Here is a 144,179-nt window from a genome sequence, read left to right as displayed (position 1 = left end):
CACACACACACACACACACACACACACACACACACACACACACACACACACACACACACACACACACACACACACACACACACACACACACACACACACACACACACACACACACACACCATATCAATCAACCTGCAGTGATCCCAGTCTGCAGCTTTCAATCAGCGTAATGAACTATACACGTGACGTCACAACCACGTTGTTCAAAGGCGCGCACGTGTGTTTGTGTGTGTCTGAGTGTATGGTTTGTTACATAAGAGTTCATGTGTTTTTTTTGTGTGCCATTACTTACTGTTACTGTCTGGAAACAGCAGGGAGCAACACTGCTCCACCACCCCCACTGTACATCAGTACATCGATGAGTATTGGCTTCAGTGCCTCCCTAGGCTGGACTTGAACCTGTGGCCTTGCTTGCAGAAACAGGAATTAAACCTTTGGCCCTGGTCGCCGTGTGGCTCTATTTGCCAAAGACCACAGAGGTGTCCACCAACTATCCGCTGCCCTACGGCACCTCCACACATTTACACATGTTTCTTTTAGTGCTTTTAAGTGTAGTTTCTGGATGTTAAGTGTTCAAAACATGCTTCAGAGTAAAAAACAGGAGGACTTGAACCCACAACCTTTGGATCATGTACAAAGTGTTTAAACACAGTGACCTAGCATGCTGCCTGCTCCTAATCAGTTTTCCTCCTCTTTTAACTAGCAACAAACAACGATACAAACAAAATGTATCAAGATATGCAGTTGAATTTATTTTAGTTTTTATATTGTTGTTTGTTGTGCTGTTGCTTGTCTGGGTTGTTTATGGAGCAGTTTGGAGCACGATTGAAACAAGCCTCTGGCCTTTTTGTAATGAATCCATTTGGCTTCTGATGAGTAACAAGTTCAATAGCTCACTGTGTAAGGACACTCTATGTCTACATGATCCAAAGGTCCTGGATTCAATTCCTACAAATAACTGATCTACATTTTGAAGAATTGTGACATTTCTTTGACAATTTATTTTGAAAGTTTTAGTTTTGTTTTTAAAATTATCATTAACTTATGACTTTCACTCCATTACATTTCAAAGACACGTTTGCCTCCGCTACATTTATACTGCTTTCCATACCCACTCCTTGGGGTGTTTCTTTGTCACTGTATGTGTACTATATATGTGTTTTTTTTTTTTTTGATCAGCCATTCTCTCTGGGAGCCGGCGCTTGGGGATCAATTAGGCTAGAGGGAGGCAGAGATAAAGTGATGTCACAAGTATTTAAGGCCTTTCTGAACAGGCAGGAAGCAGATTGCCAATCTATGGGTCCTCACGCCACACCGGTAGTGTAGTGAGAGGGGGATGTTGGTGTGCAGCTGATGACCTGGTAAATGGTATGCCTGTTTGCTTGTTTCCTGCTTTTACTTTGTGTTTTACTGTTGTGTTATTTTGTATGGTCTACAATTAGGATGTTTTTATATTTTTTCAGGTCTGTGCCATTTCTGGTGCTCTTGCCATGGATGTTTGCCAGTCCAGTATTGTTTGGGGTGTGGCCTCTTCAGTAGCGTGTAGGCATTTAAACTGGAGAATTGTGAGTATGTACTCTGTGTGTGCAAAGGTGAACAACGAAGTGGTTTGATATATATTCTGTATTGTATATGATTCTGTGTAACATTGTGTCTAACCTGCATGTATGATGTCATTGCTATAACTGCTACAGGTGGAGACTGGGGGCTTATGGCTCTGCCTGTGTGTGACCATTGAGAGGAGTTCTGCCTGTGTGTGACCATTGAGAGGAGTTCTGCCCGTGTGTGACCATTGAGAGGAGTTCTGCCCGTGTGTCACCATTGAGAGAGCAGTTCTGCCTGTGTGTGACCATTGAGAGGAGTTCTGCCCGTGTGTGACCATTGAGAGGAGTTCTGCCCGTGTGTCACCATTGAGAGAGGAGTTCTGCCTGTGTGTGAGCATTGAGAGAGGAGTTCTGCTTGTGAGCATTGAGAGGCATCTGCTTGTGTATAGACATAAGAGCTATCTGGTAAAGTAATCATTTTCTACAGAGTTTTACATATTTTAGTATATCACCTGTGACATTTTGTATATGTTATCGTGCATTATATGATGTATATTATGTTGGTGTATTACATGCTGTGTGATGGTGCCATGAGCATATTGTGAACTATGTGCTTTGTCGTTGGTTGTAGGTCCATGTGGAACCTTCATTAATGATTTGATTTGTTTGATTATTTCTCCCCGTTCTATTTTGAATTACTCAAAGCACTTTTAACCATTATGCAAATAAATATAAGTACCATTTTGTAACCTACATTTTGGTCCTGTGTCATATTTATAGGGTAACAGAGGCATAAAAAATCTTTGTAAAAAAAAAATGAAGGGAGCAGTTGTTAATAGTCATTATAATTATGGCTTAAAAGTATTAAAGATGTGGAACCTTGTAAAGGCTATATAGGGCCGCTGTCAAATGTAATCTCCATATAATACAACTTTATGCATTTGTAATCGAACAAGCTGTGCATAGAACTCGTAGGCTACCCTGGACAGTGGAATCGCGCTGCTAGGAAAGAGTTTGGCTGTTTCCTGTCATTTACTGATATTCACAAACGCAGCAACACTAAATCAACGTGGACCTATTTTTACAACGCTTGTGTTATTAATTATGTAAAGATTTAATGAAATATAGTAAGGAAAGATTGAATTGTTTATCTGTCTCTAAGTTGTCACTCCAGCAGCAGGAAGTGCCGGGTCAGCGTTTGTATCACATGATGTGGGACCATAGAGTTATGTGTGGAACTGGACTAGGAGGATCATTCACTTTGCAGGTTGAAGATCCGGTCTTAGAGCTGATACGGAAACTGTTTGTGTGCTTTGTATGCAAGTAGAAATGACTGGAACCAGTAGGGCGGGCTGTCAACCGGATCTGAGCACTGAGCGGAAGGGAAAACCCAGGTCAACGTACCAGGCGAACACACTGCCCCACAACATATAGCATCCACGACACGGTGTGGGCTTGTAGATCTGCTATATTCCTGTGTCACGTGACAGGAGGGGGATTCCGGGCAGTGTTGCATGTCTGCTTATTATAAGTTGCCTGTAAATGTATCTTGATAGTGAGATAGTTGCAGATTGCGTTTTGGGGCTCGTTTCTAAAGTGGTGTTGCTTATTTTGGTTTTTTTTCCAAAGGTTTAAACGAGTGGTTCTTAAATATGTTCATGGCAAGGAGCCCCAGATTAATATGTATTCCCCCCCATCTGAAAATGTTATGCCAGGGACCCCCTTACAAGATTTGTGTTTTTAAAATGTTTGAAAAATAATATTGAAAAGTTACCAATTCAAAACAAAAAATAGATTAACTGCTATTCTGCCCCACTACAAGGTTGATACTATTATTCTGACATTCCCTCAGTGCTGTTTAGCGCCCTCTAGGGGCAGGTCAATGTTTTAATTTGTTTAGGGGGCTCTGTTCATAAAGTTCCACCCATAGAGTTAAAAATAAGGGTTCCACCTGACTGCTCCAGGTGTTGCCTATCAGCAATCAAGTGATTATTAGCAGCTTTGCAGATAGCTTAGCTTACCATGGTGCTGGAAGCCAACGTCACTCGACGCACATACTGTGAAGCATAAAGATCGTAAGTGAAACCTTTTCTGAATACACTGTAAATGTTCTGTAGTTGAGAGTATTGGAGGTGTATTTGTACCTTATTTGCTGGTTTCCCTGGCCAATGTGCTTTGCTATGAACTCAACGTAACTCAATGTAACGAGGGGGGTTGGGGGGGAAATGGCGTTCGGCCACAGACTGTATTTAAACACTTTATTGAAAAAATATGGACTAATCCATGCACAACTACTCCGGAGACAGAGTTAACATTTGGGGCACGCGGGTAAGCACTATAAGGCTTATATTTAGCATTTGTAAATGTTTGAGAGAGGGGGGGGGGGGGTGAAAGCTGAGACTCTCGTAGATATAAAAATGTCAAAATTGATAAAATACATCTACGATAGTTAATCTAAGGCTACGGTGACTCAATGGTGGTTCTAATTTCAGACCAGAAAGATGAGACGACGTGGTGCGAGACGAGGTGGTGGTGTGATGGAGATCGTGGGCCGCCTGTGGGGTGGTGCAGTGAAATGTATGAAAACGTTCTGGACCTACCTAGCTAATATAAGGCTCCTTCTTGCCGTTGGATCCTGGTTGTATTGGACAATTCTGTTTCCATCGTGGCCAGTGCTGCAGTTCTACATCTTCAAGGTCTACGGATACGACTGTAAGTTTATGCCACGTCTGTTAGCACAGTGGTTCTCAAACTTTTTCGTGCCAAGGACCCGCGGCCCAAATAGACACTTATTAGCCCGCGGACCCCCATTTGAAAAGATACGCCACCCCATAATAGAAGATTTTTACGGCTCTAGCATTGATTTTCAACCATTTTAATTTCAAGGACCCTCAGTTTGACATGCATTAGGCACTACGGGCCCCCATTTAATGGCATGTCTCTGGGACCCCAATTCATATTGTAAAATCAATCTTAATTTAACTCTGAGAGTGTACAAATGGACCCGTTGTACACTCTCAGAGTTACAGACCCATAAGGGTCCATTTGGTCCCTGTCCATCATTTAGCTGGGGACCCCCTGGAACCCCCTCAAGTGCCCCTGGGGGTCCTCGCCTCGGACCCCACTTTGAGAACCAATGTGTTAGCAGGCCATGCATGATGCTAAATCCATCCTGTGCGTTTATTTTTTTAAAGTTGGGAGGGAGGGTAGACCTGGTCCAGAGCGTTAGTGAGTTCTCCAAAGGGGGCTCATGCTACCATTTACGGTGGTCACCTTATCACCGCGGTGGTGATAGAGAGCTCTATCAACTAAAAAGTGATAGGGTGACCACCTCATTTGGTAGCATGCGTGCCTTAACTCTCTGCCAGGCGCACTGCTCTGCTCATAGACCGACAATTCCACTGCCGTGCAACTGCAAGGTCTCCGTGGTTAGTAAAAATAAAATAAACTATTTAGCTATTCACCGAAACAAAGGCTGTTTTGTGTTGTTGAACGTCTATTCTCCAGGGTGGGAAGCTTCTCAGTACCCCACCTTCTCTGTATAATACACGTTTGGGAAGAAAAGAAAATGTCCACCAGAGGGAATTTATTGTATTTACTCCACTGCGACCTCTACAGATCTGGTCAATATAAATTACCATTCACCAGATCTGTAGAGGGCGCAGTGGAGTGAATACAATAATTTCTGCCCAAAAAGTGTATTCTACACACTTGTTGCCAGCTAGGCTCTGTTCAAGTGAATTCACTGGCTACAGGAAGAGTGGGGAGCTACTAAAAATCTGAATTTGGAAATTGGTCTCTGAAGTAATGCAAAGTATAGGCCTACATGATTTGAACATTGAACAGTACATTCAGTATCAGACCTACCATTCAACTGTCTTAATCATGCCCATAATGAATCATTAGCCTCAGCTGTTGTAGCAATTGTAGAGACCACTTTCTAAATTGCCTATTTTTTTAAACATTGGTGTACCCACAATGTTAAGTTGCCCAGTGAATGTCGCTTGCCAAAAACAGATTTACAATTAATGTGTCGTGATTATGTTCATGTTCTTGTCTATCTTGTTAAAAAGTAACAAATGTAAAAAGGATTTGCACTAATAAGCTATAAGCATCTGCCTATACCTTTTCGATCAGGCTAAAAGAAAATGATTTTTGTAATGTTACACACTGTATTGTTCAAAAGTATCTAATTGAACCATTCATTCATACGTTCATTCAACAACGTATTATCAGTATTATGACGATATTGTGACATGAGACAAAATATCTGGACTTGAGCATCTATGTAATTTATTATGACTTACAAGGCTGTCTGATTACCTAACTGTGTCCTCATTGATGAACAGCATTGTGCAGAAATAAATCAAATAAGCGGTCACAGGCAAGGCTGTCAGTGTTATTGTTGCTATAAGTGCAGTCAGTCATTTTCTTCATTTTTGGTGGGTTTTACCCCTTTTTCTCCCCAATTTAGTCGTTACGCCAATTGATTCCTCCCAACACTCAGCAATGTGTGTGGGGTCACTGCTGTTTTATCCTACTGACTCACCTGCCAGTGAGGGGCCCCCACCGGGAGGATGTAGAGCCTTCGTCCTACTCCTCCCGCCCGACAATCCCTGCTGACAGGTGCTGCCCGTAGGATTACGTGCAGTGACGACTGCCACCCTCCCCGCCCAGCTTCCCTCCCCCGAACACGGTGCCAATTGTGTTCGTATAGACGCTCGACAAAGCACTGGCTTTTTGTAGGTGACTTCCATGATCATTTCAATATCTTCCCGCAGACCATCCTTACGACTGGAAAGCCTATATGGATGAGGTGGAGGAATTTATTAACGGTACCTATGACTACACCCAGCTGAAGGGAGACCCAGGCCCTTTGATGATGCATGACTACACCCAGATGAAAGGAGGCGGAGGCCTTTTGTTGTGAGTATCATATCACTATGTGACACAAAGTGGTTGAGCCCTGCAGTCAGCATCTAACCTACATTAGGATGTTGTGTGAACAGTTAAGGAGTGTCTAGGGATGGGACAATAATCGTGACATGTAATTTTCAGATGGTCCCATCCCTAGTGTCTTCAGACGATGTCCTTGTGTTTTCTTTCAGGTACCCGGCTGGCTCCGTGTACGTCTTCACAGCTCTGTACTACCTCACCAGCCACGGGGTGGAAATTGCCGTGGGCCAGGCCATTTTTGCTGTCGTCTATTTCTTCATTCTGGTTCAGGTCTTCAGTATATACAACCGTTTCGGAAAGGTATGTCTGTTTTTCGGCATACAATACAGTGAACAGAAATCTTGCCAAAACTAGAAATACTGCATCGTGGTTGTATGCCTCCACCAACCAGTTGCAGTTTACAGTCTGGGGGGGGGGGGGGGGTGAAATGTTATCACTCAATTGACGAGTATGAAACATTTTATGAGGTCTCAATGACCTTGACCTTTGACCACCAAATTCTAAATTCAGTTCATCCTTGAGAACAAGTGGAAGTTTGTTTGTGCAAAATGTGAAGACATTTTCCTCAAGGCATCCCTGAGACATCGTGTTCAAGATGTTGAGAGGGACAGACGAACAACCTGAAAACATAATGTCTCGAGCCGCGGCTTTCACCAGTGGAGGAATAAAAAATATATGGATATAGCATATTTATTTGTGTGTATGTATTCCATATGTGTGTTTGTTTCCAGGTCCCTGGCTATGTGGTGGTCTTTGTGTGCGCTGAGGTGTTCCGGCGTACTATCTTTTTGCTGCGGCTGTTCGACGACGCAGTGGCCATGCTGCTGCTTTTTGGAGCGATCAATCTCTTCCTGGAGGGACACTGGACCCTCGGCTGTGGGATTTATAGGCAAGTACAGTAGTCCCATGTGTTGTCCTATTGCAGTCTCCTTGCAATAACAGCAAACAGGAACAATGACAAAGAAAGAATATGTACATTAGTCATAGCACACATAGAGGTGCTTGAAGGTGCTATGCGCATGGTTCCATATGTGCATATAAATATCTATTTACCTGCATCTCTGTGTATGTACTGTACGCCATAGTGTGCATATGCTGACCTAGTGCACAGGTGTCGTACATTTATTGGACTTGTCTCACCAACAGCAATGTATGCCTAATGCTTTCCATTCAGTGTTCCTTACTGTTCAGTGACCTAGTTCAGGGATTCTCAAAGTGGGGTCCAGGGACCCTCTGGGTTCCTTGAGAAGGAGGTTCCAAATGGACCCTTACAGCTCTGTGACTCTTGAGTGTGTACGGGTCCATTTGGTTACATTTGTGCACTCTTGAGTTATGGGGGTTCACTGGACCAGTTGAAATTACACTTTATCCCTCTCTTTCTCTTACAGTTTAGCATTGTCTGTGAAGATGAATGTGCTTCTTTTCTTCCCTGGCCTGCTGTTTCTTCTCCTGGCTAAGTTTGGTTTGATAAGGACAATCGCCAGACTGGCTCTATGTGCAGCCATACAGGTACATATTCTTTAAGGAACATACCGTTGTCAATACATTGTCTAGTCACAGTTTCAGCCATATATCCTAATTGACTAAATAAATATAACAATTATCCTGTTTAATGGCTTTATTTGTAGTTGGACTCTGTAGTCATTAAATGTCACCAAACGTACCTGAATAATTAAGTCAATGTAGGCTGAACACCATTTTGCGGCTAGTAAGTCATGGATTGTAATTTTTCATCCTTTCTCTTGGAATTCTTGGGCAAAACAAATCGATCCACTTTTGAAATGAATTAAAAGTTTGATGAGAACATAACTTTGAGAAAAACTAACCAGACAATCATATTTAGGTGTGTTAGATTACCTATATCAACCAAGTCTCTGCAAATACATTTTCATACCATACTGAAATGGAGTTCAGTTTACACAACCTGCTCTCTGATAACCAAACGCCACCTCACTGTCTTCCTCACCTTGTCACAGCTGCTGCTGGGCCTGCCCTTCCTGCTGGAGAATCCTGTTGGCTACATGAGCCGAGCGTTCGATCGTCAGTTCATGTTCGAATGGACGATCAACTGGCACTTCCTGCCAGAGTGGCTCTTCCTGAGTTGGTACTTCGACCTGCTGCTGTGGGCAGCCTACCTGTACACGCTGGTGCTGTTTTTACGCCACCAGTGGATGAGGTAAGACCAACGTTGGCAGTGCCAAGGTCGTCGAGGGCAGAGCCGTGATGTACTGTTTATTTTATTCCATCACTGTTTACTTTATTCCATCCAACACGCCACAGCGTTGGCTTGGCATTGGCTGACCATTTGCTGCCAGTTATCACAGTTTAAGCTCACAGAGTAATTGAGGCCTGAACACGGTCATTTTAATTGAAAGACATGGGCCTACTCCTAGTAATATTTCATTTAGTGGGTCTTAGAAGGTGCAAATAACAGCTACTCTAACTCCCAAGCTGTGGAATACCCCCCCCCCCCCCAGAACTGCAGACTCGCTCCCAATTTTCTGCCGCTGATCACATTTTGTTCAAAGCAAGCCACTCTTGCAAAGTTAACATGCCAAGACAAAATCTGTATGAATATAAAAAAATGTTTAGCAAAAATCTGCCTCCTGGTGGCGCTATAACATGTGAAAAAGACCAGGGCCAGAGGTTGTGCTCTGGCATCCAGGGAGTGTGTGCACAGTTTAACGTTGATTGGGCCAACGGTGCCGGAAATTAGCTGCTCAGACACACTCCCACGGTGCAAAACATAGTCTGGGCCATGCCTTCGGCCTGGCGGAGACAATAACAGGTTTCTGCCCGACAGCAGCGTTTTGTTAACATTTACATTGTATGTTGACTAGAGTTCATGCCATTTACTACATAAATTGTAAACGGTAGAGGGCAAAGTGTATAAACTCCAATCCAGTTGAAATCCAACCGATGAAGTTTACTTTAAGAATGACGCTCGACACCCTCTGTTTTCAGACCTACAGACTCGTGGGTCGAGTGGAAGACTCGTCTCGTGGAACTTATGAAGAAGCCAAGCGAGAGGAAAAAGAGATTTTCTTTTTTTTCGAAATTCCGTAAGACACCCACTGAAAATAATATCCTTTTTAACCAAAGAGCCTGCTGGGAATGTGAAGAAGATGCGCTGCATGTCTGGAACTGTTTGAAATAATGCATATCACCTGTTGGTTCCAAAGTCTAGCTGCTGTTGGGTGGCAAGGGACCTTGTATGTCCAAGACTGTTGCTTTTCAGAAGATGGAGAAAATAACCTGTGTTCTACTGGATCCAATGTTATCTATTTAGTCACAAGCTCTTAAACTTTTCTTGCTTATAAGTATTTATGAAACCCACACACCTAAACCACTTTCACTTAAAAAAGAAAAATGTCAATCGCAGATCTACAAGCTATAAAACATTTTCATTCCATTTACGAAGAAACATGGACAAGTTACGTATGGAGATAAAAGGTTTCTGCCTTACGGCAGCGACGTTCTTGTTGCAATAGTTTGTTAACTTTTTTTTGTTGGAGAGACGTTGGCCTGACGGCAACGATATACGTACGCTTACATTTTGCATCAGGCCTTAACAGAGAATCACAGATCGTGCTGATCCTGTTCACCTCCAACTTCATTGGCATGTGCTTCAGCCACTCTCTGCACTACTTCAACTACGTGTGGTACCTCCACACCCTGCCCTACCTCCTGTGGAGCGGACCTGAAGGGGTCAGATGGGTCAAGAAGCATTGCAGCGATAAGGTGTTCGGCTGGTTCAACAACCTTTACGTTCTAGTTGTGTTCAGGTGAGGGGAACTGAACCACTTATATATTGTTTTTTACGAATCTGGAGTGACAGGGCTTTCTCAATTGCCTTCCCCACCCTTGCAATGTTTAAACCACACTCAAACCCACCCAGACTTGCATTCCCCTAACTAATTCAAACCTCCCTTGTTAATTTGTACATTTTTGTTTTGCTAATTATTTTTTTGCATTTTAACTAGTTACGTATTTTCGCTATATAAATTGCATTTATTATTAACCCTGTTAACAATTTTTAAAATAGGTCTTAAAGAGTCATGAAACCCGCTTAGGCTGATTGTGTAGTCGGTCTTAAATACTACAGCAGGGTAAAAACATGGCAGGCTGCATGAGGCTGACCTTATAGTACACCATGATGTAGGCAACACCCCTGTAGCTAATGACATCAATAATGGGTGTTAGATTTAGCTGTGACACTGTCCAAGTATTGACAATACTGTTAGACTACTGTCTGTCTATGCTTGCACATTGACACACCAATGGCTCTGGGCACACCTACTGTAAATCTAACAAACGGCTGCATTGATTATATACTTACTATCCTGCCATGCCCGGTAGCCTACAGGAAAAAAAATTGTCCTAGGGTTCCATGTGCCTTTTTAGTGGTTAAAAGGAGCAAAAAACCTAAAACAAACGAAACGGTCAGTGAAAAACATTGGTTCTCAAAGTGGGGTCTGGGCGCTATGTAGCGTCACAATCATTTTAACCACTTAAACCATATTTTATACTTTTGGCTATTCACAAATAGCGGATATACAAGCGCACAGCTTGTACATACAAATTTTGAAAGTATTGTAAAATACTGAATAATTTTGCATTTCATTTTCATAATTTTTCAATGTTCTCCCTGGCACAAAATATTTTTCTCAGATTGGGGGGGGGGGGGGGGGGGGTCTGCAGACGAATACATATCATTTTGGGGGTTCTTCACATAAAGTTGGAGAACCCCTGGTGAAGAAGAAAATACCCAATTTTTTTGCATGTTTTCTGCTTCCAGGTTGCTGATCCTGGTATGGATAGACTGGTCGTGGAACAGGTGGTGGTCGGTGGACACCTACCCATCCACCAACTTACGCTCAGCGTCGCTTCACGTCTGCCACCTCATCATGCTGTGGTTCCTGTGGCAGGCCCCTTGGGCCCCTTGATGTCCCCTTGACCTGCCTTAGATTAACGTGTGTGCATAGGCCTACTACTGTTGTACTTACCTGTGTTTGTCTATGACCTGTGCTATTATGTTACTATGTATCAGCTTTATTGCTTAAAGGGTTAGTTCAGATTTCTGGACTTAAAGCTGTAGGAAATACTACTCCCGTGGTCAGAGTTCTGGTCCGGTTCTGATGAATATCAAGTAGTTCCGGTAGATTTGGTGGGGGGCGCTCTTTAACACATTGGGTGCCAGCATTTCATAATAACAGATTACGTTCGGTGCCGAAATCTCACCGTTGAGCTGCGCAGCGCTGTTTAAACTGTAGACTCCACGACGTGCATTCCATGTGAAAAAAAGCATGCCTCCATTTTGCCCGATGGTCCTGGCTAACGGCTGGAACGATAACATCTCTCACGTGAGTAACAATGGCGGAGCGATCGTGCATACAAAATGAGTCGTTTTCCCCAGCGTAAAAAGTTTCAGAGTTATAGGGTTTTTAGAGAAGGAGACGGAAGCGGATGGGAGCCATGTTTTTTGACACGGTGAGCCATCTGTCCTCTCCTTCTCAGAATCACCACGGGTGATTCCAGAGCTGCTCCAGCCCCTCCCGTGTGGAAAAAGACTGAAAACGGTTCAGACTGTGTTCGGCACCAAAGCGCTACTCTGTGCAAACACTGTTCAGACCGTGTTTGGCACCCGATGTGTTAAAAATAAATAAATTAAAAAAAACTAGCGTCATTTGTATTGTTGACCTATTTCTACCATATAGTGCAGGTTTCGTTCAACTTCGACCCCTCTGTCACATGGTACTATTTTTGTGTCATATATTTTGTGGGTGAGTAGGCAGTGATTCTAGACACCATGTGACAGAGGGGTCGAAGTTGAACGAAATGTTTCAACTTCTGTCTGCAGACGAATACATATCATTTAGGGGCTTCTTGACATGAAGTTTGAGAACCCCTGGTGTAGAAGAGAAGACCCACATTTTAAACATCACCATTTTCTTTTCTGCCTCCAGATTGTTGCTGATAGTGGTTCCTCTTCCTCCTCCTCTTCCTCACCCACGTCTGCCTCTCTGGAAGCTCCATGTGCTGCTCTAAGTACAACCATAGAGGTGCTATTGTGCGGAATCGCAAAAAACCTGAAGGTGCTAAAAAAAAAGGTGCATTTTTGATAACTGTTTTATTATAATTATTTTTTATTGCTCCAAGCCATAAGAAAATTCCGTTGTAATGGCATATAGGAGACCTAAAACTTAGATTATTTTTTTTTGTGTTCATTGGGTACATTGTTTTAATAAGTTGTTTTCTTGTAATGGTTTTTTTTGTAATGTATTGCCTTACATTGATTCATAGATAAATGGTTCAAAAGGAAAAACATTAAGTTAAAGGACAACTTTGTTTTTTTACAACCAAGGTTTATGTTTTAGATTATAATTAAAGTAAATAAAAGATGAGTGTTACATTTTTTTGAATTTACTGCTTTCTATAGTTTTAGCAATTTTCACGATCTTTTTTACAGTGGGCGGGGGCATTTATTTACAGTAGCTCTTCTAGACCCCAATAACTCACATCTGGCCATCAAAGACCACAGGACCTTTTTTATTGTGTAAAAAAGGCATATTTAGCCACCAGACAGAATGCCCCCGCCCACTGTAAAAAATATCGCGAAAATTGCTAAAACTATAGAAAGCAGTACATGAAAAAAAATAACACTCATCTTTTATTTACTTTAATTACAAGCTAAAATATAAACCTTTGTTGTAAAAAAACAAAGTTGTCCTTTAACAAATGTAAAATTGCACTGTTTGAATTGTAAATTATTTGTAGAAGACTAAACAGGTGTAGCATTTGGCCCACCTAGTGCCTTAACAGTGGCAGCATTGATTAGCCTATAAATAACTAAGTATGAAGATTTTTTTTTTAGATTTCTAATCTCAAGTGTCTTCCTGTGACTCGGATAAGATTATTATTATTTTTTTTTATCAAGATCTGTCTACAATCGCCATCTAACCAGACAGCAACAATTACATTACACACTACCAGTTATTGTATTTTAAATCCACCACCTGCTCCTGTAATCGCCACTAGGTTTCAAGATTTATTGTGCAAAACCGATGCACAAAATGGTTACTGTGTACATAGTTAAGAATCGTATTGTACTGCAAGAATGTCATTTATATTTCATACAAAGGAATTTTTCAATTTATTGTGCAAAACCGATGCACAAAATGGTTACTGTGTACATAGTTAAGAATGGTATTGTACTGCAAGAATGTCATTTATATTTCATACAAAGGAATTTTTCAATTTATTGTGCAAAACCGATGCACAAAATGGTTACTGTGTACATAGTTAAGAATGGTATTGTACTGCAAGAATGTCATTTATATTTCATACAAAGGAATTTGAGCATGCTGTAAGTGTAACCTAGTATGATTCAGTGCAGATCTCTGATAAGCTTGCAGCATTTCCACAAGGGTACAAGAGCTATTCCGTAATCTGTACCCGCTACAGCCAGCTGCAGTATCTAGCGTTCCTCTTTAGAACTGACGCCCGGTTTATACTAGTTGCACGGCTTGTAGATGAGCCATTTTTTATGTGACAGTATGAAACAAACTCATTGTCAGCTTGTAGATCAACTATTTTCGGTGTGTGACAGTATGAAGCAAAGTCTAAATCAGGCATAAGCTGCATGTCTACCATCTTTGTTTTTCATTGATTTATCTTCAATTGCAAGTGTGGCTCAATACCTGTATATGACTGAAACCTTGATTTGTTTTGTAATCAGCTGATATGTCAGTTCAGCTTTGGGTCTGGCCGTGTTATTTTTTGCATGCATGTTTTGTTACACATGGACTGATTTTCCAAATTCAATGTTTGAAATAAAACTCATTCAGTCAATTTGTGTCTTTATTTTGCAGGTTAATAAACGTCATCTCTGTAATCAAACAATCCATTTATTTTGCAAACTGACACTAGTTCAGTATAACTCGATTACGATCATTTGGCAAAGTAGCTACAATGGCTATGAGCTAAAATCACTGAGTTAAAAGCCTTTACAGGTAATCAAGGCATAGTGTTGATTGCATAATGTATATATATATTTTTTACTTTAATAAAAGGACACTTGGGTATGTCAAGTAAGGGGTATTCTGCCGCATAGAAAATACCATACATCAGAAGTTATGACATTTAAGTATTACAAGGAACTTGGCATCTGTTACCCCTGCAATAGTCTCAGAGCCAGACACTTTACTCAAACAATTTTCAAATAGGCCTACTTCCCTCATACAGTCTGTGCAACTAGATCGCTGAAACTACAGCAGATGTCCGCCCTCGACCCCACTTCTGTTTCGTCTTTCCTGTAAATTTGTCCTACAAAGCAGATTTTTTTTTAGGGGGCACTCGAGTGGCGCAGTGGTTAAGTGCCTGCCCACCACCACGGAGTTTGTGGGTTTGAATCCGCTGTGGCGCATGTGGCTTTGTCGAGCGTCTACATACGAACACAATTGGCCCGTGTTCGGAGGAGGGAAGACGGGTGGTGAGGGTGATATTACTGCATGTATTCCTACGAGTGGCACCTGTCAGCAGGGAGTGTTGGGCGGGAGGAGTAGGATGAAGGCTCTACGTCCTCCCGGTTGGGGCTCCTCACTGGCAGGCGAGTCAGTAGGATACAACAGCAAATGCAAACACGTGTGTGGGGAGGAATTAATTGGCATAACGACTACATTTGGGAGCAAAAGGGGTAAAAAGCTAAATAAATTAATAGAAATGTAAATTTAAAAATATATTTTGAAGATTATTTTTTTTCGTGAACGACAATGACTTAACAGATGACAGCTTACATTTGCGTCTTTCAGGAGGTGTAGTTACAGACTATATAGTATTCGGAGATTGTGGAGTAGTTGTCTGGCTTGAGAGACAATACGATAAGTTATAGTTTCAATGTAAAGGCATTGCTTTGTTGTCATGAAGAAACAGTACAAGATATAGTTTCAATGTAAAGGCGTTGCTTTGTTGACATCACAAAGACAGGTCAGAAGTGACTAAATTGATTAGTCTGATTAACCACTTAAGCACTATTTCATACTTTCGTGCAAAAATACAAAAAATTGATCATTAATTTTTTGTATATTTTTGAAGAAAAAACTAAGGAAAAAGCCATAGTGAAAAAAAACAGTGATGACAGGTTGAAAGCCCTATACTGTAGGCTATTTAAAAAATAAATAATTAAACATAAAAAGTAATTTTATACTTTCCCCAAAAATGTATATATTTTTAAAGAATCGATTGTTTCGATTAACTGTTACAGTTGCACCCCTAGATGCCACAGTTGATGACAGTTTTTCAGAATTTGGCTTGAACACTTGGATCACTGTCGAGGAGTGGGTGTGGCTTTCTTTCTGCCTTGCGGATTGGCTTAAAGCCCCCGTTACACTTAAAGAGTCCGTAAACAGGGCAGGGCATTTCCTGCAGAGAGCAGTTTACCTGATGACACGCTCAGGTGATTTTCAGAAATGTCATCAGTCACAGATGGCATAATTCCTAACTACACCAGTTTCCTGCCAAGGTAGAAAACTGGTCACAGTCATTAGCAGAAAAACTACAGCTTCTTTCTCATGACTTTGAAACCAGTTTTTATATACACAATTTGAAATCGTTCTAATTTGGCCCGGGTGGTTTATAACATATTATACTGTGGTCTGACAAAAAAAGTTATACATAATACTGCTTATAGGCCTACTCATACTGGGTTAGGGTACTTCCTGTTTACGGCCTCTATAAGTTGCGCGTTGGTGTTACATGTTGTTGGGGTTGTAACACAGCATGTTAAGCTTGATGTTCTCGTCCCAGTGGCGGAGCAGCAGGAACAGCTGCCTGGCGGCTCCCTTCAGCCCGGCCAGGTCCACTCCCTCCGGCAGCTCCTGGCCGCGCAGCCAGAAGTCGGCCTTGGCCGCCACCAGCTCCCACTCCATGAAGTATCCGGCGCAGCGGTGCTCCAGCCAGGCCAGAGCCACGGCCGTGGCCCAGCTGGAGCCCTCCAGGTCCCCTTGGGCCGGCCCGCCACTCCCCTGGAACCAAATGAGTATTAGAGTTTTTTTTGTTCGTTTTTCATTTTCATTTGTTTTCAATTTCAGTTCGTTTTAATTCATTTTTAAAAGTAGGGTTGCTGTTTAGTTTTCCTTTTGTGAAAAATGCATAGTTTTAGTGTTGTTTTTTTGATTTGTTGTTTTTATAATACTTATCAGGGGGGTGAGAGTCAAAAATGTCAGAAAAAACGTTGTGTTAAAGCTGGCACAGTAGAAACAAATGGAAGATAGATTTAATATGAAGCCAAAATACTAGGCTTATTCAGTATGAAATAAATTGACAAAGACAAAAATTAAGGACATTTTGTGTATTATTTGATTTAGTTTTTAGGTTTTCTAAGCACACAACACCTTTTCAGATATTTCTTTTTTAGTAAAGCCTAATTTTCATGTTTATTTCATTTAACCCATTAAGACCTGGAACTGTGTCATTTTTAGATTTGAGCTAAAAAGCATTATTTTACACTTTAGGCTATTCAAAAATAGCAGATATACAAGCTCATAGCGCGGCACCGAGTGCCGCGCTACGAGCTTGTAGATCTGCTATTTTTGAAAATTCGTGAAAATGTGTGCAAATCTTTGAATATATATATATTTTAAAGCGAACATTTTTAACTCAAATCTTTGCTTCTGGGGGTCCCTGGAACAACATATTTTGAGATGGGGGTCCACGGCCAAATACGTATCATTTTGGGGGTCCTTGACATGAAAAAGATTGAGCACCACTGATATAGAAACATACGTTTTTCAGAAAACTGTTGGGATTTAGGAGACATGTAGAATCGGCTTCAGGTCTCAATGGGTTAACTAAATACTTTTTCAATTTTAAGTTGTAGTCACTTGGTTTAGTCTTATAGTTAACTATAATAACCTTGCCTGGAACTCTGCCACGGCCGCGTCCACCGGAGAGCCCGCCTCGCAGACGTCCGTCTCCGAGCCGCGGCCGCTGTCCGCCTGGCCGCGTCCGCCGGCCGTCAGCTCCGGGGAGCCCTCCTCGGAGCTGAGGAGGTCCGAGGGCGAGGTGACGGCGGGGGACAAGGCGGGGGCGGGACCCCCTCGGCCCCCCCGGCGGCGAGACGACCCCCTGCTGGGGTCCAGAGTCAGGGGCGTGTCCTCCGGGGTGTGGTGGAAAGGAGGAATCGAGGGGGGGGGGGCGGGTCTGACGACAAGGGAGGAGGAGGATGAAGGGGAGGACACGTTCTGATTGGGTGATGATGACGATGTACCGGCGCGGGGTTTGCCGGCGGCGGCGGCGCCGGGCGGGACAGAGGGGGGAGGGGCGTTGGGGGAGGTGCACCGGAACGGCGGGCTGAGGCTGCTGCGGTGGAGGCTGTAGGGCGACGCCCTCCTCAGGCGGTCCAGAGGGATCTGGATGCGCTCCGAGTAGCTCTGGGTCAGCAGGAAGGCTCCCGACGCCAGCTGCAGATGCACCTGAAGGAGACCAGACGGCATATGCTCTCCTACCATTTACAATTTGGGCATTTAGCAGTACGCTCTTAACCCATTAAGACCTGGAACTGTGTCATTTTTAGATTTGAGTTAAAAAGCATTGTTTTACACTTTGGGCTATTCAAAAATAGCAGATATACAAGCTCATAGCGCGGCACCGAGTGCCGCGCTACGAGCTTGTAGATCTGCTATTTTTGAAAGATCGTGAAAAATGTGTGCAAATCTTTGAATATATGTTTTTTTAAAGCGAACATTTTTAACTAAAATCTTTGCTTCTGGGGGTCCCTGGAACAAAATATTTTGATAGGGGTCCGCGGCCAAATACATATAATTTTGGGGGTCCTTGACATGAAAAAGATTGAGCACCACTGATATAGAAACACAAGTTTTTCAGAAAACTGTTGAGATTTAGGAGACATGTAGAATCGGTTTCAGGTCTCAATGGGTTTAATCCATTAAGACCGGGAACGCATCCGTGTAACCACTTAAACCATCATTTTATACTTTGGCTAATGGACATTAAAAAAAATCTGATATACAAGCTCGTAACTCGGCTAGATCTGTTTTTTTTTGTGCACATCTTTGAATATATTTCTTTAAAGCAATTTTTTTAACTCAAATCTTTGCTTCTGGGGACATACAAATGTCTTCTAAATCAAAAACGACGGTTAAAATGTTTTAAATAAACTTATGTTGCTATAATATCAGTGGTTCTCAAACTTCTTTCATTTCAAGGGCCCCCAAAATGATATGTATTTGTCCGCGGATCCGCATCTCAAAATATGTTGTTCCAGGGACCCCCAGAAGCAAAGATTTGAGGTAAAAGTGTATATATATATTCAAAGATTTACACACATTTTCAAAAATAAATAAAATAGCAGATATACAAGCTCATAGTGCGGCACTCAGTGCTGCGCTATGAGCTTGTATATCTGCTATTTTTGAATAGCTAAAGAAATCTTAAAATGACACAGATGTTCCCGGATTGAATGGGTTAATCCAGAGCGATTTACAGTAAGCAAGGTAAACACGAGGTAATACATCAAATGCATATTGTATACTTTGTCGTACAATGGTGTGGTACAAAAATACATGAGGTGTGTGTGTGTGTGTGTGTGTGTGTGTGTGTCTCACTAGAGGCAGGTAGTCCGGCGCCTCTGTGTCGGCCTGTTTGTCCGTCTCTGCAGACAGACAGTGAGACTTCAGAGGAACCTGTTTCCCTGATGAGATGGAAGACCTCAGTCTGCCCAGAGGGAACCTGGAAGTACAGAGAGACACATGGATATGAATAACACGCAAGTTATTCATAGCACAGTACTGTAGTTATCTAAAACTTAAACTGAGAAAAATGCTGCCGTTAACTGAAACGAAAACAAAAACAAAATCTTAAAAATAAAAACTAAAATGAACAATGCAAAACTTACTACAATGACACAGAATTGCATGTAAAATATATATATATTTGTTTACATCATATCTGATCATATCATACATTCTTTAAAGGTAGGGTAGGCCTAAGTGATTTACTTTGGTTAAAATAAGTGTTAAATAGCTCTATATTCTGATACTCATTGCTATAGAGTGTTTGTTCAGTAAAAGGAGTCTCCCATGTCTCTCCAGCTCTTTATTAAACAGAAAATGCATTTTCAATGCTCTCTCCTGATTGGCTTAAATTTTGTCACCTACCTTAAAATGTACTATATTCTGTTTACTAAAGAGCTGGAGAGACTCCTGTGACCGAACAAACGCTCTGTAGCAATGATTACTATCAGAATATAGTACTTTAACCTTTTTAACAATAATAATAATAATAATAATAATAATAATAATAATATCACTTACCCTACCTTTAAATCTCCATTTTTAAGCTTCTATAAATCAAGGCTTTCCTTTAATACCTGAAAAACTAAAACCGAGACTAAACTGAAATCATACACCAAATTGAAAGAAAACGAAATAAACTAATGGATATTTTAAAAGTATAATAACAGTTCGTTTTCGTGTGTGTGTGCGTGCGTGCGTGCGTGTGTGTGTGAGAGCGCCACCTGGAGCTGAAGAAGCTCTCCATGGAGCGGCTCTCCACTGAGCGCTGGGAGCGTGTGGAGGGACCAGTAGACATGGCAGAGGGGCTGGTGGCAGGGTAGACGCCCCCCCCTGAATCTGACAGGAGGGTTGTACTGTACATATCAGGGTGAACTATGACCAAAAATGTTCGTCGACTACCTTTTTTTTTAAATAAAAACTAGACCAAAATGTTACGCGTTGTGAGCTTGTAGATCTGCTATTTTCAACTACAAAATTGTAACTAAAATCTAGTTGACTAAAATCTTATGATATTTAGTCGACTAAAACTAGACTAAATCTAAAACTTTTAAGATGACTAAATATGACTAAAACTAAATGACATTTTATTCAAAAGATGACTAAACTAAATAAGAATTTGCTGTCAAAATGAACACTGGCACACATACAGTGTAGGTCAGTGCTTCTCAAACCTTTTCATGCCAAGGACCGCCAAATTGAAATATATTTGGCTTAATCAATGCTAAAACAAAAAGCCAGGATGCCATCAAAGGCCAGGATGCCATCTGGTGGCCAAATAACTGAACTACAGATTGTAAAGTTGGAAGGGGGAAAAAATGGATTAATAAGAATGAAATGAGCTGTCTCTGAAACAGTGTTCAAAGGAGTTGCATGTGTTATTTAAAACTACAGTTGGTATAGCTGGTATAAATTATGACTATAATTTTTTTCTTGTTTTTTTCTGAGCAATGGAGGAGCAGCACTTACTGGAATCCCAAGACGTGAGGCTACAGGGCGAGGCCGGAGTGTCATCCCTGTCTGAGAGATGCAAAAAGGCAACAACGCAATAATGATGCATAATCTGTGTTGTTGGGGATGTTACTTTGAAAAGGTAACATGTTACATATTTCAAAAAGCAAAAAAGTTATGTTACAATATCTGTGCCAAGTATTGTGTTATATGACTTTTTTTGTGTTATGAATAATATGAAATGCATGGCACGTGGTGGTGGTACTGTCGATACCTGTGGAGTTCCAGAGGTCCTCTGTCTCTTCGCTGTCTTTACTGGAGCGCCGGCGACCCAGACCAACAGAGTAGGCCCTCTGTCTCCTGCTGCCTGACTGAGAGCTCCGCCTGTTCCCCAAACGCACCCCTACACACACACACACACACACACACACACACACACACACACGCGCACACACAAATGCTTTATAATTTTCACAGCATGTAACTTTGTGGACCACCATGTTTGTGTGATGTTGACACACACACACACACACACACACACACACACACACACACACCTGTGGCTTTGATTTCGCCGCTGCCGTCGGGCAGGTCTTTGCTGGGGTTGTTGCTGCCCCCGGTGGCCTTGAAGGCAGTGTACATGCAGATGATGTTACAACTCTTACTGGTCTGGATGGCCTTCATGCGGAACCGCTTAGCCGGGCCTGCATGGGAAAAGAACCACCGTGCATTATGCACCAGAACAGCATGAGGCGCTGTGGTTAATAGCTAGATCTGGGGTTCCCGAGCATTGGGTCACAGACGCGTTTGTATGTAAAATATGATTATTATTTTCAAAAGATTTTCTGATATTAAAATAAAGTCTGATATTTAAAAAACATTCCAGAAATGCTCTAAAATATACACAAATAGTGAAAATAGTCCATCTACAAGCTCACAACCTGTTGCATCGTACGTTGTGAGCTTTTAGATTGACTATTTTGACTATGTTTGGAACAGGGCTGTTATTGAATTGACTTCTGAAAAAGTTTGGGAACCCCTGGAGCTAGACAATCAGGTCACAGTTTCGTCAAGTCGAATCCTGCAACACTCACCGTGTTCGATATCGTTCTCCTTCTCCGCCATCTTCTCAAAGTCTCTGATGACGGAGCGGGCGGTGAGCTGGTGAATGATCTCTTCCCAGGGCTCTCCTCCACCACCACCTCCTTCTTCTCCTTCTTCTCCTCCTCCTCCTCCTCCTCCTCCTCCTCCCTGACCTTCAGGGGTCCAGAGGTGTCCCAGGTCAACGGTGACGTCCCAGGACAGAGGCCTGCCTCCCAGCAGGCCGTGGATGAGGGCGCGGCAGTGGCCCGGAGGAGGGTCGGGGGGTGCAGCGGTGAACAGGTACTGGGGGTCCGTGAAACTGTCCCAGTCCAGAGGGGAGGCTGGGAACAGCAGCCCATCTGAGGAGGGGTTCAGACACACATGGATCAATAGATAACAATCAACTTTATGGTCACGTCACAGATTTACAGGTGTGAAGAAGTGGGTAAATCATTATTATTATTATAATTTTTTTGCGTGGTTCTCCATCATTTTGTTGTTTTCCAGAAAGGGAGAAGAAGAAAAAGGATGGGGGCAGGGAGTGGGAGAACAGGGAGAAAGAAGAACAAATGACATAAATGTAAATTATGATTGTGATAACAGTCTGAAAACAGGGCGGTTCCTCAACCTCCATGGGAGGCGGGTTTTCGTGCACAGGCCGACCAGGGAGCGAAGGGCAGACTCTTGTAGCGTAGATCTACAAGCACCGGCCAGCGAAAGCCGCCTGTGTCCGCTTTGAGGAGCGCTGTGGCCGTCCCTCCAGAGAATGGGAACTAGGGAAGCGATAGCGAACCAATCATCAAAAAGTCCAGCGAAACGCCCACATTTTGAAGAAACCGCTAAATGTAGGACTGGTTACCCCAGTCAAAAATCAAACATTAAAGAATCATGTTAAAGAGAACACAGGTATACGTGCATGAGACTAGACATAGATCAGGGGTTCTTAAACATTTCCATGTCAAGGACCCCCAAACTGATATGTATTTCTGAAAAGCGTTTGTGCCAGAGACCCCCATACAAGATTTGTGTCGTTAAAATGTTCCAAAAAATATGAAGGATGAATGGATGCAGTATAACTTACTGGAGTCGGTGAGACTCCTGCGGGACAGCGCTCCTCTTGAGACGGGCTGCGTCTCCCCGTCACTCTCCTCCAGCCTCCCCCCCAAGGTCTGGTCAAAGGAGACCCTCTCTAGCGCCCTCCGCAGACGATGCATGTCCAGCTCCCCCTGAGGAGAGGAGAAGCTCCGCGCCGCCATGGTGGAACGAGCCAGCGTCCTCTGTCTCCTACGAGACTCCTCGCCACCGCACAGGCGGCCATTCTGCGCGGACAAAAACACTGTGTTTAAAAGACAAAGGCTGTGTACACACTAGTCTCGCGTAGCTACACAGCTGTTCCACAGCAGTGTTGCCATTTTTGATTTAGTCATAGTCTTTTGAATAAAATTCCATTTAGTTTTAGTCATATTTTAGTCATCTGAAATGTTTCAGTTTTTGTCTAGTTTTAGTCGACTACATATCATAAGATTATGGTCGACTAAATTTACATTTGGTTTAGTCGACTAAAATGTATTGTGGCGGTGCCTTGATGGCGTCGTAATGGCTGATTTTACACTTGGTTGCATGCTGAAAATAGCCGATCTACAAGTTCACAACGTGTCGCAGCGCGACGCCTTGTGAGCTTGTAGATCTGCTATTTTCAGAGTGCAACACCCGAGCGCAACCAAACACAAAATGACTTGTCTTAGTTCTACTGGATCTCTTCTCCATTAGTCCCTCCCTAACATTTTAGTGTATTTTTTATTTGTTGACGAAGTTCTCAGTATATTTAGTCTGAGTTTTAGTCATCGTAGCTTAGTTAGTTTTCGTCAGTGAAAAAAGGTAGTCGACGAACATTTTTCGTCATAGTTTTAGTTCAGTGGAACATCATAGTCCAAGCCTAGTCACAGAGAAAGGGGGGCATTTACCAGGTGTGAAATGGTGACAGGTGCGAATTGGCCGACATTTCACACCTGGCAAATCAGGCACGACAATGGGGGGGGAGGGGAAGACTTAACAGGGAAAGATCAGGAAAAGTGAAGAGAAGTGTGAAGAGGTCAGATGTCATGTCTGTAATTGGACTCACTCCTTCAGCGAGTTCCACAGAAGGAGCCCCGTGTGGGTGTGGCAATCCTCTGCGCCCCGCCCCCAACCCTCTTTTATTGCATAGCTACCCAGGCAATTCCAGATGCTATTGATCATCTTTATTATCTGTTGCTTCTGCGCTCTGTGGGCGAGAAATCCAAAGTGATTCCATTCACTCTCACTGTATGGAGAAAAAGGTCTTTAAATCATCTTAAAATTATGTTGAGACCTCTTAGCATCGGTGGTTCTCAAAGTGGCATTCGGGGACCCCCAGGAGTCCTTGTGGGGGTCCCAGGCGGGTCCCCAGCAAAAGTAGTTAATATTGCATAAAAATCAATTCAACAACTTTAATCCTATACTAGGGCTAAACACAAACTGAAAAGTATCTCTTGTGGGGGTCCCTGGAACAAAATACTTTCAGATGGGGGCCAAATATATATCAATTTGGGGATCCTTGACATGAAAGAGTTTGAAAAACAAACGGTCTTTAACGTCTTATAAAAAAATGATGAGCAAGCAATGAACCTTCTTAGCCCCGTCATCTGTGCTTTCGGTGGAGGGGTTCTGCTGCCAGGAGGAGTCGGCCCATCGGGACAGGGAGGACCTGTGCTGCAGAGGGGGGGCCACTCTCTCCAGGCCCTGAGGCAGGGAGCCCGTGTCCCGCAGCAGGACCCCGGGGCAGGAGGGGGCGGCGTGAAGGGGCTCCGAGTGGAAGGGCATGCTGCTGCTGCTGCTGCCTGCGGCCAGGCCTGTCACCGTCACAACATTCCACGTGCCGATTCATTGTCATTCAAATAATTATGATTAAGGATTTATAATTGTGTTATTGACATTGGTCACTTTTTGACAGTGTGTTGCCTTTTAGGCTTTGTGAATAAACAATTGCACATGGTAGATATGACAAATAACTTAACATTGCCTGCCAATAACGCATATATGCGTTCTTTAGAATCCATCACTTGCTTGCCAAGAACGCATATATGCGTTTTTAGGAAAGGAAAAAAAAAATTTGACCCAAAGACCAAGGAGATATGATCTAGACTCCTATCCACTTCCTTGTTAACTTGAAACTAAAAAATTCTGTATCTCGGCTCCTGAGTACTTTTTGTTTTTTCAATGAAAAATCTCTGGCAGAAAACAGCAAAAAATCTGAAATAATTCTGGCAGTCAATCGGTTAGTTAAAGAGCCCGTAAACGGGAAATGCCCTGTTTTGGGCATTTCCTGCTTAGAGCAGTTTTTCTGGGCGGGGCTAAACACCTAACCTGATGACACACTCAGGTGCGTTTCAGTGATGTCACTGAAATGATGGCATAATATGGCATAATTCCTAACTACACCAGTCTTCTGCCAAGGTACACCAGTCTTCTGACGCTATACCCTAGTGCAGAGGTCTTCAACAGGGGGTCCGCGACCCCTAGGGGGTCCGCGGAGGTACTGCAGGGGGTCCGCAAAATTGTTGTTTGATTAAACAATATTTTTGTTTAAAAAAACAAAACAAAAACAAAAAAAAATTCCCCCAAAATGTCAAATTGTCTTTAAACATAACATGAATCCTAGCCTGGTAAACCCTCCCTCCGGAAAATCTCATTTCCATTTGATTTCAGGAAGGAGTCTGGCCTGAAGGCTTGTATGGGCGTTTCTAGCGCATTACCAAAAAACCGAGCCTATGAGCGTCGTCGCTCATCGTTCTGTGATTGACAGCGAAAATTGGCCAATCAGGTGGCGAGTGAGCCCGAATGGCACCGAATGCAGCCTGAATGCAGCCGACAAAACACGAACGGCAGCCATCTTTTCTGTGCGCTATTTTCTCTGCTGTTTTTTTACTTCAAAAAGCTCTCAAACTTCTATTTTGAGGCACGGAATTTACTTATAAGATATCGCTTGGATAGAATTTTGTTGTTTAACTTCATATACGTGGTCAATTAATCATGACAGAGCCTATTTAAAAATAAAAATTTAGAGAACCGGCAGGGGCGGGCAGTGACACGCATGTATCCGAATAAGGCAACCTATTTTGGGCATGGCCGTCTCAAAAGTCCCGTTGCGTCACATTAGTCTGGAAGTGGTAAAAATGCACTGGCTGAAGTGGGAAACAGCTGATTGGCTGAAGGGGTTGTCAGTCAACGGTATTACTCCCGCCCAACTCGAGCCCACAGCCAAAATTGCAGAATGGGCGATCATGCCAGACTCACTCCTGAAATAAATTACAAATGAGATTTCCGGAGGGAGGGTTTACCAGGCTACATGAATCCATAGCAAACAGATAAATGGAGACACAATGCACAATAACATGGTATGTTTATACATATTTTGTAGCGAATTTTTATTTTGCACACCTACTGGGGCAGGTGCGTATAGGAGCAGGCAATATAAAACACAATTGTATACATAAATATACAATATATGTGGTAGCCCCCCCTACCCTACGAGGTAGGGGGTCCCTGCTCCATCTCCCCATCAGTTTGGGGGTCCCTGGCCTGAAAAGGTTGAAGACCCCTGCCCTAGTGCATTGCTAATATTTGGCTATAATACTTTTTTCATTGCCTTCAGTGCTCATCAGCAGAAAAACTGCTTATTTGTCATGACTTTGAAACCAATTTTTATATACTTTTATATACTACTATATTTTATCATTATAACTTGGCTGGGTGGTTTATAACATATTATTCTATGGTCTGACAGAAAGAAATAATACATAATACTGCTTATAGGCCTACTAAACTGGGTTAGGATTCTTCCTGTTTATATTACAGGCTCTACAGAGAAAGTGACAATGAACTGTACCAATAATCAACATAATGTACTATGGCCAAAACGGCCTACAGTACCTGTGGCCTCGGAGGTGGAGGAGCTGTGCGTGTGGAGGAGACTGCGCTCACTGCTGACGGAGCAGCGGGTCAGAACGTACTGCTCCTGGATGTAGGAGCTCCGCTGGATCCTCTTCCTCACGTCACTGGACCAGTCCAGCTCCAAACCTGCACACACCAGTGTTCATTTTGATAGCAGATTAACACACACACACACACACACACACACACACACACACACACACACACACACACACACACACACACAGCATAATTGTTGCCAACGGATGTTAGAGTTTGTAATCTTTCTAGTTTAACCCATTAAAACCTGGGAACGCATCTGTGTCATTTTAGATTCTTTTGGCTATTCATAAAATAGCAGATATACAAGCTGACGCGCTATGAGCTTGTATGAGCAGTTTTGAAAAATCGTTAAAATCTGTGCAAATCAATGAATATATAATTTTTTTAAGTGAACATGTTTAACTCAAATCTTTGCTTCTGGGGGTACCTGGAACAACATGTTTTGAGATGGCGGGGGGGGGGGGGGGGTCCGCGGCCAAATACATGAAAAAGTTTGAGAACCACTTATATTATAGCAACATAGTTTTTTTCAGAAAACTGTTAGGATTTAGAAGACATTTTGTAGAATCGGCCTCAGGTCTTAACCCATTAAGACCAGGAAAGCATTGGTGTCATTTTAGATTTCTTTGGCTATTCAAAAATAGCAGATATCCAAGCTCATAGCGCGGCACCGAGCTTGTATATCTGACATTTGTGCAAATCTTTGAATATATATATTTTATATAACACTTTTTACTAAAATCTTTGCTTCTGGGGGTCCCTGGAACAAAACATTTTGAGATGGGGGTCCGCGGCCAAATACATATAATTTTGGGGGTCCTTGACATGAAAAGGTTTTGAACACACCACTGTAACAACATAAGTTTTTTCATAAAACTGTTAGGATTTAGAAGATTTCTTTTTTTTATAAGCCTCAGGTCTTAATGGGTCAAAATGTGACCTTTTGAGCAAGGCGTGACATTCAACCGCTGACCACCAGGTGTCAGCGACAGTCGTCAGACCTGGGCTGCCGGTGGTGGTGTCGGTGTCTTTGGCGCAGGAGAACTCTGAGGAGATTTCCCTGGAGATCTCCCTCAAGGCCTCCTCCAGGTCCGCTCCTCCTCCTCCTCCTCCTCCTCCTCCCCCCTCGGCAGCAGGCGTCATGGAGGCCAGGAGGTCTGAGGCAGGAGGAGGAGGCGACAGCTCGTCATTGGACAGGCCGAACACGGAGCCCGTGGAGCCGCGGTGTGTGGCCTTAAAGCCCCGCCCACCACCAGCCTAGAGCAAAGCAAGAGGCCTGTCATGATTATTACACAATCGCCCTATCACAATTACTTGAGATAATCGCATTTGCTTTTGCATAATAGACAATCGTTTTGCATTAATCTGTATAACATCGGTTTCAAAATAGCAGACATAGTTCATTTTGACCATTGAGGCCAGTCATTGTCAATACTTTCTTTGTATAATATTACAGTTATGCATTATATCTGTCCTGTGCATTTTACACAAACAGAAATGTTAGTTTTATTTCCATATGTTCAAACATGCAATGCCAAAAACACAATTAAATCATTAATCAATGATTTGTATGACAATTAATCGTCAACAAAAAAGTTATGATTGTGACATCCCCACAAAGGAGTCTGGTTGAACACATGGATAGAAGAATACATCCATTCTTAAACAGGCATGCGCACGCACACGCACACACACACACACACACACACACACACACACACACACACACACACAGCGAATTTCAGAGAGCATTTGTTATACCTCAGTGTTTTTGCCTTTAAAAATAGACATATCATACAAAGTGCAGTAGCCAATCAGGCGATTCCCTGGATAGAGAGGAGGAATCTCATTGGGTGAGAGGAGAGCCTCCATGTTGTCCGGCAGGTACCAGTCAATGCGCACGTCGGTCAACACGGGTTCAAAGGCTTTTTTCAGGGACTTGATTAACTGAAATTGAGAGTGACCTTCATTATATTTAGTTTGATATAATATTTTGATAAATAGAATGTATAATATATATATATAAATACTGCTAATAGGCTTTTCATGGATTGAAAACAAAACCTATAGCCCCAAAGAACATACTGTATAACAGAGCTTATATCCCCTTAATTTTGTACTTGATCTGCAGTTAAAATTTTGTCCACTAGATGGCAGTACAGTCATGTGTCTAACCTTGGGCTGGAGTCTCTCCTCATCCTCCAGGAACTCCGTGGTCCCTCCTGTCAGCTTGGCCACGCCCTGCAGGAGCCTCCGGCATGCTCTGGGCCCCAAGCCCAGACCAAAACATCTGGAAAGGTACAGTATGTAACATTCAGGCTTACATACACCAACACATCTGGAGAGGTATTTGAACATTCAGGTTTACATACACCAGTGGTTTTCAACCTTTTTCATGCCAAGGACCCCTAAATTGATATACATTTGGCCGCGGACCCCCATCAGATTTTTTTTTGTGCCAGGGACCCCCCAGAAGCAAAGATTTGAATTAAAAATGTGCTTTAAAAAATATATATACTCAAAGATTTGCACACATTTTAAAGATTTTTCAAAAATAGCAGATCTACAAGCTCATAGCGCGGCAGCCAAAGCTAAGTGGTTAAAATGATTGTGACGCTATGTTAACTCATTTTGCTGGGGACCCCCTGGTACCCGCCCCCCCCCCCCCCCCCCCAAGGACCACTGGTTGAAAACCACTGACATACACCAACACATCTGGAGAGGTATTTGAACATTCAGGTTTACGATGCACACCAAAGCAGCTGGAAATTAATTTAACATTCAGGTTTTCATACACCAAAACAGCTGGAAATAAACTTAACATTCAGGTTTTCATACACCAAAACATCTGGAAATTAATCTAACATTCGGGTTTTCATACACCAAAACATCTGGAAAAGTATTCAGGTGTACGATGTAGGCTACACTCAAAAAATGGCAGGCAGGTTTCTGAACTGTCCACAACCCACCAATGAGACTACAGATTGAGTAGACAGAAATGGTGCCATCTTATAATGAGCATCATCAAGGACCAATTATGAAGATACGGTTGAAAACGGGGTGAAGCGCTCCTTAAATTATAAGAGCCATCTTCAGTCAGTTCACTCAAAGTCTGTCACAGTTTTTTTTATGTGCCCGTTGATACTGTGTGCTACTTGGCATATGGATGTTTCTGCCCGTATCTTTATTCAAACGTCATGCACATGTTAATTTAAACCGTCAGATATTTTCGCACACAATCAGGACATAAATATTTATAGGGCTGTAAACCGTAATGGCGTAATATATGCTGCCTCTCTCTCTCTCTCTGGAACAGAACTGTTATTTGTGACAGAGCGACAGCGATCAGAAGCCATTTGGCTAATTGAGAGTTTGAAGAAAGCATGCGGGTGACAGACTCATTGAAAATGCTTGGGTGCAGGGTGGTCCCTCTATAGCTTTTTTGCCTGTATAGCTTTGCATCTTCATGTCGCTCACTTCCATTGAAAGTGTATGGTAGCCTGTAGCTACAGTACCAGTGTGAACGCAGCAGCAGCAGCATGACGATGATGATGATGATGATGGTGGTGGTCTGTCACAGCAGCCATGGTCATGGCCGTGCTGCTGTGACAGACCCAGGCGCAGTGGTGGAAAGTAACTAAGTACATTTACTTAAGTACTGTACTTAAGTACAATTTTGAGGTATTTGTATTTTACTTGAGTATTTCCAATTTCCAATACTTTTACTTCTACTCCACTACATCTCAGAGGCAAATATTGTAATTTTACTCCACTACAATTATTTGAAAACTTGAGTTACTAGTTACTTTTCAGATATAAATGATTATAAAACATACATTAACCACTTTAGCCCTATTTTATACATAGGCTATTTGAAAATAGCAGATCTACAAGCTCACAACGCGTCGCGATGCGACGCGTTGTGAGCTTGTAGATCGGCTATTTTCAAATATCTTAGTACTCTTACTTTTGGTACTTTAAGTACATTTTGATGCCAATACTTTTGTACTTTTACTCAAGTAAATTTGGAATTCCGCACTTTTACTTGTAACGGAGTACTTCTGCATTGCAGTATTGGTACTTTTACTTAAGTAAAACATTTTGAGTACTTTTTCCACCACCGCCCAGGCGGTCCAACAGGAGAATACTAATGAGGCATAAATGTAGTTATTGAGCGATGCCCAGGGGGGGTGTTGTAGAGGGACTGACTGACTGACTGACTGCGTAGTGAGACCAGAGGTGGACACACACACACACACACACACACACACACACACATACACACACACGCACAGACCACTTAGCAAGATTACTGGGTGTGGCTCAGCAATACATCTCTCTCTTTCTACCCCCCCCCCCCCAATACATCTCTCTCTCTCTCTCTCTCTGTCTCTCTCTCTCAGTTCTCTTGCGCTCTCTCTCTCAAGATATGGCTGGCATACAAACACGTTCTCATGTTTTTGTACAGTAATTTAGGTTTGTTTTCTTTATCACAAGAATGTCCTTTAGATAGCATGTTACTTAAACAGATGCTATAGGTTTGGGGGCGCCGTCGCCGTTAAGGCGCATACCACATTATAGGCTCCAATGCAGCATGATTACAGCGAGTCGCAGGTTCGATTCCCAAGCCCGGTGTACCTTTGCTGTTTGTCACTCCCCCGCCTCTCTCTCCCCCCGTTACCTGTCAATCTTCACTGTACTATATCCAATAAAAAAATATATTTAAAAAGAAAACTGAAACATGCTATAGTTTCAGGTGGTCTGGATAGCATTTGTACAGATTGCTTTTTTTGATAGCATATTGTTTAGACCAGGGGTCTCAAACAGGGGGTCCGGGACCCCTAGGGGGTCCTCAGAGTTACTACAGGAGGTCCCCATAATCTTTGTGTGATATGATTTTTTTTTTTTACATTAACCACTTGAACCCTAGTATTCCTTTTCTGAGGAGAACTTTGGCCAAAAATAGCAGATCTACAAGCTCACAACGCCTCGCGCTGCGAGGCGTTGTGAGCTTGTAGATCGGCTATTTTTGGCAAAGAGTTACAGGTGTGTAGAGGGAAAAAAAGAGCAGCAAATGTTTATCTGAAACACAATTTTATAAAATATAGAGAGGGGGTCCCTGCTTCATCTCTCTCTCGGCTAGGGGGGTCCTTGGCTTGAAAACGTTGAAGACCCCTGGTTTAGACTGATTCTTGGTTTACCTGGGATCTTATTGTCTATGCATTCTGTGTACTGTATGTGATCACCTTATTGTCGCTCTGGATAAGAGCGTCTGCTTAAATGTAGCATTTTAAATGTAGCCATTTAGCAGCTAAATGCCTAAATGGTGAATTGTAGATAAATGGCTGGTACCTGGCAGTGCATGTGTTCCTGCGGACCAGCTCCAGCACCTTGCCCACGTTGCCGACACTGCCGTCCGTCACGATGAACACCTGGCGCGGGCAGGACCGCTGCCCCCCCTGCTGGTACACCCACGACAGCGCACCCAACAGGTTGGTGCCCCGCATGTCGGCCCGCATCTTCTGGATGTACTCGCACGCCTGAGCCAGAGTCACCTGTGTGTGTGTGTGTGTGTGTGTGTGTGTGTGTGTGTGTGTGTGTGTGTGTGTGTGTGTGTGTGTGTGTGTGTGTGTGTGTGTGTGTGTGTGTGTGTGTGTGTGTGTGCGTGTGTGTGTGTGAGTGAGAGAGTGAGTAAGAGAGAGAGTGAGAGCAGCCTGTAAAACCGGTCTAAAGGGCCATTCACAGCAAGCACGATAACCATCGCAATAGAACTATAAATATGTCGTTTTAAAAATCGTTCCAGTGAAATGGATGACAACGTGCACGCCACAACTATAACGACAAATGAGACGTAGCCTGCGAGTTAGTTCAGGCAGCATATACTCGAGAGGTTACATACTGCGGCTATGCGGGTGCATACAGAGTTATTACAATACTATTACGCAGTCTTACGTCAGAGCTGACGTGACAATCAGCTGACCAATCAGCGGGTTATTTAAGCTCACCTCAGTCTTCGTTCATTCTCTGCTGTCATTTGTACCCCTAGTTGTTGGAATGCAACTGTTACTCCCACCACCACCCCAGCACCACCAGTGGGCTCTGCTATTGGTTCTGTTCCCCATGGGGGGTTATGTATGTATATCTATCTCCCTGCTCTTAATGGTTAATGATGTCTGTATGATTGTGCCGAGCAGGGAGAAAAATATTTGCAGAGCCGAACGCCAAGATAAATTATTATATACACACTTGTATTCACATTCATAATAAAATATTGGTTCAAAATTCGTGAGTTATCTGACTGAACTATTGTCGTGGACGATATCGTTTGGATCACTTTCAGCGCAATTTTATGAACGCTAGAAACATAATGACAACCATTCAAAATCCATGGGAAGGGGGGGATGCAGTTTTGTTATGAACCCATTAAGACCTGTGGCCGATTCTACAAATGCCTTCTAAATCAGTAGTTCTCAAACTTTTTCATGGCGAGGAGGACCCCCAAAATGATATGTATTTGGCCGTGGAGATTCTTTTCCCTAAAAAAAAGCTGCGAGCTTGTAGATCTGCTATTTTTGAGAATCACTGTTCTAAACCACTGCTCTAAAATCCTAAGAGTTTTCTGAAAAACCTATGTTGCTATATATATATATATATATATATATATATATATATATAAAATCTAAAATGACACAGATCCTTTCCCGGTTTTAATGGGTTGTTAACGGAGGTTAGGAGACGATTATGAATAGCCAACGCTGGCTGGCATTACCTCAGGTAGGCTTGCCTACTTATAATCAATATCATTAATCAATTCATCAATAATCAGTCAGATTATCCATAATTATATCCCGTCTTTCAGCCCCACGGAGGAGGAGATCTCTCTCTCTTCCCCTCTCTCCCTCCGTGTGGGCTACTGTATATCCTGATACAGCTACTGTACACTGCGCAGATGCACTGTTTACAGAACTTTATCGTTCTTCGGCGTGGACGGCGACTTGATTACCGCCATAGTTATCACTGTGTGCTCAGTGTGAGTGGCGCTTAATAAGTGAATCAACCGTCCAATGACTGTATGTCATTGGCTGTGTAAATATCATGGTGTACATTATTGATATCAGATGTCCTGGCAAGAATTTAATTAGCCTCTCTCTCCCATCTATAAGCAAAGAGTAAACTCATTATGTTAGCACCTGCCTTGAAGCACCAGCCAATCACACGGCTTGACAGGAGGGGGGGGGGGACTGTACTTAAGTAAATGTACAGCACTGCATCAAGTACTGTACTTAAGTAAACAAAATGTAGTATTTTTACTTTACTTGAGTATTTCCATTTTTCAATACTTCATACTTCACCACAGAGGTAAATATTTTACTTTTTACTCTCCCTCTTTTTACACTACAAACAATTGAAACTTTAGTTACTATGATATAGTAACTGATTTATTTATTTATATATATAAAATATCTGATCTACAAGCTCACAACGCATCGAGATGATCGATGGTGTTGTACATCTGCCATTTTTGGAAAGGTTTGAGCACTTTTACTTGGGTACATAATATATAGTTGCATTTTGGTATATTTAGTTTGTTTTGGTAGATCGAAAACATCCTCGATGGGGGGGGGGGGGGGGGGGGCTTTCTAATTGGTGAAAATGCATGAAAGGCCACCATAGTTCCACATGGTGTGTTAAAGGGATAGTTCACCCCCCCCCCCCCCCCCCCCAAAAAATAATAATTTTAATTTTCATCAATTAATTACCCCATGAAGCCTTGAATTCATGGAGATCTTCATTGTTTGTTTTTGTTGCATTCCTAATCCAATATTTTAATATATATATATATTTTTTTTTAAATCAACCACTTAAAGCCCCCAAGCCTTAGTAAAACAGACCTGAGTTGCGACTGCACTTCAAGTGGTTTAATTGAAGTAAATAGGAAGTCAAACTTAAGAAGAGCAATAGCCCATTATATTAAAAACAATCACTTATAAGCAGCACCATTAGTAGACCTTTCAGAGAGATGAACTCTGTGATTTCACAGAGTTGTTTTGGAGTTTAAATACAAAATTGATTTATTATATAGTTTTACCCTGGCCTCCTATTTACAATTAGTTACATATTGGAACATTGGATCAGGAAAATGAATCAAGGCTGGTGGAGTAAATGTACTTAGTTACTGTCCAGCCCTGCCAGCAGGTCAGCTCCCTGCGTTGCCTTAGCAGCAGCGGAGGATCAGGTTTAACCCATTAAGACCGGGAACGCATCTGGGTCATTTTAGATTTATTTGGCTATTGTTTTTGAAAAATCATGGATTTTTTTTTAAAGCGAAGCTTTAGTGCAAAGACTTGAGTTAAACAGGTATATATATATTCAAAGATTTGCACACATTTTAACGTTTTTTTCCCTCCAGAAATAGCAGATCTACAAGCTCATCAGCTTGTACATCTGCTATTTCTTAATTGCCAAAGAAATGTAAAGTGACACAGATGCGTTCCCAGATTGAATGGGTTAAGCCAGACGTGGGCTCTGCCAGGAGGACAAACACTACTTTAGCACATCATGTTAAACCGACCATATGGTGACCTTTCACGCATGTTAACCAAGCAGTAGATAGCCTCCAAAATCAAACCCTTACGGGTCTGTAACTCGGAGAGTGTACAAATGGAATGGAGACAGGGTGTCCTTGAGGGGGTTCCAGGGGGTCCCCATCAAAATTCGTTGATATAGCAAAACAATCTGTTCAACCACTTTAACCCAACACTTTAATCATTTGAAAATAGCTGATTTACAAGCTCACAGCGCGTCACATTGCGACGCGCAGTGAGCTTGTAGATTTAAACTATTTAAAGTCTTGAAAAAAATGTGCTTATTTTGGAGACAAATCTTGTATGTGTGGGGGGGGGGAGGTCCCTGACACAAAAAAAATTCAGATGGGGGGTCTGCAGCCAAATACTTAATACTTCATTTGGGGGTCCTTGACATGAATAGGTTTAAGAAGCACTGAGACAGGTGACAGAAGGGAACTCACGTCAGTGAGGAGCTTGCTGCTGGTGAACAGCGTCTTGACGGTGGTTCCAAAGCCTACGATGTTCAGCATGGTGCCAGGCGGCAGGCTCTTCAGGGCTACCACCATGCCCTCCTGAAAGACACAGCATATGGATACATTCATATCGCTGGGTTAGGGTGGAAAAACTGTTACTTTTCAGGAAATGGGAAAAAAAAGAACCTGTGTTCCAATCGATCCAATGTAGTTATTACAGTATTTAGTCATACTTGTTAATACTTTTCATTGGTTAATAATGTTTATAAAACTCACAGACACAATTTATTTTCAAATATTTCAATCTTTGAACAGTTCACACTGGAGGATAATCATGCCCGACATTCGCTCCCTATCTGCAGTAGGCTGGTGTCCCCCCGAGTCCAGCTTTAGTCACCTTTATGTGTGATGTTGGTGCCACTCATATAACTAAGTCACCTTTGTGAGCTGGATGTTGGTGCCACTCATGTAACTAAGTCACCTTTATGCGCTGGATGTTGGTGCCACTCATGTAACTAAGTCACCTTTATGCGCTGGATGTTGGTGCCACTCATGTAACTAAGTTATTTACCTTTATGCACTGGATGTTGGTGCCACTCATGTAACTAAGTCACCTTTATGCACTGGATGTTGGTGCCACTCATGTAACTAAGTCACCTTTATGCGCTGGATGTTGGTGCCACTCATGCTGCCACTGCGGTCGATGATGAACAGCAGTTCCCTGGTGGCTCGGTGCAGCTCTGCAGGCTCACACAACACATCTGGACAGAAGTTCAGCATCAGCACCGGCCCGCTCAGAATGTCCTTATGGTGCCGCTTCCTCACAAACTCACACTGCCAAGCAACACACAATCTATAGGCTCTGTGCATAACTAGGGCTGTCACCGTCATGTCAATTTACAAGTAAATGTACTTTGTTACTGTCAACCACTGCATAGGACAAAGGTTGTCAGTAATGTTTAAAGACAGGGCAGTGGGGGAAAAAACAAAAACAGACAAAAACAGGGTCCACTGTTGTGACGTTCGCGAGCGATTCGTTCAAAGTGATTCATTCTTTTGGGTGAATGGGAACGAACTCAGTAACTTCCTCAAAAATAATCGTTGTGTGGAAAGCCTGGTGACGCAAGGTTCAGTCAAATGCAGCATTTTGACTGGCTGAAGAGAGACGTTCCTCTTTTGCCATTGGACGAGAGGAGGGCGGAACCGGAAGCGCTAAGCGGTGAACGATGAGCCAATCATCACGTTTTATAATCTTTTCAGTGAACAGGAACTAAATGACCAGAGTCACTGAAAATAAAGACAATTCCCACCACTTATCCACTGACCTTTTTCTCAGGATCACAGTCTTTGCGGACGCAGCGAATGAAATCACGGCGTGAAGAGATCTGCTGTTCGTATTGGCTGAAGGAGAGCCGGCCCCTCTCCAGGATAACCAATGGGCTGTGAGCTTCTGTCAAGTTTGTAGAAGGCAAATCACGTTTTGGGGGAAACAGCAAAACAACATACAAACAGGCCTTTTAATTGTAAGATCGTATTATATTTTTATATTGAGTTATTGCTACTTTTACTAAAAGGTAGGTTTAGTGGTATTTTTTGGTTAAAACTAAAGTTTTTTTGTTAAAAGGTTAAAGCACTATATTCTGATAGTAATCATTGCTATAGAGTGTTTGTTCAGTAACAGAGGATTCCCTGTTTCTCCAGCTCTTTAATAAACAGAAAATACATTTTCACGTAGGTGAAAAAATGTCAGCCAATCAGGACACTCTCTCTCTCTCTCTCTCTAGGTCGTCCTCAGACGAGCCCTCCATCGTTGCTTCCAGTCATGCCGGTTCTCCACACATCTGGCCAGTTCGTCGGTACTTTGCGCGCGTGCGTTGGTTCCCACAGCAACAATTAGCTGGCTGGCAGTTCTTGATGTCTCAGGAGAGAGTACCCATTTATCAGTTTCATTTTTTATAGTGTTCCAGTTTCAATTTTGTCTGCTCATATCTTTGTGTCATCACTTCCACTTCAATTGTTTAATCTCTATCCTGATTGGATAAAATTGGTGTCCCGACCTGAAAATGCATTTTCAGTTTAATGAAGAGCTCTATAGTAATACTATAGTACTATAAGAATATAGTGCTATTTAACACTGATTTTAACCAAAGAAAATCACCTACCCTACCTTTAAGTACAACTAAAATCTTAGTACATCTTCCACCACTGGTTGTATTTTTAGGAGTGACTCACCGCTCAGGTGCAGAATGACCTCGATGTGTCGGTCATAAGGGTGCTCCTGTGCCAGGGTGATGTAAGTGGCAGAGGCGCTCTGGGCGCTGGGGTCTGCATCCGCCCTCAGAGCATGAGTGGGACTCTCCAGGCCTAACAGATGACAGTGGTGGAAAAAGTACTCAAATGTTTTACTTAAGTAAAAGTATCAATACTGCAACATACTGTAGAAGTACTCTGTTACAAGTAAAAGTCCGGAATTCAAAATGTACTTGAGTAAAAGTACAACAGTATTGGTATAAAAATTTACTTAAAGTACCAAAAGTAGAAAGTACTCATTATGTACAGTAGACTGTCCCATTTCACAAGTTTTCAAATGTAAATAATGTATAAAAATCTTTTGAAAATACTACTTCTACAAGATCGGCAAATGATTGTAGTGGAGTAAAAGTACAATATTTGCGTGAAAGGGTGGCATTTCTTCCTTGGCCTAGGACACACAGACGGACGGACGGACAGGGTGCAAAACGTAGTCTCGGCCATGCCTTTCGGCCTGGCGGAGACAACGAGGCTTTAGTGCTAGAGAACATTGAGAAGACGGGTCATACCGGCCAGCAGGCAGGCTCCTCTGACCAGCAGCTGGAAGTTGAGTTCATAGGGTGCCAGGTTGGCAGGCGGGCTGGTGAAGATGGCATGAACACACTGCTGCTGCTCGGAGCCCAGTGCCCGCTCCTGCTTGCCGGACGTGGCACCAAAACAACTGGTTTGTCTACGGACAAAGAACCACGGAGAGATTATTATTATGTCATTAATCCATTAAGACCTGAGGCCTATTCTACAATATATGCCTTCTAAATCAGTAGTTCTCAAACGTTTTCTTGCCAAGGACCCCCAAATTGATATAGATTTGACCACGGACCCCCATCTGAAAAGGTTTTGTGCCAGGGACCCGCCAAAAGAGAAGATTTGTGTTAAATTTGTTTGCAGATGTACAAGCTCACATCGTGGCATGAAGTGACGTGCAGGAAATGGAAAAGAAGAACCCGTCAGGCCTGGAATTTCCTCCTTTTAGGCCCGATTCAGACTATGGTACCGAGTCCACTTGCCAGATGTTGCGATTAGTGTGAAACTGCGTACCGCACGGAACGCCGAACCGTACCCGGGAACGCCTGGGGAGGTAGTCTGGGGTCCGATTGATGCGTACTCTGGTACGGAACGCTGCAATGTCCTTAGGGTCAAGACCACTTGGCCTTTTGGTATTGTACATTTGTCGAGGGCACAAAGGCCAAATGCCAGGGGAGGAAGGCCATCAAATGATTTTGTCCACGAAAATTGTATTTTATTTATAAAATGTTCAATAAATCACGTTATAACTATCAGTGAAATAAGTAAATAAATAAGCTGTTTATTTAATAAAAATAATGTATTGGCATCAAGGCCTCTTGTGGCCTCAGGGTATATCATTTTTTGAGGGGCAAAAGGCCAAACTGAGGGGCTACAGCAGTCATGGCATTCATGGCCTCCGTGAAATTCCTGCCCTGGTTCCAATGGATCCAATGTAGTTATTTAGTCACAAGCTCTTGTTAATACGTTTTAATTGGTTCAATATTCATGAAGCCCACAGCACAGACCACTTTCACTTTCAAAATAGCTTAGAAATAGCTAAAATGGCTGATCTACAAGCTCACAACGCGTCGCGATGCAAAGCCGTGTGAGCTTGTAGATCAGCTATTTTCTACTCGCTACTTTTGTTGTGTGACACTCTTGTACGATAAAAGTAGGGCATTAATTTACGGGGGTAAAACGTAACATTTACGGATTGCAGCTTTAAATAATTTCAAACTTTTTAAACAAATTTACATTCAAGTGTTTGTTTAAAACAATTACATCGCTGTGTATAATCATTACATTTTACGATACATTTTCGTACTAATAATTGCGATTAACGGTTTAATTGTCATTTTTGGCATTGAACTTTGGCACAGTATGAATACAAAATTACATCTGTTTGCCTTTTAGGCTTTGCAACCAAAGCTGCACAGGGCAGGTATGACAAATACATTATATATATTTAATAATTTTACACTTTCAAAATATTTAAACAAAATAGCGGGAATAGACAATCTACACGTTATTTATTTTTATTTTTTTAAATAATTTTTATCCCACGATTTTGTAACCCTTATTTTTCACCCGGTGCCAATTTTTCTAAGTGACCCTGGGCGCTACACTCCCCTCACCAGCCTAGGGAGGCCAGGGCCGAGCTCATGCCTCCTTCAATGCATGAGAGTCAACTGACCTTCTTGTCACCTGACAGGGGGGAGTTTCCCCGGTTGGACGTAGCGCGTGGAAGGAACACGTTATTCCAACCAGTTCCCTTCTCCTCCATCAGGCGCCCCGGCTGTCATGGGGGAGGCGGTATAGCAACCAGGATTACTGCATGTTTTTGTGAGGGTATTAACTACCCTGAGAGACACGGGGAGAACATGCAAACTCCACACAGAGTAGGCCCTTTCGCCAACCCCACCTAGGGTATGGGCGCTGATGACGCGGAGGAGAAGACACGCCCCCAGCACCCACAGCGTCCCCGGCAGGAATCGAACCCAGGACCTTCTAGCTGTGACGCGACAGCGCTACCGACTGCGCCACCGTGCCCCCTAATCTACACGTTATTTCTGCTATTTTGGGAAAATGTATGACATTTTTTCAACATGGAAACAATTCGGACGATTTGAATTGTGATTATCTCAAATAATTGTGATTAGGTGATAATGTAGTAATTGTGACAGGCCTATATATCGTCTCTGTCGGGTGGAAACCTCATATGTCCAAACTTTTACTTTAAGGATTAAAATTCAAAAATAGCAAAAGTAGCAGATCTAAGCTCGATACCTGATACTTTTGATGCTTTTCTGTGACACAGTAGTATGATCAAGCAGGGCATTAATGTACGAAAAAAATAAATATATATGGAGATAATATGGAGGTTTATTTATATATAACTATATAAAGAAACGTATATACAGCTATAATGATATCTGTGCAGCCCACCCGGTCCCCTCAGACTTCCCCCCGTTGTCGGCCTTGCTTGGCGTCATGCGTCCGGTGACGATGGGGGTGAGCAGCGGGGGGTAGACGATGTGGATGGCTCCGTTGTCCAGCGTGGGCAGCTCCAGCGTGGTGCTGATGACAACCGACACGATGTCCATGGGACCGATCACCCCCGTGCCCACGATGAACGTCGTTCTCTCCAGGTCTTCGTCCAAGATGAGATGCCCTGCATGGAGGGTGCAGCCGATCAAATTCATACATTTTCAGTATTTTTGCGCGGCACCGTTGTACGACTTACAGTAAAATAGTTATTAAGTGGTTGATCATAATACATTTTGTTGATTATAAAAATCTAAATCTATTAGCTATTTCACTTTCAAATAAAATAAAACATAAAAAATATATATAAAACATAAATGAAAAAAGTAATGAAAAACTCAGAGCCCCGCCCTCATGCATTAGTAGGACATTTTAATGTTTTTAATGTTTATTTTATTTGAAAGTGAAATATACCTCTATCCCTAGAGATGTTGAGATTGAAGTCGTTCAATGTGTTTTTGTTGTTGCTTCCATTACACATAGTAGTTGTAGTAATAATGTATCTATCTATCTATCTATCTATCTATTCTGGTGACTGAGGAGCACTGATGACTTCTCACAGACTCCATAAATAGATTAGTCTCATTACTGCACCATGATTATCTGAGTGATTTATTGGAGGCTACTATAGGTTCCAGAGCAGTGTGTGGTTCTGGAGCTCTGCCGGGGGCATTGGCAACGCTGAAGAATTCAACACATACAGCACATGATTCTTATGTCTCCTTTGCATAGAAACAGGGAAGCAGGGTTCAATCGTGTGATTGATGTACTTTATTTATTATCGTTCCTGACTTGCATCGTTCCAGAGTATGTTAACATAAAACTTATTTTCTTTATTTGTGTAAAGCACATTGAATTGTCTTGTGGTTGAAATGTACTAATTGCCTTGCCTTGCATCGTTCTCGAGTAGTAAAAATGAATGACCAGAGTTGGATATCAAAAGCAGAGGCATTTCCACCACCCTCCCATTCCCCCCAGTAAATCAAACCCTGTGGAGATTGGAGAAGCATCCCTGTGTAATTAATAGCTCAAATGCCAGCAGAGCTCTGCACTGTTAAATGTATTGTACTGTATGTACAACCTCATCAGTTCTCCGGTGCCTCTGCTGGACTTTTTCTCCTTCACTAACCCCTGCTGTCTGTCTGTCTGTCTGTGGCAGAGCAAGCAGAGTTCCCAGAAAATCTTGCATAAAGTCGCAGACAAGAGCATTTCCCCTCACCGTTTGTGCACTGCATGTCTAAGTTGGAGCTCCCGCAGCAGCCCCACTCGCGGCTGCTCCCACACTGGCCGTCGAGCCCCGATCCTGGGCAGCAGTCCAGACAGCAGTCCTCCAGCTTCCCCCGGCTCTGGATCTGTACTCCCACCAGCCTGCCCGCGATGATGGCCTCAAAGCCCACCACCACCTCCCTTTCACCCAGAGGGTACACAAACACACCTGGAAAACACACACACACACACACACACACACACACACACACACACACACACACACACACACACACACACACACACACACACACACACACACACACACACACACACACACACACACACACACACACACACACACACACACACACACACACACACACACAGTTACTGATCCAAAAAACGTGAACATAGACAGTACAAAACAGCTCTGGCATTCTCTGGCTCTGGTAAAAAAAAAAATCATTTTGTCCACCCAGGTGCATAGCATAGCCTTCCTCGATCACCTGTCCCAGATAAGGAGAGGTGTGCCCCCCCCACAAACAATAAACTAATAAACCAACTAAAACTAATAACACCTAATAATCATAATAATAACCAATCAAACAAAAACTAACAAACAAACAGAATGGCTTTGTAGAATGGCTTCTACAAAGTGCTCAACCCCAGTACTTGAGTAAAAGTATAGATATTCCTGGTCAAATATTACTCAACTACAAATGAAAGTTGCTCAGTCAGATGTGTACTTTTAAACATACTTAGTGAAAATAGCTACAGTACAATCTCACAACACGTTGCATCGAACTTGCAGATCTGCTGTTTTCACTATATTTGAAAAGAATGCTACAAATAAATGAAAAGAGCTTTTGTGAGAAAAACAAGTCTCACAAAAGCCTGAGCAGACGTGAAAAATGACCACAAACATGTTTGAGAGTGAAATATCACTTTAAGTCGGTGAATGTGAAGCGTATAACTCGCCTTCTACAGACTCGGTGTCAGCGTTGGCGTAGGTCAGGTGTGCGGTGATGCCCAGGGAGCAGCCGTTGGCACAGGACTTGATGCAGGAGGCCTTCAGGAGCAGCGGTGCCCACGTGGAGCGGTTCCTCAGGCCCACCATCTTCTACTGGAGGAGATGCCAACCAACAGACACATGTCAGATGATGGGGTCACACTTGTTATAGCGTTGCTGTCGGGCAGAAACCTCCTAATGTCATGGTGACAGACAGCCCTGGCACTGGGGGCCACAGTTACAGAGACACAGCATATCGTCTCTGTCGGGTGGAAACCTCACATGTTCAAAACTGTTAAGGTCCTTACACACCGGGGACAATTTTTTCACGCGAATAATACGTTGTTTTTTTTTTATCTTAAAGTCAATGCAAACTTCCACATCAGTTTCGGAGCGAAAAAGCGCCTTTTATTTATTCGGGCCGAGTCCGAATTTCGCGTATATTCGCATAATCGCCGGTGTGTAATGACGTTTAGTGTTACTTTCCAGGATTCAAATTCAAAAGTGACAAAAGTAGCAGATCTACAAGCTCAAAACGTGTAGACTACTTTTGATGCTTTTTGTGTGAGTTGTAGTACGCTGTAGTATGATCAAGTGGGGGCGTTAATTTACAGAAAAACACAAAAAGTTTGATTATGGAGATAAGAGGTTTCTGCCCGACAGGCAGCGACGCTATGTGAGTATGCATTTCAATTACATCGTTTTTCCATTCGCCGGTTTATCACAACGATCTTGAGGACACGCAGCGTTTTACCATGCAGAGCAAACACAATGGATTTTCCTTCGTCTTGAATTTACCTTCTGCTACATTAAATATACAGTTAAAATCCTCAGTGCTAATTTGTAACTCTGATAGTATACAAATAATGTCACTAAATGGACAGTGACATTAGTATACGCTCAGAGTTATAGGGGCATGAAGCCCTAGGCTGATTTTGTAGGGTTTTTATTCCCCCAGTTCATGGTTCAAAACTACAGCAGGGTAAAAAAAAAAAAACTTGTCAGACTGGTTCTCAAAGTGGGGTATGGGGACCCACAGGGGTCCTTGAGGGGTTTCTAGGGGGTCCCAGCAAAATTAGTTAATAGTGCATCAACATCACTTTAACCACTTACAACCCTATGTGCTGTACATCAGCTATTTTTAGAAACTGAAATGAAAAATGTGGAACATAAAAAAACGTACAAATCAATTAGGGGGACATGGACATGAAAATGTCTAAGCAACACAGCTGCAGCTAATACCATTAATAATGGGTGTGTTAGATTTAGATGCACCCTGCAGTGTGCAAGCAATTGACAGTACTGTTGACTACTGTGTCTCTATGCTTGCACATTGGCACACATACTCTCTAACAAAGCCATTATTAATTGCATTAGCTGCAGCTGTGTCGCTTACATCACAGTGTAATATAAGGTCAGCATCATGTCACGTGTTATTACACCTGTATCTTTTAACCCGTACAGCAGGGGTCTTCAACAGGGGGTCCGGGACCCTAAGGGGGCCATCAGAGTTACTACAGGGGCACCGCTAAATCTTTGTGTATTAGGATTTTTTTTTAAGCCTATAGCATCCCTATTTTGAGAACTTTAGCCAAAATACCAGATCTACAGGCTCACAAGTGAGTTGTGAGTTCAAGTGGTTAAATGTCTGAAAATACGCATTAACATGAATCCAACACAACGCTTGACAGTGCTGTCAAACAAGTCTATGAGGCTATCTATGAAACCTAGAAAAAAAGTTTAATCTGCAACACAATTTTATACCATACGTAATGGGGGGGTCCCTGCTTCATCGTCTTCTCTCAGCTCCTTGGCCTGAAAAGCGTTGAAGACCCCCTGCTGTGCAGGAAAACAACCTTGTGTACATCCATGATAATTCTTGTGTCCTACCTGTATTATGTGTCAGACGGGTCTCTGCAAAGCCGATATAATCCCTGGTGGAGCTGGTTACCAAGCTATTCCATCTGCAGCTGCATAGCAACCCTACCTGTGAGTGTTGTAGCGTTAAGAGAGGCCGGGTCAATCATTAACAGTCAGGGGCTACTGAGCACCACGTCATTTCTCTATGGAAAGCAGTGTCCATCTCTCCACCTAAAGGCTACAGCCCTACTATCACATATCTGTATGGGTGATAATAAGACATAGCAGGCTATGCTATGCAGGGTTAGTGGCTCATAAACAGTGGTGTACAAAGTACTCAACCCCAGTAACTTGAGTTAAAGTATAGATATTCAAATATTACTCAACTACAAGTGAAAGTTTCTCAGTCAAATTCGTACATCTTTGCTGTTGGGCAGAAACCCTCTTATCTCGATTATTTTAACTTGTTGTGTTTTTTTGTGTGGAAATGAACGCCCTACTTGATCATACTACAGCGTCACACAAAAGTAGCAAAGGTAGCAGATCCACAAGCTCGAAACGCTGCTCGAAACGCGGCGCGTTTTGAGCTTGTGGATCTGCTACTTTTGCTGTTTTTGAATTTGAATCCTGAAAAGTAACAGTTTTGGACTTGTGAGGTTTCCACCCAACAGAGATTTTACAGAAAGTTCCCAAAAACCTTTAATAATAGTTAAAATAGCAGATTTACAAACTCGCAGCGTGTCGCAACACATTGAGAGCTTGTATAACTGCTAATTTCACTATATTTGAAATAGGGCTTAGCGGTTAATTCCTAATTCATATACTTTTCCCCTTCCTAGAAATGTAGTTGAGTCAAAAGTACATTTGTCTTTGAAACATAGTGGAGCGAAAGTATTCAAAAATACGAATACTCAGGTAAAGTAAAGATGCTTAAAATATGTGCATAAGTGCAGTACTCAAGTAAATGTACTTAGTTACTGTCCACAGCCGATGATGGATCACTTAACCAAAAGGGCACCATGCAGGTGCAGACAGCCAATCACAGCCCAGCGAGCAGGAGTTTGCTCTGAGCTGTGTGTGTGTGTGTGTGTGTGTGTGTGTGTGTGTGTGTGTGTGTGTGTGTGTGTGTGTGTGTGTGTGTGTGTGTGTGTGTGTGTGTGTGTGTGTGTGTGTGTGTGTGTGTTACTGTACTTGTGAGGACAAAATAGTAGAATATGAGACATTGACGTTGTGACCATTTTCCTTATTTCCTTTCCTTGACTTATGGTTGAAAAAAGATTTGTAGAGTTACGTTTACGACTAGAAAAAGATTCAGATTGGGGGTTAGGATTAGTATTACAACATTTAGAGGTTAGGGTTAGGGGTTGGAATTAGAGTTAAACATGATTTACATACTTAGTTGCATGCCAGTGTCATGCACCGAAAAATGATCTACAAGCTCACAAACGTTGTGAGCTTGTAGATTTGCTATTTTTCAGCTTTAGGTTACATGTTAACAATGGCAAATATTTGTAAAAAATACTGTTAATAAAACTGCTGTACTAAAATGTTGATGTTCCCACAAGTATAGTAATGTATAGTGTGTGTGTGTGTGTGTGTGTGTGCGTGCGTGCGTGCGTGCGTGCGTGCGTGCGTGCGTGTGTGTGAATGGCCCCTTCGCATCGACCTTTCTAAGTAGATCAACAGTCTCCATCTGTGCTGCCGTTGCCCTCAGCCCATAACTCAGTTGAGGGGAAACCTAAGCCAAACATATTGGTACAGGTGGTTATGATCGTGATGGATTTTGAGAATCCTACTGTCACACTAGGCCTGTCACAAGTATTGCAGATCAATCGCCTAAACACAATTATTTGAGATCTTCGCAATTATTTTTGCATAATCGTCAAAATCGTTTCCTTTAAAAAAATACTTTTTCAAATGGAAATAGCAGATCTAGCAAAGCTTGCAACGCGTTGTGAGCTTGTAGATCGGCTATTTCCTGTAATTATTTTTTACATTTTGAAAATATAAAGTTATTCAATATGTCAGTCATTTCTGTGTAGGTTTAAGTTATTTGTCACATCTGCCCTGTGCAATATCTGTTTATGAAGCCTACAAGAAAGGTATTTTTTTATTTACACGTTGCAATGTTAAAAAACAAACAAAAAAACACTATGATATTGTTAATCGCATTGTGTTTATGACAATTAATCGTCAAGTAGAATGTCATGATCGTGAAAACCCTAGTTGACAATGCCTACATACTGTACCACTGACATGTGCATGTACTGTGTACACACACACACACACACACACACACACACACACACACACACACACACACACACACACACACACACACACACACACACACACACACACACACACACACACACACACACACACACACACACACACACACACACACACACACACTTTGTGGGGATGTCAAAAGCCATTTTCATCAACCACTTTAACAGTAAGGACCACAATGGAAACTAGACGCGTCGCAATTCAGGGCAATTTTGATTTTACAACCTACGGTTCAAGAGTTATAGGCCAAAACGTAAAGGGGGCTGTTATAGTGCCACCATGTGGCCGATTAGTGTAATTATTTTATCAATAATTTCGGACTAAATTAGGAACCTCCCCTCCAAATCTGGTAACTCTAGCTCTTACGGTTTCTGAGAAAAAAATACTTGAATTTGAGTTTTTTCACTTTTTCATTAAAGCGGATGGGGAAATTTAATGCACTAATAAATCAATATCAATTAAACTATTTAACCAATCTCTTAGCAAAATACAAGCGCACGATTCCAGGTCAAGACGGTCATTTTGAGATATGGCACTAAATTGGGGAATAAAAACTGTGGGAGGAGAGACGATCTAAACTATTGTTTATCTATATTAATAATAAAGTGTGAGGATTACTATAGTCTGGTTGCCCTGTTAGGGCAACCACACTAACAAGTAGCCAGGACCTTTTTGTGTTATCCTTTTAACCAAAATGTCTGACTGTACCTTGTGCTGTTTACTTTTCTGTCTAGTAAAGTATTCAATCAATCATTCAAAATCAAAATCCTATAGCTAATATGTAGGACAGGGGTCTTCAACATTTTTCAGGTCAAGGACCCCTTAGCTGAGAGAGAGATGAAGGACCCCCACTACATATTGGATTAATGTTAAATGTGTATTTTTTTGAGACATTTAACAACGTAAACCTTCAATACTTTGTAAACTTGACCTTAAGGCTCTGTTCTGCTCTTTTTTCCCTGAGCACCAAACCTCTTCGCCGAAAATAGCCGATCTACAAGCTTGTAGATCTGCTATTTTCGGCTAAAGAGGATATTTATATAGGATCCCAGAATAGGGATGCAAGGGTTCAAGTGGTTAATGTAAAATAAAGAATAATAAAGCCCCCCTTCAGCATCTCTGAGGACCCCCTATAAATAGCAGATCTACAAGCTCAAAACCTGACCTGCTATTTTTGCCAAATGTTTGCCACAGAATAAGATCACTAGGGTTCAAGAAGAACCTACCCCATTTCTATTTAACCTTGGATAGGGATTTTAACCTCAAAATCCTTATCTCTAACCCTAACCAATTTCTATTGAACCCGAGCTAGGGCTAACACTAACCTTGAACTCAAACTCCTTCTTCATAAACCCTAAAACTACCTCTGACTGTAAGCCAATTTCTACTGACTAACTTAATGTAGGGCTAAAACTAACCCTATCCTCAAAATCCCTCTCCCTAACCAACCCTTCCCTCAAAATCCGTCTCCCCCTAAAACCAACTCCAACACTAACCCCAACAGGAATATTTTTCTAATTGTAATTCTTTCCAAAAAAAAAAAAACCTTTGTCAAACATAAAATTTTAAAAAATGTATTAAATTATCCACTTCAACAGGAAAAGGTCGCCACAATGTAGATTATTCCTACTGTAGTTTTACTATGTGATCCCCAAAAATCATGACACGAGCATGTCATGATAAATGAATGATAAATGAAAGTAGGCCTACAAGTTGTAGCCCCCCTCCCCCCACCCCCCCCAAGTAAAGTTGACACCATAATAATAGCCTACTATAACCTACATTTTGTCTTAGTGATGATGATGTGGTATCTTCCGCTAGTCCTGTCAATAGAACAGCTGACCGGCAGTGCAAGTGTGCAGCCCTCTTAGGCATCTTAAAACAGCTGAGATAAAAGGCTAAATCAATACCGTGAGTCACTTACTTTTCTCCCGGCCGTCTCTCTTGGAGGTGCTGCTCTATGCAGTGTCTGGTGAACCTCACACTCTGCAGCATCCACCCCACTTCTTATACAGGGTTCCCCAGATCAGTGATGATGATAAGCCTCTATGGATGGAGTTCTCCAGGAGGAGAAGAGGAGAGGAGGAGGAGAGAAACCCTGCTTCTTATCCAGGGTTCCCCAGTCCAGTGATGATGATAAGCCTCTATAAAGGATGGAGTTCTCCCGGAGGAGAGGAGAGGAGGAGAGAAACCCTGCTTCTTGCACTGGTGCGCGCACGCGCATCTGAGCCCGTCTGTCTGTCTCTCTGTAGTCCGATTCATACTTCGTCGCACGACGGTGTCTTGCCAGCTTGTACTGGGTCTGCTGGTTGACCAGTGTTGCCAGATCCTGCGAGAGAAATAAGCAACCAGGTCTATGAAAACAAGCCCAAAAGAAGCAACTATTAAATATTAGGCCAGATGAGCACTACAAAACCGTCCCCTATATGAAAATAGCCAATCTACAAGCTCACAACGCGTGACATATAATATATATTGCCAGGGACCCCCAATAATAATATATATATATATATATATATATATATATATATATATATATATTGCCAGGGCCCCCGTTACCGTAACAGATTTGTGTTGTTAAATGTTTCAAAAATATTCCACATTTAGCTTTTTTATATATATATTATATATATATATATATATATATTCTTATTTTTTCAGATGGGGTCCATTGACAAATAAATACATTAATTTAGTGGTTCTATCTTGACATGAAAATGTTTCGGAACCACTGGTTTAAACAATAATCAAAAAAATTGGAAGCAAGCCCAAATAATAATAATATCTGGGATGTATATAGCGCTTTTCTAAGTACTCAAATACGCTTTACATGTGTGAGGGGCCAGGGGAGAGGACAAATAAAGAACAACTTTATTAGGAAAACTCAGATAAGCAATACAACACTAAAAATAACGAGTTGAAATCAAAGTCAACTCGGAAAGGCCATTCTGAACAGGTGGATTTTCAGGGCGGTTTCGGAGGTAGGGTGGGAGTGAGCGTCTCTGATATGTCTGGGGAGTGCATTCCAGAGGGAGGGGGCAGCCACAGAGAAGGCCCTGACGCCCCAGGTACGGAGCCTGGTCTTGGGGACCTCGATCGAGGTAGGGGGGAGCCATGGTTGTGCAGTGCCTTGTTGGTGGTGAGCAGGTGGTGTGTTTGACAGGCAGCCAGTGGAGGTCGTAGAGGACTGGCGTGATATGGTCTCTGGAGCGGGTGTGGGTGAGCAGGCGGGCAGCTGAGTTTTGAACATATTGGAGTATATTGAGGACTTTGGAGGTGATGCCATGGAGGATTGCAGTAGTCTGGAATGAAGGCGTGGATGAGTGTTTCGGCAGCAGAGGGTGTCAGGAAGGGCCGGAGACGGGCAATGTTCCTAAGGTGGAAGAAGGCTGTTTTGACGATGTGGTTCACATGGGGGAGGAATGAAAGGGTGGGGTCGAAGATGACACCTAGGTTGCGGACGCGGGTGGAGGGTGTGACCAGGGAGCCGTTGATGTTAAGTGAGATGTCCTGGGTGGAGCGGGCAAGGGAGTTGGGGCCAATGATAATGATTTCTGATTTATTGCAGTTAAGTTTGAGAAAGTTCTTCTGCATCCAGGTTTTTAAGTCTGTGAGGCAGGTGGTGAGGGTTGAGTGGGTGGCTGTAGTTAGTGATGGTCGTGGTGAAGAGGTGTGTGTCGCCTGCATAGCAGTGAAATTGAAGGCCATGGTGGCGGAGGATCTGTCGGAAGGGTAAGATATATATGGTGAAGAACAGGGGACCAAGCACTGAGCCCTGGGGGACACCGTGGGTAACTGGGGCAGTGGAGGAGTTGCAGTTGTTGTCGATTGCGTCGAATTGTTGGCGGTCGGAGATGTATGACTTCATCCAGGAGAGGGCCGCGCCTGATAGACCAATGGAGGAGTGGAGGCGTGCAATGAGGATGGAGTGATTGACGGGTTCGAAGGCGGCGCTGAGATCGAGGAGGATGAGAATGGAGAGGGATTCATAGAGGTTATTGCAGTCCAGGTGGGATTTGAGTTGAGCCCAAATAAGCAACTACACTTTAGAAATAAGCCCAAATAAGTTTTTTGGGGTGGTCTTTTTGTGGGTGTCCCTCGTGCCATTTCACACCAGAAATGTAGTAGGCTACATTGGATGTCTTATGCTAATGGAGCAAGATGTTCCATAATAACTTGCCCATGTCATTACTGCCATTACACTCTCCTCTGCCTCTAGCCCCTTTCGGGACCCTGTTTACCTTTTTTATATTTGGGAAGGCGGTATCCAGGGTCCCTTGTCGCTCAAACCACTCTCTCTCGTAGTCGCGGCTACCACTGTCTGGTCTCGGGCTAATAGCTCGTCGCTTAGAAGTTGCAGAGATTTCTCAAAGGTACCGACAAGAGCAATAGTAGCGCGCCAGAAAGCTGCATTAATCTGCACGGATCGGCGATGCCGTTTAACATTTTTAATAATTTAGTGAAACTTAAGCTCCTCTCTCACACTCTGCTCCACTGCCCATGTCCCGCCTCCCCGCGGTGACTGACAAGCTGCGCGTCCTACCCATAACTCTATGGTCCTACGTTACTGCCTCTGATTGGCGAGCTCCTACATGCTTCCATGACAATCACAACGCGGGGAGGCGGGACATGGGCAGTGGAGAAGAGTGTGAGAGAGGAGCTTAAGTTTTACTAAATTATTAAAAATGTTAAACGGCATCGCCGATCCGTGCGGATTAATGCAGCTTTCTGGCGCGCTACTATTGCTCTTGTGGGTACCTTTGAGAAATCTCTGCAACTTCTAAGCGACGAGCTATTAGCCCGAGACCAGAGAGTGGTAGCCGCGACTACGAGAGAGAGTGGTTTGAGCGACAAGGGACCCTGGATACCGCCTTCCCAAATACAAAAAAAGGTAAACAGGGTCCCGAAAGGGGCTACTCTGCCTCCTGCATCGGATACAGGATAGGTGGGCACTATAGGGACATCTGGGCACCTCGATGTAAAATGTTGAGGTGCCCACATTGTCCAAAATGTTTGATATTAAAATGTTAATGTTAATATTTGAAAATGGTCTTAAGTAATGTAAAGAATACATCATTATCAGACTTAATTGTATCCTTCAACTTCAACAACAGGTTTTGTAGCAATTTGTAATTGTAGAAATATTAGACCTTAATTGCCGAATGTTTAAGTATGTTCTAATCTTTTTTTTACATTTTGGACAAAATAGCCAATTTTACATCGAGGTGCCCATGTCCCTATAGTGCCCACCTATCTTGTTACCCCTGCATCATACCACAAACAGCCTAACATGTTAACTTTAAGATGAGGGCAAAGTAACTAGTTTCATTAATCATTTGACAGATCAGTCCATGTGGGACTTTCATCAGTGCAAATTGCAGTAAAATAAGCAACATTTCTCTATGTAGCCTATTGGCCATCATTGCAATTTGCATTCTTCAATACTAATGATCAAATAAAACAGATAAAGTCAGGTGAAGATCAAAATGTACTAAAATATGTATCTGAAAACATTTGAGGTGAGAAACAGCTAATGCAGTTACATGCATGCTTCAGTAGCAGACCAGGGAGAAATAATTCTGCAGCTACAGACAGGAGCTAGTAATCACATGGATTTGAAATAGGTGGAAAAATTAACCTGACTCTGTACAAACTAAGCTAACAAAAGCACATGAAATGAACACATCTCAGTTACGTTTTGTAGCTAATCTGCACAAAATGTGAAGTGTAAAGTAAAACCAACAATGTATTGATGGGGGAGTGAACGTACCATGCTAGCTGCCTGTCTCAAATCAAGTTGTTAGCAGCTGCAAGGTTAACGAGGTGGGAGGGCACTTGACATCACTACATCAGGTGAAAAGTGATACTAAAACTGACTGATGGTAAATTAAACCAGCTAATTTAAATTATAATTAATTAATAATAATTATGATGGTGAAATTATAATTATTTGTCTTGATAAGGGCCAGGGATGTTGGGCCCATTATTTTTTTTTTTTGTCTTTTGGGAAAAGGGCACTTTGAGGCAAAAGGTCATGTGCTCAAGCAGCAAAAGACAAAAGTCCCCCCCGCCCCGCACGTGCCTGTAAGCAACTACACTTTAGAAACAAGCCCCCAAAAAATGAAACCAGCAACTACCAATATTTACAAGGGACTTTACAGAAACAAGCCCAAAGTCGCTTATAATAAGCAGACCTGGCGACACTGTTTTCGACGCGCGACACCGCCGTGCGAAGGCGCATAAATTAGCCCCCCATCCCGTACCCCCCCCCTCTCTCTCTCTCTCTCTCTCTCTCTCTCTCTCTCTCTCTCTCCTCTCTCTCCCTCTCTCTCTCTCTCTCTCCCCCCCCCCTCTCTCTCTCTCTCTCTCTCTCTCTCTCTCTCTCTCTCTCTCTCTCTGTCTCTCCCCCCCTCACTCTCAGTCTCTCTCTGCCTGAAGCAGTTCGACTGGAAAACAATGTTCTCTTCTAAAATGGAAATATTAGGCTAATGTCCCGATCAATGGCTCCTAAAGTGCAGGGTTTGCCTGTGTTTACCTTTCCCTATGATGCTAAACCATCATGGAGCTGATGCTGCAGCTGAAACAGCTGTTGTTGTTGTCGAGGCATAATGCAAAATCATAAGGGAGGCAGAGTCTGTTTTTTATCCGGACAATTGGCTGTGATGGTAGCAGCACCATAATTCAAGGCTAATGGCCGGTTTACCCCCAAGAGGAGGGGGGGGGGGTGATGTGTATCTACCAGTGGTGTTCAGATTGTTTACTAAAGAGTAAAAGTAGCTAAATATAAAACATAGTCAGACTGTTAAGTAAAAGGCCTGTATTAAAATTGTACTTGAGTAAAAGTACAAAGGCATCGAAATAATACTTAAGTTAAAGTTTTACTATAGACTTTACTATAAAGTAGGCTACCAAAAGACAAAAGATTTATCATGCAAAAAAAAAAAAAAGATCTACAAGCTCACCCCACACCACAGGGACCCCACAAAAAAAGTGAGAACCCATCGCCAAATGAAAAGGAAAAACAGCGCCCTCTGCTGTTTTTTACAATCTGTTCTTGAGAGATTAATGGGTTCCCAATGAGGCAAAGAAATCCAATGCAAAAACAACTACTGAGGAGGGAGACCACTGTACAATGCAATATAATAGTTTGAATGCCTTCAAACAGCTATTTTTTAAGTGTGTGAAATCATGTCAAATATGAAGGGGTCACATCATAATCACAGGTAGGTGTGGTAAGGGTGTGGTCTGTGAGTGATAAGTATATCAATCAAGATTGAATAGCACAGTCAAAGCATCCGCTCAAGGATCAGCTCATCAATAACAAAAGTTAAGCTAATCAATAAAAACATTGGGGGTCCCCCCCCCCCCCCCCCAAATGTTCCGTTTTTTTTAAAAGCTTGTTTTGAAAGGTCGTAACACGTTGCATCAACCACGTTGTGGGCTTGTACTTCGGCTATTTTCACATAGCGTATAATAGTGTTAAAGTGGTTGAATTGACTTTGATGCTATATTATCAAATTTGACTGGGGTCCCCCTGGAACCCCCTTAAGGACCCCTGGGTGTCCCGGGACCCCACTTTGAGAACCACTAATCTATCGAGTGCCCAAATATGGACATGTGCATCACGGCGACCTCCGCATCTGAACGCCCAAATATGGACATCCCGCATTGCGCTGATGTCACACCCACGTCACAATCGTACATAATATAAAAGGGGCCAGTGGACACCGCATTGAGGTCTGTCCACCAATAGCAGACCGCTAAAAAGTCACTTTTCAACAGAATTGTCCATCAATAAACCTGTTTAAAACAGCTTTTCACAAGAGCGACAGAAGGAAGAGGGAAGGAATATGGCTGCAAGGTTACTGCTGCGTTCAGCATACCGGGCTGTTGCAACCACACGACACCGGCCGGTCCTCGTCCCCGCTCTGACCCGCAGCATGGCGGCGGCCGCCGGAGGGATTCCGACCAATGAGGAGCAAGCCACCGGCATGGAGAGGACCATCATGGAGGCCACGAGAGAGGGCAAGGACCCGTACAACATGTTGAGGCCAAAGCAGTACGCCGGCTCCAAGGCCGACCCCCATCTCGTGCCCTCCGTCACAAACAAGCGGATCGTGGGATGTGTGTGCGAGGAGGACAACACGGCCGTGGTGTGGTTCTGGCTTCACCAGGGCGAGGCCCAGCGCTGCCCGTCGTGTGGTGCCCACTATCAACTAGTGCCCCACGAGTTGCCACATTAAATTATAAACATCGTCGCTGTTGGGTGGAAACCTTGTATGTCCACAACTGTGACACCTGTCAGGAAATGGGGAAAACAAACCTGTTCAAATGGATCCGATGTAGTTAATTGAGTCACAAGCTCTTGTTAATACTTTTCAATTGGTTCAGTCTGATCTATAAGCTCACTGTAGATCTGCAATTTTGTTTTGCTACTTTTGTGTGTCACTACTATGACAAAGTAAGGCTTTCATTTACAAGAAGAAACATGAAAAGTTGAAATAGATACAATTTTTCTGTCCGACAGCAACAAAATAAACTAGAAAATGTGCTCCTCGGAGCACAAGTCTCCGCCAGTAGACCTGTGCTATTTTAATAGCACGGGTCGTCTTGGTAGAACGGGTCGTCTTGGTAGAATGCGCGTGGTTTTTGGTGTTCTGCAGGGGCGACTGAATATGTAGTGTCTGCATCTAAAAAATGTTCTTCTTGAAGCAATGTGTCATATGGGAGTCGTTGTAATTGACTGGTTTGTTCAAATGCTTGTCTGTCTTCTTCATCTTCATTGTCTTGAACAGTTTCAGCAGTTGATTGGTGTGTTTGATCTATGTCAGTTTTCTCTAGTGCTACATAATGTATTTGATCAAGGTGGCCAATTGTTACAGTATTAAGATTCGGCCTTGTTGTGGGATCAATTCAACTCTATAGTCCTCTTCTGTGTTACTGTTGTAGATGAGTATGCTTTCTTAGCTTTGGCCTTCTGTGCCTTTGCTTGACCAATGTTAGGTGTTCTCAGAGGGACACACACACGCACGGACGGGTGATTTGTACTGGAAGGTACTGTTCCAATCAAGACTGATTGATCCTGTCTTACCTCACTTCAAAAACCATAAATGGCTTTTTGAAGTGACACACCTATTTATAGGATTTTATTTCGTCATGCGTCCCTCTAGCCAATCAAAGGCATTGGTGTCAACATATTGACACGTGTCACGTGGAGCTTGACCAATGTTAGCTTGTCTAGGAGGGAGGTGAACACACAGCGGGACGAAGCGAAAACATACTCTCCGCCTCCGGCGGAGACAATAATGCTATAATTATAGCTGCATATTTGACTGAACAATGTTACATTCTCACTTAAAGATTCCATCTTTTAGAATGAGTTGAAGAAAAAACGTTGACAGAGCAGATGAGAGGAGAAGAGATGAGTAAAAGTATCTATTAATCTGAACATTTTGACAACATCTGGACTATATGAGTCTGATCTTGACTTCAAATTGTTCTACCTCGATATATCGGGTAACCACCTCGCCAGATGTTTCTTTACATTACCTATTTAGTTTTAACCTCAGGATGGTTATGGTTATGCGATGGGACACAATCTTTTATTTCAAACATGCAGTTTACATTGACACATGTACTGTATAATATGTCTGGGCACCGATGCAAGTCGGGAACAATGCAAGTTTGGATTGCCTGCCCTCCCAGTTATGCAATACCTGTTGTACCAGTCCGTCCGTCCGTGTCCATTTTCTGCCCATATATGGAGACCCCTGATGTCATCAGTATTAGACAGGGCAAAAGCTATAACAACCTGATAAACGGGTGTATCAAATTTCTCTCAGTTGTTCCTAATGTGATTTTTGACGTAGAATCTAATTCTGCTTGGGACATTTTTGTATTGCGCATAGTTAATTAGGTAATTTGCATATGAGACACATTAGCTGAAATAATGATATAATAAATATGTATGGATAATATGGCAGTAGGCTGACAGAGTAATATCTTAAAGGGATATTTCACTTTCAAATAAAATAAACATTAAAAAAAAATATTTTGAAAAAATGAAAGAAGTTATGGCAAAATCACGGCCCCCTCACACATTAGTAGGACACTCTAATGCGTGAGGGGGCCGTGATTTTTCCATTACTTTTTTCATTTATTTTTAATATATTTTTTAAATGTTTATTTTATTTGAAAGTGGAGTATCCCTTTAAGGGCACAAAATATTCACATTTTATCAAATATAATGTATATTTATGTGAAATTAGGTTTTTAGGTGAGATTAGGAGATCAATTATGCAAACGAGGTAATTCTTTAAATGTATTGTTAATATATGAATCATTCTTTAGATGAACAACATAGCAAAGCAGATATTGATGTTTTTTGGCTTAAATATGGTATTCTGTGCAATATTAACTTGCATGTGCATCATTTCATGAACTAATTTGCATTTGTATTTGTTTAATTGAAAAGCTAAACTGATTGGAAAAAAATAAAACATGGTACCCATTTCTAACCTGACTCCGCCAAATGGAAGAAGATTGCGACACACATTTTGTGTATTGTGAAACTCAATACCGCCCTCATCTGGCTGAGTCAGGTTAACCCATTTCTTTGAGAGCTAATATTCACTGTGTGCTAGCTTAGATGCTTGACCTGTGTATTTAAAGTAAACTAATTTTGCAGTGTAAGATTCTAGCATGTTTATTGTGGTTAATCAGTATATATTATATTTTAATTAAATTGTGAATTTGCCTCAAATGCAAGGCATATGGAAAGAGGAAGTCCAGAGGGCCTCATATTAGTCACAAAGAGGCTCTGTGCATCTTTAGCAAGTTAACACCCACAAACTATATATAATTATAAGACTGACAAGACACAGGGCTGTGGGGAACATGTGTGCGTGTGTGCGTGCGTGCGTGCGTTTGTGCGCGTGTGTGTGCGTGCGTGCGTGCGTGCGTTTGTGTGGCAACCTGAGACACAGGCCAGAGAGCATCTACACCCACAGGACACGCTTTTTTAACAGTTTTTTAGGATTGTAAGATGTATGTTCTTTCGTATGTATGTTATTTCCTATCGGGGCCGGACTGGGACCAAAATTCAGCCCCGGCAACCTGAAAAAAAAAACACGTTTCACTGTTTTAGCCCAGCAGCCCTATGTAAAGCATAGGCCACCACCTAGGTTGCACATGAACTCTGCAGCCGCACTGAGGCCACTGCTGGAAAGCATCCCAGCCCAAACATTAACGTAACTAATAATTGGGCCGCGCGACCCGGAAATGACCGCAATAATCCTAAAATGGGTGGCCCAGCGGCCCACTGGCCCAGCGTCCGCCCTTGCTTCCTATGTATTTGTGCAAAATGGCAAATTAAGTATATTCTATTCTATTCTCTGACTACATGCACGGGCCCCCCTCCCACTGACTACATGCACGGACCCCCTCCCCTGGCTGTGGGAGTTCTATGAAAGCCACACAGCAGTACATTTCCAGCGAAATAGCAGATCTACAAGCTCACAGTGCGTCGCATCGCGACACATTGTGAAGTTGTGGATCGGCTATTTTCAAATGGCCGAAATGTGTATACAGTAGGGCTAAGGTGGGTAATGTGTGTTGTGTAATCAGAATCTACAAAGTAACTAGCCTACTAACTAAAGTTTTCATATAATTGTAATGGAGTAAGTACAATATTTTCCTGAAGAAAGTAAAAAATACCTCAAAATTTTACTTAATTACAGTACAGGACAGTGCATATTAATGATAATGACCAATACAAACATGATGTGATGTAAATATACTGGATTTATAAAAAATTCTAATTTCCATCTGTAGTCCTCAGATAACAGGCCTATAGGGCACAGCAGTTGCTGCCATTTTGTGGTTCCACAGATAGAAAACCCATTAATTCTTCCTATAGAGATTTCCGAAAATATTTAAATATAAAATATTTTAACCCTGGAACTCAGCCATCCAGGCTCCTGGTGAATCATGACCATAAAACATTAGATTTTGGGTCACCAAATATTTGAAAATATAGTATATCATTTTTGACACAGATGATTTTAACATCAACGCATTGTGCAGTTTCAATGTACAGATTTGTTTTTGTTGATATTATAATGTTTAGAGTACTGATGATAGGTTCTTTGTTTGCCTATTATCTCAGATGGCTATTTCTATGCATTTGATGTTTTACCTTGTGGTTACCTTGCCTAAATCGCTCTGAATTAAGAGAGTGTCTGCTAAATGCCTATATTGTAAATTGCATTTGTGGTTGGAAAGTTAGCTGTTTGCTATAAACATGTTGACATGATGTATGTGTGAAAGGCGGGTGCTTAACTTGAGCAGTGTGGTTTTAACACTTCTGTGTAGGCCTACATACTGTAGAAGAGACCAAGCCAAGGGACCAAAGTGTACCCTGACATTGTGGTCAGCTTAGTTTCCAGAAGCTTCTCGCTTTACTTAGAAAAGTTGAGAAAAAAACACGTCCACAGTAACCAACTGCGGACATTTATTTTCTCCTCCCTTGATGATTAATTCATGTTATTGTAAACCTAATGTGAAAAACATGGCACTGTTCATGCAACGGCTGTAACTCAAATTGCAGTTCTTATCCTTTAGTAGTAGTAAGTAGTTTTCACTAGAAAATAGCGCTACTGAACGAGAACGTGAACAAATCATTTGAACGAATCATTGCTGTGAACGTGAATGAAATCGTTCGTTCACTGAAATGAACGTTTTTTACAGTACCTTCGGAGAGACAAATCTCCCATTGCCTGAAGGCCAGAGATAATCCATATGTCCGTCCAATCTCAGGCACCACTGGACCAATAGAGTACAGAAGTCCTGACGTCACTCGTCCATCCCCTGGGTCGTAAAGTAATTTCTCTATGGAGAATAACATTGGCTCATCATAGAATCGTCTCATATAAGAATTGTGGTCCAAAAATAAACAAACTGTCTCGGCGATATTGTCAGGGAGGTTCTCTTAATTTGCTTATTTGCACAGGACATATTAATGTAATTTGCAAATTATACATATTAATGACCAATATACATGATGTGATGTAAATAAAATAAAAACGGATTTAGCAAGAATGCAAATGTCCATCTGTAGTCCTCAGATAGCAGGCCCATAACAGTCCGTTTCATGTCACAGCAATAATATTAAAGCAATATCGTCGACAACCCCACACATACTGTATGTCTGACACTTTACCTGGCATGGCAGCATGTACCTATAGTCGAGTTCCCCCTTGACCATTTGAAGCCCGAACACATTCCACCGTGGCCCGGCCATGCATATTTTTGGCACACTGTGGAACATGCACTCGTAGTTCCACATTGTTTGCAAGTGGGATTATCATATAGCCCATCATGTGGGAATAATTAGGTGGGAAAAAGTCAAACTACAGGAATCACACCAAAATGTAGGCTATGTTATGGTTGGAAAAGTTTTGAATATCAATTTCACCAAGCACCAATTATATGACTGTCCCTAGCGGGCGCCCTGGAGAAGGATGTGCGTTGCTGTTTGCAAAATAAAAATCCCCTCGCAAGCCCTTATATGCTGTAGGTCTTAATAAATCCAAATGTCGAGACATCTGAGTAACTGTTAAATGGGTGACTGATTAAGAATACCTTGCTTTTAAATGATTGTAATTACGTCACCTGTTAACCCCGTAATTACAACAACTACTTATTTATGTTAGGGATACTTACTTAGCTACTTGATGTTCAGTTACGTCATTTTAAGTGAATATTGGCTGCTGCATAATGTTAAAATGCTGCTCCGCATGTCTACGATGGAACAAACAGGTATAGCCTATAGTCTAGTCGACCTGAGACCAGACGTGAGATTTGAGCGGCCCGTACGCTCAAGTCAAAGTCACAATAGACTGATAAATGTCGACAATTTCAGATATTATACAGTACATTTTCTGTATAAAAAGGATGGATTTTGAGTGAAGTACAAGTACAAAAGTGTTGATGTCAGCCACTCCCCTACTGTATACTTTTTCTAGGGTGGGTCATTTGAATACATCAAGTGTCTTTGCAAACCAAATCTACAAAAAAAGTTGATATTTACAGTATGTTCTTTATTTATAAAGAAATACTATAGGTTCCTCCCTACTCCTTTACCTATCTCACTATCATACAGTAACAGTACATACTGTATCCACTCTTAGCCCCGAGCTCCCCCTTCCCTGTTAGTAGAGGACCTGGCTAGGATATGTATGCACTTAATTTAGGAGAGAATATCTCAACTGTTCTTGGCTAATTTGACCCCAGGGAACAACTTAGGAACTTTGACTAATTCTCTATCCGGGACGAAATACCCGAAAATGACCACGCCCTTTTTAAAATGACCATAACCGGTGCACTACTTCCAACATGGTTCCAACATCTGCGAAACCGTTGGAGCTACAGATTTACTGAGGTGCTCAAAATGTTCAGAATACTTATGTTTAGGGAAACATAGAAAAGTGTAATAATTCTAATTTGAAATGTTATGACAGAACAGCTAAAAAACGGTTTTGGCTATAACTTTTGAACCAGATGAGCTATAAATGCAAACTTGGTGTCTAAATCATGTTTTTTGACAATTAGAAACATGTTGGAATGCGTATCTTTATGACTGGATGTGGCTGGACCTCTACGTTACATATTTCAAATAAATATTAGTTTTGAAAATTTGTTTTACTTACCTTAATCTTTGTCATTTTTGGCAAACTTGGTGTCTACTTTATGCTTTTTGGGTATTTCCTAGACTATGTAGCTTTTGACCTTGTCACAGAACATTGTATTTTTACAGCCTGTGCAAAATGTAACATGGAAGTGTGTTCCCGATCACAGACACAGGCTGTGACTGTTTAAACTCTTATTTAAACAGTTGCTTCACAGTGGAATGTAATTTTATCACACTGTCACCACTGACATGGTGTCTCCTGTAACTATTAAGGTGATGCTATGTATGTGACTGAGTCCTGAAGTTTCAACAAAGGGGAAGGTCACTAATGGGGCTGATCCACTCTATAAATACAGAATATCAACTTTTCTCACATGTATTTTATCTCCAGGTAAAATGATTGAGACCATTGGTAATCAACTGCAATTCAAAGATTTATTCAAGCAATAAGCAATATGCATTTATCACTGCAAACAATATGCACCTCAAGGACACATACAGCAGGCATTTGCAATGATTGTATTATTAATTATGTATATCACTGTTTCTCAACCAGTTGTCCACGGACAACTGCATCATTTGTTTCAAATGTTTTCAAATGTTTAAAAAATGTTTTGTACCTTTGTTAAATTTTTAAAAAATGAGTTAAAATAATATTGCACAAGTACATTTTGAGGGGATAGGCATAATGTGTGGGTACAAAAAAAGCAGAAGCTTGAAATGAAATATTAACTTTTAGGGGCTTGATTTCATTGTCGCACACTTGTCGTTTGATTGTTTGAAATATGCTAGTGGTCCAAGGCTCATAAAAGGTTGAGAATCACTGATGAAGCTGACAACTAGAGTAACAGCAGTTTACAGTTTAGTTGTTAGCCATGGTCCGGTCCATCCAGGCACGCAGCGCTGTGATGCGGGCGAACCCAGCAGGTTCAGTGGTGATGCAGCCTGCCGTGCCCCAGGAAGTCACACCAACCAGGGTCCAGACTCCAGGCTCCTTCTCACACACCAGGGGGCCACCGGAGTCACCCTGCAAGCACTTGTGTTTTTAATGTCTTTCACGTCAAAATTATTATTATTATTGTTGTTGTTGCTGTTGTTGCTGCTGCTGCTGTCGTTGTTGTTAGTAGTAGTATTAGTAATAGTAGTAATTAGTATTATTATTATTATTATTATTATTATTATTCGTCCCTCGTGGTTGGAAGTCTGCCTTATAGTTACGACATTATAGCCAATGATAAAATCCTCTGCAGAAAATGAATGGGATTTTTAGTTCCAGCATCTTGCTGTTGAGCTCTATAGCATCTTGATGTTGTTTTTTCCATTGAAGTCTGTGTTAGGGTCATATCACTCACGTGGCAGGTTACAGATCCAGCAGCTCCAGCACAGAACATCCGACTGGTGAGGAAACTGCCAAAATTGTTCTTGCACTGATCGTAGCCGATGAGGGGCAGACAAACTTGCTGGAGCTTGAGAGGTACCTCACGAGCTGAAAGACATACACACAATTCAATGGTTAGGTTTGAGCTTTGAGCTCTTGGACACAGAGAATGACTCATTGTTGTTAAGTAGTAGAGGAGGTCTTAATCTTATCCTTTTTGAGAAGAGAAGACATTTGTTTGTTAGAACAATTCAATGTAATTTTTCATTGACTCATTTAGACCTGGAAATGCCTATACGTTGTTATACTTTCAATCCGGCAAAGCATCTCTGTCATTTTAGTTTTTGGGCGGTGAAACCGCCCCTATATGTGAGGTTTGGATATTTGCACACCAAATCCTGCGCTGTGATTGGCCACAAATGTACCCCCCTAACCCTGCACCGTGATTGGCCAATCACAGTCTATTCAGGACTGTGATTGGCTAGGGAAACATGACACATGTGCATAGCCCTATAAATAGGACCATAACTTAAAAAAATCCATAAATTTGTTTTTTTTAAGTTATGGTTTCTTCCATCACTTCTTCCATCACTTCTTCCATCACTGTGATGACCACTGTGACCACACCGCCCACTTCACACTGGGTGTGATTTATTTTAACTTAGGTCAGTATGTAGAAGATGTTTTTAAAATTGGTCTAAATGGTTTAAATCGTCTTGAAGGTTTGCCATTTTTACAGCTATATTCTGGACAAGAAGTGTCAAACTGACTCTAACATTTGAAAGTGAATCTGCTCTATTAGTTTACTCTACAGTAACCTACAGTACATGCCAATTGTAGGTTACGTGCTACTCTATGCTAAATCATTAAACTAACTGGTAAAACAGTCCAGTCACTGTGGTTGATGGAAGGAAAGTGTGTTTCCTGTCATTCCCTCACTTTCAAAGCGGGTCCATCCCCAGCCAGTGGCCACGCACTTCATGCCAGCATAGAAAAGGTCACTAGTCTCAGCCACACACACAGGGGACACGTGCTTGGTCATCTGGGCAGGGCTTTGCAGCTTGATCAGTGCGATGTCATAGTCAAGAGTTGCTCTTCTGTAGTCAGGGTGATTGAAGACCTATCAGGGAAATTATACATTCATCTTAGCTGTTAGGAGAGATGTGCAAAAAAACTAGTTGTTGCTGCTGCTGCTTGTTGATAGAATGTCTGGCTTCAACCATGTTTTACAATCTGGAGCCAGGAACATTAAAAATGCCCAAAAATTAAACAGAAAATGGCAAAAATTATTAGCAGGTTAATGGAGAGGACCCTGATAAAATCTAACAAAATAATGTCCCTATCAGATCTTATAAAACTTTATTACACGGCTTGGTTGAATGCTTGATTTTGATTGGTCAGTCACTGAATTCAGCGGTGAGTTATTTCTGAATAATGACCGCTGAACTCAATAACAACAGACCACTGTATAATCAAAGACTCAGAGCACCTACTCATATCAATCTGCGTTGCTTGATTTTTGCCGTATCCAGTCATGTAAACACACACAATGTCAAATATGTGCAGCAAACATTTGGGGGGTGGGGGGGGGGGTCATTTCTGGTGATAAGCTTTAATGGTGGTTTTGAAGGAGGGTAAGGAGTCACACTTTGTATGACTGTTGGTAGGGCATTTCACATTTTGGTGACATACAGTAGCAGTAGAACAAATTTAACCGAGCAGGGGTTAGGAGAGTTCTAGATGTGAGGCCAAGCAGTAGACTGACCAGTTTTGTTTTGGTATGTGCTCCAGCTAGTGTCCTCAGTGCATTCCTACTGACCAACGAGGAGCCCCTGCTAAAAAAAATCTTGTTCTTTGGTTGACTTATTTGATTACTTTGGTTGACATTTTTTCACTGGAAAGATCTTCCTCTAAGATACAACCCAGCTAGGTCATTTCTTCTTTCCTTGTGATAACATTGTCACCCACTTTGACTGTGAAGTCTTTGGCCTGGCAGAGGTTAATTCTGGATCCAAAGAGAATGGATTCAGTTTTACCCAGATTGTCATGTGAATGAACAAAACTATAAAATAATGTGTCCCTATGAGATCTTATAAAATAATGTTGTGTCCCTATCAGATCTTAAACCTTAAAATAATGTTGTGTCCCTATCATAACTTATAAAACAATTACAATCATGTATCCCTATCAGATCTTATAAAATAATGTTGTGTCCCTATTAGATCTTATAAAACAATAAAATAATCATGTGTCCCTATCAGATTTTATAAAACAGAGCACCTACCTTTCCAATCCTCATGTTCTGGACATTGTTTGTGTTTTTGCGGTTGTGCAGGCCGAGGATCAGACGGTGAGTATTACTGAGAATTGTTAGAAATTAAAGTGAGTTGCTGAACTCAAAGTGTGTGACACACACACACACACACACACACACACACACACACACACACACACACACACACACACACACACACACACACAGTTTGTACCTGTCGATCTGGCAGTGGGCAGCAGTCACAATTGAGTTGTTTCAATTGTTATGTTCCACCTTAAGAGTAATATGCACCTGCCCACCTTAACTGCGCAATGCATTCTGGGGCGTTTTCATTCATTCAGTCGCACCTAGAAGAGCGTGGATTTCACCTCACTGCAAACATTCTAAAGTTGTGCAGGACTGCAGTGCCACTGCCAGTATGCGTCATTGACTATAGTAAGTTCATTATTTAGTTCAATAATGTCTGCAGTTGTCATCTACCATGATTATTTGAGTGACTGACGTTTTTGTATGTTTTATTTGGGCTCCGGTGCTGGTTTGAGTGACAGCTATTGATAGTATCATTTGTTCATGTTGGTTCCCCACATTGTGTGCTTTAAACTTTCCTTACGTTTATACAACATGTAATGTAAGAGTGTATTTGGGTCTGGCGTGCACGTTTATATGTTTAAGCACTTAATAGCACGTCAGATCTGGGAAATGTTTGGTCATGTCATGTGGATCTGACGAGCGCAGTCATTAGCGCAACGTCCTGCAGCTGCGGTTGGCCCAATTAAGCCCCTTTAGCCAAGCCACTTTAACGCAGTCCAGGGCTGCGGTGATTATCACCATAATTGGTTGTGTGATGTTAGCAGCTCATGGAAGGTGTATTGTTAGAGGTGTATGGTGTAGTTAATTCACTATTGTAGATCAGTGATATTATGCATATCTGATCACATCTCATAACTGTGCACTGTAAATGCATACTATATACTATTTAGGATAGTATCATGATATGACTATGTGATATATTGGAGGCTTATGTATGGGTTTTGTATTCATTATTGTTATTTGTGTGTTTATTGCAGAACCATATTCAAATAAGTCGCACTCAGTGCTTGTGCCACCATTCATTCTGCAAACCCATGCCTGTATCACCTTGTGCCTACAACACCAGTAAAGCTGTCATAAACCTTCCCATCAAATCTCCTTGTCAATGTGTCCTGACCGACGCCCCGGGGGCGAATGAAACTTACCCTACAGACTCAGTTCAGATTATACAGTCCTTTCTAAACCCTCTCCAACAATGCTTCACTTTCAGACCGCTATCCAGTTCGACCAGCATCCATTGACTGTGCCAACAGAAGATCAGACTTCATCATGGCTTATGTGTGAGTGTTATAATGTTGTACTAAATATGGGTCAAACCTCACCAACTTCACTAGCTCTCATCATGCAATGAGAATTTAAAAACTTGATTTTCAAATTTGTTTACCAGTACATTATAAGTTAGCAAACACAAGTCACACACATGGTTTAAAAAAGTTAATTGAAATACCCAGTTATTGAAGTTACACAACATAGTAGTGGTTCAAACAGGTTATATTTTAAATACTAAATGAGACAACATTGGTGCCTCTTGCTAAATTATGCTACCAGCGCTTCAAAGACAGATAAAAGGTTTTAACACCCGGTCAACATCGAAGTGACACCGAACACTGGAAATGAATTATTCAATTACTGCCAGCTGTGAATGTCGAGGTGTGGCGAGGGGCGTGTCTATTGTGTGGCTGCCTAGGGAAATGCCACTTATATGCCTACAGGAAGTATTAACACCCTTCAGATTTTTTCACATTTTGCTATGTTGAAAGCTCAAAATCAAACATATTTAATACTAATTAATCTATGCAAAGTGCACTATATTCAAAGTTGAGTAAAATGTCAAGATATTTCAAAATGTACTTAAAAACAAAAACATGAAATGGGTGAATTGCTGAGGCATCCATTCTGATGAGTTCAAATAACGATCCACAAAAATCCACGGGGCTAATTAAAAAGGACCCGTAGCCAAATTGCCAGGCCCTTATTCCTCCCAGGTTTAGGACACTTAAAGGGCAAGACCACTTTGGTAGAGGTTTGGGTTGTGTAGTTACCTTGCCATGATGTAACTCCAAAGGTGGTCAAGAAATAAAAAATAATTGCTGCATTGATTAGAAATTGATAATTCAAAATATGCTCCCCATTTACTTACATTGTACGGTAAAACAGCTCTCAAAGTCGCTCTTTTAGCATGTAAATGAATGTAAACAAAGTCGATTCAGACAATATAGAACATCACCAAACCCACGTATTTTTTTAAATAAAAATGTTAACTTACTGTTGATTTAGCTATTTTTATTAGAAAGAAAACCTGGACTGGATCGCGGGTCCGGATCCGGATCTTCAAATAGTAAAATCATCAGGAAGTTGACATTTTTATTAAAAAAATAAACGGTACTGGGTTTGGTGATGTTCTATATTGTCTGAATCAGCTTAGTTTGTGTTCGTTTATGGGCTAAAAGAGTGACTTTGAGAGCTGTTTCAGTGTACAATGTAAGTCAATGGGGAGAATATTTTGAATTATAAATTTCTAATTAATGGAGCAATTATATTTCATTTCTTGTCCACCTTTGGAGTTACATCATGGCAAGGTAACTACACAAACCAAACCTCTACCAAAGTGGTTTTTTGCATGAGGCTTCTTTAGGACCTACTGATGGATTCTAGCCTTGGGTACCAAACTTTATTTTGAATATTTTCCATACAATTAGGCTTATCAATATTCATAAAAAAAAAACAGGCCGATTCACTTTTTGGCCTATAACTGTTGAACCATAGGTCATAGCACCAAAAATCTGTTTTCCCTGGACTCCTTGGATCATGGCACAACTTCCCATATAGGTCCCGCTCCTTTTCCAATTTCAAGATTCTCCGCCATTTTGCGTTATCTTCAAAACACATACTTTGCTACTACTCCTACAATTTGTTATCCAAACTCGCCCAAATCGGCACACACTCTGTCTTTGGTCATGTGATCAAGATATATCAGTGCGATTTTTCATATTCCCTTCGGATTGGCTTCGATTGGCCTCTGAAATTTGTTGGAGGGTCTGTTTGAAAAAAAATGGCATAAATGATAAACACAGCGTCCTATCTGTCCCAAATTCATATCATTGAGGGGCCAATAATAAACATAGAGCCAATGCGATTTCACTTCCACCCATAGGGGGCGCAACAAATTCTACAAATGCCACTGTTTTTACACCAAATTAAGTACAAATGGTCATATGAGTCAAACATTTGCAATTTCAAAGTGGAGAACAGTCCACATTTGATTTGCCACATTTGCAGGTTGGAACAGTCCCCTTTACAAGAGCATTTGATCAGCTCTCTGCATGCTCTGGAGACTTTGTGATCAGGAGAGTTGTCATCCAAACTGGCACCCATGCCTCAGATTCCTTGGTCCATCCATACTCATGTGGGGAAGGAATAACTTCTGTTCTGTTTGTAGGCTGGTCACCCAGCCTACAAGCGGGCAGTGCTTGATACACTGCCCGCTTAACATGCTTAAGTAGTGCATCTTGGGTGGGTGGCAGTTTCTCCATTGACCTATTCCCATGACAGAAGAGTTATTTTCTAGTCTGGTTGATGGAGCTCAAAGGACTGGATTTGTCATACAGGATAACCGTCAGTTTATATATTTGTAGGCCAAAGACATTTTTAAATGGTCAAGGTTTCTTTATACCTGCCCTATGATCTCTCACACACACACACACACACACACATACACACATATATATATATATATATATATATATATATATATATATATATATATATATATATACATATATACATATATATATATATATATATATATATACATATATACATATATACATATATACATATACACACCCCGTATATCTAGGTGTGCCCTGGGAGCGTTTGGCTATGCCAGGTGTACCTTGGCACCAAAAAGGTTGGGAAACACTGCCCTATAAGCTATTCTCCCACTGGGCTGGACTTTGGTGTGCTGGAATGTAATGAACTGCTGGGCTGTGCTGGGCTCTGTTAGGCTGTACAGGGCAGTACTGCACTATAGCCTAGAAATGTTCATGTAAAACTATTGGCGGTGGACACAGTGGATGTATATATATAATTTATCTAAAAGCCAGAGGTCACTTTGTGCACAAATATGATGTGGCATTCTGCCACTAATGAAAAGAGATACAGGGGGCTAGCAATGGAAGACATAATTATGTGAATACTGTGATTTGAGTGAGGTAGAAAATGAAACGCATTGTATTTATTTATCCTTTATTACTATCATGTAAAATAGCTACTTTCATTATTGGTATTGCAGCCTTCAAGAAATGTTGTATGAGAGAAGCTATTTAAGAAGTGCCAATAAGAATAAACCATTTGATAATAGAATAATTCAATTCCTAATACAGTCTCTGCTATATTTTGTAAATAGCTACAAAACATTGTTTGAGGCAGGACAATAATTATTTTTATTTTATGTTCAATAATGAACAATAATCTAATATTCAGAAAATATCAGTGAATAATAATACTTAATATTTTCCTAACATTAATTTTCATGCATAATGTGTGTATTTTCGTAACTACATTAATTTTCATGCATAATGTGTGTAATCTTTGAGTACAGTTTGGATATTGCAGGCAGCTATGTTCAGGTATATTTATAGCCAGACCAATGCTGTCATCTTCAGAGAGGTGTTTGCAAGCTGATCACCTAACATTCCAATCAATTAACTCAATTGTCGCCAGCTGGTGGCTGTGTGAATTAACCACTGTGTCCACGGGCAATAGTTTTACATGAGTTTGTGTCCACGGCCAATAGTTTTACATGAACATGTCAAGGCTATAGTGCAGTACTGCCCCGTACAGCCTACCAGAGCCCAGCACAGCCCACCAGAGCCCAATACAGCCCACCAGAGCCCAGCAGCCCAGCACACCCAAGTCCGGCCCAGTGGGAGAATAGCCTATAGGGTATGTGGGTAGTTAGTTGGCTGTACTAGGCTATACGGGGCTGGGTCCGGCTGGAATAGGCTAGACCTGGGTGTTCTAGGCTGTACTAGACTCTAATAGGATCTATTAAGCTGTACTAGGCTCTTGTCAGCCCTGTAGCCCCTTTGAACTTGACATTAACCACTGTTTCCATGGGTAATAGTTTTACATGAGTTTGTGTCCACCGGCAATAGTTTTACATGAACATTTCTAGGCTATAGTGCAGTACTGCCCAGAGCCCAGCACAGCCCACCAGAGCCCATTATAGCCCACCAGAGCCCAGCGGTCCGGCACATTCCAGCACACCCAAGTCCAGCCCAGTTGGAGAATAGCCTAGGGTATGGGGGTAGTTAAATGACTGTAATAGGCTATACAGGGCAGGGTCCAGCTGGAATAGGCTAGACTAGAATGTTCTAGGCCTTACTAGACTCTAATAGGCTGTACTAGGCTTTTGTCAGCCCTGTAGTCCCTTTGCATTTGAGATTAACCACTGTGTCCACGGGCAATAGTTTTACATTAGTTTGTGTCCACCGCCAATAGTTTTACATGAACATGTCTAGGCTATAGTGCAGTACTGCCCCATACAGCCTAACAGAGCCCAGCACAGCCCACCAGAGCCCATTACATTCCACCAGAGCCCAGCACAGCCCAGCACATTCCAGAACACCCAAGTCCAGCCCAGTGGGAGAATAGCATAGGGTATGGGGGTAGTTAGATGACTGTACTAGGCTATACAGGGCTGGGTCCGGCTGGAATAGGCTAAACTAGGGTGTTCTATGCCTTACTAGACTCTAATAGGCTCTATTAGGCTGTACTAGGCTCTTGTCAGCCCTGTAGCCCCTTTGCACGTGAAATTAACCACTGTGTACACGGGCAATAGTTTTACATGAGTTTGTGTCCATGGCCAATAGTTTTACATGAACATGTCTAGGCTATAGTGCAGTACTGCCCCGTACAGCCTACCAGAGCCCATCACAGCCCACCAGAGGCCATTATAGCCCACCAGAGCCCAGCAGTCCGGCATATTCCAGCATACAAAAGTCCAGCCCAGTGGGAGAATAGCCTATAGGGTATGTGGGTAGTTAGATGACTGTACTAGGCTATACAGGGCTGGGTCCGGCTGGAATAGGCTAAACTAGGGTGTTCTATGCCTTGCTAGACTCTAATAGGCTCTATTAGGCTGTACTAGCCTCTTGTCAGCCCTGTAGCCCCTTTGCACTTGAGATTAACCACTGTGTCCACGGGCAATAGTTTTACATGTGTTTGTGTCCAATGGCAATAGTTTTACATGAACATTTTTAGGCTATAGTGCAGTAATGCCTCTTACATCCTAACAGAGCCCAGCAAAGCTCACCAGAGCCCATTACAGCCCACCAGAGCCCATTACAGCCCAGCACATTCCATTACAGCCCAGCACATTCCAGCACACCCAAGTCCAGCCCAGTGGGAGAATAGCCTATAGGTTATGTGGGTAGGTAGATGACTGTACTAGGCTATACAGGGCTGGGTCCAGCTGGAATAGGCTAAACTAGGGTGTTCTATGCCTTACTAGACTCTAATAGGCTCTATTAGGCTGTACTAGGCTCTTGTCAGCCCTGTTGCACGTAAGATTAACCACTGTGTACACGGGCAATAGTTTTACATGAGTTTGTGTCCACGGCCAATAGTTTTACATGAACATGTCTAGGCTATAGTGCAGTACTTTCCCGTACAGCTTAACAGAGCCCAGCACAGCCCACCAGAGCCCATTAGAGCCCAGCAGTCCGGCACATTCCAGCACACAAAAGTCCAGCCCAGTGGGAGAATAGCCTAGGGTATGGGGGTAGTTAAATGACTGTAATAGGCTAGACAGGGCTGGGTCCAGCTGGAATAGGCTAGACAAGAATGTTCTAGGCCTTATTAGACTAGAATAGGCTCTATTAGGCTGTACTAGGCTCTTGTCAGCCCTGTATCCCCTTTGCACTTGAGATTAACCACTGTGTCCACGGTCAATAGTTTTACATGAGTTTGTGTCCACCGGCAATAGTTAATGCTGGCTGTGTACACATGTCCACTTCCAATAGTTTTGGAAAATAGCCTGCCACACTGTGGAATTATGCTTGAACTGCAGAAAAGGACCCTAAATACAAAAAAAGGAAACAAATCATCCGTGGGACTGATGGGCGAACAAGTGGTGTCCACACGCAGAGGGGGGCCCAGAAGAAATTTAGAGTCCCCCCGGTGAATTTTCACGCCCCCACAGACTGTACAGTGGAACCCAGAAATTGTCCGTGTCCACAGGGCATAGGGACTATGGCTTGTGGACACAAAGCGCTATAAATGTAGTAATAATAATAATAATAATAATGATAATAATGATAATAATAATTACAAGAAAAAATTAATAAATAAACCAACAAACTAACTAAAAAAGACCACCTTCCATGTTTCAGTTTAGGCATGGGATATATCAGCTTCATCCCATAAACATGAATTGGGTGAACCTGATATTGAAATAAAGTTAACTGGTTAAGGCTCGTACCACAAATAGGCCTGATAGTGAGTCGCAGGTTTGGATCCCGAGCCTGACCGCCTTTGCTACATGTCACTCCCTGTCTCTCTCTCTGTCTCCCTGTTTCCTGTTCTATCTTCTCTGTACTGTTCATAATAAAGGCAGAAAAGCCACAAATATATTTAAAAAAAATTAAATAAAAGTTTGTCTTTGATATTAACTAAGTTAGGACCACGCTAGTTCAGTTATAACAATGTAATAAATAAACGGTGAATAAATCTTCTTCAGCAATTGGAAAATGTGAAAATCAAGGGTTTTAATACTTCCTGTACACAATGTACAGTATCATCATTATTACATTATTGCATATTCACTGAATATCCAATGTGCGAACAAAAGGAAAACTATATTTGCTAAACAAGTAGTCATCACTGCTGGTTTAAATATGAACCTTAGTTGCTGTATATTTAACAAAATTGCTTTAAATTGTTTTACAGAAACAAAATCACACCATCAGCCTTAAAGGCCTTAATCCACAAAAGTCTTCTATTACGTGAAGGAACTCCGCCAGTACGTTATCGACTAACCCCGGTGAAGACTATTCTGAATGATAATCCCATGATTAGAAGATGGACTTTGGGGAAGAAAGACGGTAGCCATCAAAACGACAAAACCATACTGATAGTGGGAGAAACGGGAACAGGGAAGACAACTCTCATTAACACCATGGTCAACTACATCCTGGGTATAACATTGGAGGACAAAGTTGTATTTGAGATCACAGAGGAGGAAAACAAGTCTCAGACAAAGTCTCAAACTTCTCATGTCAGTGTTTATGAGGTCTTTGTGGAGAATGGCCCGTCTCTTACCATCATCGACACTCCTGGATTTGGAGACACTCAAGGCAGAGACACCGACAAGCTGACTGCAGAGTTCCTGCTCCAGTTGTTTAGATCCGAAAATGGAGTTCATGAAATTAATGCTGTGGGCCTTGTGGTGATGGCATCGCAGTGTCGACTTTCTGACAGGCAGTTATACATATTTGACACAGTTATGTCCTTATTTGGCAAAGACATAGCAGAAAATATTGTGTTATTTGTAACACACTCAAATTTCAGACCCCCCAACAATGTGTTTTCAGCCATCAAAGAGGCAGAGATTCCATGTGTCAAAAATGAGATAGGCCGACCTGTTCATTTCCTGTTCGACAATTGTCTATTTGAGACCTTTGCTGATGAGGAGGATTATGAGGCCATTAGACCAACATGGGAAAAAGGAGTGGAAAACTTGGAAAAATTGATGACGTGTCTGGATAAAATGAAGGGACGAAGCTTGACGATGACTGAGGGTGTTCTGAGAAATCGCAAGCAGCTGGAATCCGTTATTTACAACATACGAGACAAGATCAAGAAAATAGAACTCAACCAGATACTACTGCAGCAGACTCAAGATGCCGTGAAAAGAAATGAGAATATGATAAAGGAAGGCAAGAAGTTCACCTTTGAAGCTGATGAACCGTACAATGAAAAGGTTCCCACTGAGGCTTGTCAAATGGCAACCTGCTGTGAAGTATGTCAGGAGAATTGTCACTATCCAGGTTGCTGGTGGGTCAGCGATCTTTCATGGTGCAGTTCTATGACAAAAAACTACTGCACTGTGTGCACTAATAGGTGCCACTACACAAAGCATGTCAAAGAAGCTAAAAGGTATGTCACTAAGACCAGAAGGGTCACAAAGACGGATCCAAAGGAACTAAAGATTCTACAGGCAGAGATGCAACAAGAAGAGGCCAACAAACATGGATTTTTAGACCAAGCCTTCGAGTGTATCCTCAAACTGGATATTTTGGCACTTAATGCCAAGAGTCTGAACACTCTTCTGCATCTTGACTTCCTGATTGAGAAGGAGATGGAAACAGGGAACACAGAGCGGGTTTTCATACTGGAAGACATGCGAAAGAAATATGAGGGAAAACAGAAGGGTTATTTCAGTGGAGCCATAGATTATATGTGTAAGTTGAGGAAACCTTTCTCCCATGTACAGCCACTCTCTCTGATGTAAACCAGATCACTAAAACTGCCTGGAATATTACACCGTCTCGAACCCTCTCTGTCATTCTCTGCTGCTGAAACACGCATTATTGCAACAGCATCCTTCACAACATCACCTGCAAAGTCCTCAATAAACTCAGATGCCCGCCTGCTCACCAGCACACACTCCAGAGACCATATCACACCAGTTCTCCATAACCTCCACTGGCTTCCAGGCAAACAAAGAATCAATTACAAAATACTTCCCACCCACCTACAAGGCATTCAACAGCCTGGATCCCCCCAACTCGCCGACCTCCTCCAACATCAAGGCGAATTTCGAACATTGCTGGCCCACAATAACCTACCTGACCTGGCAGAGACCTGTGATCCGAGGAGAACTGTTTTAATGCTCTACACCCAAGGACTACAGATGAAAATTGGCTCTCAGATATATTTTGGTATAATGCATCATACTATCGCTGAAATGTGTGTAAAAATTGTTCATTGTCCCTGTTAAATAAAGTGATTAAATAAAGTAAAGTTTGACAAGGAGAACTCCTCTCATTTTCAACATTATCTTCATATAATTGGTCCTCACTTATAAAATGGCAACTCACTTTGTGCCTGAGATGAATTTTATTTTAAATTAAGCGAAGTTCTCATTTAAACCAACAACCTCTTTCACTCTTGTATGAAAACATTATAGTGTAGACTATATGAAATTAAGTAATCAGATGATGACATTTTAAGAGTTCAGTTAATTGTTGTTTACCAATTAAAATAATGATGTCTTCCTAGAATGTCAATAATAATAATTTCAACTGATTTAATAAAGCATTATTGAAATAAATCTCATGCCTCCTCTCTATCCTCTCTGTCCATTAGCAGAGGTTAATGACTTTTTTTTACCAGTCATTAGTACCACAAGTTGTGGTTGCCGTAATATGAAATGACAAACTGTAGCCTAGATTTTACAACCCTGAATTGACTGTATAATTCTGAATATTTGCTAAATATTAATGTTTACAAATAAAGTCCCTTTTGACAAGAGGTTTAATAAGGATATCTACTTAAAGAGTTCGCACCATCAAATGTACCTTGCAAAAGTAATTACACATATGGCCCTATCTACCTATCTATCTACTGTATCTATGCTTTCTGTAGGCCTGCAAATAATGCATCCATATTTGAAAATATTGTCTGGTACCTAGCAGGTGTCAGTTGATTGACATTAGCTATAGGGGTGTGTGTGTGTGTGTGTGTGTGCGTGCAAGCGTGCGTGCGTGCGTGAGAGAGAGGGAGAGGCGCAACACAATGTGTTGTGAGTATTCCATGATGCACCACACTTCACTTAGTTATTGTAGTCGAAAAGAGACATTAAAGACTATGTAAGAGCCAAATGGGTGAAACATGTTTAATTGATTGGTGTGACCATGGGTGGCGCTGTTGTCTATATAGGCGTCAAGTTCACTGCCATGGGCAGGAGGTTTTGACCCGGAAGGGCAATGGTTTTTGACCGCAGGTTACCGCTGTTTGAATCAGCACACCGCGAAATGTTTGTATGAAAAGTTTAGTCATCTGTCTATGGAACCCAAATGATGCTATTGTGCACGGTGAAGTAAATAAATACATATTTCTATATGAAGAAATGCCTGGAATTGGAACACTGAGACACAGCGAGCGGGTTGATATCAGATTAAGCAAAGTATCGGCGCGTCAGCCAGGTCTAACTACGGGCTCATCTCCTCAGTAGCTCCGTATAAGACGAGAGCTCCTTTAATATTAGTCAAAAACCTGGCTCCAGTTGGACCTTCATCTGGAAGCTGCGGGAGCTTCGCTACGTTTGGGACCTGCAGAGGCGACGTGAGAGGACGGACGAGGGGAGCTGCTGTTGCCGTGGAGTTGAAGAGGATTCACGTTCACCTGTCCACTGCGTTCTGCTGCTGCGTCGGGGGAGCGCCTGCAGCCGTCCATGGTGGTAACGAGGAGCTACGCTACGGTGCTAATCCGAGGCCTGGCTGTGGAGCAGTATTGGACCGCTATCACCGCACGGCGCCCACCGCACGGAGGTATGTTGTAGCCAGTGGTGAGCTGTGGATTTTTGAACTATGGGTATGGAAGATTTTATTGGACTTTATTATCTGCAAAGATTTTTTCGAACCTCGCAAATATTTTGCATTCGTCAGTCGTATTTTTTTTAACCTCGCAAATATTCTGCATTCGTCACTCGTATTTTTTTTAACCTCGCAAATATTCTGCATTCGTCACTCGTATTTTGTAGTGTGCTCACAAAAACAAATCTGCATTGTAAATATAAAATCAAGCTCTGTAATTACGAGTTATTATTTACACATTTGTCGCCTGCTTTTTACAAGTGAAGCACGAATTTCACATTTGCGCAATAATGTCCAATTCCTCCCTCTCCAACTTTGTAATTTACACCTGGCAAATAATCTTTATGGCTAATAACTCGCAAATGAATTCACAAATGTTTTGACTGCTTCACTCGTGTTTTCTGGTATCTGCAAGTAAAAAAAATCGAGCTCTGTAACTACGAGTTGTTGTTTACACATGTGTGGATAGCTTTTTACAAGTGACGCACGAATTACACTTGTGGATCTAATTTCTACACATGTGTGACTTCTCCTTTTCAGCTTGTGGATCGCCTTTTACAAGTGACGCACAAATTACGCTTGTGGATCTCATTTCTACACATGTGTGACTCCTCCTTTTCAGGTTGTGGTCGCGTGTCATTTGTGACGTATTTTTGTCCAGTCTTAGGCTAGCGTCACTTGCAAAAACAGTGCGTCGCGTGTAAATAATACACTATAATAATAACACCTGTGTGTGTGTGTGTGTGTGTGTGTGTGTGTGTGTGGGGGGGGTCCTGACAACCGGACAGCGCGTGGATACCAGCCTGCAGACACCAGTAGCAGGTATGTCTTGTGTTATTGTATTGTGTTGTATTGTATCATATCACATCTTGTATTTCATTTCTAACGCTTACTGGTCCATTTGGTTCCAGAGCTAAATTTCCATCTAGGATCAATATATTTGTAAGTCAAGCTTTTCACACATGAATGCAATAAAAATCCATTCTCATGACATTGACATTTTATGAGCAAAACGTCACAAAACGTTTGTCTGCTTATTGCAGTACACCAACCTCACCAAGTCAAATGTACTTCTGTGTGCAAGACGGTGTACATAGAAGAATTAATAATTCAGATTTTATGTGTGATGTTCAAAATAGACTGATGAAAATCTAATATTTTATATGTACATATCCTTTTTGCATTCAGGGCCTGCTGCTTGTCCTCTGACGAACAGATGTACATCTCGTTTCTCCTCTCACACCAGAGAGCACCTACCAGGCGCCTACACTCATCCCAGCCACCTAGTAGATGTTCTGGAGCGGGACGTTGTGACGTTGACCCTGCCTCTCCTCAAGCCTAAATGCACCCCCAACCCCACATAATTATGACTGACATGGTTCTATGGCTGTAGGAACAGTGTGTGATTGCAGGAACAACATGAGAAACATTATTCTACCAATTACATAGTAAAATCCTCAGTGTTAAACTATAAGTGTGTGTTTAATTGTAACCCAGTGTACCTGTAACGGGTGCATTTGGTTACATTTGTACACTCTTGGTTAAATTAACACTGAGGATTTTACTATGCAGGAGGTGTGAAGCTGATGAAAATACATCACATGCCTTGCATTTGAGTTCAACTTTGGTGAAACAGGCAGGCTTGGCCAGAACCTCCATCCAAATTTGATGATGGAGAGGGCCATTATATTTCCACACTGACTCCAGAGAGCCACATTGCATATACTGTTGGGCAGTCACCTCTTATCTCCATATTTTAACTTTTTTCGTAAATTGATGCTGTACTTCGCCATTCTATGTCACACAAAAGTAGCAAAAATAGCCAATCTACAAGCTACATTGGACACAAAAAAGACAATAATATTGTAATACTAGTCACTAATATAGACTGAAGTAATTAAAGTGGGTCATGTTTGCATGTTTGGAATTGTAACAGCTTAAATCAATAATATATCAGTATTCTGTTATATATTAGTTAAGTGAACAGTATACATGACTGTTACCATAGCCTTGTATTGGTGCATTTGTCTCCAGGGGGATACACCACAAATGAGCACATGTGCCAAGCTATCACGCCAGTGTATTTGAATAAATTAATAGGCTTGTATTTGTATTTGCAGTCAAATCACCTTACCACTATTTTTTGGGAAAAGACAAGACGACTAATAACAGAAATAATGCAAAACATGGTTATCAATTATGTAGTAATTGATAACCATGTAGGTTATTCATACTGAAATGTTGCTGTATTATAATACTGTATATTGAATTTTCCCCTCTGGGAGTCAATAAAGGTGCACCTTATGTTATCATATAATTGTGTCTTGAAATATAAATCTGTAATTCACTGCTATACATTTTACAAATATACACGTTAATGAGCTGTGTTCTGACCTGAAAGGTTAACATGATGGGAACATAGATTGAAAAAGCAATTTCTACAATGCACATACAGTAAGTAAAGAGACCAAAAAATATAGAATGTTGAAAACCAAATCAATTATCAGTACCAGATTAATAAGGCTAACATCTTCTAGGTCAGTGGTTCTCAAACTGGGGGTCGGGACACCCAGGGGGATCCCCAGATTATTTTGGGGGGTCCCCAGATGATTAGCTTAATGTGCAACAGTACACTCAACAGTAAACAACCATGTTCCCTAAAAAAATATATATATATAAAATAAAAAAATACACATTAGCATGACTCCAACATATGAATAGAAAAGATATGTAAACAAATAAAGAATATTAATTTCCACAACACTGATGAGTGCTGTAAAACAAGTCTATGAAGCTATCTATGAAATGAATGAGTTTAATCTGCAACTCAATTTAATTTTTACTACAATATGTAGTGGGGGTCCCTACTTCATCTCTCTCTCAGCTAAGGGGTCCTTGGTCTGAAAAACAGAGTCTATACGTGGTCCATTTCTTTTTCCATCTATGAACTTATAGATCTTCTAATCTGCTGAATGTTTGCCTAGGTCACATGGGGTCATTGGGGGAGACACCAAGCCAGATGACTCATCTAATACCCAAGACCAATCAGCAGTGGTCAGGGAGGGGCTTCATGGAGGAATTGGTAATTGGCATCACAACAAGACTCCAACCTAGACGTTCAACCAATAGTGTTCTGGAGAATAACCCTCCCATACGCCCCACTGCAGGAGGGTTAGGTTTTTTTTTCCTCCCCCCTTTTTTTTTATCTCTCTTCACCTTTTTTATCTCTCTTCACAGACAGACAGACATAGATATACAGCAGACAATCTATGTCTGTCTGTCTGTCTATTCTTTTCACAAAATAATGTAGTGTATATACAGTAGCTATAGCTAGGTTGCCTGAGTTCACTCTACCGTTCAGTTAATTGCTTTTCATTTGAAGTTAGGAAAATAATAATCTCAAGTGTTACTTCCCATTATAGATTATGCGGATGTTGTGTATGCAGAACACCACAGACACTCATCTTAAGCCTCTTAATGTTTTATATGACTCCTTGTGCAGGTTTGTCTTGAGGTCTAAATGGAACTCATCACTGCCTCATGTTCACCTCACTCAATTGGTTGCAGCCTAAATCAAGAAGGCAATTACTGTAGATTGGTTTCTCTTTTTAAAAATGTTAATGCATTTACTTTAGTTGCCCTTCCTTCTTTGAAACAGTATTAGCTCAATATACATCATCATAATTCACTTAGACACTAGCAATATCCTTACTTTGATGTCCTACAAATCTTTAAAGAGGTTGGACGAAGGTGATTTTACTACATAGCTCCATTTCATCCTTCTGACCCCTCAGGACAACCAAATCTACAAAAACAGTTGATATTTACAGTATGTTCTTTATCTATAAAGAAATACTATAGGTTCCTCCCTACTCCTTTACCTATCTCACTATCATACAGTAACAGTACATACTGTATCCACTCTTAGCCCCGAGCTCCCCCTTCCCTGTTAGTAGAGGACCTGGCTAAGATATGTATGCACTTAATTTATGAGAGAATATCTCAACTGTTCTTGGCTAATTTGACCCCAGGGAACAACTTAGGAACTTTGACTAATTCTCTATCCGGGACGAAATACCCGAAAATGACTACGCCCTTTTTAAAATGACCATAACCGGTGCACTACTTCCAACATGGTTCCAACATCTGCGAAACCGTTGGAGCTACAGATTTACTGAGGTGCTCAAAATGTTCAGAATACTTATGTTTAGGGAAACATAGAAAAGTGTAATATTTCTAATTTGAAATGTTATGACAGAACAGCTAAAAAACGGTTTTGGCTATAACTTTTGAACCAGATGAGCTATAAATGCAAACTTGGTGTCTAAATCATGTTTTTTGACAATTAGAAACATGTTGGAATGCGTATCTTTATGACTGGATGTGGCTGGACCTCTACATATTTCAAAGAAATATTAGTTTTGAAAATTTGTTTTACTTACCTTAATCTTTGTCATTTTTGGCAAACTTGGTGTCTACTTTATGCTTTTTGGGTATTTCCTAGACTATGTAGCTTTTGACCTTGTCACAGAACATTGTATTTAAAAAAAAAATGTAACATGGAAGTGTGTTCCCGATCACAGACACAGGCTGTGACTGTTTAAACTCTTATTTAAACAGTTGCTTCACAGTGGAATGTAATTTTATCACACTGTCACCACTGACATGGTGTCTCCTGTAACTATTAAGGTGATGCTATGTATGTGACTGAGTCCTGAGGTTTCAGCGAAGGGGAAGGTCACTAATGGGGCTGATCCACTCTATAAATACAGAATATCAACTTTTCTCACATGTATTTTATCTCCAGGTAAAATGATTGAGACCACTGGTAATCAACTGCAATTCAAAGATTTATTCAAGCAATAAGCAATATGCATTTATCACTGCAAACAATATGCACCTCAAGGACACATACACCAGGCATTTGCAATGATTGTATTATTAATTATGTAGATCACTGTTTCTCAACCAGTTGTCCACGGACAACTGCATCATTTGTTTCAAATGTTTTAAAATGTTAAAAAAATGTTTTGTACCTTTGTTAAATGTTTAAAAAATGAGTTAAAATAATATTGCACAAGTACATTTTGAGGGGATAGGCATAATGTGTGGGTACAAAAAAAGCAGAAGCTTGAAATGAAATATTAACTTTTAGGGGCTTGATTTCATTGTCGCACACTTGTCGTTTGATTGTTTGAAATATGCTAGTGGTCCAAGGCTCATAAAAGGTTGAGAATCACTGATGAAGCTGACAACTAGAGTAACAGCAGTTTACAGTTTAGTTGTTAGCCATGGTCCGGTCCATCCAGGCACGCAGCGCTGTGATGCGGGCGAACCCAGCAGGTTCAGTGGTGATGCAGCCTGCCGTGCCCCAGGAAGTCACACCAACCAGGGTCCAGACTCCAGGCTCCTTCTCACACACATGGGGCCTGTTCCTCAAAAGGTGAATTAGAGCTAAAGCCTGGCTTTACCACCTATCCTGGCTTAATTTAGCCAGGATTAGAGCTGACTCGGTTCCTCAAAAGGTGAATTATCTTGAAGATTAGTTTAGCCAGTTCACCCTGGCTAAGTTTAGCCTTATCCGATTCCTCAAAAGAGAATTGAAGCAAGCCTAGCTTAGTTACCATGGCAATTTAGCTGTGAAGTTAGCCTGGTCAGGAGCAGGCTAACAGCCAAGCTTACTTAAGCCAGTGCCTTGTTCTTCAAGTTTTTCCACAGTTAATTCAAAACATGTGTTTGTATATGGACTCATTTTAATGACCCTGCATTCAAATAAAATGAAATCAATACAATAAGATATAATCAAATTAATTATATGACTGAAATAGTTCATCTTGTTGTTAGATGTTTGATAATATAATACATTTTTTTTTAAATATTATAAAAAATGTCTGACACATACATACACACACATATACCCGTAACTAATCATATATAAATATATATATATATATATATATATATATATATATATATATAAATTATTAGTTATGGGTTTAAAGGAGCCTCTTTGTAAGTCAATGAGGAGCATATTTTAAATTATCAATTTCTAGTCAATGGAGAAATTATTTTGTATTTCTTGTCCACCTTTGGAGTTACATCATGATGGCAAGGTAACTACACAACCCAAACCTCTACCAAAGTGGTCTTGCAAATGTGGGGTTATTTATTGCGTGTCTCGTCCCGTCCCGTCCCCCCCGCTCATCCCGTCACGGCCCCCTGTCGCGGTCAACACCCCCCCCCGTCCCGTCCCCCGTCCCGTCCCGTCCCGTCCTGTCCCGTTGTGGCCCCCGTCGCAGTACACCCCCCCCGTCCCGTCCCGTTCCCGTTCGTCCCGTTCGTCCCGTTGCCCGTCCGTCTCAAACACACACACACACACACACACACACACACACACACACACACACACACACACACACAGTGTGTTCTCCCTGGATCTATTTATTGCGGTCGCGTTTCCTTTCTTGCTTTAAATACATTTTACTTCCTTGTATGATTTCATGAGCTGCTGCAGTGCTGCTATTCAGCCACAGAGAAGAACGCTGCTCTGGTTTTGGACTCCGTGATTGGTCAAGTTCAAGGAATCTGCGCTCGAGTTCATGGTCTTTTATAGAAATACGTCGCCGGCGAATCCCCGCCCATTCAGCCTGGCTTCATTATCCTGGCTGGACACAGCCTGTCTTGACAAGGTCTAGCTCGACAAAGTTGCTCCTTTTCAGCCTGGCTTGGCGTCTGAGGAACGGAACAAACGAGGCTTTTCGGACCCGACTTTGTCAAGCCTTGATTTGGCTTAAGGCCAGGCTTTGTTAATTCACCTTTTGAGGAACAGGCCCCAGGGGGCCACCGGAGTCACCCTGTAACAACAAGCACTTGTGTTTTTGATGTCTTTCACGTCAAAATTATTATTATTATTGTTGTTGCCGTTGCTGCTGCTGCTGTCGTTGTTGTTAGTAGTAGTATTAGTAATAGTAGTAATTAGTAGTAGTATTATTATTAGTATTATTATTTGTCCCTCGTGGTTGGAAGTCTGCCTTGGATAGTTACGACATTATAGCCAATGATAAAATCCTCTGCAGAAAATGAATGGGATTTTTAGTTCCAGCATCTTGCTGTTGAGCTCTATAGCATCTTGATGTTGTTTTTTTCATTGAAGTCTGTGTTAGGGTCATATCACTCACGTGGCAGGTTACAGATCCAGCAGCTCCAGCACAGAACATCCGACTGGTGAGGAAACTGCCAATATTGTTCTTGCACTGATCGAGGCCGATGAGGGGCAGACAAACTTGCTGGAGCTTGAGAGGTACATCACGAGCTGAAAGACATACACACAATTCAATGGTTAGGTGTGAGCTTTGAGCTCTTGGACACAGAGAATGACTCATTGTTGTTAAGTAGTAGAGGAGGTCTTAATCTTATCCTTTTTGAGAAGAAAAGACATTTGTTTGTTAGAACAATTCAATGTAATTTTTCATTGACTCATTTAGACCTGGAAATGCCTATACGTTGTTATACTTTCAATCTGGCAAAGCATCTCTGTCATTTTAGTTTTTGGGCGGTGAAACCGCCCCTATATGTGAGGTTTGGATATTTGCACACCAAATCCTGCGCTGTGATTGGCCACCAGTGTACCCCCCTAACCCTGCACCGTGATTGGCCAATCACAGTCTATTCAGGACTGTGATTGGCTAGGGAAACATGACACATGTGCATAGCCCTATAAATAGGACTATGCACTTAAAAAAAAGTGAACTTCCATCACTGTGATGACCACTGTGACCACACCGCCCACTTCACACTGGGTGTGATTTTTTAACTTAGGTCAGTATTTAGAAGATGTTTTTAAAATTGGTCTAAATGGTTTAAATCGTCTTGAAGCTTTGCCATTTTTACAGCTATATTCTGGACAAGAAGTGTCAAACTGACTCTAACATTTGAAAGTGAATCTCTATTAGTTTGCTCTACAGTAACCTACAGCCAATTGTAGGTTACATGCTACTCTATGCTAAATCATTAAACTAACTGGTAAAACAGTCCAGTCACTGTGGTTGATGGAAGGAAAGTGTGTTTCCTGTCATTCCCTCACTTTCAAAGCGGGTCCATCCCCAGCCAGTGGCCACGCACTTCATGCCAGCATAGAAGAGGTCACTAGTCTCAGCCACACACACAGGGGACACGTGCTTGGTCATCTGGGCAGGGCTTTGCAGCTTGATCAGTGCGATGTCATAGTCAAGAGTTGCTCTTCTGTAGTCAGGGTGATTGAAGACCTATCAGGGAAATTATACATTCATCTTAGCTGTTAGGAGAGATGTGCAAAAAAACTAGTTGTTGCTGCTGCTTGTTGATAGAATGTCTGGCTTCAACCATGTTTTACAATCTGGAGCCAGGAACATTAAAAAATGGCAGAGGTTAATTCTGCATCCAAAGAGAATGGATTCAGTTTTACCCAGATTGTCATGTGAATGAACAAAACAATAAAATAATGTGTCCCTATGAGATCTTATAAAATAATGTTGTGTCCCCATCAGATCTTAAACAATAAAATAATGTGTCCCTATCAGACCTTATAAAACAATTACAATCATGTATCCCTATCAGATCTTATAAAACAATAAAATAATCATGTGTCCCTATCAGATTTTATAAAACAGAGCACCTACCTTTCCAATCCTCATGTTCTGGACATTGTTTGTGTTTTTGCGGTTGTGCAGGCCGAGGATCAGACGGTGAGTATTACTGAAAATTGTTAGAAATTAAAGTGAGTAGCTGAACTCAAAGTGTGTGACACACACACACACACACACACACACACACACACACACACACACACACACACACACACACACACACACACACACACACACACACACACACACACACACACACACACACACACACACACACACAGAGTACCTGTTGATCTGGCAGTGGGCAGCAGTCACAACCCAGTTCTCGTTGATCAGTGATCCACCACACCAATGCCGGCGGCTGTATTCCTGAATTCACATTGGTTTCATTAGCAATTGTAGGATTTATTTAACTTACTGTTCAGCTATTATGAAATGGAAAACACCTTCTCTTTCATCCACCGACTGTGATATGTCTTCTTTTATATTCCTGAACCGATTAAATGAAAAGGTCGCAATCGTTCAGAAATAATGTTTGTTCATGAGCTGGTCCAGCCGGCTCCATCCACTGCAATGTATTTCATTTCAAACTTCCGGTGTGAGGTTTGCCACCCATGAGTGCCATCTAGAGAACGCACAGACAGAACGTCCTTTCGAAACTTTCCTTGATCTACCATACCTGCCTTCACTCATTAGCCACTCCCCATTCACAATCACCCGTATCCACTACACCTGCCTCCACTCACCTCAGCCAATCCTTGTTGCAATCACCACAGTATAAATACACCTGCAATCTCTCAATTGACTCGTTTGTTCTGCTTCACATCCCCCTCCAACCCAACCTCCTCCTTCCACCTCGATTTTCGCCCTTCTTCCTTCTGTCTCTATTTTGACAGTGACGGAGTCGAGCTACGATGGCCGTAGCTCCTGAGACTACGCCCCCACCCTGAGTCTCGCCCTACCTTGGGTTCCTCATCCCATTCACATTCATCTCTATACGTTTCAATAAATTGTTAAGCTTAAGTAGAGGTGTGGTCTCTTAATCGTGAATGAAATGTTAAATATAAACAAAGTGTTGAATATGTACCTGAAAGGCCACCTGCCAGGGCCAGGAGTGAGGTTCAGCCTCCTCACCGTTGACGATACCAAATCCATCACGGGGACATCCAGGGACTTTTGGTTTGATGGCAGGAACACCACAGTCTGAAGATCATGTATACACACGCACACATGTATGTTGTAGGTACATACATAAAAAAATAAACCTTCAAATTGCTGCTGTTTGAAATCGATTCAACCTAATGTATACTGTAGTGTGTGACCTGACTTGATTATAAAAATAAAACAACATCAAAATCATAAATTATCAAACACCTGAGTGCAGTTTTTGGCTGATGTACTCACATCTGCCTGTGGTATCATTGTGGACAGTAGTCACATCTTCAGGGGAATGCAGGTGGACTGTTGATGCTGTGTTTGTGCCTGTTGAAAAGATGGAGAGTACCAGTTAAAACTGTGCGTTAAAATAAAAAATGACTTCATCGTATTCTGGACCAAATGATGACATTTGATGTTGTGAAGCTTACACTCTGTGACTCCCGAGGCTGAATTGTTTACATCAAATTGACAAATCTGAGTCAAAAGCAAAAATACTTTCCATCATTGTCTAATGCTAACGCTCATCACAGCCGGGATGATAACAAAACTGTAAACTACAACGAATGGACCTCAAACACAGACTAATGTAAATTATTTTAATTATTACTAATTCATTATCTCACCTTCACAGTACAAAAATATACCGAAATTATAAAACTGCAAAACCCTGGGGTGGATATTGAACAGAAAATAAAAGCTGTTGAGGCCACAATTTACTACTTTGAGCCCATGAAAAGCTATCATACTGTATGTCCTTGTCATCATATTTGCCTTTGAAATATGTCGGAGTTGGAAGTATAAAGTATACGTAAAATAGAAATGCTAAGTACAAGTTCCTCCAAACTGTACTTATCAAGAACAAAATTGCACGTATTAAGTACAGTACTTCACTACATTCTCAATTACTTTCAACCACTGCTCTTTGCCTTGCTTATTGTAAGTAACTTACAATAAGCTAATGGTTTGATGGCAGGAACACCACAGGCTGAAGAACATGTATACACACGCACACACATGTACTGTATGTTGTAGGTATACATTACAAAAAGAAACACTTCAAATTGCTGCTGTTTGAAATCGATTCAACCTAATGTATAGTGTGGGGTGTATATGCTGCAACCTGATTGAACACATACTGTATTTAGTAAACAAATTACAATATTACGGAGCATTAACAACCACTAAATAAAGCCCTATTTTATTCTTTGTCATGAAAGAGTGACATAGTAAGTAACTTGTAGTCATTGTAAGTAACTTACATAAGCAAGGTAACCACATAAATGCCTAAATTGTAATTGCAATATCTTTCACATCGCCCAACCAGGATCGTTAAAACAGAGTCGTACTTTACCTGCTGTCCAGAGCAGAAGGAGCACAAAGGTTACTTGATTCATATCTGTCTGTAGCTGTCAATACAGACACAGTGATATGATGCTCAGATCTAGTTAGTCTGAACTGGACCTTCACTGAACAACACGTACTGTCTTATATCTCTGTAGTTTTGACATGTCAGCTCTACTCAATATGTATTCATCAGGGAGTGGTTTATTTTGTTAATGATGGACTAGAAGCTGACATTGTGTACACACACACATACATACGCACGCACGCACGCACGCACGCACGCACACTCGCACACACACACACGCGTGAACACGCACACAAACACACACACACACCATTTTTGGTTCTCTCTTAACAGTGTGTTATAGACAACATGGTGTACAGTACAAGGTTATTGACAACAACAACAAAACATTTTTTTTCAACATTTCTGAATTTGTCTGCTTTGTACAATATATATCAATAATCTATATCAATATAACAATCAGTTCGAGATCTGAGGTGTTCTGCTACTTGATTTTGTGGTAGTGTGAATTGTGTGTAGTGTTTCAAAAAAAAAAATCAACCTTGTTTTCAGAATTGTTCTCAAGCATTTAAAAATAACAAAACTAAAAAGGGAAGTCAAGGTGTGAACCACCAGAAAGTGTTGCTTCTTCACACATTACAGATTACAATCAGCTCTTGGTCTTGTCGATGTTTGGGAAGCCCTGCCCTGTGACGATAACATTTAAACCACCACTGCCATGTCATCAGCAAACTGGACGATGGTGTTTGAGCTGTTTCTGGCCACACAGTAATGGGTGAGCAGGGATTATGTAGAGCAGTGGTTCCCAAACTTTTTAGCTTTTTTATTTATTTATTTTTGAAATATTTTATTTTATGGAAGACACAAAAAAGTGAATATTTACTTGAGACCCATACAAATTGGTCCGCGACCCAAACATGGGTCCTGACCCACTGTTTGGGAAACAAATAGTGGGTTTGTTTCCCAAACAAACCAACCTTGAAACGGGCCCCCAGATCCTTAAGGCCGCCCCTGAATTTTACAGCCTTTACCACTCTTACTCCTTTACCTAGCATCTTTAGCCTTTAACACTCTTACTCCTTTACCTAGCCTTTAACACTCTAACTCCTTACTACCTTTCAGAAATTTAAATAAGGGACACTTCTTATTCCCACGCAAATTTTTTGGGGGGAAGCCCCCCAAACCCCTGAAATCTATGAAATGTTAAACAAAACAAAAAATAAATATGAAATCTGTTAAGAATGAAAATTGGGGAGCCAGCCCCCAAACCCCTAAAATACATAGAAATCTATGCATTTTGGAACAGTTATAACTATAACACAAAATAATACAAACACAACAGGTCTTACACCTGCATTACACTTAATGTACCATGACATATATGCATGGCCATATACGGTCATATCGGTCGGATAAGTTCCGAACAACTCAACGGCAGGCGCGCCACACTCCCTCGAGTCCTTGCCGATGCGTGTGCCAAGATTGAAGTCGGACGGTCATATGGGTATGACCAAATATGGGCAGAGCGGTCTGACCGGACAACCAGATCTCCATATGGACAACCAGATCTCCATATACGGCAATATCAATATGTAAGTGTATTGGTCGGATCGGTGGTTCTGGACAACCACCTATCTGACCGATTCGACGCCGGACAGGGCACTCACTCCCTTGGGTTGTCTGCGACGCACACGAGCACCATGTTTGCAGTTGAATTGAATACATAAGATGACCACAATGGAAACAAGCCCTCAGTGCTTTTTGTGTTATCCTTTTAGCATCATTGTATAAACTCTACCACTGTAGGCCTACTTTTTGCAAACTGTTAATAAAGTATTCATTCAAAAGCCCCATTGAGTAATTGAATCATAAAATATAAGAAATTATATAAAACATAACCAAAAATAAATTAAAGAATACTAGGTAGTTCTGTGGCCTACTGGCATGGCAGCAGTAGCCTATACTTCTAGCGGTTTGCGAGACAGACTCGAAGTATTTACTTGAGTATATACTTTGTCCACCAGTGGTCTTTTTGGGGATTTTCCTGAACTTCCCTACATCAAAGAGGTAACGTAACGTATAGGGACAGTGAACTATTAACTGTATTTGCTTTATGTCGCTCTAACTAAATAGGCGCTATGGACAGCAGCCATATTGGAAATAAATTGGGCCCATTACTTACTTCCTTCACAGGTGTTACCAATGATTCAAATGAAGGCTCTATTCCCTTGAGTGTAGCACAGTGGTTCTCAAACTTGACCCCCATAACTTACCCATAAGTTACTTATCCTAAGACCTAAGGGACCATTTGTAACTGACTGAGTCTTTCCAGTGAGCCAACATGCACAATATCAGCACCCCAACTCTGTTACTTTGACCGGAATGGAACACATTAGCATCATTGGTAACATCTGATGGAAGTAAGGAAGAGGCCCGCCGCCCAATTTATTCACCTGTTCTAGTGTTGGCCTGTGGTGAAAGCCACACTGTCTGGAATAATGATGTCAATGAATGTAATGGATAACAGTCACCACCGGAGGTCAGTGTTTTCATGTCAACTGAGTGGATCGTGAATGAGTGTTTTTTGTAATTGCTCTCTGTCACTCTTCCAGCTGTGTGATGGTCCAAACACTGGGTACATGTAGGCTACTATACTGATCAATGTTTGCCAATGGAATGTACCAAGAATTACATTATTATTATTTCATGAATACTATTATTTGCCACACACACACACACACACACACACACACACACACACACACACACACACACACACACACACACACACACACACACACACACACACACACACACACACCAAATTAATAACTGTTGGCTTTATCTGTTTTACAGTAGTAACCATAGAAACATCATGTAGCTATAGGAGAACTGGGATTACCTCCAGCTCCAGTCAACAGCCGTTTCTGTCTCTTCTTCTTTTTTTTTTACTACAGCCGTTTGTCACCCAATATTTAAATTGTCAGTTACCTGTGGTTTACAAGCACATGCCACCATGTTGAAAGAATGACAATAAAAAGAAACATCATGTATGTTAGTAGGACCTGTTCCTGCTTGTTTTATTTCTCATTGTATCTCTCCTCTCATGAATCTTTTGAGAAAGTCACAAAAGCAGTAAGTTGAAGACATGTTCAAATACATTGATATACGTCATAAGAAGAAGAAATTGTGAAGGGTGAAGCAAAATACTAGCATGTGTTTGACCCAGTGGTCCTCAAAGTGGTGTCTTGGGACCCCCAGGGGTCCTTGAGGGGGTTCCAGTGGGTCCCCAGCAAAATAATTGATAGTTAGGATCCTTACAGGTCTATAACTCTGAATCTACGGGGTAGTATCATCAGTTTCACGTGAATATCATTATGGTCAGTATCATGTCAGTATCATGTCAGTTTCATGTGAATATCATTATGGTCAGTTTCATGTCAGTTTCATGTCAGTATCATGTCACTTGCGCTCCAAGCCCTCTTGATATGTAGAAGTTGGAATAGTGCACAGCATGGTTGTATAGAAAAATAATGGAAGTTCTATATATCAAAAACGGGTGTATTTCTATGAATCAATCATTAAAACAAACAAACAAACAAACATACAAACACTGGGGTCCAGTGTAGGTAGTCAGGTTGAGCCTGGTTTTGTCTTTTTTCCTTCTGATTCTTCTGAGATCTGCACTAGTTTTTCTGCTGGCAGGAATGGAAGGTGCATGACCTCTCCAGATCTAGTGGATAAGGAGAAAATAGAATTTAGGAGAAAATAGAATTTAGACTATCATTGTGCATTTTTCTGTGCATGAGTTTTTTTCCCACTATTTTAGAATGTTTTTAAAATAATTAAAAAAAGTAACGGTCTACAAAGTTTTCCACCTGACAGCAACAATGATGATGATGACGTACGGGAACCACTGCCCTAAACTAATATTGCAAACAGTGTGAGCTTCGGCCGGCCACAGACTCTGGAACACCTTGAACCTAGACATTTTTTTCGGCTCATTCTTTGGAGGTTTTTACTAAAAGTTTTTACTTATGTTTTTTTCACTGGCCTTTAACTGTTTATTTTCTTGTTTGTTTTTCATTTGACCATGTACAGCACTTTAGCCGACCTTGGTCGTTGTAAATGTGCTTAATAAATAACGTTTGATTTGAGAAGTTTAACCAATAACCATTTTAACTGTATTTCATACTTCGGCTATTCAAACCAATGTACAAGCTCACAACGCTAGCTTTGAAAGATTGTGAAAATGTGGAATACAAGTTTTTTTAACGTTTAACAACACAAATCTTCTCTTATGGGGGTCCCTGGCAAAACATCTTTTCAGATGGGGGTCTGCGGCCAAATACAGTATGGGAATTAAAAGTCTATAAAATACGTGTAGTTTAAAAATGTAGTAATCTCTGGCATTTCTTTATCCATACTGTAATACCAACCTGATTCAGTGCCAGCACACTGCCTGAGGGAGTTCATGGCAGTCATGTAGTCAGGTCCCAGGAATCCCTCAAAGCTTGTACCAGTTGGTACCTGCTGGAGGCACTTGGTGCTGCTCTTGAAAAGAGCTCCTTCAGACCGGAACATTCTGAACGAGGCATCGGTGCCGTTGGTACCAAACATGGCCTGAACAGAAACGACAAGGTTGCTAGTCTTTTCTACGTTTTCATACATTTTCAAAACATTAAAAAAACAGCCGTTCTAAATGCAAACACCAGGTGCGCTACCACCAACCTGCTGGAAGAGGAGCACGCGCACCACATCTTCACGCGTTTCTGGGCGGGTCACCACGGCGTGAGCGGGGACCTTGGCCAGGTTGCATGAGGCGTAGTCAGAGATGCGGACGGCTGTGTCGCTCCCAGGACAGATCAGCCTGTAGTCTTCAGACAAGATATTCTGAGCCCATGTGGGACCGTTGCCTTGAGAAGAGAAATGTTTTTTAGAGGAAACTCAAGGTACAGTACATCATAGGTTAGGTCACATGAAAGAATTCAGTTCAATCTCTGGAGGGGCAAAGAGAATAATAATAATAATAATGTATTTATTTACGTATTTATGTTTATTGTGCCAGTTTAACCATGTTCAACCTGACCTTCCCTATTATTGCGCATGTCATTATTGTTGAAAAGAATAAAACATTCAAAATAAAACACATATTTTCAAACATTTTCAAAAAGATTACATATAAGCAGATATAGCAGATATGTTTGGGAGAAGCCCTGCATGAGAACATGGGGAGTACTTACCATCACTGAGTCCTGGGACAGTGGTATGTTTGATGAAGGCAACGTCACCAGCACCCTCAGCAAGACATCTATGGCATTAACAACAGAAAGTGTACAATATATTTATGCTTTATGCTTTTGCTCTATTATGTCATTTATTTTGTCCAATCTGTATCATATGAGTATGTTAATACAATACAACGTATTCAATTGGGGTGGTTGTATTTGGTCACCTGTTGTAATTTTTTACAGGTCAAAACTGCCCTGGCGCCCCCTACCTCAAAGCTCCGTCATAGCCGTAGTAGCGCTCTTCAGGACTAGCTTGGCATTTAGCATGTCCCTCAGCATTACTGCCAATACACTGCTGACACAGGTGAGAGCCTTCAGGAGATCCAGGAGCACAGCCGCTACTGAAGAACTCAGCTTAAGAGAGGAGAAGACACTCAGTCTGTGGCCGAGAGATCCATCACTGTCTCCCAATTTCACACTTTAAAAGGAAAGCTCTAGCACACAGCATCTTAAGAGTTTAATTATTTAATTAACTAATTCATTGAGTAAGCAAGTAATACATTGATTTAAAGGGTATAGGTAAGTGATAATTCTTTGGTTAAAACAAAACGGTTTTTTTTTTGTTAAAAGGTTAAAGCACTATATTCTGATAGTAATCAGCTACAGAGTGTATGTTCAGTAACAGGGGTCTCCCCATCTCTCCTCTTTAATAAACAGAAAATACATTGTCAGGTAGGTGACAAAATGTCAGCCAATCAGGAGAGAGTACCACTTTATCAGCTTAAATTTTATAGTGTTCCACTTCCAATTTTGTCTGCTCATTTCTTTGTGTCATCACTTGAATGAATTTCCAGTTTGATAAAGGAGACTCCTGTTACTGAAAAAACACTCTATAGCAATGAGTACTATCAGCATAATAGAGCTATTTAACACTTACTAGCGTCATTTCCAGGTGGTGTACTTGTACTTACTGAAGTTACAGTTGCCAACGCGTTGATGAATGTGGCCCATGGGGATGTTCCAGCCGGCAGTTTTGCCACGGCCAGTGTGGCAGGACATCTTGCCCTGCAGGTTGGCCCAGGTCACCCCAGACGCACCCTTCACCACGGCTACAGCGTAGTAAGAGGAGGCTGATGCTGTGGGTGAAGGATTAGACATACTAATGATAGCCAAAGAAACATGTGGTGCAAAAAGTTGATTAGTTACAGACTGGACATTGTGACCAAAGGTTGTGCTAGCTAGAGGACATCAAATGAGGGTCACGAATTGTACATGTGCAGAGCACGTTCTGTCAGGGAACTCAGTGCAGTTGCTGCTCGCCGACCATTGGTCGGTCTCAGCTCCATGCTTCTATTCTCAACCAATCACATACTCGCTTCATAATAGAGCATCCTATTTAAATGGGGAAGTTGCATCGCTCATTCCTTGCTAGCCGTTTGCTACTGCCAACTGCTGTCTGTCTGTGCCACCTGTCGTTTTGGATCTTTATGAACTGGGGGATTCGGAGTCCCTATTGGTCAGGAGATGTAATGTGCTTTCTCAGAGTAGGCCTACCTATAAAAGCAGATACAGTTCATCGCCAAACCAAAATAAATGTATTGCTCATTTTATATTCAATAAAAAATATTTTATCCATTCATGAGATTCATCATCATCAGTTGCTGACTGAAAGTCATCCTCAGTGGAGCATTAAGGTGCACAATAAATTATATATTTTTTGTGGATGGACTGACATTAGCAGCTTCACTACAAAATAAATAAATAAATAAATAAAGTAGTAGTACAGACAGGTGTACACTACAGTACTTACCACCATTCTGGTCACTGCATCGTCCTGTCAGGAAGGCCAGAGATGTAAACAATATTAGTGTTGACATAGAAGACATAAAAGAGAATCATATTAGTTATACAGTATACAGTATGTGCGCAAGTGGAAATGTCACACTGGTTTTCCTGGACTTGAAGGACAGTTTCACCGTAAACAGCCACCATCACACAAACCCTGACAGACGAACTGTCACTACTTGGATATTTGTGCAACAGTAACAGGGGTCTCCCCGTCTCTCCAAAATACATTTTCAGGTGGGTTGAAAAATTCAGGAGAGAGTACCTATTCATCAGCTTCAAATTTATAGCTGTTGTTTTGAAATTTATATGAGACTATAGAGCTATTTAACACTTATTTAAATATTGGTATCACTCACAATGAAAACTAATTTTAAAGGTTTTAAAGATTATTTTTTTAAACGTTTACTTTTATATTATCATAGTATGTTGACAATGATCTGGGGTCCCACTTGCAATACTCTCATGGCCCACCAGAGGGCCCTGGCTCACAGGTTGGGAATTGCTGTTCTATAGCATCGGTTCTCAAAGTGGGGTCCGGGTAGTCGGGGACCCCTAGTGGTACTTGGCGGGGGGGGGGGATCTTCTCTTCTGGGCGGTACCTGCATCATACTGCTCCACCATGGCAGGGATAAGACCAGTGTTTTACCTTCATCATACTGCTCCACCATGGCAGGGATAAGACCACATTTTCCAGCTGTGTAGACATGTCCTCCGTCCAGGGCCATGGCATCTGCCTCGTTCCTCTAGGAAGCAGACAGGAGAATGCAGTCACATGATTCTTTATGTGTTTATGTTCCTCTAGGAAGCAGATCTGAGGCCATGGTTCTCAGACATAGACAAAGACAAAAAAAAAGACAAAAAAGAAAGGAGCCAGCTTAGGTGGTTCGGGCATCTTGTACGGATGCCTCCCGAGTGTCTCCCTAGGGAGGTCCTCGCTGCACGTCCCACTGGGAGGAGACCCTGTTGCAGACCAACGACCAGATGGGGGGATTACATCTCCAAGCTGGCCTTGGAATGCCTCGGGATCCCCCAGCAATACTGCTCAATTGCGAAGTTGCTGGAGGTAAATGTAAATAACCATCGAAATTCACCGCTGTTGTTTTTCCATTTTCTCCTTTGTACAGTGTTTGTATTTGTTGATTACATGCATTATTGTGTAAATGTGTTAAGTTATGCTGGTGAATTGAATACGTAGGACCACAATGGAAACAAGTCCCCAGGACTTTTTTTTGTGTTTTCCATTCAGCCTTGATGTCTTACTGTACCATGTGTTGTTTACATTTCTAACTAATAAAGTATTCAATCAATAAAAAACAAAAAAAGACCAAGCTTGTAAGTGTTTTACCAGTATCATCTTCACACAGTCGTCCACCGTGGGGGCGGTCTGACATTTAATCAAGGTGATGCCATGCACCAGGTCGCTGGCGCTCCACGAGTGGCATGTTTCATTCTGACCCTGCCCCACAGCACACCACCTGATGGCACCACGTCTTGAAGTGACATCGGTTGACTCTGAAAAGCAAAGAAATAAAAAGGAAACAATTAAATAATCTGTCGCTGTCTGGCAGAAACCTCTGATCTCCATATTCTAATTTCTAACTCGATCACACTACAGCATCACACAAAAGTATCAAAAGTAGCAGATCCACAAGCTTGAAACGCGGCGCGAAGCGACGCGTTTCAAGCATGTAGATCTGCTACTTTTGCTGTTTTTGAATTTGAATCCTGAAAAGTAACAGTTTTGAGGTTTCCACTCGACAGAGACGAATTTCAACTAGAAGTGGCGTTCAGTGGAGTGCAAATAGAGGTACATTAATTATAGCATAATCGTGATGAATGTAAATGACAGCAGACCCCATGTCTGTTCACATTGACATATATATCAAAGTAGGTGGAGCAGGCAGCCAAAGTGACAAAGCCAACCAACTAATCAGTCAGTCTAAGAAAGTAATACAAACTAGACAATTTTGAGAAATTGCAAAGTGTGGTTGGCCAAGTTGTGGGTTACAGCTGTCAAGACCAGAGGAATCCACGGAGGAGAAGTGTGGACTAGAGTAGCAAGAATTTGAAGAAAATGCAATGGTGAAAACTTTGGTTGCATCATGAACCGAGGAATCCATGCAGGGGAAAATAAATGTTGAGACTACGACCTGCGGTTCAAGACTTTCGCCAAAACATAAAGTGGGTTGTTACAGCGGCACCATGAGCGTGGATATTAAAAAATATATATTATGCAGGGAGTGAGTTCCTTAGCCTGCTGGCAGTGTGCACAAGATATTTGGCGTGGATTGGTGTACTAGGCTAGTTTAGTTTGCGAGAATAGCTAGGGACTCACACATACACACACACAAGCATACACAAGCATACTGTACACCCACTCGCACGCACACACAGGTGAAAACATCGCTGGCCCCGGTCTTCGGCCTGTCATAGATGATCATACACGTTTCTATGTGCATGCATGCGTGCGTGCGTGCGTGCGTGCGTGCGTGCGTGCGTGCGTGCGTGCGTGCGTGCGTGCGTCTATTCTTACTTTTGTTCAGGGAACGGATGATGCTCATGTACTCAGCGCCCAAATACACGAAGGCATCAGTGTCAGTTGGCAGCTTCACCAGGCTCTGTGTGGAGTCCTTGAACATCAGGTCCTTGCCTGAGTCGTACGCACTAGAGGAGAACAGGTCGAACACCTGCAAGGCACAAAGCAACTCAATAGTTATTTAGTGGTTCTCATGTCACTTTTTCATGTCAAGGACCCCCAAAACTGGGGACTGCTCAGTGTTATTCCTCCTGCATCTTAGCTCCGCTTTTGATACAGTTGACCACTCCATTTTAATTGGGAGATTAGAGCACTGGGTGGGTATCAAGGAGGTGGCACTGGACTGGCTTAGCTCTTACCTTACGGGCCGGAGCTTTGCAGTCACAATCGGAGAGGCCTCCTCCTCTCGGGCCCCCTTCACATGCGGGGTCCCACAGGGATCAATCCTAGGCCCACTGCTGTTCTCCATCTACAGTATATGCTCCCCATTGGTAACAATATTCGCACCCATAACATAAACTTTCACTGCTATGCTGATGATACACAGCTTTACATTCCTCTCAAACCTGGTTCAGGAAATATGTCACCCTTTCTGGCCTGTCTCTCCGACATTAAACACTGGATGACCCAAAATTTCCTTCAGCTAAATGAGTCTAAATCAGAGATCATTTTATTTGGCCCCCCTAGCTCCACCCTAGCTCTCCCCTCCACTCACAACTTGGTTCCCTTTCCGCAAATGTCACACCTGCTGCCCTTAATCTGGGTGTGATTTTTGACTCCGACCTCTCTTTTAACAGACAAGTAACAACAGTTGTCCAATCCTGTTACTTTCAGCTGAGGAACAACAACAACATCAAAAATCAAGTCACTCCTGTCAGCCCCTGACCTCGAAAAGGTCATTCATGCCCTCATATCATCACGCCTTGACTACTGTAACTCCCTCTACTCCGGCCTTAGCAAGAAAGTCACATCCCGCCTGCAACTGATACAGAACTCTGCTGCTAGATTGCTCACTAATACAAAGAAACGGAACCATATCACACCCATACTAGCTGCCCGACCGCAACAATATTTATATGTGTGTGTGCCAGCTGTGTCTTACTTTGGCAGCTGAGGTGAGTTCAGTGTAGATGAAGGCGGACATCACTGGGTCGTCCGTGCGGGTGACCACAGCGTGGGCCGGCACCCTGGCCAGATGACAGCTCTTGTAGCTGTCAATGCTGGCTCTGCTGCCGTCCTTACACAGCAACTCATAGCTGTCCTTCACTTCATCTGAATAAACCATCACCCATTCATTATTTAGAATAGAAATAGAGATGTTTTTTTAGTTGTGTGCCTTGTGTATATAAATCAATATGAACTCAGCCGTTATTTCATATCAGTGTAGAACATGTTGTAATACTGACCAGGAACAGTGGTGTGTTTGACAAAGGCCACGTCTCCACTTCCGTCCACCAGGCACCTGAGACGATTACAATTTACAATTTATTTTAGGCATTTACGTAGTAGACGTTCTTATCCGGAGCTAATTACTAGTGTGAGTTCGGAATAAGCATGAGTGAACGTCCTCACACATCGGCTGCGTTTATCTTTGTGATTATTTCACCGCTGTTTGTGTCATATACATCCACACAGAATGTGAATATTACGCAACGATAAAGTGACATAATTTATTTTAGAAAAAGAGGTTGATTTTAGACCACGAATGAATGAGGCATCTGCAAATTAATAGTTTGATGTGAAATACTGGTACATTTTTGGTTTATTATTTGTTAGGCTCCCAGGTGTGTAAGCATGAACAATCACACACTGGCAAAAGACAAAACAATATTCCATAAAGCTGTTATGCTTTTGTATAATGATGTTATTATAATTATTTATTTATTTTAAGATTTTTTTGGGTGGCTTTTATTCCTTTATTTATAGGACACCAGTCTGACAGGAAATGGGGAGAGAGATGGGGAGTGACACGCAGCAAAGGTCGTCGGGATCGGGACTTGAACCTGCGACACGCTGTCTTTCTTTACGCTGTCAGGCAGGCATTGCAGCCTAGGGTGCCTGGACCGCCACGGCCGCATAATGATGTAATGAAAATGACAAGAGCAAACTGACCTGCGAACGATTTGCTAGAATAGATTTACTAACTAGAAAATGTGCTCCTCGGAGCACAAGTCTCCGCCAGAGACTTGGTAGAACGGGTCGTCTTGGTAGAATGCGCGTGGTTTTTGGTGTTCTGCAGGGGTGACTGATTGTGTGATCTCAGCCTCCTATTTATATATTTATATTACATATTGTGATGTCACGTAAAACTGACCAATGTTAGGTGTTCTCAGAGGAACACACACACGCACGGATGGGTGATTTGTAGTGCAAGGTACTGTTGGTAGAATGTGCGTGGTTTTTGGTGTTCTGCAGGGGCGACTGAATATGTAGTGTTTGCATCTAAAGAATGTTCTTCTTGAAGCAATGTGTCATATGGGAGTGGTCGTAATTGACTGGTTTGTTCAAATACTTGTCTGTCTTCTTCATCTTCATTGTTGTCTTGAACAGTTTCAGCAGTTGATTGGTGTGTTTGATCTATGTCAGTTTTCTCTAGTGCTACATAATGTATTTGATCAAGGTGGCCAATTGTTACAGTATTAAGACTTCGGCCTTGTTGTTGTGGGATCAATTCAACTCTATAGTCCTCTTCTGTGTTACTGTTGTAGATGAGTATGCTTTCTTAGCTTTGGCCTTCTGCGCCTTTGCTTGACCAATGTTAGGTGTTCTCAGAGGGACACACACACGCACGGACGGGTGATTTGGACTGGAAGGTACTGTTCCAATCAAGACTGATTGATCCTGTCTTACCTCACTTCAAAAAACGTAAACGTTTTTTTGAAGTGACACACCTATTTATAGGATTTTATTTCGTCATGCGTCCCTCTAGCCAATCAAAGGCATTGGTGTCAACATATTGACACGTGTCACGTGGAGCTTGACCAATGTTAGCTTGGCTAACAATGTTTGCTCACACACGGCGGGACGAAGCGAAAACATACTCTCCACCTACGGCGGAGACAATAAGCCTGCTTTGTACGCTGTGGAGTGCTATCCACTGAAGGCCCCAGAGAGGGAGGGTTTGAGCTCTCCCTTACTCCCTTGACCTTGTTTATGGCTTTCTGAGATAACTCAGAAATCCTACTGAATCCTGACGCTCACCCTCGCAGTGGTGGCCACTGTTCTGACCACTTAACAGTGGAGCGCCGATGGCCTAGTGGTCATGGCGCCTACCAAAGTAAAGGCTCTGATGCAGCCTGACAGTGAGTCGCAGGTTCGATCCCCGAATCCAGCGGCCTTTGCTGCATGTCTCTCTCTCCCTGTTTCCTGTCAGTCTTCACTGTACGATACAAATTAAGGCAGAAAAGCTCAAACAAAAACATCTAAGTGGTCAGATGGGTGAGCCGCGAACGCGAACGCCTTCGAGATTTGAGATTTGTCCTCATCCACAAAAGGTTGATGCACATGTTACAATGAGGAGGGAGATTTACTCACTGGAATGCACCTGCATAGCCGTAGTAAGGGTTGGACGGTGAGCGATCACAGTTCGGCACGTTGGATGAGGCCTGGCTGGGACACTGCTGACACAGCTTGGGAAACATGCCAGGGTCAGCTCCTGGTGCACAGCTGGCCGAGAAGAAATTACTCACCGCTAGAAAGCCAGAATAATCAGTCATGTTTAATTTATGAAACACTGACATTACTGCTACAGTATACAGTGTCTATGATAATGCACGCATCTCTTTAACACAGTGTTTAATCATTGATAATGTACGCATCTCTTTAACACAGTGTCTGGGTAATCATTGATAATGTATGAAACACCAATGGAACCCTGGATTTACCACAGCAGTATTTTTGGAGGAACCCCCCCCCCCCCCCCCAAAAAAACATGAGCTGCACGTAGGGCTCATAGGCTTGTTTAACCCATTAAGACCTGAGGCCGATTCTACGAATGCCTTCTACATCATTAGTTCTCAAACTTTTTCGTGCCAACGACCCCCAAATTTATATGTATTTGGCCCCGGACCTCCATCTGAAAATGTTTTGTGCCAGGGACCCCCAGAAGGGAAGATTTGTACAAGATGTTCATCTGCTATTGTTGAGAACCACTGTTCTAAATCCTAAGAGTTTTTCAAAAATCGGTCTCCTGGTGGCGCTATAACAGGCCGATGTTTAAATCAATCAGGCCGACTTTCAAATCAATCAAATAAACGTAAAAAACTCACCCTCTTCCAAAGGTTGCTTGTCCACGCCGGCCCACACGATCCCATTGTCTCCCATGGTGAGCAGAGTTCCTATGGGAATGTTCCAGCCGGCAGACTTCCCCAGTCCAGTGTGGCAGGACCTCTTTCCTTTCAGCTCATTGATGCTGAAGTTGGAGCTCTTCTTTACCACAGCCAGAGCATAGTAACAGGTGTCTGAGCCTGCATGTGTCCAATACAGAGGGCACAGGATTTAAAAAGGGAAAATTCGTATTCACAATTAGCATATCTACAAGCTCACAATGTGTTGTGACATGTTAAGAGCTTGTAGTTTGGCTATTTGCGCTATTCGGGTTCGTCCAATGACACAAGGGCTTAAGTGGTTAGGGGTCCTTGGGGGTGTTCCAGCAAAAGTAGCATCACAATCATTTTAACCCCTTTATCCATGTACAGTATGTTGGCTATTCAAAAACAGCAGATCAACAAACTCACAACGCGTCACTTCTTGCCTCTCTGCGAGCTTGTACATCTGCTATTTTTGAAGATCTATGAAAAATATCAAAGCATGTTGACTTTTTTTTTTATAATGTAGATTTTTTTTACATCTTATCTTCAGGGGGTCCCTGGCACAATGGGTTGAGAACCACCGGTTGAACCACAGGTTAAAGTGATAACAACAACAATCTAGCCATAATTAGGAGAAATAGATGCTGCATCAGTTACAATATGCATCTAACCTGGGCCATAGTCCTCAGCAATAATGGGGTGCAGGTTGTAGTTAGACATTCCAGCTGTGTAGATGTCTCCTCCATCCAGAGTGATGGCATCTGCTTCATTGTCCTGTCAAAAACACATCTTTATCATCTTGCTACTAAACAACATTTGCACATTTTGCAGAGGCCTGGTAGCTCTCTCATAACACCAACATTGCCAGTGTAGTTTTGGAATTAAATGGTCAAACATTGTTGTTCCTTGTTTGCCTTGGTCGGTTATGTAGAAATGCGCACCAAAAAAAACTTGATTGTGTCCTTACAATGGTATTGGCAGTAATTCAAGATTAAAACTGCAATCTTCAAATTGTATGTCCTACCCAGGATTCGAACCCGCGTCTCCTATACTCCCAGACCAATCTAGACTATCTATCACTCATCCAAGCGACAATACCTGGCTTGGCCAGGGGAGATTGCGATTATATGAGCTTCAGGCAGGCAGTACTACTTGTCAACCAGTAGGGGTCCTTCCCATCATCAGGGTCTCAATGGATGAGCAGGGACACCACATCCAACCACTGCAGATGTACTTGTTATATTGTATTAACATATACTGTACCCTGCCATACAGATCATTAAAATAACATTTCATTCATTAAAATAAGTTGTTAACACTATATATTTTAACACTATAGCGTTCTCACCTTAATTGCCTTGATGCATTCAAGAGTGTTGTTTTTCTGTACACAGGAGACGGTAAACTTGTCTTCTACATTTAGGAATGTACATTTCAAGTATTCCTGGTGGGATTTCACACACCATCTGATGCTCGGACCCGTGGTTCGACCGCGGGGAACATAACCCTTGCATCCAGCCGCAGATGTAAATGCTGTGGATAAGGACAAAAATGTTAAAAACATAATTATAAGTTATATTATTTGTATTGAAAGAAACGTAACCACTTTAACGCTAGCGTGCGTCCCCATTCTGGGGCAAACATCCGCCGAGAGTATAGCCGATCTATGAGACGAAGAGATTTGGTGTCGATGGAGGGGGAAAAAAAGAGCAGGCTTCGTTGAGACCCCTGGGGGACACCGTTCAACAAACCATGCAGGGTTTAAGTGGCTAACAACTTTAACCCCTGCTGTCCCTGGTTCGGGCATGTTGGCAGACTTGGCACGGACACGCTCACAACACATCGTGATGCAACGCGTTAATGTGAACTTGTACATTTGCTATTTTCGAATAGCCAAAGTATAAATAGACCTGTCACAATCATTACATAATCACCTAATCGCAATTATTTGAGATAATCGCAAATATGTTTGCATAATCGTCATAATCGTTTCCATGTCATAATATTTTTAAACATTTTCAAAAATAGTGGAAATGGCACATCTACAAGCTCACAACACGTCACAATGCAAAACGTTGTGAGCTAAAAGTTTAACAGTTATTAAACATGTCAAGTCGTATTTTTTTCAGAAATGTAGTTTTGATTTATATGTTCCAAGGGAGATCCTCGTTGCAAGTCCCACTGGGAAGAGACCCCGTGGCAGACCGAGGACCAGATTGGGGGATTATATCTCCACACTGGCCTGGGAACGCCTCGGGATCCCCCATTAGGAAGTTGCTAATGTTGCTCTAGAAAGGGAAGACTGGAAATCTCTGTTGGAACTGTTACCCCGACCCAATTCCGGATAAGCGGTTGAAGATGGATGGATGGATGGATATTGAATGCCAAAAACACAATGAAATCATTTATTGCAATTATTTGGGTAAAATAGTACGATTTCACGATCGTGACAATAAGTCTAAAATGGTGCTTGTTAAGTGGCCTCTCAAAAATCCAACCTCGTGCCCAAGTCGTGAGAGGCGGAAAGGACTTAAAAGTACGGGATTGCCAGGCAGGGCGAAGTGCTTAAGTGGTTAATTATAACAATAATATTATATCGTCTCTGTCGGGTGGAAACCTCAAATGTCCAAAACTGTTACTTTCCAGGATTCAAATGCAAAAATAGCAAAAGCAGCAGATCTACAAGCTCAAAACGCGTCGCTTTGCGCCACGTTTCGAGCTTGTGGATCGGCTGCTTTTGATGCTTTTGTGTAACACTGTGTAGTATGATCAAGTAGGGCGTTCATTTACGAAAAAAAACACAACAAGTTAGAAAATGGAGATAAGAGGTTAACCCGACAGCAACGATATTATAATAATATTAGTATTAAAAAGGAATCTTGTTTACCAGCGTTTCCCAGCAACAAGGCCAGAAGGAGAAGCATGTTGGACAGTGAGAGTCTCCAGGTTAGAACAGCAGACAGGTGTTGTGCAGCATGGATGAACAGCAGGTGTTGAGACTCCTCCTGCTTTTATAGGGAAACATCCATGTGGGAGGAGTCTAGTCTGCCTGTTGAAAGACATAGAAAATGATGTTTCCTCATCATGGAAAGTTACAGGAAAGTTACAGGCAAACGGTCATTACACACCGGCGAATATGCGAATATGCGAATATACACAAAATTCGGACTCGTTCCGAATAATTAAAAGACGCTTTTTCACTCCATGTAAGCTTGCATGGACTTTATAAGGTTTTTTTAAAAAACGTATTATTCGCATGAAAAATTCGCCCCCGGTGTGTAAGGGGCTTAAGAATACAGTCAAAATATTAGTATTGCCTTCTCAGGTCCACTTAATAGCAATGGCATTATTTAATTTGAAATCTAAAATCTCTGTTTGGTGGAAACCTCATATGTCCGAAAACTGTAACTTTTCAGGATTCAAATTAACAGCAACACTTCGAAATGTGCTGCTTCGAGACGCATTTCGAGCTCGCGGATCTGCTATTGATACATTTGTGTGACACTGTAGTAGGATTAAGTAGGGCATTAATTTACGATTGGGTTAGGATGGGTAATTGTTAAGTGGTCAGGGTAAATGCAAAACGCAAATTCTACATAGTTCACTCCCAAAATGACTTTTTTTATATCGATTACTCACCCCATGGAGACTTGAATTTATGGATATTATTATTTTTTTTGTCGCATTCCTAAGCCAATAATTTGATGACCGGTTCCGGTAGGAGACACAAAGAGTCTCCTTTGTGTCTCCTACCAGAACCGCTGCCTACCGGTCCGCTGGTCATCAAATTATTGGCTTAGGAATGAACAAATATATAATAATAATAATAATAAACAAATATCCATGAATTCAAGTCTCCATGACTAATCGATAGAAAAAAAGAACATTTTTTTGGGGTGAACCATCCCTTTAAGTGCAAAGGTACAGTAGCAAATGCCCCCAACAACTAAACAGGACAAAATATTATAATACAATATATTATTATCATGAAGACTTGTCCATCTGATGTTCTGAATATTGAGACATCAAGTCCACTTTCACAATGGATGATATTCAATCCTTTCACACCCTCTGCAATGCTTTATCCCGTTTACCGACATGCAGGGTACCAGGCCATCGATGAATACACGTTGTCTCCTCACAAAAGAAGTCATGTGATACTTTAAAACTAGGAAGTATGAAATAACATTCACCCTTGACAGCGCAATACAAGGCCTTATCACTTCTTCCATTGTCGCTCTCTGTAAGGCTTAGATTCCTTTTCTCTCTTGCATTGGAACTGTGAGGAGAGAGAAAAGGCAGATGAAGCCAACAGCAAAAGTTAGGTAGTAACTAACTATATGTAATCGGGATTACGTAATTAGATTATGAAAGATAAACATCTATACTGTGATAGATACTGTACCATCTATACCAGATCACATTCAGAAAATGTGTAATTAGATCATAGAATTTGTCAAGGTAGCTTTTGATTATGTCTTTAAAATATGGCAATTTTTCAACCAACACCCTCAAGAGCTCAGCAGGAATTCAGCCTGGGTCCCTTTTCTCAATACAGACCCCTTGTGGCCTACAAGTGAAAGAAGGTATCTGTTCCCATTTCAGCAACTGGTGCCAACTAGTTAAATGAACGACATTCTTTGGCTCTGGTAAAAAAAACATTTTGTCCACCCAGGTGCATACCTTTCCCCAATCACCTGTCCCAGATTAGCCCTGGAGAGGCGTGCACGCCCACAAACCGTAAACTAATAAACCAATAAGTACTAAAACTATACTAATAATACCAAATAATAATAATAATAATCAAACAACCAACAAAAACACAAATAAACAGACAGACAGTCAAATGGCTTCTACATGGTTTCTCCTGAATGAAAATGGGGGGTCCGTGGCCTAAAACACCTCCAAAACAAGTGTTGTGTGTCAACTCCATCCCCACAGGACCCGTCCTGGTTGATGAGGAACCACTTGCGTTTGTGGAAGATTTCACTTATCTGGGCAGCCTTATCAGGAAGGATAGCGGGGCATCAAAGGACATCAAGGCAAGGCTGGGAAAGGCTCAGGGCGCCTTCTCCCAACTCTGTTCAATCTGGAGATCAAAGCAATACAGTCTTAAAACCAAGATGCTCCAATACAATAGCAATGTCAAGTCTGTTCTGCTGTATGGTTCCGAGAGCTGGCGAGTGGTCAAAACAGACACGAGGAAAATGGAAGTGTTCCACAACAGATGCCTCCGACGAATATGCCAGATCTTTTGGCCTAATAAAATCTCCAATAATGAACTGTACAAACAAACAGGGAGCCGGAGCATCACCAAGGATATTACACACAGACGCCTGAGATGGCTGGGACATGTGCTGAGGATGGAGCAGGACCACATCACAAAGGTCGCCTTAAGATGGACACCACCGGGCAAAAGAAAACCTAGGAGGCCCAAAACCACCTGGCGAAGAACAGTGACACAAGAGCTGGAACAGATTAACCTGTCATGGGGAGAGGCGCAACATGCTGCCAGGGACCGAATGCAATGGAGAGCGCTCATTGAAGCCTTATGTCCCATAGGGGACGAAGAGGGGTAAGTAATATATCAAACTGGGGGTCCTTGAAAGGAAAGCATTTGAGAACCACTGGTTTGACCCCTTTAATCACCTCAGGTTATTAGGCTAATTTTATACTTCATACAACACGGTCATTCAACAAAGCATGGATTTGCCTTTAGAGTTCATATGTAGAAGTTGGAGTGGTGCACAATGGACATTTTTGGTGAAACTGACTTTTGCACATCATTTTAAAGGTCTCTATGAGCTCTATCAGATGGTTACAAAAATATGGTCAATATAATTTTTACTTTTTTAAAATAAAGGCCTGGTCAGTATCATGTCATGTATCATGCCATTATCATGGCCAATATCATGGTCAGTACCATGGTCATTATCATGTCAGTATCATGACAGTATCATGGTGAGTATCATGTCAGTATCAATGTCAGTATCATGGTCAGTATCATGTCAGTATCATGGTCAGTATCATGTCAGTATCATGGTCAGTATCATGGTCAGTATCATGACAGTATCATGGTCAGTATCATGGTCATTATCATGTCAGTATCATGGTCAGTATCATGTCAGTATCATGTCAGTATCATGACAGTATCATGGTCAGTATCATGTCAGTATCTGCTCAGTATCAAAGTCAGTATCATGGTCAGTATCATGTCACTTGCACCCTATGCGCTCCAAGCACTCTCGTTATGTAGAAGTTGGAGTAGTGCACAGCATGGTTGTATAGAAACAGAATTAATTTGTAATATTATTACAAATAGACAACGTGTGTATTTATATAAACCAATCAAACAAACAAACAAACACACACACACTGGGGTCCAGTGTACTGTAGGTAGTCAGGTTGAGCGGGGTTTTTACTTTGTTTTTCTTCTGATTCTTCTTAGATCTCCACTAGTTTTTCTGCTGCCAGGAATGGAAGGTGCATGTCATGCACTGCATGACCTCTCCAGATATTAACCGTCTAGGTGTTGGTGTGTTGTGCAACATTACAGGACGACTGGGGTCACCTCCAGTCAACAGCCGTTTCTGTCTCTTCTTCTCACACCATTTTACTACAGCAGCTTGTCACCCAATATTTAAATGAGCAGTTGCCTGTGTGGTTTACAAGGGACACGCCACCATGTTGGATGAATGACAATAAAAAGAAACATCATGAATGCTAGGAGGACCTGTTCCTGCTTCTTTTATTTCTCCTCATTTTATCTCTCATTTCATGAATCTTTTAAGAAAGTCACAAAAGCAGGCTGTAAGTTGAAGACATGTCCAACTACATTGTTGTACATCAGAAGAAGAAGAAGAAATTGTGAAGGGTGAAGCCAAGTACTTGCATGTGTTTGACTCAGTGGTTCTTAAAGTGGGGTCCGGGGCTTTATCAGATGGATACAAAAATATGGTCATTATAATTTTTACTTTTTAAAATAAAAGGCATGATCAGTATCATCAGTGGTGTAAAGTAACTAAGTACATTTACTTAAGTTCTGTACTTAAAGGGTTAGTTCAGATTTTTTGAGTATTTTCTCTAGGAAATACTTACCATTAATGTAGTGGTTGCAAAAGGTATTAATTGATTGCCCGAGTCCCGTGGTCAGAGTTATGGTCCGGTTCTGATAAATATGAAGTAGTTCCGGTAGATTAGTAGATTTGGTGGGGGCCGCTCATTAAAAATAAACGAATTAAAAAAACTAGCGTCATTTGTATTGTTGACCTATTTCTACCATATAGAGCAGGTTTCGTTCAATTTCGACCCCTCTGTCACATGGTACTAATTTTTGTGTCATATATTTTGTGCGTGAGTAGGCTGCCGCGGCGCAGTGATTCTGGACACAAACATTAGTACCATGTGACAGAGGGGTCGAAATTGAACGAAACCTGCTCTATATGGCAGAAATAGGTCAACAATACAAATGACGCTAGTTTTTTTAATTAATTTGTGAGCTTTTAGATCTGCTATTTTCAAACATTTAGTACTTTTACTTTTGGTACTTTAAGTACATTTTGATACCAATACTTTTGTACTTTTACTCAAGTAAATTTTGAATGCCGGACTTTTACTTGTAACAGAGTACTTCTACATTGCAGTATTTATACTTTTACTTTTTTTTTAACGCTTGAGTACTTTTTCCACCACTGAGTATCATGTCAGTATCATGGCATTTGCGCTCAAGCCCTCTTGATATAGTGCACAGCATGGTTGTATAGAAAAAGAATGGAAGTTCCATATATTTAAAATAGACAACAGGTGTATTTATTTTAACCAATCATTAAAACAAACAAACAAACAAACAAACAAACACTGGGGTCCAGTGCAGGTAGTCAGGTTTTGTCTTTTTGTCCTCTGATTCTTCTGAGATCTGCTCTAGTTTTTCTGCTGGCAGGAATGGAAGGTGCATGACCTCTCCAGATCTAGTGGATAAGGAGAATGTTTTTAAAATAATAATTAAAAAAGGAACGGTTTACAAGGTTTTCCACCTGACAGCAACAACAATGATGATGATGACGTACGGGAACCACTGCCCTACTGCTCATTCTTTAGAGGTTTTTAAAATCTTTACACATTTTTTAATAATGTTTTTCTCCCTGGCCTTTAACGCATTAAGACCGGGAACGCATACAGTGTCATTTTAGATTTTTTTGCTATAACCATTATTTTATACTTTTGGCTATTTAAAAAAAAAATCATGAACATTTGTGCAAATCTTTGAATATATATTTTTTTAAAGCAAACATTTTTAACTCAAATCTTTGCTTCTGGGGATTCTAATGTCAATCTGAGCTTGTATATCTGCTATTTTTGAATAGCTAAAGAAATCTAAAGTGACACAGATGCGTTCCCGGATTGAATGGGTAAACTCGGTTCGACCGTGTAAACCATGGCCCTTACCGTGTAGCATACTTCTGACATGCTGTTTTTAGCTCTCCTTTTATACTCCAGTCGTAAAATGTTTTTATTTATGTTTAATAAATAACTTTAGAGTTGAGAAGTTTGAATCCATTTTTTTAAACATTTTAACCGTATTTTATACTTCGCTATTCGAACATAGCCACGCCATGTTGTGAGCTTTGAAAGATTGTGAAAAATGTAGAATACGATTTAGTTTTAACGTTTAACAACACAAATCTTCTCTTATGGGGGTCCCTGGCAAAACATCTTTTCAGATGGGGGTCTGCGGCCAAATACAGTATGGGAATTAAAAGTCTATAAAATATGTGTAGTTTAAAAATGTAGTAATCTCTGGCATTTCTTTATCCATACTGTAATACCAACCTGATTCAGTGCCAGCACACTGCCTGAGGGAGTTCATGGCAGTCATGTAGTCAGGTCCCAGGAATCCCTCAAAGCTTGTACCAGTTGGTACCTCCTGGAGGCACTTGGTGCTGCTCTTGAAAAGAGCTCCTTCAGACCGGAACATTCTGAACGTGGCATCGGCGACGTTGGTGCCAAACTTGGCCTGAACAGAAACAACAAGATTGTTAGGGCCCTATCTTGGGCGAAGCCTTACCCGTTGGCATTACCCGCTGCCCGTGAATTACGCACAAGGGAGCTGGCACTGTCCCTAAATGGTATCTTGCGGCCACTATACGGGCCTGGAGGTGTGCCCGTGGGCGTGTTGTTGCGCTTTCCTATCTTGCACACACGTTTGGGAAAGCGCATAGCGGATTCTAAAACCACCCGCTATGCCAAATTTGTTTGGTAGAGCGCGCCTGAAATGGACATCGAGCTGGGCGCACAACGGCACAACATTCAGAGGTTTTTAAAAAATTGCTTGCACTATGGGCAATTATTTTTGTATTAGCTTGGCACCGAATGAGTTAAGCTTATCAAATTTGATCTGCATTTGCTATAACCATACCAGACCATTTCCTTTAATTAATCAAGCACACAAGCAGATTGCTGTCATTTAAAGTTCTCTATAACCAGCAATGTGTGAGTGATACTTCTGTGTATGAAATATAATTTCATTCCAAGGTAACGCTGCTCTTCAATGGGCAGAAAGGGAGAGAGCGTAAGATTGCATTGGGGATAATGGCTTGTGCAGTTTTCTCTTAAAGGCAATGGCATCTGGCATGGTTTTATTATTGTAACGCCAAAACCAAACCTTTGCATAATGTAACGGGTAGTGCAGGTGTTTTAGGGATAAGGCTGGTGTCCGAAAATAGCAACTTTTGCTCGGGAACGCTCCTTGCGCAATGCTAAATCCCCAAATAGTGGATTTAGCCACTCTTGGCTAAAATAGGGACCCTAGTCTTTTCTACATTTCAATCATGTGTACTTTTCTTTCTTTTTTTAGGGTGAAATCTATCTTGGTAAAAATCCATGCAATGAAGATCATATTCAATGTCTGCCCTAAAGTACAGGTTTTAAAAGTTTTGGCTGTTTTGGCTAATAATATACTGTATATAAAATAAAATCACTTTCAATCATTTTTAATTCAAAATCAATTCACAAGATTATTGTGCCTGTTTATCCACTTGGTGTCCACCTGATGTCCATATTTTGGGCATGTCATTATTGTCAAAATAATAAAACAAATCCATACATTCAATAAAACACATTTTCAAAACATTTCAAAAACAGCCGTTCTAAATGCAAACAGCGTGAGCTCAAAGATGAGCTCTGCCAGGTGCGCTACCACCAACCTGCTCGAACTGGAGCACGCGCACCACATCGTCACGTGTCTCTGGGCGGGTCACCACAGCGTGAGCGGGGACCTTGGCCAGGTTGCATGAGGTGTAGTCAGAGATGCGGACGGCTGTGTCGCTCCCAGGACAGATCAGCCTGTAGTCTTCAGACAAGATATTCTGAGCCCATGTGGGACCGTTGCCTTGAGAAGAGAAATGTTTTTAGAGTAAACTCAAGGTACTGTACATCATAGGTTAGGTCACATGAAAGAATTCAGTTCAATCTCTGGAGGGGGCTGTAATTGGTACGGAGAAGAAAATGACTTTATTTTAAAAACGTATAATAATCACCATGATCATAATAATTCGCACAGATATCTATGTATTTAGGTTTATTGTGCCAGTTTAACCATGTTCAACCTGACCTCCCCTATTATTGTGCTTGTCATTATTGTTGAAAAGAATAAAACGTTTAAAATAAAACATATATATTTTTTTTAAATCTAAAAACAACATATATAGCAGATCTACAAGGCTATATGTCTATTTGGGATGGAACGGTTTCCTTGGCATGGAGACGTTTGGGAGAAGCCCTGCATGAGGAGAATGTGGGGAGTACTCACCATCACTGAGTCCTGGGACAGTGGTGTGTTTGATGAAGGCAACATCTCCAGAACCCTCAGCAAGACATCTATGGCATTAACAATAGAAAGAGTACAATATATTTAAGCTCTATTATGATGGGTTTTTTTTGTCCAATCTGTATGGTTAATACAATTCAACTTATTCAATTGGGGTGGTTGTATTTGGTCTCCCGGCTACTCTATTGACACATGATCCTGTGTATAGGTTGGACACGACCTTTGACACAATCCTGTTTCTGGTTTGACACAATGGTCAAAATTCAATTTATCCCCTGAGCAAGGCACAATTAGCTCAGTGGTAATAAAATAAAAATAAAAATAGCACAGTTATAGCTAAAAGTGGAAGAGCGATTGATGGATGGATGTCAGTCATGTTATCACCGGTTGTAATTCTTTTGGTTTGTGCTGACGTAAGCAAATGGTGAATTTTGTTTTGTTTTTACAGGAAGAAAGGGTAACAAAAAAACATTTATACTTTATACAGGTCAAAATTGCCCTGGTGCCCCCTACCTGAAAGCCCCGTCATAGCCGTAGTAGCGCTCTTCAGGGCTGGCTAGGCATTTACCATGTCCCGTGTCATTACCAATACACTGCTGACACAGGTGAGAGCCTTCAGGAGATCCAGGAGCACAGCCGCTACTGAAGAACTCAGCTTAAGAGAAGAGAAGACACTCAGTCTGTGGCCGAGAGATCAATCACTGTCTCACAATTTAACATTTTAAAGGGAAAGCTCTAGCACACTCATTAAAAGCACACATTAAAAGTAAAGCGTATAGTTTGTATTCAGACATTCAGATAAGCATTTGTCATGAATCAGTCTCTAGTGGTCCTGTAAACAAAAACACATGACATGACCACATGAATACAGGTAACTTATTAACAGCATCTCTAGCTAACCTTTAATTAATTAAGTAATTAATTAATTGAGTAAGCAAGTAACACATTAATTTAAAGATAGGGTAAGTGATGTTTTTTGGTTTAAATAAAAGGTTAAAGCACTATATTCTGATAGTAATCATTACCAGAGTGTATGTTCAGTAACAGGGGTCTCCCCATCTCTCCAGCTCTTTAATAAACAGAAAATACATTGTCAGGTAGGTGTCAACATTTCGGTCAATTGGGAGAGAGTACCCATTTATCAGCTATCAGCTATCATTTATCGTGTTCCAGTTCCAATTTTGTCTGCTCATATCTTTATGTCATCACATCCAATTTCACTTGTTTAATCTGTATCCTGAATTTCCTGAATAATAAAGGAGACTCCTGTTACTGAAAAAACACTCTATAGCAATGAGTACTGTAGCACTGTCTATAGCACTGTGTCAGAAAGTAGCTTTCCACAAGGCCACTAAGCTATACAACTTGCAGTCATCTTTTAATTGTGCACTAAAATGAGAGAGAGAGAGAGCAAGAGCATGTAGGTGACAATTCCACAACATGCTTACTGAAGTTACAGTTGCCAACGCGTTGATGGATGTGGCCCATGGGGATGTTCCAGCCGGCAGTTTTGCCACGGCCAGTGTGGCAGGACCTCTTGCCCTCCAGGTTGGCCCAGGTCACCCCAGACGCACCCTTCACCACGGCTACAGCGTAGTAAGAGGAGGCTGATGCTGTGGGTGAAGGATTAGACAGACTAATGATAGCCAAAGAAACATGTGGTGCAAAATGTTGATAGTTATTACAGAGACTGGACATTGTGACCTAAAGGTCACAGCTAGCTAGAGGAAAGGCCATGAGGTCACCAGTGGTGGAAAAAGTACTCAAATGTTTTACGTAAAAGTGTCAATGTAGCAATGTAGAAGTACTCGGTTACAAGTAAAAGTCCAGAATAAAAAATGTGCTTGAGTAAAAGTACAAAAGTATTGGTATCAAAATGTACTTGAAGTACCACAAGTAAAAGTACTAAAATATTTGAAAATAGCAGATCTACAAGCTCACAACGCGTCGCGATGCCACGCGTTGTGAGCTTGTAGATCGTCTATTTTCAAATAGCCTAGGTATACAATAGGGCTAAAGTGGTTAATGTATATTTCATAATGCAATAATGTATATCTGCAAAGTAACTAAAGTTTTCAAATAATTGTAGTGGAGTAAAAGTACAATATTTGCCTCGTGAGATGTAGTGGAGTAAAAGTAAAAGTATAGACAATTGGAAATACAAAATGGCACTTAAGTACAGTACTTGAGTAAATGTACTTAGTTACTTTACACCTCTGGAGGTCACCAAAGTCAGTTGGGTTCATCCTCCTTTTTGGGATGGACTGACGTTAGCAGCTTCACTACAAAATAAGTAAATAAATAAATAAAGTAGTAGTACAGACAGGTGTACACTACAGTACTTACAACCATTCTGGTCACTGCATTGTCCTGTCAGGAGGGCCAGAGATGTAAACAATATTAGTGTTGACATAGAAGACATAGAAGAGAATCATATTAGTTATACACAGTACAGTATACAGTATGTGCGCAAGTGGAAATGTCACACTGGTTTTCCTGGACTTCAGTTTCACCGTTAACAGCCATCATCACACAAACCCCAATCTGGGAACCCATAGTGAAGAAAAAAAAGGGGGGAAAAACAGCGCCCTCTGCTGTTTTTTTCCCCTTTCTGTAGAGCTCTGAATCTGTTTTGAGAGATCACACAAACCCTGACAGACAAACTGTCACTACTTGGATCTTTGTGCAACCGGGAACTGGATGTTTTGACTAAAAAGGCCAATCCGTGAAGCTGATGGAGTTTTTAAACTGAATATTTTACAGTGACTTGGATCAATTTTCCGACTTGGATCAATGAATGAATGAAACCAACGTAGTATACTTTAAGTTCTTATTCATAGATCGGTATCACAATGAAAACTCATATTCAAGGTTTTAACCCATTTTGGGCGGGAACCCCTATTTGTAACTATACCTTTCAGGAAGGGAACCCCTTTTGGGGTTCTTGTTGCTATCTACAGTATATAGCAACATACATTTGTTGTAATTTTTGAATAAATATTTGAAGTTTTTGATGGTGTTTTTTTAACCGGCCTCATGTCTAAATGGGTTAAAGGAAAAACACCAGGACATTTATTTTTTGTATTAATGTAATATTATGATTAAAATCATAGTATTTTGCCAATGATTTGGGGTCCAAAATCATTACCCTCATGGCCCACCAGTGGGCCCAAGCTCACAGGTTGGGAACAGCAAGGTTTTTCAAAGTGGGTGCAGTGCCAGTGACACCCTATAGGGTGCCATGACGCAAGTCCAGGGGTGCCGTAGAATACTTTGATAATATTTGGAATTCATCAACATCACTTCAGTTTAACCACTTAGACCCTCAGTTACATGCACTGTGCTTGGTGCGTTCTTTTTCTATATCTCACCCAAATCTCTTCTATATATGTTTCCTTGTCACATACCGTATGATTTACATATTTATGTACCATAATATGACATATAAGGTGCCATACAGTAACAATGTAATTCAGGGCTGGATGAAAAAGTTATTTACAGGGGTGTCCTGAACCAAAAAAGTTTGAGAAGCACTGTTCTACAGTACATAATGTTTTACCTGCATCATACTGCTCCACCATAAATGGTAAATGGTGCATTTATATAGCGCTTTTATCTAAAGCGCTTTACATAGATTACATTCACCCATTCACTCACACATTCATACACAGATGGCGCCGGCGGAGGAAACCATGCAAGGCACCAACCTGCTCATCGGGAGCAATTAGGGGTTCAGCGTCTTGCTCAAGGACACTTCGACACTAACTCTGGGGAAGCCCCCCAGCCCGGGGATCGAACTGGGAACCTTGCGGTTTCCAGTTCACTCTACCCGGCCACTCTACCCCTGAGCCTCTGCCGCCACCATGGCAAGGATAAGACAGTATACTGCTCCACCATGGCAGGGATAAGATAGTGTTTTACCTTCATCATACTGCTCCACCATGGCAGGGATAAGACCACACTTTCCAGCTGTGTAGACATGTCCTCCGTCCAGGGCCATGGCATCTGCCTCGTTCCTCTGGGAAGCAGACAGGAGAATGCTTTCGTTTTTTGGGGGGGGTTTAGTTTAGTTTATTTCAGTCAATTATGTAGCTAGCAACATAAAGTTTAGATTTTATAGGCAATACAATTTCTTCTTTTTTTAAATAACCACATTTCTGACCGAAAAGGTAAAAAAACGAAAAACAAAGAAGCTAAAGTAAAGCAGTCAAAATGGGAAGGAAAAGAAGAAACAAAGTACAAGGACAAGACACTTTACATGTACACGTTTGCTGTACTGTACATTTATGTATAAACATGTTATAATAAATAAGTTGTTCATGCAGAAGGCACATTCCTTTAGTTTTTTTTAATAATCATCTATCATCTAGTTTTTAAGATTTTTTTAATGTGTTTAATGAGCTGCACAATTTCACATCCTTATCAGTCAAATGATTCTTAGGTAGGGTTGGTTGGATTTGAAATCCATGCCACTGCTTTTGATCAACCAATACATAGGACCACAATGAAAGTCCCCAGGACTTTTTTGTGTTATCCTTTTAGCCTTAATGTCTTACCGATCTACAAGCTCACAACGCGTCGCATCGTGACGCGTTGTGAGCTTGTAGATCTTGTAGATCTGCTATTTTCAAACATTTTTGTACTTTTGGTACTTTAAGTACATTTTGATGCCAATACTTGCCAGTACTTTTACTCAAGTACATTTTTAATTCCGGACTTTTACTTGTAACAGAGTACTTCTACATTGCAGCATTGGTACTTCTACTTAAGTAAAACATTTGAGTACTTTTACTGTACCACTGCTTACTGTACCACGTGTTAGTCATTTCTGACTAACAAAGCATTCAATCAATAACAACAATAACATAAAAAAAAAAAGCCCAAGCTTGTAAGTGTTTTACCAGTATCTTCTTCACACAGTCGTCCACCGTGGAGGCGCTCCGACAGTTAATATAGGTGAGGCCATGCACCAGGTCGCTGGCGCTCCACAGGTTACATGTGTCAGTCTGCTCCTGGCCCACAGCACACCACCTGATGGCGCCACGCGTTGCAGCCACAGCGGTTGACTCTGGATAGCAAAGAAAATAAGGAAACAATCAAATAATTTGTCGCTGTCTGTCGGGCAGAAGCCTCTTATCTCCATATTATAATGGCCCTATACTTGATCATACTAACAGCGTCACACTAATGAAGTATCAAAAGTAGCAGATCTACAAGCTTGAAACGTGGCGCCAAGCGACGCGTTGTGTAGGCTCACACATGTCGGCTCACACATGTAGGCTCACACATACACACAAGCATGCATAGGCGCGCGCGGGCAGGCGGACACACACACACACACGCGCGCGCGCGCGTGAAAACATACTTTATCGCTGGCCCGGTCTTCGGCCTGGCATAGATGATCATAATGTATGTTAATGTATGTTTCATAATATCATAATTTATATCTGAAAGGTAACTAGTAACTAAAGTTTTCAAATAATTGTAGTGGAGTAAAAGTACAATATTTTCCTCTGGCTAAACTGTAAACTGTGTGCGTGCGTGCGTGCGTGCGTGCGTGCGTGCGTGCGTGCGTGCGTGCGTGCGTGCGTGCGTGCGTGCGTGCGTGCGTGCGTGCGTGCGTGCGTGCGTGCGTGTCTATTCTTACTTTTGTTCAGGGAACGGATGATGCTCATGTACTCGGCGCCCAGATACACGAAGGCATCAGTGTCAGTTGGCAGCTGCACCAGGCTCTGTGTGGAGTCCTTGAACATCAGGTTCTTGCCTGTGGAGGAGGAGAACAGGTCGAACACCTGCAAGGCACAAAGCAACTCAATAGTTATTTTATAGATTATGAAGTCAAACAAATATTTTGCGATATAAAAAAAAAAAAACACTTAAGATTTTTGAAAAAGAGACAACAAAAACGGAAAATTATGGATAATAAGGCCTCGCCCAAATTAGACATTATGCAGGCAAATCTACAAGCAGTCTTATTCTGCAAATATCTGCATCAAGTAACACAGCGATTCCCAACATGTGGGCCGGGACCCACTGGTGGGCAGTGAGGATATTGCAAGTGGGCCCCCACATAAAAATATTTTTTACAATATGTAAAAAAAAACAATGGCATTTTTCCTTTAAAACCACGAGTTTTCATTGTGATACCGATAAATAGGAACTTAAAATATACCATGTTATTATTCCATTGAGCCTAGCCGGAGCACAATAGATAGTTAGATACAGTATGGGCAGACGTTAATTTACGAGAGAAAAAAAACACACACAAAATGTTGGAGAAATATGGAGATAAGAGGTTTCTGCCCGACAGCAATGATATTTGTGTGTGTGTGTGTGTGTGCCAGCTGTGTCTTACGGTGGCAGCCGAGGTGAGTTTAGTGAAGATGAGGGCGGCCAGCTCCGGCTCGTGCAGGCGGGTGACCACGGCGTGGGCCGGCACCTTGGCCAGATGACAGCTCTTGTAGCTGTCGATGCTGGCTCTGCTGCCGTCCTTACACAGCAACTCATAGCTGTCCTTCACTTCGTCTGCGCGCACGCACGCACACACACACACACACACACACACACACACACACACACACAAAGTTATAGAGTGTAAACCCTGGTAGGACAGGAAAGTTACAGGTTGCAGCTTTAAATACATAATATTGTAGCCCGCGACCCACTAGACTACTTGACTAGTACAGCCTTGTGTATATAAATCAATATGAACGCAGCCGTTATTTCATATCAGTGTAGAACATGTTGTAATACTGACCAGGAACAGTGGTGTGTTTGACAAAGGCCACGTCTCCACTTCCGTCCACCAGGCACCTGTATGAGACGATTACAATTTACAATTTAGGCATTCAGCAGACGCAGAGTGAAGGTCCTTACACATCTGGAGCCTTTATTTTAATATATTTATATATCTATTTATTTATATTTTCATGCAATCAATTCACATTCATTTACACTGCTGTTTGTGTCAAGAGTGCATATTACGCTGCGATAAAGTGATGTAATTCATTTTGGAAAAAGAGGTCAATTTTAGAATAAAAGACGAATAAAAGCATCAACCTGTATGAATGAGGAATCACCAAATTAATAGTTTACGCTCCCAGTGTGTAAGGACCTTAACTAAGCATGAACAAATCAGACACTGATATGGGGGAAAAAAACAATATTCTATAATGATGTTATGCTTTTGTATAATGATGTTATGAAAATGACTAGAGCAAAGCAAACTGCCTGCGCTTTCCTAATGTGAAGTTATGTTTTGCTAGAATAGATTGACTAATAAGCCTGCTTTGTACTTTCCCTTACTCCCTTAGTTGACCTTGTTTATGAGAGGGTCTACCGAACCCTGATGTTCACCTTAGCAGTGCTGGCCACTTCTGACCACTTAACAGTTAAGTGGTGGGGCGCCGATGGCCTAGTGGTCATGGCGCATACCAAGACAGTGAGTCGCAGGTTCGATCCCCGAACCCAGCAGCCTTTGCTGCATGTCACTCCCTGTCTCTCTCTCCCTGGTCTTCACTGTACTCCAAATTAAGGCAGAAAAGCTCAACAAATATCGTTAAAAAAAAAGAAAATCACACCCTGTGTGAAGTGGGCGGTGTCTTGCTAGCCAATCACAATACTGAATGGAGTCAACCAATCATGTACAAAAGATAAATACATTTATCGAAACACTCTTTATGATGGACGAAACCATAACTTTAAAAAAACCAATTTATGTTTTTTTTAAAGTTATGGTTTCTTATATAGGGCTATGCACGTGTGTCATGTGACACTGGCCAATCACAGTCCTGAATAGATTGTGATTGGCCAATCACAGCGCAGGATAATTGCACAAATTTCCAAACCTCACTTATAGGGGCGGTTTCACTGCCCAAGATAATTGTACAAATTTCCAAACCTCACTTATAGGGGCGGTTTCACTGCCCAAGATAATTGTACAAATTTCCAAACCTCACTTATAGGGGCGGTTTCACCGCCCAAAAACAGTTCAGTGGTCAGATGGGTGAGCCGCGACCGCCTTCGAGATTTTCAAGTGGGTCCTGATCCACAAAAGGTTGATGCACATGTTACAATGAGGAGGGAGATATACTCACTGGAATGCCCCTGCATAGCCGTAGTAAGGGTTGGACGGTGAGCGATCACAGTTTGGCTCGATGGATGAGGCCTCGCTGGGACACTGCTGACACAGCTTGGGAAACGTATCAGGGTCAGCTCCTGGTGCGCAGCTGGCCGAGAAGAAATTACTCACCGCTAGAAAGCCAGAATAATCATGTTTAATTTACGACACACTGACATGGATAACACAGTGTAACCATTGATAATGTACGCATCTCTCTAAGACCAATGGAACCTTGGATTGACCACACCACACCATATATGGTTGGAGGAACCCAGAAAAAAAAAACAATTGCACGTAGCTCATAGGCTTGTTTAAAGGAATATTTCACCCCCAAAATGACTTTTATTCTATCAGTTACTCACCCCGTGAAGCTTTGAATAAATAGAGAGTTTTAGTTTTTGTTGCATTACTTTATGGTGCATGAGGAATTTAAAAGAAATGAAAGAAAACACGAATAAGAAAATAGGGTGTCCCCCATGCCTAAAAATAGGGGTCCAAGACAGATAAACAACGACTTTCGACTATTTCCCACTTGTAATATCCTCACAGCCACAGCGCTGGACTACTAGAGCACTATACAAGTACAAGGACCCACTCATGCATTCTGTTTATTTAACGTACTTTGTTGTATTAGTCATGTGTTCCGTTAAGTCCACAATGGAAACTAGAAAAATTTGCTCCTCGGCGCACAGATCTCCGCCAGGGCAGGTAGCTTATTGTGGGCCAGCAATGTTTCACGGCAATCGGACGCTGGGTTCATCATTTGAGGCATTTTGTTCAAAGCGGGCCACTCCTGCAAACTTTGGAAGCCATTCTTAGCCAATCAAAAAATTTGACAGAGTTGTCTTGTTCACATGACTATAGAGATACTGTGTACCGATTTGGACAAAATCTCTACGAGTAATATCACACATTTATGTTGTCCCAAACCGATATGGGACGTGAGGTTCTGCTCTGGCATCCAGGGAGTGTTTGAGCACAGTTTCACACCGATAGGGCCAACGGTGCCGGAGATTAGCTGTCTGACACAGTCAGACGGACACACACACACACACACACACACACACACACACACACACACACACACACACACACACACACACACACACACACACACACACACACACACACACACACACACACACACACACACACACACACACACACACACACACACACACACACACACACACACACACACAAGGACGAACGGACAGGGGCGAAAACATAGTCTCGTATTGGACTGGACATTGTTGTGTTTTATCCTTGATAGTTTGTACTCTTGTCATTTTGTACGGTTAACTTTCATATCAATCAAATAAACATTAAAAAACTCACCCAGTTCCAAGGCTTGCTTGTCCACGCCGGCCCACACGATCCCATTGGCTCCCAGGGAGAGCAGAGTTCCTATGGGAATGTTCCAGCCGGCAGACTTCCCCAGTCCAGTGTGGCAGGACCTCTTTCCTTTCAGCTCATTGATGTTGAAGCTGGAGCTCTTCTTTACCACAGCCAGAGCATAGTAACAGGTGTCTGAGTCTGCATGGTCCAATACAGAGCACACAGGATTTAACATTTAACCAACCTGGTGTCCCTATTTTGACGCACATCAGTCATTATAGGCAACACATTTCATGATTTTTTTTCCTTCAAATTTTCAATAATAGCAAAAGTAGCATTACAAGCTCACAATGCGTTGCAACTTGACATGTTAAAGAAGTAGTTCACCCAAAATAATATTTATGTTCTTTCAAGTACACACCCCATGAAGCCTTGAAAATCTAAAATGTCTCAGGGAGACAAAATACAACCAACCCAAATGTATAAGTTATATTGTATTAACATACTCTACCATACATATTTGACAAAATTACATTTTATTCAAAATTCAAAATCAAAATCTTTTAAAAATCTAGCCATAATTAGGAGAAATAGATGCTGCATCAGGTACAACTATGCATCTTACCTGGGCCATAGTCCTCAGCGATAATGGGGTGCAGGTTGTAGACAGTCGTTCCAGCTGTGTAGATGTCTCCTCCATCCAGAGTGATGGCATCTGCTTCATTGTCCTGTCAAAAACACATCTTTATCATCTTGCTACTAAACAACATTTGCACATTTGCTGAGGCCTGGTAGCTCTCTCTTGACACCAACATTGCCAGTGTAGTTTTGGAATTAAATGGTTGTTCCTTGTTTGCCTTGGTCAGTTATGTCAGTAAATGTGCACACAAAAAAACTTGATTGTGTCCTTATTATGGTATTGGCGGTAGTTGTGCATATATTATTTTGATAGCTATCGAGATTAAAACTGCAATCTGTAAATTGTATGTCCTACCCCGGGATTTGATAAAAGCGATCTCACCCAGGTGCTGGACAAACACTGATCAACAGTAAAAATAAAGTCTGCAACACTAGTATCTCAGCTCCACTTGTTTTATTGCTGCTTAATAATCAACGTTTCAATCCTGCTGAATCTTCTTCCGGAATTCCTGAAGAACATTTGCACACTGCTGGTCCTGAGTAGGATCTTTGTTTCATGTGCATTGCATGTAAATGACAAATAAAACGAACCTTGAACCCTGAAAATAACATATCATAGAAATAAACCTAACCCTAACCCTTGTGGATTACAGTTTTAACACTATAGCGTTCTCACCTTAATTGCCTGGATGCATTCAAGAGTGTCTTGTTTTTGCACACAGGAGAAGGTAGAGTCTGTAGCAGTTAGGTTTGTACATTTCGAGTATTCTTGGTCGGATTTCACACACCATCTGATGTGTGAAATTGAAGTTTGCCTCAAATGGCTGGTTGGATGATCAGCAGATGTAAATGCTGTGGATAAGGATACACATTTTAAAATGTACATAGGTAATAATAATTAAAGGAGTAGTTCACCCAAAAAAATACACACCCCATGAAGCATTGAATTCATGGAGAGTTTTTTTGTTTTTGTCGCGTTCCTAAGCCAATAATTTGAAGACTCAATGGAGACTTTGAGCATTTTTCCGCCGGTCATCACATTTTTGGCTTAGGAATCCGACAAAAACAAAATAACTCTCCATGAATTCAATGCTTCATGGGGTGTGTAATTGATAGAAAATAAGTATTTTTTTGGCTTATTTCCGTTGCAACACTACGCGTTGTAACGCAACGTGTTGTGAGCTTGTCGATCGGCTTTTTTCAGCTACAACTTTCCCCACAATAACAGAAAACAGATAAGACCCTAGTATAGAGCCCTGATGGACTCCGGGCCAACCCTGCAGTCCCTGTTTAGGGCATGTTGTTGTCATGGATACGCTTCACAACACATTGTGAAGCGTATCCATGACAATGTTTGCAATGTTTTGTTTACAAAGCCTGGAAGACTAACAGAAATGTAGTTTTGATTTATATGTTCCAATATTGAAAGCCAAAAAACACAATTAAATCATGAATTGCAATTATTTCTGTAAAACAGTAAGATTTAATAATAATAATAATAATAATAATAATAATAATAATAATAATAATAATAATAATAATAGTAATAGTATTAAAAAGGAATCATGTTTACCAGCGGTTCCCAGCAACAAGGACAGAAGGAGAAGCATGTTGGACAGTGTGAGTCTCCAGGTTAGAACAGCAGACAGGTGTTGTGCAGCATGGATGTACAGCAGGTGTTGAGACTCCTCCTGCTTTTATAGGAAAACATCCATGTGGGAGGAGTCTAGTGTTGAAAGACAAGGAAGAAAATACTGATGATATTTCCTCATCGTGGAAAGTTACAGGCTAAGAATTCCAGTCAAAAATATTAGTAATCCTTCTCAGGTTCCACTTGGCAGTTGGAATGATTTAATTTGAAAACTAAAAACTAAAATGTTATTCTATATAGAAAGAACATAGAGCAGTGGTTCTCAAACGTTTTCATGTCAAAGACCTACCTACAATTAAAATGTATTTGGCTGCGGACCGCCATACAAGATTTGTGTTGTTAAAATGTTTCAAAAATATTCCACTTTTTTTCACACTTTTTCAAGTTATTTCTAAAAGCCCACAACGCGGTGCGGCTCATACAGAACAGCTTTTTGAAAATAGCAGCTTTATATAGAGTTAAAGTGGTTAAACTCTCCCCGGACCCCACTTTGAGAACAACTGACACAGAGAGTAAAATCTGGAGAACGATTATCTATTATCTATCTATTTTACATGTTAAAAACAGGCCTTTTTGCAGCTATTCTGGTGCAAAGTATGAAAAGCATTCTAGTATGGAAAGCATTGATACTAGATGAATACTGTTAATGTGATGTTCTTTCATAATCATGCCATCAAACCTCAGTGAAGCTTTTAAGTTAGTGTAGAGCAGTGGATCTAAAACTTTTTTTGTGTCAAGGACCCCCAAATTGATATGCATTTGGCCACGGATCCCCATCTGCAAATGTTTTGTGCCAGGGACCCCCAGAAGAGAAGATTTGTGTTTAAAAAAAAGAAAAATCATAATTTTTCAAACACACTTCAAAGTGACGCACTGTGAGCTTGTACAGTAGCTAGTTTTGAATAGCCAGCGTATAAATGATGGATTAAGGGGTTCAAATGATTGTGATGCTGTATTAATAAATGTCACCTCGAACGCCCCCCAAGGACCCCTGGGGGTCCCCTGACCCCACTTTGAGAACCACTGGTGTAGAGTGCCAGGATGACTAGGATTTTGCCTCCATTTGAATAAAGTTAACAACACTGCTCATTTAGCACGTCATACAGTTTACAATATTGTTATACAAATAGCAGTAATTAAAATAACACAGTATACTGATTTGCAGCAGTAACTGATCTCAAATTCAGTGTATTTTTTTTAGGTCAGTATTGATTTAACTACACATGCATCCCTATTCTGAGCATGTCATAATAGTGAACATGGCAACATTAAGTGAAAATAGCCGATCTACAAGGTCACAACGCATTATGTTGTGATGTGTTGTGACCACCATGCAGGTCGGCTCTTTGGTGTGGAGGGGCAATAATGGCGGAGACCAAGTAAAGACCATCTGGGACCCCGGTCAACTAAGGCTGTAAGTGATTAAACATAAATGAACAATTGAGCAATATACTGTCATTCTGAATATCGTCTCTGTCGGATGGAAACCTCATATGTCCAAAACTGTTACTTTTCAGGATTCAAAAGAAAAAATATCAAAAGTAGCATGATCTACATGCTCCAAACTTGTGGATCTGCTTCTTTTGATGCTTTTGCTGTAGTGTGATCATGTAGGGCGTTACGAAAAAACACAAAAAGTTAAAATATGGAGATAGCCCGACAGCAACGATATGTTAGTCAAAATATACACTGGCAGTGCAAATGTCTTTACAGTGAGTGGACACATTGACCATAGCAAATTACATACAGTATGCAATATTTACTAAGTCAACGGTTGAGCGTAAGGTTGATAACTAAATTAACCACTTAAACCCTCTATTCTTAGAGGACCCGAGTTGCAACTGTAACGCTTTTTTCCCTTATACACCAAAGGGGGCGGCAGTGGCTCAGAGTGGCCGGATGGGAACAGCAAGGTTCCCAGTTCGATTCCCAGGCTCTCCTAGACTTAGTGTCAAAGTGTCCTTGAGCGAGACGCTGAACCCCGATGAGCAGGTTGGTGCCTCTGCCATCGGCGTGTGAATGGGTGAATGTAATGCACAATCTATTTAAAGCGCTTTGGATAAAAAGCGTTGTTGCCCCGAGAATATGGATGCTGGGGTTCAAGTGGTCAAACCTTACTGAGAGCTCGTCTGGCAATCAGAAGGTTGCCGGTTTAATGTGTGGATGTGTCCCTGAGCAAGACACTTAAACCCTAACGTGCTCCCCGTCACTGATCCCAATAGTTAGGATGGGTAAATGCAGAAGTTTACCCAAACAAAGAGTCTCCTTTGAGTCTCCTACGGGAACCCACTGCTCGTCATCAAATTATTGGCTTAGGAATGCGACAAAAACAACAAAAAAATATCCATGAATTCAAGTCTCCATGGGGTGAGTAATCGATAGTGCAAAGGTACAGCAGCAAATGCCCCCAACAACTAAACAGGACAAAATATAAAATATTATACAATATTATCATGAAGACTTGCCCACATGATGTTCTGAATATTGAGACACCATGCCCACTACTTTCACAATGGATGATATTAAATCTTTTCAACCTTTCACACCCTCCTTCATCCTTCATCATGTTACCGACATGCAGGGTTATTAATACCAGGGCATCAATGAACGTACACGTTTTGTCTCCTCACACAACAAGGAAGGGTCAGGGATTTACAGAATGTCCATGAAGTCATGTGATACTGTACAAACTGGAAGTGCCCAAAGTATGAAATAACATTCACCCTTGCCTTGACAGCGCAATAAAGGACCTGCATCCTTATCACTTCTTCCATTGTCGCTCTCTGTGAGGCTTAGATTCCTTAAAAAATCCTTGTAAAGTAACTACGTACATTTACTCAAGTACTGTACTTAAGTACCATTTTGATGACTTTTTACTTTACTGGAGTATTTCCAATTTCCAATTATTTTATTTCTACTCGATTACATCTCAGAGGCAAATATTGTACTTTTCCTCCATTACAATTATTTGAAAACTTTAGTTACTGTTACTTTGTAGATTTTGATTATTATTACAAAACATACATTACCCACTTCAGCCCTATATACATTTCGGGCCATTTGAAAATTAAAAATATTTTTAAAAACATTTTATACATTTGAAAACTTGTGAAATTGGACATTCTGCATGATGAGTACCTTCTACTTTTGGTACTTTAAGTACATTTTGATACCAATACTTTTGTACTTTTACTAAATTAAAAATTAAATTTTGAATTCCAGACTTTTACTTGAAACAGAGTATTTCTGCATTACAGTATTGATACTTTTACTTAAGTACGAAATGTGAGTACTTTTTCCACCACTGATAATCAGTCAAAGAAGCTTGACACTTGATTATCTGTCTTTAAAATATGACAATTTTCAACCAACACCCTGGAGAGCTCAGCAGGAAGCCTGGGTCCCTTTTCTCAATACAGACCCCATTGTGGCCCACAAGTGAAAGAAGGTATCTGTTACCGTTTCAGCAACTGGTGCCAGCTGGTTTAAATGAACAACTAGTTTCACTGTAATCTATTTTCCACAGCGTAATTATCTAATCATTTGCCGTGCACTGTCACAAAGGACATACCGAAGTGACACTTGACCGTAAGTGCGGCTGTTTCCTGGACCTTTAATGAAGGCAGGTATTGTTTCTCCAGATGAGTGGATGGGTGCATGGGTGGATGGGTGGTTGTGCAAGTTTGTAATGGTGAGGAAACAGTGTGACAGGAATCAGTGGTGTAAAGTAACTAAGCACATTTACTCAAGTACTGTACTTATGTACAATTTTGAGGTATTTTTACTTTACTGGAGTATTTCCAATTTTCTGTACTTTTACTTGAAAATACACTTCAAAATAAGGCACAGAAATGCAGATCCTGACATTGCTGGGTACCCACTGCAGAACCCGCTCAAGGACCCCTGGGGGTCCCCGGACCCTACTTTGAGAACTAAGGCACCAAGCTACGACCGCCCCAAATAAAGAATTGTCTAATTCCCTAATTATCAACATGTCTCTGAATAAATCACTGATCACCACCAACTCCACCCCCTGCACCCCCAGGGCTTTGCATGGGGGGGCTGTGCCTGAGACATAGAGGGCCTTTCCTGTTTTGCATAATTCATCCGAGTTCATAAATGGTGACCCATGAAGGGAACATAAGTACTTTACATTTATTTTTACTTGTATTTTTTGGAAGATGTTGTTGCTTTGTACCTAAACTTGTATGGAATGGGTTATTTTGTTTATTGATTGACTTGATTACAATATCGCCTTTCTCCAAATCGAGCCAATTTTTTATAGTTACTGGAAAAAAATGACTATAAAGTTTTATTAGAGCTGAGATTTTTTTTTTCTGGCAAATATTTTCCGACCTGTTAATTGTTACTGAAATGATCAATTCAATGTTATTATTTCAACATTACCAAACCTGACCCTATATTCCAGGGTGAAGTTGCATTTAACGGCATTAGTCAACATGACATGACGTAACATAACAAGATCGAATTAATAACGCCTAACAAATGAATGAATAATGCCTAACAATGAGCCGATACAAGCATGCAACACAATACAAGTTGTTTCTGTGTGACTATTGTCAGGCCATCCTGTGTTGAAATGTTGGGAAGGCATGGGTTACCCTACTGACCTACATTTTCAATTGTTTTCTGTGTGAAACAATGGGAGAAATGGTTTCATAATGGCAACAATACCTGCGTGTTATTCTACACGATGGTTGTTGAGTGGAGCCTGCCTGATGCCTGATGCCAGATCTTTGGGTCCGATGCCCATCCTGATCTTTTTGGAGAGTCCTAGTGATGTTGTTTTGACCGATATCTTGACTAAAGTAACAAAAGTAAAAGTACTCATTATGCAGAAGGTCCCATTTCACAAGTTCAAAATGTATAAAAAAATACTTTTGAAAATAGCCGATCTACAAGCTCACAATGTGAGCTTGTAGATCGTCTATTTTCAAATTGGCCGAAATGTATATAGGGGCTGAAGTGGTTAAAGTATGTTTCGTAATAATAATCAAAATCTACAAAGTAATTGGTAACTAAAGTTTTCAAATAATTATAGTGCAGTAAAAGTATAATATTTGTCTCTGAGATGTAGTGGACTAGAAGTAAAAGTACCGAAAATTGGAAATACTCCAGTAAAGTAAAAATACCTCAAAATTGCACTTAAGTACAGTACTTCAGTAAATGTACTTAATTACTTTACACCAGTGATTTGCATTGCCGTCAACTTTTCGATCACTCGAAGTGATCTTCATCAGGACTTATACGACGTATATAAAAACGACGGGCAATATCTGTAGCATTATCAGTGTGCAGACTTTGGGTGCGTTCGGATATGCGCACCGGGAGCGCACTCACGTATTGGTTTGTATTGGACCAGTGCGCTCAGTGCCTTAGTTCCGAACCAGTGTTGATTTCGTCGACTAAAACTATGACGAAAAATGTTCGTCGACTACCTTTTTTCACTGACGAAAACGAAACAAAAACTAAATAAAAAATAAGCTACGATGACTAAAACTAAGACTAAATATATTGGCAATTTCGTCAACAAATAAAAACTAGACTAAAATGTTAGTGAGGGACCAGTGGAGAAGAGATCCAGTAGAACTAAAAGACAAGTCATTTTATGTTTGGTTACGCTCGGGTGTTGTGCTCTGAAAATAGCAGATCTACAAGCTCACAACGCATCGCGCTGCGACGCGTTGTGAGCTTGTAGATCGGCTATTTTCGGCTATAGCGTTAAATGCAACTTCACCGTGGGTTATATAGTCAGGTTTGGTAATGCTGAAATAATAACATTGAATTGATCATGTCAGTCAAGCATTAACAGGTTGGAAAATATTTGCCAGAAAACCCCAAAAACCAACCAATTGTTAAATCAGCCATTACGACACCATCAAGGCACCGCCACAATACATTTTAGTCGACTAAATCTACAGTTGATTTAGTCGACTATAATCTTATGATATTTAGTCGACGAAATTAGACTAAAACTAAAACATTTCAGATGACTAAAATATGACTAAAACTAAATGGAATTTGATTCAAGAGAATATGACTAAAACTACATAAACATTTGCTGTCAAAATCAACACTGACATCAACATCCGAACGCACCCTTTATTCCTTCTCGTCTTCGTGTAACCTCCTCGTGCTATCGTGCCAGCGATGAGTCTGCACGCACATGAGACTGCACGCAAAGAGGATATGAAACCCTACGCCTGTAATCAGAACTGTGTAATCAGATTATAATCTTCGCAGACATATGTCTGGGGCAGACATAAATAAACAAACCCGACAATGCTTGTGACAACAAAGGCCTCAGGTCCTCATTACAAGGTGTTATTGTATGTCTTCATAGATGGTAGCAGACATTCCCACACTTCCACTTAGGAAGATCACTCAGCCCTGAAGCATTAAACAAACATCAGGACTGGCCCACTTGCACTGGGCTGACATTAACGGACCTGCATGCTATTTTAATCCATTAAATAGTGATACACGTCACATAAAGTAGACCAGTGGGCTTTCTAACTTTTTGTGCCCGAGGCACACCAAAAGGCATGTTAAAATCTCAAGGCCCGCCTGTAGTCCTATCTATCCAAAATAGCCGTATCACTCTGTAAACATGTATTGTTATTTACTAATGCCAAATAAAAGTTGTAATATAGAAAGGGAGAGAGTGCATGTGTGCATGCACGCCTGCATCATGTCTAATGTTAAAGGTTTCATGACGTTCAGTTTTACCACACATTAAAAGTCTTTGTCATGGTCCTTCAAACGTGTATAGAAAGTTTTAACAAAAAATTCCACCCCATTGATCCATGGCAGGTGTTTTTCTCTCACATTTCTAAAGCCTTTTCAACTGCAATGAAAAAAGAAATCTTTGCCTGCGGGTGTCGCTGGTGAGGGATTTTGCCTGTCAATCATCGCCTCTGCTCCGCCCCCCCCCCAAAGGAAAGGATAGGGGAGGGGCGAGGAGGAGAGTGGGCGGGATTAATCGACTGTGACCTCACTGCCGAAGGGCCAAGCTCAGATAACTTTTCAGCCTAATTATTCAGAAAACCCCAGACCACAGAAAATCCACTGAATGTTCAAAGTTCAGATTTTTTGGGTGTAATTGAGGTCATAAAACCCCCCAAAAAACATTAAAAATAAAAAAAAGTGAAAATGAATGTCATGGAACCTTTAAAGCTGATGGTATTGGCAGGCCTCAGTGCAGGTGTCTGGGCTGGTGAGTGGACAAGGAGTTGGTCACACCACCACAGGTATGGCAATCTCCCCCTTCCCCCTGGCAATCCCTCATGGCTGGAAGGAGTTCTTTTCACTTCAGTCGATCAGCTGCAGGAAAATCTTCTTTTATGTAGACGTCAGTGCCTTTCAGGGCTTTGGCTTTGCTGAGAACCTACAGTTTGTCCTTCCTTATAGAGCAGAAATGTGACAACAATGGGCCTGGGCCTGGTGGAGGATGGAGAAGTTCTTCCAGACCCGTGGGCCCGCTCCAGCTCAATGTTGTGGTGGTAAAGCTGTAGCTTCTCTGACAGCAGCTCCATCACTTTGTCCTCAGAGTCAGACCATTTTTCACCCTCTGACTCATTAATGCCATCAATAATTACATTGTTTCTTATGGACTGGCCTTCAATATAATCAAGCTTATAGTTGACTGAGATAAGACTTTTACTGACTGATTCCATGTTGGTCTCTGCAGATATTGCCCTACATCTTACAATAGTCTTTAAAGAGCTGGTGCCACGTTTTTGCACTTTTTCTGTTTTTCATGTGTCTATGAGGTTGATAGAACTTCATTAAGCCCCCCGGTGGTGTTTTTATGGTGTTTTATATCTTCTCTGACTATTTGGAGTTTCTTCCTGGAGGCTGAAACCTTGAGGGTCAAACGTGCCAATAGAGAAACAGCGCTTTAGTGACATCACAAAGCCATTCCCTCCCCCTCATTATCATAACACAACAGGTGTGGGCATGAGGAGGAGGAGGGACTAGGACAGGTGGGTGGTGCTAAGGTGGTGGAGGAGGTGCTAAGGTGAGAACCAGGTATACTTAATGAACTGGTGGGTGTGTATACATAAAAACAACATTTAACACTTACTGTACACTTTCTTTTTGTTGAAAAAAATCCTTACATAATAATAATACCTTATGATCAGGTTTCAGGGTTGAAAAATATCATGGCACTCCATCTTTAAAATCTTGAAATTCCTTTTGAGTGCATTCCAGACTAGCCCTGAGGCCAATAAGGCCCAGCAGCACCCCAACTCTTTTGTTTGAGGAGTCAACCAGGATTTCAACGCAGGATTTGAAAATGTTCTCCTGTTGTTCTATAAGAGTTTTGTACTTCTCAGGCATTTCACGCACCTCCGTGCGATAGTCTCCGCGCTCCTTTACAAATGTACAGAACATTGTGTCTGTATCGCTGTCTGTCACCGTCTGCTGCAGACATCACTGTCATTAGCCTACGTGCATCTGCACTGATGTGTTTATTACTGTGTTATTACTGTGTTATTAGGGTTTTATTAGTGTGCCGACGTACTTGATGTGTTAGTCTTTGTATTAGTGTGCATAGGGACATTTCATTCAGGAACCGGGTCTCTGGGTCTTTGTTAGGCTGATTCAGCACAGCAGAGAAATATGCCAAATTGGATCGAATTCACAAAAAAAGAACATCCAGTGCTTTTGACTACTTATCCACTTAGATTGATCATAGGATGTCAAGCAGCGCTTGGAATTAAAAACTTTGAGGACCTAATAAAACAAAAAAGCAGAATAACAGTTAAATCGATGTCAGGGGCTCAAAGAGACAGCTGCCAAACAGGAAGTCTTGCCAAGTCAGTAAAAAACAAAAGTCAAAACGAAATAAAGAAACAAAAAAACGAATGAAAATGTCGAAACTATAACAAGCACCTTGACACAGAGGCGGAGAGATAAAAGACAGGCTAGGGAGGCTACAGTGCACTATGCCCAGTAGATAGAGGGAGGAAGGCAGAAGGCAGATTAATCAAAGGACATCAAAGGCAAATGAATGTTAGGACTGGGCAGGGATGAAAGGGAGCCGCCGCTTGTGCCTTGTCTCTCCCCACTCTGCTCGGCCCGGACCGGCACTCTGATCTCTGGGCCTATTGTGCCCCGCGGGGACACAACAAAACACACACACACACACGCACACGCACACGCACACACACACACACACACACACAAAGTTACTTTGTATTACTATGCTTGTGAGGACGTCAACGTTTTAGACTTTAATGAATGCCGTTTTCTCTTCTTTTTTTTGTGTGTACCATTTTTAACCCTAACCCCCTAATGCTGAAAATAGCAGATCTACAAGTTCACAGACGCATTGTGAACTTGTAGATCTGCTGATTTGTGGTGCATGACACCCGTGTGCAACTGAGTAGAAGGCATAATTCCGACAGTCCTCACAATCTCTATTTCTCAAATCCTACTATACTTGTGGGGACTTGTGGCTCTCAAAAGCATAGTAATACAAGTACACATGCACACACACACACACACACACACACACACACTCACACAGGTGTCAGAAAGCCGAGTTAAAATAGGCAAGAATTTTTCCACGTCTCCCTCCTTCGTGTACATTTCCTGTTTCTCTTTATTTCCGTTTTTCCTTTTTCCTCGTACATCCTCGTACACATGAAGTTGTCACTTGCTGACCCCCCACCCCCCCCCCCCCCCTCCCCAACACACCCCGACGACTTCAAAGCCTGACCTTGTGACATGGAAGCCTGAGTCGGCCGCGCACAGAAAGCTTTGGTCTGGAGCGTAAACACACAGTTGCACACTCTCTCTCACACATACCGCCGTTGGCAGTGTGAGCCGTGCCGTCAGCGTTGGCCGCTCGCATGGGGCCGGGGAGGGACGGCGGCCCGCGGGGCTTTGATACCCGCCCCGCCAGAGGCCGGCCCTTTTGATATCGCCCCGCCAGAGGCCGGCCCTCGCCCCGCCAGAGGCCGGGCCTTTTTGATATCGCCCCGCCAGAGGCCGGACCCTTCCGACGGCCCTCTTCATCCCTCGGCCAGTTAAGTTGGCTCGAAGATGACTCCAATTTGTGTCGCCCTTCCTTTGGTGCTTTACCGGTCGGTCAGCACAGACTCATCAACTAGAGTGACCGTGTCCCTCTCTTCCGCGCTCCTTTACAAATGTACAGAACACTGTGTCTGTATCGCTGTCTGTCACCGTCTGCTGCAGACATCACTGTCATTAGTCTACGTGCATCTGCACTGATGTGTTTATTACTGTGTTACTACTGTGTTATTAGGGTTTTATTAGTGTGCCGACATACTTGAATTAGTGTGCATAGGGACATTTCATTCAGGCCTTGAGCAGGTTGAAAAGTATCTTGCTGAAAAAGAACGAATGTACAAATTCCAATCTGGCTTCAGAACATCTCGTTCCACTGACACATGCCTTCTCTATTTGACCGACCACATCAAACATGAGGTGGACGCGGGCAAATACGGCGGCATGGTCATGCTGGACCACCAAAAGCCATTTGACACCGTAAACCACTCTATATTGATTGATAAGCTGAAAGCAATTGGTTTTGATAGCACATCAATGAACTGGATGCAATCCTACTAGGGCCTTTACTGTTCCTAATATATGTGAACGACATGACATCAGCATGTGACTGCAATTTGTTCTTGTTCGCGGATGACTCTGCACTCCTAGTCTCGAGCAAGGACAAATCGCAGTTTGAAAACGGCCTTAGCTCTGAACTCGGTAAAATCTGCACCTGTCTCGCTGATAACAACTATCATTACACCTGGGTAAAACTGAATCCATTCTCTTTGGGTGCATAATAAACCTCTGCAAGACCAAAGGACTTCACAGTTAAAGTGGGTGACAATGTTATCACAAGGAAAGAAGAAATCAAAGTCTATTTTAGAGACAAATCTTTTCCGTGAAAAAAATGGCAACTAAAGTAATCAAAAAAGTCAACCACAGAACAAGATTTTTGTACATGATCTCCTCGTTGGTCAGTAGGAATACACTGAAGACTCTAGCTGGAGCACTCATCCAATGTCACTTTGACTACACCACAGAGACACCCATGTACCTGTCAAACTACTTCAATAACGTTAAAGACACACACACACACAAGCACAACACCAGAGGGAGCTCCACCAATCTCGTTCAACCCAGATTCGGCTCAAACAAGGGGTTACATAAAAAAGTGTGACTCCTTACCCTCGTTCAAAACCGCTCTAAAAGAACGCCTACAGGTGTCTGCAATTTGTAACTGGACCCTGTAAAAAGTCTAAGCTTATCACCAGATATTACCCCCCCCCCATCCCCCAACTGTTTACTGTACATATTTTTCTTTATTACTACTCCTATATATGATGTTTTGCATATTATTGTATATTATTGTTTGTCTTTAAATGTCTCGAGGAATTGAATACACAGGACCTCAATGGAAATAAGCCCTGGGCTTTTATATCCTTTTACTGTAGCATTTTTTTAATAAATGTATCTGTACCACTGTACCTTTTTTGCAAACTGTTAATAAAGTAATCAATCAATCAATCAATCTCATTCTTTGACGCTGCAACCACCTGGTGTCCCTATTTTGAGCATGCCATAGATGAAAATAGTCAAAAGAGGGTAAGCTTGTAGAGCGACTATTTTCCCATTTTAGTGGTTTAAACGTTTACTGCCAAGATCCCGAGTGTTAAGTATGAGGACGTAATGGGTCAATTTCTACAGTTACACTCAGAATTAAATTCTATTTAGCAGTGCAATTTAGTTTAGTACTCTGACTTTGGACTCACCTTCAACACTCATTTAGATGTGATTGAGTTGTATTTAATAGTGGAAATCAATAATTGATTGAGAATTTCACCTGGATTCTCATGGTGTATTTCATGGAAAGAGCAGGTGATCTTAAAGGTGGTTAAACGAAAACGTTTTTTTGTTAAAAGGTTAAAGGTCTATATTGTGATCACTGCTATAGAGTGTTTGTTCAGTAACGGGGGTCTCCCCATCTCTCCAGCTCTTTAATAAACAGGGAAAAAAAATTCAGTAGGGTGACCAATTTCAATCAATCAGCTTCAATTTTATAGTGTTCCAGTTACAATTTGGTCTGCTAATTTTTGTTTTAGTTTCATAATTTCCAATTTCACTTTGTATGTTTATGCTGTATCCTGGATGAGTTCTCTTTCCTGAGATTGGTATCCTCACCTGAAAATGTATTTTCCGTTTACTAAGGAGCTGGAGATGAGGAGACACCTGCTGAACAAACACTCGATATCAATGATTACTATGGGAATATTGAGCTGTTTAACACTTGTTTGAACAAAAGAAAATCTAACTTACTGTATAGGTGCAACTCAAAGCATTGTATCCTTAGAGCTTGCGATATCAAAGTGAATTCAGAAAGCAAATTGCGTCTGTAACATTTCAATGTTTTTCCATAGACCGGAGACATTGATAGCATGGAATTGTGTGCTAATTTAAATTGTTTTTCAGAAAACATTATCCCGACATGCCATTTCTAAAATAGACTAGAACACAATTATATAAGATAATACTATATTTGCAATGTCACAGATTAAATCAAGAGGCATTTCTGGACTCTTAAAAACCAGAGGTGGAAAGTAACTAATTATATTTACTCAAGTACTGTTCTTAAGTACAATTTTGTACTTTACTTTACAGTATTTGGGTATTTCCGTTTTTTGATACTTTATACTTCTACTCCACCACATCTCAGAGGCAAATACTGTACTTCTTTCCCTACAGTATAAATTGTAGTGTAGTTTTATTTATTATTTGACATCTGTATACGGTAGTTACTTTGCAGATTTATATTATGAATACAAAACATACTTTAACTGTATGTAACTGCCTAATGTAGGCCATACATGGGCAACTGGCGGCCCGGGGGCCACATGTCCCTCACCTCCTTCACTTAATGCGGCCCGCAGGTTAATATCGGAATACTGATTATTATTGATTTCAGCTGTTACAATTCCAAACATGCAAACACGCTTTAATTACTTGAGTCTTATTAGTTAGTATCAGTAGCTTAATGACTAGTATTCAAATTCTATTGTCTTTTTTATGTCCAATATATTTGTATTTAAGTTCATAAAGTTAACATAAGTATAACTAAATGCATTTGAAATTGAAAAAAAATGTTACTTTTCAGGATTCCAATTAAAAAATAATAAAACAAAATTCAGGATTCCAATTCAAAAATAGCTAAAATAGCAGATCTACATGCTCAAAACGCGTCGCAGTGCGACCCGTTTTGAGCTTGTAGATCGGCTATTTTTGCTACTTTTGTGTGACATAGAATGGCCCGACAGTTATATTCAATGTGGCCCTCTGGAGTGAGTGTGGAAATATATTGGCCCTCTCCATCATCAAAGTTGCCCACCCCTGGTATAGGCCTACCTACATGATGATGCATTATGGTAGGTTAAGCTACCCCAGCCAGCAGCACATCAAATAATTAAAATCAGTCCCACCGTTACCAGCTGCAACATTAAAGTGATGAATACATTAATCCAATAATATGATTTTTGAAATGGGTTACATTTTTTTTACTTTTACTTCACTGGAGTACTTCCAATTTCCTGTACTTTTACTTCTACTCCACTACATGTAGTTTTACTCCACTACAATTATTTGAAAACTTTAGTTACTACTGTAGTTACTTTGTCGGTTTTTATTATTATTACAAAACATGCATTAACCACTTCATCCCTACGTATATACTTTAGCTATTTGAAAATAGCCGATCTACAAGCTCACAGCGCGTTGCTTTGCGACGCGTTGTGAGCTTGTAGATCTGCTATTTTCAAAATATTTATGATTTGTGAAATGGGACATTCTGCATAATGAGTACTTTAAAATTTTGGTACTTTAAGTACATTTTGATACCAATACTTTTGTACTTTTACTCAAGTAAATTTTGTATTCCGGACTTTTACTTGTAACAGAGTATTTATTTCTACATTGCAGTATTGATACTTTTACTTAAGTAAAAATGTTTGGTACTATTTCCACCACTGGACCTTTTCTTAAATAAAAACAACTCGGTCCATCACTGTTAAAAACACACGCCGTCTTTACGTAACATAAAAAGCGCGAGTTCAGCTGAGAAAGACAAAAGTGATGTGAACTGACAATATTTTAATGGGGGGGATAAAGCGCTGTAAGTGATCAATCGGCGCGGCGACCAAGTGATGCCCGGGGTACGGCTTTGATGTGGGCATCCTCAGAGGGATGCAAAGGACAATGCCCCCTTTGAGGGGCACGGAGAATGGCAGACGCTTCTCTCTCTCCCCTCGCTCGCTCGCTCTCTCCCGTCCTCTCTCACATACTGTCCCTCCCCCAAAACTCTCTCTCTCTCTCTCTCTCTCTCTCTCTGTGTGTGTGTCTCTCTCTCTCTGCATGCCACCACATGTCACAACAAGCGATGCCCTTAACTGCACAACTTTCTTCCATATTATTTTTATGTTAATACATTCAAACACCCCCTCCCCCTCCTCCTCCCCCCCCTCCTTGCCCTCCCGTCCAATCACACCACCATCCCCTCCCTCCCTCTCTCTCTCTTCATCTCTCACCGTCTCCCTCCCCTCTCTCTCTCTCTCTCTCCTTTCAACAGAACCAAACCCCTTTTGTAATAAACAGCCTTGGCAAGTTGCGCCCGATTCGCTTGTCACAAGTCTTAATGAATTCGTCTGTTTGTGCATTGGTCATGGGAGCATCCCCCCCCTCCTCTCTCTCTCTCTCTCCTTCCCTCCCCCCACTTTGGTGTTCCCCTTGCATGGGGGGGGGGGGGGGGACTCTCTATATATACCCAGGGACCACTCCGGGGCAACCCCATTGTTCCCTCTACATAAAACCTACAGACACAGATGCCCCCGCACAGCCAGTGCCGGAGACAGCGAGTCAGGCGGAGGCGGACGGTTTGTGACAGCGCTAAGAGCCACCGCCAGCCAGCCAGCCAGACCACCACCTGGACATTATTACAGCCACAGGCTCAAGTCTCCCTCTCATCTGCATCTTCATCCAGTTTACCGACCCCACCACCACCCCCTCCACGTGCCGGTGTGTGTGTGTTTTTTAACCAAGCAGACTGGACTGGTCTCTAATGGTGTGAGAGGATGATGCTGCTGATCTCGCCGTTGTTGCTGCTGCTGCTGCTGATGGGACTGTCCCGCCGCTGTGAGGTGGTGCACGGAGCCCCCGCGGGGAGAGAGGTGTACAGGATGCCACAGAACGCACTCAGAGGTAACACAGCTCCGCTCGCTGGTTCGAAACCGCCATTGTTGTGTTTTGCTGCAACCTTTTGCCCTTTAGAATGTGACCCTCTCTGTCTAGCCACTTGAACCCTATAGTAGCGTGTCCCTGTTACGGGGCAGGATAGCTTTAGTAGATCTGCTATTTTCGGTGTAGAGGAAAATATTGGCGGATCCCTCGTCAACTATAGGGTTTAAGTTGGCTCTTCAGCCTCTTAACCTCAGTATTGGGTAAACTCAGCATGTTGGCGGAATGGCCACCATGTGGGAGCTGACAGCTACTGGAGGTGAGTTGGAGAATCATATCATAGAAGAGCCAAGTGTTCAAATGCATCGCATTATTCAAAAGCGGCAAAATGAGAAATCTGTTCACAGACACTATACCGAGGCCGAGTCCGATTCTTTGCACTATATGCCATGTTAAGAAGAGAATGAATCTGACCCTACAGTAGACCATATACATGCTCCAGTCTAGATCATAGCCCTGAGCATCATACTTCCATCTATTGCAGGATTACATATTCAGTTCAGGCTCATGTTGGGACTAAGTCAGTTGGAGATTGATGGAGTCTAAAGTGATGAGCAACAGGTGGCTATAGCCCCATGCAGAATAGTGATGCAACGCAGTGATTTAAACCCCCCAAAGAATGACTATCCTGACTGTTTCACCATTCATTTCAATGAACTGAAAACTAAAGTTGGGGGGGGGGGGGCTGTCATCGAGCGCATTAAGTTGTCTTCATTCACAGCTCTGGGCCTTTCCCACACAGCAACAGTATAGGCTCATCATGTCATCCCACACTGGGCCTCTCTTATGGAGATAGACACGTTGCATAATTCGAGAGCAAACTCTCTGATCATGACTGACATGACATGCCAAGTACAGCCGAACCCTGCCGCTGCACAGCTCGATGTGCGTGTGTGTGTGTGTGTGTGTGTGCGTGTGCGTGTGTGTGTGCGTGCGCGTGTGTCTGTCGGAGCGTTTTACTACAACAAGGGCCACGGGGTCCGTGCCGCACCCTGGCGCTTCATGCCAGCCTGTGTCCCCCAGCACCCCAGGGCCTGTCCCCTATACCCGGCCAGCCTCTCTGCCCGCTCAGCCCTGGCCTTTCTAATTAAGTTTTCAATCAGCGCCGTTATAGTCGTCGTTAGCGGCCCCGTCCCTGTGATGTGGCGCGGTCGTGGAGGGGTGGGGTGGGGGGGGACGGGGACGGGGACGGGGGAGGGGGTGCGAGGTCGGCGGTCTGATTGAAGTGCGTCTGTGGAAGGCTCAACAGCGCGCTGAGCGTGAGCTCGCTCCCCCTAACACTCTGGCAATGAGCTCAAAGAGCAGCATGAGAGAAAAGAGCGGCTACACGCACACACACACACACACACACCAGAAAGCCGTAGCAGCTCATACGAGAACACATACACACATAGATGTGTTCCCACAGCCAAGGACGGTCTCTTCTGTGAAATGACCTAGAAGTTCATTTCTTTTGACCTGTTGCCAAATCTTTCCTTTAAAGAAAAAAAGGGTTTAAACGTGTTTTGAAACGGGCAGACTGTCCGCATGCATCAGCGTCGACACGTTGGACTGCATGGTCATAGGATGAATTCCCAACGAGCGAAGAAGGCCTCTTCAATGCAGAACTAATTTGGCAGATGTACCGTGTTGTTCAGCACTTCCTCCGCCCTCCTCTCCTCTAGCCATGATTTGTACGAAAATAGCTGATCTACAAGCTCACAACGGTCCAAGATAAAAGTGTAAAAAAAGAGCATTCAATATAACACAATCAATGAAGGCGACAGACAAGCGTTAGGGTTTGTTCAACAGTCTGACTGTTGCTAGATCAGTGGGGGTCCAAAGAGAACCTCAGGGTTCCTTACGAGGGGGATCCTTACGGGTCCATTTGGTTCCATTCGGTCCTTGAAATTAAAACGATTGAGAACCACTGAGCTATAGATAAAAACTCGGGGCGCTGTGGCTACAAGCAGCGTAAATTAAACATCCGTCTGTGCTCTTCTCTCACTCTTTCTCCTATATACCTCTCCTTCTCTTGTTTCTCCCTCATTGTTGTCCCTGTTGTGACCATTATCTCCCCCTCCTTTACCTCTTGTCTGCAGCCCTGTCCGACCGCGGCACGGTGGTGCTGGAGGCGGCGCTGACCAGCGCCCTGTCCACCCTGGAGCGCGCCTCGTCCGAGAGTCGTCGGGCCGAGACCGGCTGCAGGGACTGCGTCCCCTGTCTGTTTCAGGACTGTGGGCAGCGCTCCACCTCCTGCTGTAAGGGGATCATAATACAAAACATTTACTCTATTTATGCAGCCGGTTCTCAACCCGTTCAATCCGGGAACACATCTCTGTCATTTTAAGATTTCTTTGGCTATTCAAAAATAGTAGATCATGAAGAGCAGTAGCTCTTTAATAGCTGCAGTAGCAGTAGCTCTATGAGCAGTAGCTCATAGCGCGGAACCGAGCGCTGCACTATGAGCTTGTAGATCTGCTATTTTTTAAACATCGTAAAAATGGGTGCAAATCTTTGAATATTTTTACCTGTCAAATGTCTCAACAAATGTCTTATTTTTTCTGGAAAACTATTGTTGCTAAATCAGTGGTTCTCAAACTTTTTCTTGTCAAAGATGCCCAAAATTATATGTTTTTGGCCACCGATCCCCATCAAAATATGTTGTTCCAGGGACCCCCTCCAGAAGCAAAGATTTGAGTTAAACATTTTTCAAAAATAGCATATCTACAAGCTCATAAGCTTGTAGATATGCTTATATATCTGCTATTTTTTGAATAGCCAAAGTATAAAATAATGGTTAAAGTGGTTCAAATCGAAAATGACAGATGCTTTCCCGGTCTTAATGGGTTAAAAAAAGAAGCTAAATTTGTACTTTCGAATACTTGAATACTTGACTTCAGTATAACACTGACTTGTCCACCACTTGGTCTAAAATCGCACTTTTTTTCCGACCCCACCAGCCTCTCCTGCTCGCGCCTCGTCCGAGCCCAGCTGCGACGTGATCAGCAGGGCCCAGAAGATCCCGGAGGAAGGCGAGCGGAGCTGGGCCCTGAGCCAGGCCTGTGGCTTCTACCAGCGGCGCTGCCAGGCGGCCGAGCTGGACCGAGAGAGCTGCGTCAGGGTGATGGGAGAGAGCTGCAGCGCCCGCGTGCTCCAGTGCAGCTTGCTGAACACCATGCAGAACCTGGAGCCAGCCACGCAGACGCGCACACAAGGTGACCTAATAATGCACGGATATATATACCAGTATACGTTATGGGAGAATGATAACAAGCTGACGCTGCAACACCATTGTTTTTTAACCCATTAAGACCTGGAACTGTGTCATTTTTAGATTTGAGCTAAAAAGCATTATTTTACACTTTGGGCTATTCAAAAATAGCAGATATACAAGCTCATAGCGCGGCACCGAGTGCCGCGCTACGAGCTTGTAGATCTGCTATTTTTGAAAAATCGTGAAAATGTGTGCAAAAGATTTGTATCTTGTATATATATATAAATATATTTTTATATATATATTTTTTTAAAGCGAACATTTTTTACTCAAATCGTTGCTTCTGGG

The 144,179-nt window shown here is 41.8% G+C and overlaps 4 protein-coding genes across 4 annotated transcripts; 1 reads left to right on the top strand and 3 right to left on the bottom strand.

The window, feature by feature from the left end:
• Nucleotides 1-16,249: 16,249 nt before the first annotated feature.
• vwa5b2 (von Willebrand factor A domain containing 5B2) lies at nucleotides 16,250-43,584 on the bottom strand (the record flags this gene model as incomplete). Its single annotated transcript, XM_080439707.1, has 24 exons — nucleotides 16,250-16,522; nucleotides 17,417-17,699; nucleotides 17,760-17,971; nucleotides 19,124-19,247; nucleotides 20,035-20,149; nucleotides 20,780-20,830; nucleotides 21,036-21,164; nucleotides 21,319-21,465; nucleotides 21,856-22,203; nucleotides 22,926-23,163; nucleotides 24,491-24,667; nucleotides 26,790-26,941; nucleotides 27,859-28,114; nucleotides 28,619-28,804; nucleotides 29,033-29,147; nucleotides 32,210-32,412; nucleotides 35,886-35,996; nucleotides 36,555-36,731; nucleotides 37,223-37,347; nucleotides 38,130-38,261; nucleotides 38,717-38,877; nucleotides 41,160-41,385; nucleotides 42,478-42,693; nucleotides 43,446-43,584. The coding sequence occupies 24 exons, from the start codon at nucleotides 43,582-43,584 to the stop codon at nucleotides 16,250-16,252; spliced, it is 4,296 nt and encodes a 1,431-aa protein (XP_080295833.1).
• An 11,894-nt stretch (nucleotides 43,585-55,478) lies between these two features.
• Nucleotides 55,479-55,871, top strand: LOC308093748 (cytochrome c oxidase subunit 5B, mitochondrial-like; the record flags this gene model as incomplete). Its single annotated transcript, XM_080440078.1, has 1 exon — nucleotides 55,479-55,871. The coding sequence occupies one exon, from the start codon at nucleotides 55,479-55,481 to the stop codon at nucleotides 55,869-55,871; it is 393 nt and encodes a 130-aa protein (XP_080296204.1).
• A 6,862-nt stretch (nucleotides 55,872-62,733) lies between these two features.
• Nucleotides 62,734-88,910, bottom strand: LOC308093171 (chymotrypsin B-like). The gene is made up of 8 exons (XM_080439408.1): nucleotides 88,797-88,910; nucleotides 87,692-87,769; nucleotides 87,375-87,490; nucleotides 86,574-86,656; nucleotides 86,321-86,396; nucleotides 85,747-85,927; nucleotides 63,670-63,803; nucleotides 62,734-63,344 (listed from the first exon to the last, which is right to left on the bottom strand). Exons 1-8 carry the CDS (start codon nucleotides 88,837-88,839, stop codon nucleotides 63,180-63,182), a joined length of 876 nt encoding a protein of 291 aa, XP_080295534.1. The 5' UTR covers nucleotides 88,840-88,910; the 3' UTR covers nucleotides 62,734-63,179.
• Nucleotides 88,911-92,286: 3,376 nt separating this feature from the next.
• Nucleotides 92,287-132,870, bottom strand: LOC308093369 (serotransferrin-like; the record flags this gene model as incomplete). The annotated part of the gene is made up of 17 exons (XM_080439703.1): nucleotides 92,287-92,547; nucleotides 93,254-93,437; nucleotides 93,546-93,730; nucleotides 94,058-94,125; nucleotides 94,315-94,459; nucleotides 95,017-95,181; nucleotides 95,856-95,879; nucleotides 96,540-96,636; nucleotides 118,466-118,632; nucleotides 119,212-119,356; nucleotides 119,920-120,089; nucleotides 120,322-120,377; nucleotides 121,661-121,817; nucleotides 123,025-123,222; nucleotides 123,650-123,752; nucleotides 124,340-124,454; nucleotides 132,806-132,870. The coding sequence occupies 17 exons, from the start codon at nucleotides 132,868-132,870 to the stop codon at nucleotides 92,501-92,503; spliced, it is 2,091 nt and encodes a 696-aa protein (XP_080295829.1). The 3' UTR covers nucleotides 92,287-92,500.
• Nucleotides 132,871-144,179: the final 11,309 nt, after the last annotated feature.

Source organism: Gymnoscopelus braueri (assembly GCF_963280865.1).
Source record: "Gymnoscopelus braueri genome assembly, chromosome: 10".
Classification (NCBI taxonomy): domain Eukaryota; kingdom Metazoa; phylum Chordata; class Actinopteri; order Myctophiformes; family Myctophidae; genus Gymnoscopelus; species Gymnoscopelus braueri.
This window is presented reverse-complemented; position numbering and strand designations above follow the sequence as displayed.

Excerpts from the sequence above, each read along its gene's own strand:
- LOC308093171 (XM_080439408.1), bottom strand. The coding sequence starts at position 88,839 with ATGAATCAAGTAACCTTTGTGCTCCTTCTGCTCTGGACAGCAG. Across the intron at positions 87,770-88,796 it reads CCTTCTGCTCTGGACAGCAG|GCACAAACACAGCATCAACA; the intron begins GTAAAGTACGAC and ends TCTTTTCAACAG. Across the intron at positions 63,345-63,669 it reads CTGGATCTGTAACCTGCCAC|GGTGACTCCGGTGGCCCCCT; the intron begins GTGAGTGATATG and ends AAGTGCTTGCAG.